At 46.1% G+C, this 143659-nt stretch overlaps 2 protein-coding genes across 3 annotated transcripts; one reads left to right on the top strand and one right to left on the bottom strand.

Moving 5' to 3' along the window:
* Positions 1–11673: 11673 nt before the first annotated feature.
* Positions 11674–84387, top strand: LOC142856062 (solute carrier family 2, facilitated glucose transporter member 3). Of its 2 annotated transcripts, XM_075982856.1 has the most exons (11): positions 11674–12266; positions 16240–16317; positions 73204–73296; positions 73687–73847; positions 76565–76805; positions 77102–77264; positions 77913–78100; positions 79543–79647; positions 79981–80082; positions 80884–81087; positions 82062–84387. In XM_075982856.1, exons 2-11 carry the CDS (start codon positions 16297–16299, stop codon positions 82266–82268), a joined length of 1485 nt encoding a protein of 494 aa, XP_075838971.1. In that variant the 5' UTR covers positions 11674–12266; positions 16240–16296; the 3' UTR covers positions 82269–84387. The 2 variants fall into 2 exon arrangements, with proteins under 2 accessions (XP_075838971.1, XP_075838972.1); XM_075982857.1 differs by lacking the exons at positions 11674–12266; positions 16240–16317 and adding an exon at positions 70424–70977.
* Positions 84388–96472: 12085 nt separating this feature from the next.
* Nanog (Nanog homeobox) lies at positions 96473–101770 on the bottom strand. The gene is made up of 4 exons (XM_075981855.1): positions 101614–101770; positions 99097–99362; positions 97712–97798; positions 96473–96967 (listed from the first exon to the last, which is right to left on the bottom strand). Exons 1-4 carry the CDS (start codon positions 101768–101770, stop codon positions 96473–96475), a joined length of 1005 nt encoding a protein of 334 aa, XP_075837970.1.
* Positions 101771–143659: the final 41889 nt, after the last annotated feature.

The following is a 143659-nucleotide window of genomic DNA, read 5'->3' on the forward strand; positions in this document are numbered from 1 at the left end:
CCCAGAATCCACATTAAAAGCCGGGCAAGGAGGCTGGAGAGATGACTCAGCCCTTAGAGAGCACTGAGTGCTCTTCCAGAGGACCCGGGTTCAAATTCAGAGCACCCATGAGAGAGCTCACAACCGTCTGTAACTCCGGTTTAAAGAGACTCAAACTTCCCATGGCAAAACTCTAATACACATCAAAACAACAACAACAAAAAAAAACAGGCAAGATGGTGAATACCTGCAATCCCAGTGCCGAGAGGCAAAGGAAGGGAAATCCCTGCCACTTGCTGACCAGGCGATCTACTGAATCAGTGACCCTCAGGCCAACGAGAGACCGCATTTTATTTTATTTTTAAATATTTATTTATTATGCATACAATATTCTGTCTGTGTGCATGTCTGCAGGCCAGAAGAGGGCACCAGACCTCTTTACAGATGGTTGTGAGCCACCATGTGGTTGCTGGGAATTGAACTCAGGACCTTTGGAAGAACAGGCAATGCTCTTAACCACTGAGCCATCTCTCCAACCCCCGAGAGACCGCATTTTAAAGGAGAGGAGGATGGCATTTCTGAGGATACCCCAGGGTGTTTTCTGGCTTCCCCGGGCACGCGCGCACACACACACACACACACACACACACACGCACGCACGCACGCACGCACGCACGCACGCACACACGCACGCACTTGTGCACCTATACACGGGGTGCACCGTGTAGTGCGGGTAGGTTGAAGAATGAAGGCTCTCCAAGATGAAACCTTAAGGCCTATATGGCAGCAGGAAGGTCCAGCTTTTGATGGACTGAACCCCAAACAGCCATACAAAAGTGCATTTATTAGCGGGGCAGTGGTGGTGCACGCCTTTAATCCTAGCACTTGGGAGAGGCAGAAGCAGGCGGATCTCTGTGAGTTCGAGACCAACCTGGTCTACAAGAGCTAGTTCCAGGACAGACCTAATACCACAGAGAAACCCTGTCTCGAAAAAAAAAAGTGTATTTATTGAAAATTACACAAAGTGTTTCCTCATACCAAGGTCCCTAATCTAATTTACATCTTACTAAAGGAGAGCATCGCGTGTCCTCATGGCTCTAGTCCTTTATTGTGTATCGTTTGCAATACACAATAATACAGGCACCTCAGGAGCATCTGATGCATCGTTTGACCAAAGTCATGGAATGGCTGCAATGCCCCTTCAGCAAGCAGTCACTCTTTTCCACAAGGACTCTTCAAAGTCAGAGTACTTCTAAAAATACGGTTGTTTATTCTAATCCCTACCCCATGTACAGCAAATCTGCTAACTCCTACAACACACACCCTCACTAACACCTGCGTGAGCATGTCTGTGCAGCACAGAACAGGAGTGTACACCACACTTCTCTTCAGCATCATTGTGGAAGTAGTTTAAAACATGGTTTGTGGTAGCAGAATTATCATGGGGAAATGATTATGAAGCTATAAATAGTTATAGCACGTGTTTATAACAAAGGGGAGGAAAATGTCAGATTTTTCAAAAATCTTAAGAAATTCTTAAGAATATATACTTTGGGGTCGGAAAGATGGCCCAGCAGTTAAGTGCCCTGACTGCTAGAGGACCCAGGTTCAACTCCCAGCACCCTCCATGGCACCTCACAACTGTCTGTAACTCCAGTTCCGGGGCATCTGATATCAATGCATATAAAATAAAGTTAAATATTTTTTTTAAAAAAGAGTATGTACTTTATTCCAAGTGATAGTTAAATAAATCATGCAAAAGCAAAAAAAAAAAAGCACAATTGCTTTCCTTTTGATTATATCCAATAAGCCAAAGTAGAAAGTTTTGGCATCTCAGGAGCAGCAATGTTAGCAAGCCAGAGTCAGGAACCAAATCTTTCAGATTGTTCCTTAGCACAAGTCCAAGTCCACCAGCATGGGCGGTACTGTTTTCATCCTCCCATGGCACCGAGAAGCCAGCCCCAGAGTCCTCAGCAAGCATTCTGCTGAGTCCCACCCCTAGCCCACAGATAATACCTTGATTGATAAGCCCATGAGATCTTGGGAGATGGCTCAGTAGTTAAGAGCACTGGCTGCTCTTCCAAAGGAGCTGAGTTCAGTTCCCAGACCCACATGGCAGCTGACAACTGCCTGTAACTCCAGTTCCAGAGAATTTGATGCTCCCTTCTGGCTTGTCTGGGCACTGCATGCCTATGGTGCACAGACATACAGGCAGGCAAAACACTTACATAAAATAAATTAAATTTAAAATAACAAGAAGAAGAAGAACATGAGATCTTGAGTCAGACCCTTGGACTCTAGGAAAGTCCCTGGTCCTGTGAAGCCTGGCTCCCGCTCCTTCTGAAACAATAATCGACAATTTCTTTTATATCTGGAGATGAAAAAAAAAACAGCTACAAGACCTCAGAAGCCTAGAGATGAAATTAACACTGCCAAAAAGAAAGAAAAAAAAAGGAAAAAAAGAAAGAAAGAAAAGTTTGAGGTCAGTCTGGTCTACAGAATGACAGCCAGGGCTACACAAAGAAACCCTGTCTCGAAAAGCAATATAAGAGATATCAGCCGGGGGGCTGGAGAGATGGCTCAGAGGTTAAGAGCATTGCCTGCTCTTCCAAAGGTCCTGAGTTCAATTCCCAGCAACCACATGGTGGCTCACACCCATCTGTAATGACGTCTGGTGCCCTCAGAATATTGTATACATAATAAATAAATAAATATTAAAAAAAAAAAAAAGATATCAGCCGGGCTGTGGTGGCACATGCCTTGAATCCCAGCACTCAGGAGGCAGAGGCAGGCAGATCTCTGTGAGTTCAAGACCAGCCTGGTCTACAAGAGCTAGTTCCAGGACAGGCTCCAAAACCACAGAGAAACCCTGTCTCGAAAAACCACAAAAAAAAAAAAAAAAAAGAGAGAGAGAGATATCAGTGCATTGGATGTCTATGGGAGACAAGTGAGGGGGGTTGCTGTAAGCATACGTGAGTGCACTTATGACTGCTTGGCTGTGTGTTAGATTTGGCAGAGTGGGTTGCAGTGAACAGAAAGGGCCTTTTATAGAAAAAAATTAATACAGGAACTTAGGTGCTAAGTGTCAGAAGTGTAAGGGTCTCAGAAAATGACTTCAGATATAAATACAAGTTATAAAAATATGGAGATAATTTAAGATATAAAAATGTTTTCGATTATTTTTCTCTTCTATGATGTAAAACTGAAGAGTTCTGAAAGGCTGGTAGAGCAGGGACTACTTACTGCTCAGTCACAAGCTCAAGATTTTGGATTTATTTTAGTGGCCTTCTAAATATAAACTTAAAGATATTTCTTATCAGGCCAGAGATGTCTCTGTCCAATCTATAGCTGGCTCTCAGGACAGAAGAAAAATGTACATGCTTCTAACCCAAGTCTGTTATTTTTGCTGAGTTACAAAAGTAGGAACAGACGTTCCTGCTGCCTTACAGATACCCATTACCTGCTTTTTCTACAATGTAGATTTCAGTACAGAGGCCAGCTTGGTCTACAAGAGCTAGTTCCAGGACAGGTTCCAAAGCTACAGAGAAACCCTGCCTCGAAAAAGCAAAAAAAACCCAACAACAATAAAAAAGATTGGCAATACTAATATATAAAATTTTTATGTCCTTCTGTAAAATAAAATTCATATAGGCTTCAGGAAAAAGAACTGGTTCCACTTCTCACAGGTGAAAAGGATTCCAGGTAAGTTCAGCCTGAGTTTTCCCCACCTGTCTATTCCTGAGGATGGTATTTCTCTCTCCTGGTCTTGGGACTCCTCCCCTTCCCACTTACAAAGACTGTGGGCCTGAAAGTTTCAAATGTAATATTTTCCTTTAAGTTCATAAATGTTTTTTTTAAATATTTATTTATTTATTTATTCATTATGTATACAATATTCTGTCTGTGTGTATGCCTGCAGGCCAGAAGAGGGCACCAGACCTCATTACAGATGGTTGTGAGCCACCATGTGGTTGCTGGGAATTGAACTCAGAACCTTTGGAAGAGCAGGCAATGCTCTTAACCACTGAGCCATCTCTCCAGCCCTAAGTTCATAAACGTTAACTTCTGTTCCTAGTTCAAACTTGTCTCAGCAGGTTTCCACTTGGCTGACAGACGCATCCAAGCATCAGCTGCTGACTGCAGCCTGTTCCAAATGACTGCGAGCCCTGGCCGTGCTGAAAGCTGAGGTGGCCCAGTCCAGCCCGTGTGAATGCTCCCTGTCTCTTCAGTGCAGTCAGCGAACCAGACGCTTCTGATGAATGACCCATTGCCTGAATTCCCTCCTTACCTTCGACTAGCCTTGCAGCCTTCTTGGACCCTGATAAGAACACCCCAATGTCAGCTCAAAGTAGTTACAGAAAAGAACTCATCGTCCCATGCTCCCTGCCCAAAATGGATTGAAATGCTGAAACAAGGGAGAACTCCCTGGCATGGGGTGCAAATGACTACCTATAACGCCCATTGACATACCAAGAGAACAGGCCCAGGGCTGTCAATTAATGGATTTGATAACTAAAATGGTTCTAAAATAAGACACTTTGGTCCTTTATGCTGAAACACAGAACCAAAGAGGACATTCGGGTTTATAACTTGGTTGTACTCAGAGGTCAAAGCTACAAGGCCTGGTAGCAGAGGATGGTCACTGCCCTTAAAAAAATCTGTTAGCTAATGGTACTTAGGTTCCAATACCATCCCCTTAAACCCTTGGACAAGGGCAGGAGAGATGGCTCCGCCGCTAAGAGCACTGACTGCTCTTCCAGAGGTCCTGAGATCAATTCCCAGCAGTCACATGGTGGTTCACAACCATCTGTAGTGAGATCTAGCTCCCTCTTCTGGCTTGCCGGTAAACATGCAGGCAGAACACTGTATTCATAATAAATAATTCTTTTTAAAAAAAGAAAAAAAAGAACCCTGGGCAAGCATGTCCCATGTCCTGTCATCGGTACTTGTGAAGTGGGGAATATAGGACCCAGCTGTGACAACCTCAAAAGACGCCTGAGTCTCAATAACTGTTTACCCTAAGGCAATACCTGGTTCCAAGAAAGACCACAACCTGAGAAAGCCTTGGTGCCACCCAGGAACAGACCTTCCAAAGGAAATTCCTAACATTCCAACTATTGTAGATAGGATCACCTGATGTCCCTCAGCCCAGCACACCTATCTCCCTTCATCAAGATACCCCTAGGCAAATGTCAGCCAATCAGGGGTCCTGAACCTTAGAAATCCCTCACCCCAACTTCTGCTAAGATTAAAACTCACCCCAACTGAGGTCAAGGCTCTCTCACGGAGAGCCTGAGTTCAGACTTGAATAAGAGTAAAGGCTCTTTTATATACAGGACTCAGTCTTTTTGTTGGTTTTGGGCACAAGTTGCAGTGAACAGAGAGAGCTTTACATAGGGAAAGTCTTCATACAGGGGCTTAGGTGCTTACAAAATTGTCAGAAGAGCCTGCAGCATCTTAGAAATGGTTCTAAGAGGGGTAAGTGGAGGGAATGGAAGGAGTGGGAACTTGGATTGGTATGTATAATGAAAAAAGATAGTTTGTTTTTAAAAATAAAGGACTGAAGAGATGAAAAGAAAAAAAAGTGGCTCCAAGAATTCAACTACTAAAGTCATCTACTAGGGTAACTTAGAAGGTATTGGTGGCATCATCAACTTGGTGAGCACACCGCACTGCACTGTGGTCCAGGGATCAGAAAGCCACTATTGTGGCTAACACTGCCTTGCCAGCCAGCTATGCCCATGATAGTGATTAGGTCCTGGGTGCTAGGCAAAGCCAGCACTGTTGCAGGACCTGCTGGCTGGCTGAAGGTGACTTCTTTTACTTTCCATGTCTGTTAAGTATGGCCAGTTATTGGCCGATCATAAATTGTAGCTAAAAGTCCTGGCTTCCGTTATAATTTTCCCCAATAATTCCAATAAGCGGTTATTGACATCATTCAGCACCTACTTTGTGTCAAACTGATACTTCAGCAGTTGGAAGACACCTCAGGCTCAGTCCCCACTACCAAAGCCAACTGACCCAGGTGGCCAGGACTCTTCTGTACTTAGCAATGAAGAGCTACTCCTCGGTTCTAGAGAAACTGGACAAAAAAAACTCCTGTGATCCTGGGTGTATGCAGCCACACCTGACTGTCAGTATTCTCGGGTTTTCTAACAATTAGCCATATTATGGGCTGGAGAGGTGGGTGTTGGGAATTGAACTCAGGTCCTCTGGAAGAGCAGTCAGTGTTCTTAACCACTGCGCCACCTCTCCAGCCCGCACTTAGTGCTCTTGAAGGAGGCAGGGACTCTGATTCAGTTCTCAGCTCCCACGATGCTGTTCACTTCAGTTCCAGGGGATCTAATGCTGTCTTTTGACACCTTCAGGTTTCTGCATGCATGTGTTACACATAAATACACTCAGGTACACATACACACACACACACAAATATTTAATTAGCCATATCAAAGACTGCTCCCAAGCAATGACTCTTGGATCACCTCCTAACCTATGCACTCCCAGAAAGCAGAGATTCCTTTCAAAGTCCCCACAGTGTTTATGAGTGGTTTAGAATAGTAATTCTCAGGTAAATATCTGCTGACCTTAGGCCAAGAGGAATGTATCCAAATTAGTAATTCAGCCCTGCCGGGTGGTGATGACACACACCTTTAATCCCAGCACTCGAGAGGCAGAGGCAGTTGTGAGTTCCACGCCAGCCTGGTCTACAGATAAGAGTTCCAGGGCAGGATCCAAAGCTACAGAGAAACCCTATCTCAAACAAACAAACAAACAAAACTTTTGTTTATTATTTATTTTGAAGCAAGATTTCACTGTGCAGCCCTTACTGGCTTGGAGCCTCAAAGTCACAGAGACGTGCCTCTCTACCTCCCAAAGTACACGTGAGTGCAGGTGCCTATGGAGGCAGAAGCATTAAATCCCTCAGAGCCTTGTGTAGCTGGAGTTTCACACAGTTTTGAGTCACACAGTTTGGGTGTTGGGTCCTCTGCAAGGGCAGAACACACTGTTAATCACTGAACCATCTCTCCAATTTCCCTAAAAAAAAACCCTTCTGATTGTTTTGTTTTTTTCTTAGACAGGGTTTTTCTGTGTAGCCCTGACTGTCCTGAAGCTCACTCTGTAGTGACTGCCCTTGAACTCAGGAAGATCTGCCTGCCTCTGCCTGTCAAGTGCTGGAATTAAAGAGGTGTGCCACCAGCGCCTGACTCTGTGTGTGTGTGTGTGTGTGTGTGTGTATGTGTGTGTGTGTATGTGTGTTTGAGATAGGGCTTCTTTGTGTAGCCTCCCAAGTGTGCTAGGATTACCTGAAAACCTGTTCATGACAAGGAACCAACAGGAAGGAGACTAAGGAAAGGGGAGGTGGCCCAAGAAGGGGTGAACGGGGAGCATGAATATAAGCAAAGCACAATGAGATGTACGTTTGAAATATCCTAGGAAAACCCATAGCCATGTGCTAATCAAAGACTAAAAATAACAGGCTCATTATATGGCGGTGCTTGCCACTAAGCCTGACAAGCGAGTTTAATCCCCAGGACCACAGGAAAGGAGAGAAATGACTCCTGCAAGTTGTCCTCTGACCTCGTCATGCCAGCTATGCACACGTGTACACACACACACACACACACACACACACACACACACACACGTGTGATCAAAAAGAGAAAGAAAGAGTCAACTATAGTGGCACATGCCTTTAAGTCTAGCACTTGGGAGTCAGACATAGGCAGATCGCTGTGAGTTTAAGGCTAGCATAATCTATAGAGAGAGTTCCTGGTCATTGAGGACCACATAGAGAGACCCTGTCTCAAAAATAAAATAATTAGGGGATTGGAGAGATGACTCAGAGGTGGAGAGCACACACTGCTCTTGCAGAGGACAGGAGTACAGTTTCCAGAGCCCACATAGCAACTCACGACTACCTGAGACCCCTGTGCCAGGAGACCTGACACCCTCTTCTGGCCGCCTTGGACATCAGACATGCATGTGGTACATACACAGGCAAGTAAACGTTCATATTAAAAAAAAAACAAACAAACAGTGCCAGGTGGTGGTGCATGATTTTAATCCCAGTACTGCAGAGGGCAAGAGGCCAGCCTGGTTCACAAAGGAAGTTCCAGGACAGGCAGGGCTACACAGAGAAACCCTGTCTAGAAAATAAACTGTGGGGGAGTTGGAGAGATGGCTCCACAGTTTCGAGCACATCCTGTTCTTGCAGAGAACCAGAGTGCAGCTCCTAGCATCCATGTATGTCAGCTCCCAACTGCCTTTAGCTCCGGCTCCTTGAGGATCTGATGACACCTTTATCCTCTGAAGGCACCTACAGTCCCGTGCACACACCCACTCAGATACACACATACATTCACATGCACACACCCACTCAGACACACACATAGATTCACATGCACACACCCACTCAGATACACACATAGATTCACGTGCACACACCCACTTAGACACACACATACACTCACATGCACACACCCACTTAGACACACACATACACTCACGTGCACACACTCACTCAGACACACACATATACTCACGTGCACACACCCACTCAGACACACACATAGATTCACATGCACACACCCACTCAGACACACACATAGATTCACATGCACATACTTTGCACACACACATACATTCACGTGCACACACCCACTCAGACACACACATAGATTCACGTGCACACACCCACTCAGACACACACATAGATTCACGTGTACACACCCACTCAGACACACACATACATTCACATGCACACACCCACTCAGACACACACATACTCACATCCTCCCATTCCACTTAGGCACACACACCTCTACACTCATGTGCACACACTCCACACACACACTCACATGCACACACCCCACTCAGACACACAGTACACATAATCAAAAATAATTTAAAAGCATAAACTTTAAAAACTTAGCTGTTGTAGAGTATTACTTTAACCAGATGCATTACATCTGTCTATGCTGCGTTTGTTTACAGTGTAAGGAGTTGTGTTTTATTGTGTACAGATGTGTTGCATCTGTTTCACCTTGACTGCCTAAGGCACCTGATTGGTCTAATAAAAAGCTGGACAACCAATAGCTAGGCAGAGAGAATAGATAGGAAGAGAAATCTAGGCTCAAAAGAAGAGAGAGGAAGAATGAGAGAATGTTGGGAGCAGTGAGCCCCCAGATCCTGAATTTCTTGTAATCCCCTGATCTGAGTGCCTACGGCTGCTCTGAGCACGAGACCCTCAGGAGTTCCTGATGGCAGGAGAGTGGTTTCTGGTGGGTTTGGCTGGGGCGTGGCTATCTCTATATAATCTGCCCCTGAACACAATAAAGGGGGCATTCTTGGGGAATTCAAGGATGACCCGTGTCGCTGTCTCTCTGTCTGTGTGTCTGTGTATTTTAACCTCCAGCCCCTTTCCCAAAGCTCGTGAATTGGGTGCCAGCGCACAGAGCGCAGACACGGGAGCGCGGTGCATGGCAAGGGAAGAAGAAAATGAGGGCCATGCCCAGGACAAGAAGCCAGGCAGACGACAGATAGACAGACAGACGTAGAGAAGCCATGAAAGTTAAGATATACAGAAGCCCCAAGGCAAAAGGTAGATAAAGAGAATCAGGTTAATTTAAGTTAAAAGAGCTAGCCAGAAACAAGCCTAAGCTAGGCCAGGCATTCAGAACTAATAAGTCTCCGTGTCATGGTTTGGGAGCTGGTTGGTGGCCCAAAAGGAAAAGCCTGGTACCCTTAGTCCCATTTTTCCATGATAAAGATTCAGTTTTTTAAAAAATAACAAAATGTCTTAACTGACAACCATACCATGGTTCATCCATACAATTACGAATGGATCTTGAGAAGTCGCAAAAAAGGTAAGATAGCCGCAGCTATTCAGCTGTGTCTCCTGGAGTTCATTGTCCGTCTGTGGTTAATTCTCCTCGGGCTGCAGAACGGCTGCACCGCCCTATCAAAAACGAAGGAACCGCAGCGTTTCCAACCACGTGTGCACCAACCTCAAAGAGCTCAGCTCCGTCAGACTGCCCTTTACACTGCGGTCCTGACTCACCCTACTTCGTGACCTTCCTTAGGAATCTTGAGGGAAATGACCTCAGCCTGTGAACAGGCGACTCACTTCATAAATATTCATTAAAACTTAAAAAAAAAAATCCGTGATGCAGATTTACCATGAGGCCACCAGTTCTCCCTAGAGGCAGCCCACCCCAGTCTCTCTTTGGAGGACTTGCTTGCTTGGCTAGGTGAGTGTCTGTTAAACTGTAGCCGGCTGGTGGTGGCACACACCTTTGATCCCAGCACTCAGGAGGCAGAGGCAGGCAGCTCTGTGAGTTTGAGGCCAGCCTGGTTTACAGAGTAAGTGCTAAGGACAGCTAGAGCTGTTTGTAACACAGACAAACCCTGTCTCGAAAGAAGGATTGCATACGTCTCTTGACTGAATTTTTTCTTTCAAGAACTCAAGAACTAAGGCTAGTTTGATGGCTCATTAGAAATGGAACCTATTGCCCTCCCTGCCTGGTGATCTGAGTTCAATCCTCAGAACCCACGTGGTGAGAGGAGAAAACCAATTCTCACAAGTTGTCTTCTGGGCGCCGCCCCCCATACACAAAATGTAATGAAAAATTTTAAATAAGAGTCAAAGACCTTGTCACCAACCTTCTAACGCCTATTTTTTGGCTTGCATATGTATAATTTCTGCTGAATATATATGTGAGACAGATCGCTCGGTGATATGGTGTAGACCTATGCTCTGTTCAGATAAATACTGTCAGTTTTCCAAAGTGGGCTTTTGTTTGTTTGTTTGTTTACCATTTATTGGTTTATATACCCATTAACAACACATGAACTAGATATGATGGTTCATGCCTATAATTCAGCACTGAGGCAGGAGGACTACTACTAGTTTAAGGCCAGTCTATGATATAGAGTGAGCCCTCTCTCTCTCTCTCTCTCTCTCTCTCACACACACACACACACACACACACAGAGAGAGAGAGAGAGAGAGAGAGAGAGAGAGAGAGAGAGAGAGAGAGAGAGAAAGAATAAAATTTTTTTGTTGTTTTTAGACAGAGTTTCTCTGTGTAGCCCTGGTTATCCTGAACTTGTGTAGACCATGCTGGCCTCAAACTTACAGAGATCCACCTGCCTCTGCCTCTGCCTCCCGAGTGCTGGGATTAAAGGAGTGTGCTACCACTGCCTGCTTACAGAATAAATCTCTTTTTAAAAATGCCAAACCCAAAGCTAAGCATGGTAGCACATACCTGTAACCCTGGTATTCAGGTAGTAGGGGCAGGATGATCAGGAGTTTTAGGCCAGCCTCAACTACACGGTAAGTTTGGAGCCAGCCTGGGCTACATAAGGTCCTTGTCTTAAAAAAAAAAAAGCCAAAATAATGTATGAGCGTTCTATTCACCTCTGCTTCTTGACATCCCTTTCTTTCCCCTCCCAGGCCCCCCTTTTCCTGTTAGAGCCTTTGGAGCGGGCCTACTAGCATACATAGCTTTAATTTGAAGTTTCCTAGTGATTTCCTCAGTTGTACACCTTTGCAAGTGTGGGTTTGTCCATTGCAATTCCCTTTTTGAGAAGTGCAACTTCGATGTTTATAAAATGTCCTGCGAGCCTCCTGTTCCGTGGCTCCGGGTCATTGCGACCCTGGTCTTCCAAACCTGGTCATCCCAAACCTAGGCATTTGGTCTGCCCGACACACCAACGGGGCAGCAGACCCTTGCGACACCAGAGTTCTTTCAGAGACGAAGGCGAACACGTTGGTTTTGCAGGATCCCCGAGCTCTTTCCGCTGGGATGTCTGTGCGCGGTCCCGGGGGGCGTGGATGCGCGAGGGGCTCCGACGTCTCTTAAAGCAGCAATGTCACCGTCACCACACTCCTAACGGTGGCGCGGAGGGTGGCGGGGCCCAGGACGGTTACCCCGTGAAAGTTCGGGGCGCTGGCACATTCGGAGCTCTCCCGAGGACTCCAGACTGCGGCTGGTCGGTTGGTGGCCAGGTGAGGAGCAGGCACTGCGCCGTCCCTGAGGGGATCCATGCCTCCCCGGTAATTGGAGCGTGCTGGGTAGACGCAGCGAGCAGCGGGCGCCGGGCACGTTTTCCTCGTCAACGGACCCTTCAGAACGGAAAGTCGGCTGGCGACTGCGCGGGGCTAACGGCTGCGGTGGCGGTGGCAGCGGTGGCGGCTGCGCTGTCACTCCGGCACGGTGCCGGGACAGAGCGGGGCCACAACGCAGGCGGTTGGGCGGAGCTCGGCCCGGACAACTGCGGGGATGGTGGGTGAGAGGCGGGGGAGGCGGTGGGTGGAGGGTGGAGGCTGCTCTCCGGGTCGCCCCCAACGGTGTTTAGTGAGCACCTCCTGCTTCCCAGGGTCTTCAGCCAAGCACACAGACAAACTGCCCGCCTTCCTGGACCTCAGCATCCTGGCTTAAATGGGTATAGCATAGATCATAGAGGGAAATCTTTGTAAGAGTATGGAAACAGCCTTGGTTATGCCAGCAAGGAACTACACCGTTGAACTATATCCCCAGCCTTGTTAATTTTTTGAGACAGACGCTCTCTGTGGCCTTGAACTCCCTTCTAGCCCAGGTTGGATTGGAACTTTAGATCCACCTGCATCGGGCTCCAGGTAGTACCTTGAATTACAGGCTGGTGCCATCAGACCCCGTATCTTTTCAAGAGAAATGTAATCAGGTGAAGGAATCAGGACAGCTTTGTATGTTAAGCCAAGTGCAGGGTAGAGAGAGTGGTTTGTCTGAGAATACCTTGTTGAAAGTAACTTCCCAGAGAGATCTGACTGAGAGCAAGCCTCAAGGGAACCCAAGCAGAGCTGGATTGCAGAGAGGGAACTGTGTTAGCCATGAAAGACACCTGCCAGGGTCTCTGAAACCAGAGGAAAACTGGCTTTTTCTTAGCAAATGATGGGTTATCCAGTCATCAAGTGTTTGAGAAAGGATGAAAAGCCAGCTAACTGCCCTGGGCAAAATAGTATTGGTTTCTCCAGGTTTAATGCACAGAGGCAAGGAGTTATTCTGAGTTAACCACTTTTTTTTCCTTGTCACACAGTACTGGGGATTGAACACCTGCTGGGCCCGTGTCCCCTGCTCTGCTATAGCTCTATACACCCCACCCACCCCCACCCCAACCTCCATACCACCTTTTGCATTTAGTTTTGAGACAGGGGCTCACCACATTGCTCAGGCTGTCCCTGACCACTATGATCCTCAGACCTTAACTTTAAGTGTTTATTTTTCACATCTCAGGGTTGATTTATTCAGTGTGTGTTCGAGCATGTGCTTGCCACCTTGTGGATGTGTCAGTCAAAGGACAACTTGTAGGAATTGGTTCCTTCTTCCACTATTGGGTTCCAGGGATCAAATTCAGATTGTCAGGCTTGGCAGCAAGCACCCTTACGCACTAAACACTAAACTATCTTGCTGGTCCTGACACCCCCCCACTTTTTTTTCTTGTATTTCAAGGCAGGGTTTCTCTGTGGCTTTGGAACCTGTCCTGGAACTAGCCTGTGTAGGCCAGGCTGACCTCGATCTCACAGAGCTCCGCCTGCCTCTGCCTCCCGAGTGCTGGAATTAAAGGCATGAGTCACACTGTGCAGTCTGGCACCTCACCTTTAAAGAAAAGCTTATTTATTTGAATTACCAGGGCAGCGGGAGGTTTCTTTGCTTTGCTTTTTGAGAGACACACAGATGGTAAGAAGTGAGAGTGTTGTGAGGAAGACAGCAGAAGATAAGAAGACACAAGAAAGCTATGAGTCACGAGTGTGGTGACAGATGCCTTCAGTCCCAGCACTCTGGAGGCTAAAGCAGGAAGGTCATAGGTCTGAAGCCAGACCTGCTGCATAACTAGTCATACACACCCCCTAACCAAAGAGAGGAAGAAGAGGAGGAATGGAGAGGGAGAGACAGTCAAAGGGACAGTATGTCCTAAGGCTCCAACCAAACTAGCAATTTCACTTACTGATCTCAGCTGACCTTCAAAGCCAGCTGTCCAGGTCAGGAGAAGGAGGGGTGGAGGAAACAGACGGCTTGCTCAGCAGAGCCGTGATTTCGGACTGCTGCGACTCACGGAAAAGGTCTGAGCGCAGGTGAGGGTAAAAGGAGGCAGATGCTTTCAAAGACTTCATTTTGTTGTTTCAGAGACAGTCTCACTGTGTAGCCCTGGACGTCCTGAAACTCTCTGTGGACCTGTCTGGCCTCGAACTCACAGAGGTCTACCTTTTGAGTGGTGGGGTTAAAGGAGTCTGACATGGGCTATTTCAATCAAGCATTTTAAATCTGTTGTTGTTCATAGTTTTAACTGCAACAATTGAAAACTGTGTCAGGCGGTGGTGGCACACACCTTTCATACCAGCACTCAGGAGGCAGAGGCAGGTGGAGCTCTGTGAGTTTGAGGCCAGCCTGGGCTACAGAGCTAGTTCCAGGATAGCCAGGGCTACACAAACCCTGTCTTGGGGGAGAGAAAAAATGAAAACTGGGAACAACGCAAATTTCAACAACAAAAAGTTGGTGGATAAATAGCATATTACATCCATATAACAATACTATAGACCTATTCTATACTATAGAAGCATCTATGCAAGAGAAGAGGCTATTGAAGCAGTATTTTGTGTGTTTATTTTGAAGAGATTTCAGAAGCTTCTAAGCATAGGGTTAGGAGAAAGAAGACACACCGGAAAGCACGAGCATGTTTCTCAAGGGAGAGTCACCCACCACAGCATAACCAAATCTCTAAGTACACCGGGAGCTGCGGGGGTAGTTCTCCAAATACTTTAACTCTTTTTTGTTTTGTTTTGTTTTTTTCGAGACAGGGTTTCTCTGTAGCTTTGGAGCCTGTCCTGGAACTAGCTCTTGTAGACCAGGCTGGCCTAGAACTCACAGAGATCTGCCTGCCTCTGCCTCCCGAGTGCATGAGCCGCCACCACCTGGCTACTTTACCTCTTTTTTTTCCTTTAACTTTATTTTATGTGCATTGGTGTGAAGGTATCATATCCCTTGGAACTGGAGTCACAGACAATTGTGAGCTGCCATGTGGGTGCTGGGATTTGAACCTGGGTCTTCTGGAAGAACAGCCAGTGCCCTTAACTGCTGAGCCATCTCTCCAGCCCCCACTACTTTAACTCTTTTTTTTTTTTTTTTGGATTTTCGAGACAGGGTTTCTCTGTGGCTTTGGAGCCTCTCCTGGAACTAGCTCTGTAGACCAGGCTGGTCTCGAACTCACAGAGATCCTCCTGCCTCTGCCTCCCGAGTTCTGGGATTAAAGGCGTGCGCCAGGGGCTGGAGAGATGGCTCAGAGGTTAAGAGCATTGCCTGCTCTTCCAAAGGTCCTGAGTTCAATTCCCAGCAACCACATGGTGGCTCACAACCATCTGTAATGGGGTCTGGTGCCATCTTCTGGCCTGCAGGCATACATACAGACAGAATATTGTATACATAATAAATAAATAAATATTTAAAAAAAATAAAAATAAAAATAAAGGCGTGGGCCACCATCGCCCGGCTTACTTTAACTCTTCTATGAGGGGGTTGGAGAGATGGCTCAGTGGTTAAGAGCATTGCCTGCTCTTCCAAAGGTCATGAGTTCAATTCCCAGCAACCACATGGTGGCTCACAACCATCTGTAATGAGGTCTACTGCCCTCTTCTGGTCACAGACAGAATATTGTATACATAATAAATAAAAAGATTTGTCCTTTAAAAAATAAATAAACTCTTATGTGACTGCATTAAGTCACAGAATTGGTGAGGGTGGAGAGATGGCTCAGTGGTTAAGAGAACTTGATGCTCTTGCAGAGGAACTGGGTTCAGTTCCCAGCATCCAGGAGATCTGACACTTCCTTTTGACCTCCTTGGACATCAAGCATATAGAGTAAACTAAATACATGCAGGCAAAACACTAATATACATAAAAAATAACAAATCTAAAAAAAGACAAAAAATCACAGAATTTGTGTCTGCAAGATGAGCTAACTCCCTGCTCACTCTGCAGATGGGGGAAACTCAGTATCTAGAGGTTTTTACCATACTCATCGTCTTTTCCCTCTTTCCAGGAGCCCACCCCTGGCCATTGAACAAGGACCCCAGAACCGAGTTATTCTAAGACACTATTAGAATGTGTGGAAATTCATCACCCACTGTCATAGTGCTCAGTTGACCAGGGGCTAAGTTGCAGGCTATCCTCTTGGGGAATCTAGTTCGACAGAATAAGTAACTGACAAACCAATTACAATTTACAGGAAGCTGTGCCTTGAAGAGAAATTTGAAGAAAGGTCAAGTCTTACTACACCAGAGAGATGGAGCCCAATAAACACAACGTGAGTAACAGAGGTTTAATGTCCGTCCCGTTAGTACCAAACTGGTGTGCCGGTGTTGACAGCCTCAGTGCTCACCGTCTGGCTGAACTTTTCCTGTCTTGATCATCATGTAAGGTGTGTAAGTGATGACAGAGGAGCCCGTCTCTGCTTTAGCCTGTAGGAGAGATTATTTCTGCTACAGGCTTGGATGTTTTTCCTGAAGTCTCAATGGTCATCCTTAGGAAAGCAGCTGTCTCCTTTAGCATGCTTTTCAAGCTAAGACGTGGAACTCAGTGATTTCTTTTGTATTGTTATTAGCATATATTATTTGTAAAAAATAGGATTCATTGTTTTCATATGTATACTGTTCTTCAGTCATTCCACAATGGTCGCCTCCCCCCATCCTTTGCTCCCTCTCTTGTAGTTTCTCCCTCCCTTCTATTTTCACACTGTTTTTAATATGGGATACGTCACAGATTTGTATGTTGTCCTTACATAGGGGGCAATCTCAGTCAACTTAGTATATGAACTACGGACGTGACCGTAAGTGGCCCTTTGCTCTGCCGTGTCTTTATAGCATGCTGTCGTCAAGTTGTTTTCCTTGGGGAGCCAGCTCACAAAGAGCAACAACAGGGCATGCTGATTGTGAAAACTGGGTTTGTTTTTCTTTTTATTTTATTTTTTTCTTTTTTTTCTAAATATTTATTCATTTATTATGTACACAACATTCTGCCTCGATGTATGCCCGCTCACTAGAGGAGGGCGCCAGATCTCAGTACAGATGGTTGTGAGCCACCATGTGGTTGCTGGGAATTGAACTCAGGACCTCTGGAAGAGCAGTCAGTGCTCTTAACCTCTGAGCCATCCATCTCTCCAGCCCCTCTTTTTATTTTAATAATTTATTTACTTTCATTTTCATTGGTGTTTTGCCTGCACGTATGTCTGCATCATCAAAAGCACAGCAGCACGGGTGAACTCTCACGGAAGACGCGACATTGGAGTTCCCTGTACAACTTGCAGGCAGCCTTAGCCCCCTAAGCCCACCAGCAACTGCTTAAATGACCTCAGGGAGGCCCTTCTGAGTCTTAAGTTTCACAAGCTTTCTTAGCATCCTATGGGCAAGCTTTCAGCCCCCTCTCTCCTCCCAGAAAGGGATTCCTCAGACTGGAAGAAACAGCTGTGCAGTGCATATCCAGGTGAATTTACCCTACAACCAGTGTTGCAGGTGAGCAGACACTGCTCGTTTACAGAAGCTGAGAGGTGAAAACAGTGTAAATCCATTCACAGAGCCTGAGAAGCCAAGGGACTGATGGCACAAACAGTACCTCCATTCTCCATTTCTCTGGCAAGAGAAACTGGCTTGGCTCGTGCCAGTGAGGTTCAGAAGAGCTGGCAGGACACGTGGTGATGACTAAGTCTGGGTTCCCCCCCACAAGTTGGGGGTGGTGCCAGAGGGCGGAGTGCTTTGTGAATTGGTCAGGCAGTACCACGGACATGAGTCGGTGTTGGGTGACCATTAGCCTCTTCTACCAGGGCAAGTGGCGGGGGGGGCATGAGGTGCCAGGAGGTTGGCTTTAGTAGGAGGTTCCTTTTTTAAAGTGTTTGTTTCTGTCACTAACCAAAAGCATAACTGCTCCACACTCTGCCTGCCCCAATTCCCCACCAAGAAGCTCCCCTCCTGCCCATCCTGGCTGTGGCTCATCCTCCCCTGTTTATCAAATAATCAGATTTTGCTATTTAAGATAAGGGGGTTACTCTGTTTTCCATTTCAAGAAGTTGTAGGCTACCATGGGTGGAAAGAAAGTCCAAGGCTAGCATATGCTACCCAGTGTCGGAAAGAAAAAGAAACTCACTCTATAAAGCCGCCCTGTTCTCTTCTTTTGAGGCTTCGCATTAAGGTAAGATGCATCACCGGTGTGTGATTGTGTCAGGATCTCACTATGTAACTCAGGCTGGCCTCAGCCTCACCAGCCTCTTGCTCCACTGCACAATACTGAGATTACTAGTATGGGCCGCCAAACCCCCTCTGTTCTTCTTTTACTTTAAAAGAAATATATATATGTTCAAATTATACTAATATAGAAGTTTGGTGGGAATTAAGGCTAAATAAAGGTTAAAGTGTTTGTTGGTGGTATTACCAGCAATTAAAAACAGTGATTTGGGGGGCTGGAGAGATGGCTCAGTGGTTAAGAGCACTGCCTGCTCTTCCAAAGGTCCTGAGTTCAATTCCCAGCAACCACATGGTGGCTCACAACCATCTGTAATGAGGTCTGGTGTCCTCTTCTGGCCTGCAGACATACACACAGACAGAATATTGTATACATAATAAATAAATAAATATTTATAAAAAAGAAAAAAAACAGTGATTTGGGCTGGAGAGATGGCTCAGTGATAAGAGTTTTGCCTGCCCTTTCAGAGGTCCTGAGTTCAATTCCCAGCAACCCCATGTGCTCACAGCCATCTGTAATGTGATTTGGTGCCCTCTTCTGGCCTGCAGGAATACATGCAGGCAGAACACTGAATACATAATAAATTTTAAAAAAAAACAAAACAAAACAGCAATTTTACTGTATTTATTCCCAACTATAGACAGAGGAGCCCATGTGCCACTGTGGCCATATGGAGGTTAGAGGGCCATTTTCAGAAGCTGGTTCTCCCTCACTATGTGGGTCTCAGGATTGAACTCAGGTTGAGTGGCTGTCACTTTTACCAGACGAGCCATCTCACCAGCCCTGGTTTTACTTCCCACAAGGCCCGGTACTAGCTGAAAGTGTATCCAATATCATCAAGGGCAAAACCTCAGAAGTCAAGATGAGCCAAGAGTAATGGGTCAAACACATAGGGAGGAAAAGAAGCTGTAATCCACCCGTTGGGTTTTTAGTTCAGAAAGAGATACCAATTTAGAAAATTAAAAACAAAGAAGCTGGAACATCCTTGCTCCTCAACCCTCTATAATTCCTTATAATGATATTGGTGAATAACGTGGAAGTTAAATCACTCCGAAGCATCATTTATATAAATCATGGTAGGAATCAGAACTGCTCTTTGTTCTTTTTAAATTTTTATTATATTGTGCTTATTTAAGTGACCATGTAGGGGCGTGTGCCATGGCTCACTAACAGAGGCCTGAGGACAACTTGTGATAATCTTGTCCTGTCCTTCCACCACAGGGTTTCTGGAATGGAGCTTGGGTTGTCGCACTTAGTGGCAACCAGGTGCTTTAACCTCGTGAGCCATTCTATGGCCCTACTCCTCCTTTATTTTGTCTTGAGATAACGTCTCATGAATCTCAGACTGGCCTCAAACTCTATGTAGAGCTGAGAATGACTTTGAGCTTCTGATCCTTCCTCCTCTTCATCTGTCCCCAGTGCTGGGATTCCAGGCGAGAGCCTCCAGGTCTGTTTATGTGGTGGTGGCACTGAGCTGCAGGCAGCGTTCTTCCATGTGAGCCACATCCCCGGCCCCTCCCTGGTCTTGTCTTCAGGCCTCTTTCCTCTGATGAAACCCCTGAGGGTACTAAAGAGCTTTTCTCTTCCAGGACTCGTTTCTTTCAAGGGCTCCTTTGCTCATCCAGTTGTTTTCACATGACTTTTTTGTTTTTGTTTTTTTTTTTCTTTTTCTTCTTTCCTCCCCCCCCCCCCATTCATTTATGGGACAGGCACTACTGAAGCCTGTAACTGTCTTCACAGAATGTACATTCCAGTTCAGGGCATAAAAAAGTCTAAAATGAGCCGGGCGGTGGTGGCGCACACCTTTAATCCCAGCACTCAGGACACAAAGGCAGGCAGATCTCTGTGAGTTCGAGGCCAGCCTGGTCTACAAGAGCTAGTTCCAGGACAGGCTCCAAAGCTACAGAAAAACTCTGTCTCAAAAAACCAAAGAAAGAGAAAAAAAGAAAGTCTAAAGTGGAAAATTGTAGTAATATGGGGCGGCGGGGCTGCGTCCCCAACACCCCAGCCGCCTGGCTCGGCTAGCTTATGCCCCGAAATAATTACATGGACACTGTATTCTTTTAAACACTGCTTTGGCCCATTTCTACCTAGCCTCTTCTAGGCTAACTCTCCCACCTGGACTAGCCCATTTCTTATCATCTGTATAGCACCGGTCTTACCGGGAAGATTCTAGCCTAAGTCCATCCTGGGTCGGAGCTTCATAGCGTGTGTCTTCCCTGGAGCAGGTAGCATGGCGTCTCTCTCTGAGGTGTCTGCTCCCGAGAGGAGAGCTGTCGAGTCTGACCTCACTTCCTCTTCCTCCCGGCATTCTGTTCTGTTTACTCCACCCACAGGGCCAAACAGTTTCTTTATTGCTTAACCAATGAAATCAACAGATTGATATATGACACTCCCACATCAGAAAATAAGTCAAGATAATATAGAAAATGGGAGGGAGGGACATTTGTTCATTCTGGTGCTGTGCTGTGGTCTGGTGGGGAAAAGTCTCTTCAGGAAGAATTTGAGCAGAAACAGAATGCCCGGGAGCCAGCTATGAGGCAATCTGGAGTTATTCATATAAAAGAAACAGTGTATAAAGGTCCTGGGGTATAAACACTTCACAGACACAGCCCGAGTTAGCATATTCTATTGGATGGATCCTGGGAGTGGATACGGTATGCTCTGTGGACCATATATTCTTGGCTACCACTGTTCGCAGCTCTGAATGCTCCAGCCTCAAAGCAGTAAGACGTATTGTATATGAATGGTCTTGGCTACTGTACACTGAAGCCTTACCTATCAAAACAGGCAAGACTGAACAGCAAAAGCGACATCAACCAGGCCAGCCAGGGCTATGGAACAAAACTTTGTCTCAAAAATAAGTAAGATACAGGTTGTGCCCAAAGATGGCTCAGCGTGGATACTAGCCACCAATCTCCAGAGCCCGCATGGTGGAAGGACAGACCCAATTCCAGAAAGTTATCCTCTGACCTCCACATGCATGCTGAGGCTCTCGAGCACAGAACACGAATAAATGTTTAAAAAAGAAACACCACTCTGAATATGCCAAAATCCACTGCACTGTGCTCTGTGTATGTGTGAGCTGCCTTTCGGTGGAGCTGTGTGTGCACATGTCTGTATGTGCGTGTGCCATGTCTGTGTGTCATGTTTGTATGTGCGTGTGTCATGTACATGCAGGTACCTTCAGAGTCCAGAAGAGGTCATCAGATGCCCTGGAGTTAGATTTGAGACCCTATGTGAAAATTAAAAGTACAAGGAGGACTATGGATATGGCTTAGTGGTAAAATGCTTGCCTGGCACAGGTTCTCAGCCTTCCTAATGCTGTGACCCTTTACTGCAGTTCCTCATGTGTGGTCACCCTGTTGCTACTGTGATTTTGCTATGTGAACTTTTTTGTTTGTTATGAATTGTAAATATCTGATATGTAGGATATCTGATAGCAAGTCCTGTAAAAAGGTCATTCAACCCTCAAGGGGTCGGGACCCACAGGTTGAGAACCACTGCCCTAGGCTAAACAAACACCAGCAATGTTACCCTGGTGCACCAAGGAGAAGAGCTGTGAGAAACAGAGGTGACCTTGACCCAGTTCCGTAGACCTGCAGTCCACTAAGATGCTTTTAAGTTTTTGATCCAAATATGATAGACAGTCCATGGAGGAGTTCTGACAATGGGAGAAATGAGATCAAATTTATGTTTCTATTTTGTCTGTTGTTTGAACAGACTATGTGAAGGCAAACAAGGAAACAGATGAGTTACGCTAGGACCCACAGGGCAGAGAGAAAATTACTTGAGCCAGTGTGGCTAGGTTAGGGGAAGTGGTAAGAGTCGATAGGAAGGATGTGCTAATGGGCTGGACAAGGGGGCAAAGGTTATCCAGATGTTGGACTGCCGCCTCCATTCCCAGAGGGGAAATTGTAGAAAGGACCATCGAATAGACTAGGGCAGGACCCGGAAGTGCTCCAGTCTGCTTCCTGACAGACTTCTAGGTGAAGAAGTATCAGATCCTCAGCCCAGAGGTGAGGCCCAAATAGAGACCCAGTTTGGTTCGGATATTCAAAGCCATGGAGCTACTGGAAGCCACTGGGAGTTGAGGTAGAAAAAGGTGAGCCCCAAGCTTTAAGGACATGCCAGTGTCTAGACTGCTGAGAAAGGACAACGAGCCGATGCAGACTCCCAGACAGAGTGATGGCCCCAAAGCCAGAACCTGGAGCTCACACCGTGAGCCCAACACTCAGGAGGCTGAGGGAGAAGGGTCACCATGAGACTGAGGCCAGCCTGGCCTGCAGAGTAAGTTCCAGGTTATCTTGGGCTATTGTAATACCTTGCTCACCCCAAAGAAAAAGGCCAAGCAGAGAAATTAAAAGGCCTTCCTGGTAGGCTAAATGTGTATGTTGCTAAGGGAGGCTGGGTAATGTAGTCTAAAAGCTAAGCAGAAGAACTGAAGAAGTAGCTAAGTGATACTTTGCACAACATTTACCAAGTCCTGTGTTTTATACCTAGTACCACGTAAACAGAAGGTGGTGAGGGCTGGAGAGGTGGCTCAGTGGTCAAGAGCACTGCCTGCTCTTCCAAAGGTCCTGAGTTCAATTCCTACTTGGTGGCTCACAACTGCCTGTAGGAATACATGCAGACAGAACACTGTATAAATAATAAATAAATCTTAAAAAAAAAAAGAACCATGTACAGAGTAAAATACCTTAGCGGGAGGTGGTGGCACACGCCGTTAATCCCAGCACTTGAAAGGCAGAGGTAGGCAGATCTCTGTGAGTTCAAGGCCAGCCCACACCAGCAATCCCAGCACAAAGGAGGTGGAGGCAAAAAGATTGGAAGTTCAAGGTCATCCTTAGACGAGTTGATCTTAAAAGGTCTTAGAACCTTTGCTTCCATAAAGGAGCTGGTTTCCAGACAGACTTGTTGGGTAGATGGAGGAAGCGAGTCCTGCTGTCTCGGGAAGGTGTGGCTTAGCTGGAATTGGCAACAGCGTATTTGTTTGACAAGAAGCTGAGAGTGTGCATGGAATTGGAACCGGAAGATTTAGTACTGAATATGGAGGATTTCTCTTATTTTGCTTCTATTTTCTCGATGAACTAATAAGTGGGTTATCAGCTGAGAGTCGAAAAGGAAGAAGAAATGTTGCAGATTTAGCAAAGAGCAAAGAGTGAACGGGCTGGGCCCGCTCAGTGATGATGAGTGCTCCCTCGCTTAGCATGCGTGAGGCTGTGGATTCAGTCCCTGGAAAAGGAAGGAGTCAAAGAATGCTAAGGAAAAAAAAAAAACAGAAAGCAAAAAGCCCGTGCAAGGATAAGATAATCACAGGCAGGGAAAATGCTGGTTTTGAGGGAGCTGTCTTCCGCCCACGTCCATCCACCTCCAGCGCCTGTTGCTAGGATGCCAGTAGCATCCTAGGTATCACAAGACCTATTGACAGCAGGCCACCAGATGGCGGTGTAGATCCCTGCAGCTCCCTGTACGGACTGCTTTTCCGACCCAGAATTCACCTAAGTGAGGCGAGCCCAGTGCCCTGTGAACTGTTTTTAATTAGGCCTAGAAGACAAAGCTCTAGGGAGAAGGAGAATCTATTTGAGGATATTTAGGGAAAGGTTGAGGGAGGGAGCGAAAGGAAAGGCAGCTGCCTGGAGATGGAGGGGGCCGGCGGAGGGGGGTATGGGCTTTAGAATTAGAAAGCCAAGGTCCGTAAGGCTCTGACATTTGTGAGTTGGTTTGGGGGTTTAAAGACAAGGAAAAACAACCGTGAAACCAGAGGTGGCAGGGCACTGATAATTAGGGTTGACCTAACTGGCTTTACCAGAGACCTGATCAGAGACCTGAAGGAGGAATGCAGGGGCCCCTGAGTTCAGGTGCCAATGACACCGCTAAGGAAAACATACTGCAATGGTTCTTCGGCTTGGATGCCTTGCAGATGAGGGCCAACAGATGACGCAGTGGGCGGCTCCGTCCTCCGAGGTTGTTCAGCAGATTATATCCATCAGAACTGAGCCAAGGGTTGGCGCTGAAATCACACCACACATGCTGGATTAGTCACCCCTTGTCGTGACACACTATCTGAGCAGACACATGACCGCAGGAAGGCTCTATTCTCCTGGCTTCAGGACTGCTGTCCATTGTCACTGGTGCCACGGTGCGATGAGGCGTGCTGCTCTGCCGGGAGCATGGAAATTACATATCCTTCAAAGGATGCCTGCGGCTGGGCCCTCCCTTCTGGTCCCCCCCCCCCCCCCCCCCCCCCGCCATGACTCATATCACTGTCAAGCTCTGAATCCATCTGTGGATTAGTCCACTTAGGATGTCAGATCGCCCATGATTCTTCCCGAAAGCCTGTTAGCTCTCAACCAAAACCTTTTAACACACGAGCCTTCGGGGTTGAGGTCATATCCAAACCGCAACAGACACTAAGATAAACTGTTTTATTTCATTATCGGTGTTTAAAAAGAAGGTAAAGTGGCCCCAGTGGCTAAAGGGAGGACCCAAATGAAAGCAGGAGACTTTCAGACTTTCAGGCTGCACAGGGCAGGCGCCACTGAAAGGAAACATAGGAACAGGTGACGTCTGAGGCGGTGAAGCTTCTGCTTGCCTTTGACTTAGAACCCCTCACACAGTTTGAAGTTGACACCTGTTTTCTTTTTATTCATTTTGTGTGTATGGGTGTTTTGACCACACGTATGTTCGCGTACCAAGTGCTTGCTTGTTGCCCACGAGGCCAGAAGAGGGTGCAATGTCTTCGTGCAAAGTAGGAAAAGGTGCTTTTCCGGGAGCAGGGTTTCCAGGGCAACCACCGTGCAAAGAAGCTTCTGGCTGAGGCTGAAGAAACTCCCCAAGTCTCCAGCCTCCACTAGTTCCCCAAACTAAACTGTCATACATAAAGGCCGTCGTAGACTTTTACGGTGATGGGGAGATAAAGATGAGCACATCTTTATCTTGGGAGCAGAGATGGCACATTCCAGTTTACAGAGCGACAAACACAAAGCCATTGTCCTGGGCAAGCCCATGAGCCAAGTAGACTCACAGCAGGGGAAAGCCCGACGTCCTTTCTTATTTCAAGTATTACTTTTAATAAATGTTTTTATTCTACCCATCTTACTTTTATTCGTTTAATTATTTGTCGGTTTATATTGCATATATGTATGTATTGTGTGTGCAGGCTCCAGGGCAGATGTGGTGGTTAGAGGACAGCTGTGATGAGTCTATTCTCTCCTAACTTTATGTGGGGTCTGGGAATGGAATTCAGTACACCGCGATTCCACAGCAAGTCCCTTCCCCCGCGGACCCATCTCTCCCGTCCCCAACCGCCTGCTTGAGTGTGAAACAGACAGAGAAGTGTGGAACACTCACTTAACGCTTGTTTACCAGGTGATTCTCCTGAAGCACACCTGAGAGACTCTTGGCTTGGTGAAGGCTTCTCAGCTAGGCCATGCCATCTGGGGTAAAAAGTGAACATTTGCCTGTCTCACAGGCACACTGGGGATGGTGATGTCACAGGGAGGATGGCACCATGAGTAGCACTGAATAAATTAAAACAAGGTGCTGGGCAGCAGACAGTTTAATCCCCGCACTGGGGAGGCAGAGAAAGCTTGAAGGAAGAAAGAAAGAAAGAAAGAAAGAAAGAAAGAAAGAAAGAAAGAAAGAAAGAAAGAGACTGAGCTATAGTGTGACTGTGTTTAAGAGCACTTGCTGCTCCTCCAGAGCACCCCAGTCCAGTTTCCAGCACCCCACTTCAGGGGTCTCATAACTGCATGCAACTCCAGTTCCCACAGATCAGATGCCTTCTTCTGGCCTCTGAGTGCATCTGCACACACAGACATACACACCTACACACTCACACACCCACACCCCCCAACACACACACACACAAATAATGTGACTATTTCAAAAATAATAAGTCCTGGGGGATGGTCCAATAGTTAGGAACACGTGTTGCTCTTTCGGGGGACCCAGATTCCATTCCCAGCATCTACAGAGTGGCTCCCAAGCATCCTTAACTCTAGTTCCAGGGGATCTGACACCCTCTTCTGACTTCCAGGTACCAGGAATACATGTAGTACACAGACATACACATAGGTAAAACATTCATATGCATAAATAAATTAAATATAAACAGTATAAATCTTATGCCTTTAATTCCAGCACTCTGGAGGCAGGTAGCTCTCTGAGTTCGAAGCCAACCTGGTGTGGGTTGAGTTCTGGGGCAACAAGGGCTTAAATTCTTAATTCTCCGTGCTTGAAAAGAAATCAAGGTAATATTTTGGGTAATGTGGTATGGCTAGTTATAGATAATATTTTGGGTAATGTGGTATGTCTAGTTATAGATAATATTTTGGGTAATGTGGTATGGCTAGTTATAGATAATATTTTGGGTAATGTGGTATGTCTAGTTATAGATAATATTTTGGGTAATGTGGTATGGCTAGTTATAGATAATATTTTGGGTAATGTGGTATGGCTAGTTATAGATAATATTTTGGGTAATGTGGTATGGCTAGTTATAGATAATATTTTGGGTAATGTGGTATGGCTAGTTATAGATAATATTTTGGGTAATGTGGTATGGCTAGTTATAGATAATATTTTGGGTAATGTGGTATGGCTAGTTATAGATAATATTTTGGGTAATGTGGTATGGCTAGTTATAGATAATATTTTGGGTAATGTGGTATGGCTAGTTATAGATAATATTTTGGGTAATGTGGTATGTCTAGTTATAGATAATATTTTGGGTAATATGGTATGTCTAGTTATAGATAATATTTTGGGTAATATGGTATGTCTAGTTATAGATAATATTTTGGGTAATATGGTATGTCTAGTTATAGATAATATTTTGGGTAATGTGGTATGGCTAGTTATAGATAATATTTTGGGTAATGTGGTATGGCTAGTTATAGTTTGAGGATCTGTAAATCTTTCACATTATGAGGCAGGACCTTAAGAAGTAGCATTTGATCTGGGCAGTGGTGACACACACCTTCAATCCCAGCACTCAGGAGGCAGAGGCAGGTGGATCTCTGTGAGCTTGAGGCCAGCCTGGTCTACAGAGTGAGTTCCAGGACAGCCAGAGCTACACAGAGAAACCCTGTCTCAAAAAACAACAAAAAATAACCTTTGTGGGCTAGAAGGGCAGTGATGGCTGTTTAGCATTAAGGACTCATCACGGCCTGACCAGTATACTGCATGGCTGATTTGAACTCCTTTCCCCTGCTTTGTACTGGGAATTAAACTTTACTTTGTGCCTGCCAGTCAAGCCTGCTACCCCAGAGACTTAAGCTAGCCTCCCTTTCTCGTATTGAGATAGAGAATCCCTAAATTGCCCAGATTAACCTTGAACTCATTATGTAGCCTAGGTTAGCCTTAAATTTGAGATTCTCTAGCCCCAACCTTCCAAGAGGCTAGGATTGACTTTGGCACCGGTGTGTAGCACCACCCCCTGCAGTGATGCCTTGGCTAAGTTTTCTTTTTCAATTCCCAGTGTTACTGAGCCAGCCCATGAGGGAGCAAAGGGAGCAGCCATCAACAAAGCAAACAAAAACTAAAGTTGACATAAATATCTGCAAAACAATGTCGAGCTGGACTGCCAGGCGTCTGGGCTGGGAGTCAAAGGGGTTCCCCGTCGAAGAGATGCTGTCGTCTTACTAGTTCAATGTTTGCTCGGTTGATTTCCAGAGCTAGGCTTGGGGGAAGTCTGCCCATAGGATGTTATTTCATGACTTCAGACTTGGGTACCTTGTGAGATTCAGAGCAATGACAACCTCATACTTTACTCTGCAAAACACTTTCGCATACAGTCCTTAACTCCCCCGTTAATGCAATGCCTTCCGCGTCCTTTTATAGATATAACCCTTAAGGACAGCTTGTCCGCGGTCATGCAGTTTGGAGTAGATTTTGACTTTGTCCAGTGAGTTCTTTCTGGCATTTGAAGCTGCTCCATGGGAGACCAGTTTCTGCAGTGTACTGGAGGTCGTGGTTATGATGTCTCATCTGATCCCACTGCTTCCCCCTCTTCTGTCTACGCCCTCTCCCGCACTCTCCCGACACCCTCCTCTGAGTACACAGGCATTCCAAATCTTTTTCAAGGTGTTATCTGTGGCTCCAACCTGGCTGAGGTAAAGGTCGGCAAGAGAGGAGAAGCGATAGGGAACAGCCCAGCAAGCAGATCTGCGAGATGTTTTCCACAGGTTTGTTCCGACAGGAGGCCAGCAGCCCTCAACTGCGGCGTTTCCAGGAGCACACAGCATAGTTTAGGAGCCTAGCAATCAGTATCTTTAAGCCTGAAGAATGCGCTATCTCTGCCTCTGTTGCTGTCTCTCTGTGTCTTGCTCTTAAATTCCACAGTGAATAGAGTCTTGTATATAGTAGTTGATGGATAACTGTCTATTGAGCAAATATCCCAGGTTCTGTTTCTTCTGCTCTGTCATGGCTGTTCCCATGTCTTTTGTTTCCCATCTATAATGAGGAAAATGAACTACATCATGTGATCTTCTCAAAAAAGCTTGCTTGAAAAATAGATTTGCAATTGGATATACTTTTTTGGGGTTTTTTTTTTTTTGACCCAATTTCTCTATTGCCCTGGCTGTCTTGGAACTCGCTCTATAGACCAGGTTTGGCTTCGAACCCAGAGATTTGCCTGGCTCTAACTCCCAAGTGCTAGGGTTAAAGACATGCCCCGCCACCACCATCCAGCTGATATACTGTTATTTTATATTTTATTTCTAGAGGCCGGGTCTCACTATGTAGTCATAGCTGGCCTGGAACTCATATGGAGACCAGGTTACTAACTCACAGAGATCCATCTGCCTTTGCCTCAGGAGTGCTTAAGACATGCGCTACCAGGTCTGTCACTGAGATAAACTTTTAAATTACTTTTGAGAGCCAATATTCTGAATTGCCTGTCAAATATTTAAGTCTGTCATCATCATCTGGTTTTTACCACACATCAGTGAAATTTTTTTTGTCATTTTGAGACAGGCTCTTGTTTTTTTTTTTAAGTTTTAATTTTTTTATTGATATTTATTGAGCTCTACATTTTTCTCTGCTCCCATCCCTGCCTCTCCTCTCCTGCTTCAACCCTCCCTCAAGGTCCCAATGCTCCCAATTTACTCAGGGGATCTGAGACAGGGTCTTGTTATATAGCCCAGACTGGCTTGATGCTCATTCTAGTCCCTGCTGACCTCATCTACTGTCCTAGTACATGGCTTCCAGCCACCATGTACAAAGGCCTCTGCCACCATGCCTTTCTAAAACTGAAATCTGCACACACTCTCGCTGTGTGAACCTTCTGGATAGCTTAGTGCTCTGACAAAGCCCAAATGCTCCCTCCACCTGCCGTACCTGGCCTGGCCAGCCATTGGTGATAAATCTCCCCTTCGTATCTCTCTGCCTTTTGTACTGGATCAGAAAGCACAGCACCCTGTTCAGCCCAGTGAGCTCTTTCCACCGCTGCCCCTGCAACCCAGAAAGCTGTTTTCCACTCTCTGCCCACTGTCAGAGTAACTACTGCTGAGCCTGCAGGGCTGTGGCAACATCCCTCCCTGGAAAGCTGGTCTGGAAACACTCACCACTCACCACCCCCTCTTGCCTTCCCTTCCCGCCTGCCATGCTGAACTGCAAGGACTTGGTCCTGTTCAGCTCCAGGCGTATCATCCACGAGCTCCGTTGTGTTCACACTGGGACTGGCTGCAGCCCTATTATTTGGTGTCTTCAAATTAGTTTATTTGTTGTATAAATCTCCCATGGAAACAATGAAAACCAAGTGTGCTTGGCTTTCTAGTGAAAATAATAGAGAGCTGGCAAGATGGCTCCACAGGAAAGGGCACCTGCTGCTAAGCAGGACAACAACCTGCGCGGGAGCTCTGGACCCGCTCCCACGAGCTGTCCTCTGGCCTCACACAGAAGCCAACAAAGGAAATAATATAGTTTGTCTAATCTCCCTCCTTACCCCCGTGTATTTAACCTGGTAACACACACTACCCCTGCCCTCTGTTTACTCGTGTGAACAGCTTTCCCAACTGGAAATATGCTTTTTTTTTTTTTTTCTGGTTCTCTCCTTCCACCATATGGGTTCCAGGGATTGAACTCAGGTTGTCAGGCTTAGAGGCAAACACCTTCCCTCAGTGGTCCATTGCTTGCTCTTTTTGATACAGGATCTCATGTAGCACAGGCTAGTCTAACTTGTCTTGAACTCTCTATTCTCCTGCCTCTCCCACCCAGGTATGGGGATTATAGATGGGTGTCACTGTAGCAGACTGTTGTGTATGTTCTTCCCTGATGGCACAACCTATCAGACACAACTCAAAGGTTCTGCGTTCTCCTCTCTGCTCCTCAGGGACACTGCCCACAGCTCTATTGGAGGACTGACCATGATCCTCCTGTGTTCCGCAGAGCCGAGTTAGAGAGAATGTAACTGTGTGGACACAGACATGAGCACCTGCGCATGCGTGTGTCTAAAGTCAGAGCCTGACAAATGGGGCATTTCTCAATTGTTCTATGCCGAGGCAGGGACCCTGGATGAACCCAGAGCGTTAACCATGGTTAACCATGGAGTGTTAAGCTAGTATACTACACATCCCATAATATCCTTGTTATTTTAAAATATGCAGTGAGTGGACTTTCCACCTCTTGTAACTGTTCTTATCATCTTAAGAAAACACACTGTGAAGAAACATGAGCTGGACATACCTTTAAAGCAGTACGTAATCACCTTCATTGTTTAATGGGCCCGTCCTGTTCTGTCCATGGCTGCCCCTTCTGAGAGGCTGCTTTCTCTCAGGCACAATACAGGGTATTGAAGGAGACAGTAATCACTTTGTATCAGATTAACAGAGACCTCGGAACAAGTAGGAAGGTCTGTCTCCACGCTGACATGCAGCTGGCATCTGGAGAAAGGGGCTTTCTGGACAGAGGAAACATAAATGGGGCCCTAGTGCCCAAGAGCTTGGTGAGCCCTCAGAACTGAAAACTACCATTGCGTGTTTATAGGGAAGTAAAAGAAGAGGAAGTGAGATAGATGTGCAAGGGGAAATATAAACAATTCTTTGAAAACAGATCCCGCTCGGCCTTTAGGTGTTTCCAGATTTCCTCTGTGACATTATGGTGTGGTGACTAAGTACTTTTGTCTCTGTGTATTATGGCAATATTTTATGGAAACTGTGGTTAAAACATGAAAATATAAATCGTGTTTTGCATGTGTGCGTGGTGTGCGTGTAAATGTGTTCACATATGTGAGAGTATACATATATGTGCAGTACACGTATATATGCATGTGGGTTCATATGTGTGGGGCTGTGCGTGTATGTATACAGGAACCTGAGCACATGTTTGTGCGTGTGTGTGAAGGCCAGAGGTTGACAAAGGGGGCTCATTGATTGTTCTCTATCTTATATATTGAGGCAGGGTTTCTAGCTGAGCCCAGAGTCCACTGATTCAGCTAGTCTAGCTAGCCAGTGTGCGCTAGGAATCTCCTGTCTCTGTCTCTCGGACGCCGGGATTACAGGTGGGCCGTCATGCCTGCCTGGCAATTACGGATGCTGAGGAGTTGATCCTCACGCTTGTACAATGAACACTATCCACTGAGCTATTTCCCCAGTCTCCGAAATATCTAAATCTCTTCCTCCTCCTTTTTCTATTTGTATATGTATAATATATGTATATAATAATTGGATATTTGTCATATTGGTTGCGCACATTTTGCCAGATTTTTTAAAACTTATTTTATATTGATTGGTATTTGCCTGTATGTATGTCTGTGTAAAGGTGTCAGATCCCTTGAAACTGGAGCTAGACAGCTGTGAGCTGCCATATGGGTCCTGGGAATTGAATTTGGATCCTCTGGAAGAACAGTCAGTGATCTTAACCACTGAGCCATCTCTCCAGCCCCTAGATTTTTTTTAGTTTTTATTTTTTGTCTTGTTTTCTTGAGACAAGGTTTCTCTGTGTAGTCCTGGCTGTCCTGGAACTCACTCTGTAGATCAGGCTGGCCTCAAACTGAGAGATCTGCCTGCCTGTGCCTCCTGAGTGCTGGAATTAAAGTCGTGTGCCACCATCTCCCAGCTCAGCCCCAGGATTTTTATTTTTAAAAAATTTTATAGTAATGAAAAAATTTAATCATAATAGGAAGTTTTAATTTTGTGTACACCAAAATTACACAAGTTTCAGATTTCACCCTTTAGCACATACTACCTAATGGCTTAGGAAAAAAATTGAATTTTAGAAGGGAACCTAGAAATGATAATTATATGGAATAGACTGGGAAAAGAAAGCAAGTCTGTAAGTTAACCGCTGTTAATTAAGGCTATAAGATAAAGGATAGATCTTAGGAATTTTTTTTTAAAATACACACACATATACACACAGGTCTAGGAACATAGCTCAGTATAGAACTCTTGTCTAGCCAGACAGTGGTGGCGCACATCTTTATTCCCAGCACTCGGGAGGCAGAGGCAGGCAGATCTCTGTGAGTTCCAGGCCAGCCTGGTCTACAAGAGCTAGTTATAGGACAGGCTCCAAAACTACAGAGTAACCCTGTCTCGAGACAAAAAATAAATAAATAAAAATAAAAAGAACTCTTGTCTAGAAAGCTCAAAACCATAGGTTCTATCCCTAGAATCCATATGTGCGGTCACTCTCCATCCTTATCACAATGGTCCTGGTAGCATATGCCTGTAATCCTAGCCTTCCTAATGCAGAGGCAGGAAGGAGTCTGATATCTTCTTTAGTTACACATAGAATTTGATGTGAGCCCGTGCTACATGTGGCCAGGTAGCTTACGATACGTAGAGAGACGCTGTCTCAAAAAATAAAACACACACACAAGATGAAGTTGAATATTCCCTTCCCAGCCACCAACTGTCAGAAACTCACTGGAGTGGACGGTGAACACAAGCTCGGCACATTCCATGAGAAACTCATGGCTGCAGAAGTAGCTGCTGATGCTCCAGGTGAGGAAGGAAAGGGCTGTGTGGTCTGAGTCTGTGGAGGGAATGACAAGCAAGTCCTTCCCTGAAGCAAGACTCGTGGCAGAGTGCGCCCGCTGTTGGTGCGTGCTTGCTATAGACCAAGGCGAGCTGGAGAGAAGGAGCGTAAGTGGCTCGAGGATGCACTGTGAATTCCAATCTGAGTGTTTTCTACTTGGTATTGTGCAAAAAAGAAGAGGGGAGAAGAGGGATATTCCTGTACTGACAGATATTACTGTGCCTCTGCAGTTGGGGCCCCAAAGAGCTAGCAGAATTTGAAAGTTTTCCAGTCTCTCTAAAAGAAAATGACCAGCTGAGTGGTAGTGGAACAAGGCTTTAATCCCAGCACTTAGAGGGAGAGCAGGCGGATCTCTGTAAGTTTGAGGCTAGCCTGGTCTATAGAATGAGTTTCAGAACAACCAGGGCTACACAGAGAAACCCTGTCTTGAAAAGAAAAGAAAAAGAAAAAGAAAAAAAATACACACACACACACACACAAGAAGAAGAAGAGGAGGAGGAGGAGGAGGAGGAGGAAGAAGAAGAGGAGGAAGAAAGAGCTGCTTCCCAGGAATGAAGTACCTAGATCCAGCATCTTGTGCACCACGTGTTCTGCAACCCAAACACCAACGCGTTCTTCTGAAGAAACGGCACACTAGGAAAAGGGAAGAAGTAGCTGCAGAACACGCTAAAATCTGGGCCAAGAGAATGAAGGAAGAGACAGATTGCCAAAAGACATAAGCTGTCCTTGCTGAGAGCTTCTGTCCTTCTGAGTTCGGAAAAAGCAAGAGTAGCAAAGGAGTGGTCGGTCAGACCTCGAGAAAATAAATGCTCTAATGAAATCAAAAGAAGTTAGGAGGCTCAGGAAGTTTAAGTGGTGGAGGCTGGACTCTTGTTGAGACGGTCACTGATCATTGATATCTGTTGCTACGAAAATGTCCTCAGAAGGACTGAGATGATCTGAGTGTGGTGGCGCATGCCTTTCCTCCCAGCTCTCAGGAGATAGAGCTGGGTGATCTCTATCAGTTCTAGCCCAGCCTGGTCTACACAGTGAGTTCCAGGACAGCTACGTAGAAGGCACTGCCTTGGAAAAACAAAAACAAAACCAAACCAAAGAATTGCAATGGAATGTAGGGGGAAGAATGCTTGAACCTGTGGGCAAAAAGCCTGATTCCTTTGGGAATTATTATTAAAGACTGTAACCACCACCTTGGTAGCCTGAGGGGAGGAGGGGAGGAGGCCAGAGTACCTTTCTCAGCCTTTAATTGTAGCTCCTGACCAAGCAACAGTGCTACTGACAGCAGCTAAGATAAGCTTGGAATGCTGTAGCGGGACTATCAGAGTCTCCTTATCTCTTCACTAGAAGATAAGAAGAAAATAGAGTTAGGACTTTAGAATGAGCAGGTTTGTTTACTGAGCCCCCCCTGAGAAGCTGCTGGCCCGGTTCCATTTGTCAGAAGCCAGCTTTGCCTTGTGCTTCTGAGAAAGTCTTCAACATACCAAGTTTGAATTATAAGGAGCAAGGACCTGCATCTCCTTCCTGGCTCACGTGCTTCCTCCCAGGAGCAGAAACACCCACTCCACCCAGGGAAACCTTCATGCCAGGGTGTTATCATAGGAGGACAGTAATCAGGGCAACAAAGGAATTCCAACTACAGCAAAGATCAATGTCTTATTAATATTAGACATAGAAGGCATGCAATTTGCATGTAGAAGCCAGGTCTGTACCAACCCCTGGCTGTTCTGAAAGGTGTTGGTGCAGACTAAGGTGAAGAATGGAAAGCCAGAGTATAGGTCATTCTGAAGAACAGGAGCCTTATGGGAAGTCTAAGAAGACTCCGTACTTCAGGGCAGGAGTCATTACAATCTACTGGCAGCGGGCTTCACTCCTCTGAGCCCCTCAGGTGACTGGGCTGAAGCCTAAATTGCCCTGTGGGGGCTGTGAGGTGGACCAGGAGGCTCCGGTGGTGAGGAGAGGTTACCTCTTTCCATGGCTACCCTTTTGCACCTTTAGGGACTTGGGACCCTTTCCCAGTTGACTTCTGAGAAGGAAGGAGAAAGAAGATACACACAGGTAGAGCCTGAGAGGAGAAAATAAAGACTGCATCGGAGGAGAGGAAAGACGATCCCAGCTGGAGAAACGTAATGCCGAGACGGTAATGATGAGCGGAGTCTCATCCTGGATTGTAAGCGGGATAACAGGCACAGAACGATTATGTGTGGGAATTACCAGTGAGGGGATGATTTGGGAGAGAGGATTTCACTCTGAAACAGACCAAGGGGCTGGAGAGATGGCTCAGTGAGAGCACTGGCTGCTCTTCCAGGGGACCCGGATCAACTCCCAGCATCCACGTGGCACCTCACAATCATCTGTAACTCCAGTTCCAGGGGATCCAGCGCCCTCTTCTGGCCTCCTTGGCACTGCATGCACATGGTGCGCAGACCGGCGGGTGAAACACTCATAAGAAAAAGAATAAACTAATAAAAGAATGGATCTCGTGATGGTCTGTGCTGACCATCGTCTCTTTGCACGACTTCAGCTGATCAACACTGACGGTTTCCCCACATCTCAGATATTTTCCCATAGCTCTTCTCTGGCTAGCAATGTGATGATGCAACAAATAAGGTTTTCTCTTTTTATAAAATTGTACAATGTTGAAGAAAGAACTGTAAAAAATTAAAACAAAGTAATTTGCTAAATCATGGATAGTTAGAGGGCAACATCAGATCCACTGGTCAAGGAGACTTCTCCCAGGAAGTGGCTTTTGAGCTCAGACTTAAGGGACAAAAAGAAATGAGACATTTGAACTTCTTTTTACTTTTCGGGGGGGGGGGGGGGGGGGGAGGTCATGCGCGCGTGCTGAAATCACCACCCACCTGGGTTTGAACTCAGGTCACCAGGCTTGCTAGCAAGCACCTTTACTTGCTCAGCCTTCTCAGCAGCCCTATTCTTGTAAGGACATCTCCAGGTAGTTCAAAGGCAGAAATGACTTGATAAGGGACAAGAAAATGCCTTATGTGTTTAACATGAAGAGTCAGAAACGAGTATCCATGGGGCTGGATATGAAGCGGGGTTGAGTACTGTTGTGATTGCTGTGAGCTACAGAAGAACAAGAAGGTGCTCAACAGGGAGCACTGATTAGAACATGTTGTATCTGCCAATGAATGCAGCACATGACTGTAATCCCAGCAGTGGAGAAACTGAGGCGAAGACCGGAGGGAGTTAAAGGTCAGTTGGAGCTACATAACAAAATTCTGTCTCAACAAACAAGATCTTGGCATGCGTGGTGGTACCTATGCATAGTCCCAGCACTCAGGAGGCAGAGGCAGGGGGATCATGGAAGCTCACCACCAGCCAAGACTACGTAACAAGATTTGAAAGATAAAAAAGGAGAGGGGAATGAGCATGATCAAAATATGTTTTTTTAAAGATTTATTTATTAATTATGTATGCAGTATTCTCAGTATTCTGTCTACATGTATGTCTGCAAGCCAGAAGAGGGCACCAGATCTCATTACAGATGGTTGTGAGCCACCATGTGGTTGCTGGGAATTGAACTCAGGACCTTTGGAAGGGCAAGCAGTGCTCTTAACCTCTGAGCCATCTCTCCAGCCCCTTAAAAAAATATGTTTTTTAAGAAGACAATTGCCAGTTGGGTGGTTGTGGCAAATGTCTTTAATCCCAGCACTCAGGAGGTAGAGGCAGGTGGATGAATCTTTGTGAGTTCAAGGCCAATCTGGTCCACAAATAAGTCCAGGACAGCTAGGACTGTTACACCGAAAAATCTAGTCTTGAAAAACAAAACAAAACCAAACAACAAACAAAAGACAGTGTTCAAGCCTTGCAGGATAGATCACACATGCATTTAGATCCAGCACTAAGAGGCAGGCAGAGACGAGTGGATCTCTGCGAGTTCAAGGCCAGCCTCTTCTACAGTGTGAGTTCCAGCACTAAGAGGCAGGTAGAGACAAGTGGATCTCTGTGAGTTCAAGGCCAGCCTCTTCTACAGTGTGAGTTCCAGCACAGTCAGAGCTACATAGAGAGACCCTGTCTCAAAAAGTAAAAATAAAATAAATAAAAACTTAAAAGATGATAATTACAATAGATGACAAAGGATGACCACAACAGGGAACCCAGGCATGAGGGACCTGGACTTACGGCCTTCCCAGTGCATACCTAGGAGAAATGCTGGAAGGAGAGGCACCCTCAATAGGATAAACGCTGCCGTTCTGTCCTGAGATGGAGAAACTTGGAAGAAAAGTCAGGCGTCTGTGTTTTCTGTGCTCCGCTGGAGATTCATCTGGCCATTCAAGTGGAAATACAAGCAGGGTATTGAGAGGAAACTGTGGAAATCTGATGCTAAGTCACGATAAACATGCAAGGCAAGGCAGCCCCTGACTTGTAGGTCGTGCTAATTACCAGAAGTTGCTGTTACACTGGGGTAATTGTAAATGGAATTTACATATGCAGCCCACCCCCATCAGGAGCCTCATGACAGGGGCTGCAGGCAGGCCAAGCTGGTCTCTAACTCACTGTGTAGCCATGGATGACCCTGAACCCCCAATCTTCCCACCCCCTCCTCCCAAATGATGGGATTTCAGGCCTGTACAACCGCATCTGTTCTCCCTGTTGCCTTTGATTCCCTAGACTAAACAACCCTGGTCCTTCTGCTCTTCCTGGCCCCTTTCCACACTTCTTCATTTCAGCCATGCGTTTGGTTTTTCTTAGACACGCTCTTTAAATTAATTTTTTAAATTTAGCATTGTGTGCATGTATGGTGTGTGTGTGTTGGGCCTGTAGCAGTCAATTCTCTCCGTCCACCTTTTCCTAGGTTCCAGGGATCAACTCAAGTTGTCAGACGGATGCAACAAGCTCTTTCCCCTCAGAGCCATCTCACGGCCCCTCCCTTCTTTTATTTTTATTTTTTTTTTTTATGGAGGTAGCTAGCCTTTGTAGACCAAGCTGACTTTGAACTCACAGAGATCTGTCTGCCCTGTCTTCCAAGTGCTAGGATTAAGGGGTGTTCACTTTCAGGCCTGGCTCTTTGGTTTTCTAGACCACGTTGACAATGAGTTTTCTTGGGGCTGGAGGAGTGGCTCGGTGGTTAAAAACACTTGCTGCTCTTACAGAGGACCAGGGTTCCATTCCCAGCACTCAGACTGAAGAGCTTACAACTCAAATACCTTTTAAATACCTTAAACTTAAATACCTTTTAAAATGTGTCTTATTTCTTTTTGAGATAGGGTTTCTTTGTGTAACAGCCCTGGCTGTTTTATAGACCAGGCTGGCCTGAAATTCACAGAGATCCACTCTGGAGTGCTGGCTTGAAAGGCATGTGCCACTACTGCCCTGCCCCACTGGGTCTTATTTATTTATTTATTTATTTATTTATTTATTTATTTATTTATTTATTGGTTTTTCGAGACAGGGTTTCTCTGTGGTTTTGGAACCTGTCCTGGAACTAGCTCTTGTAGACCAGGCTGGTCTTGAACTCACAGAGATCTGCCTGCCTCTGCCTCCCAAGTGCTGGGATTAAATGGATCTTATTTTTTTTAAAAAAATACTTAGATTACACTTTATTTAGTTACTTTTGGGCATGCCGGTGTATATGTAAGTGGGTACATGTGCTGTGATGGACATGTGGAGGTCACGGGACTGCTTGAAGGAACTTAGTCTCTCCTATCTGAGGCTTCTGGAGGCAAAGTGCTGGTTCTCGGCTTGGCGGCAGGTGTCTTTACCTACTGCACCAGTATACGGACTCATAAAGTTTTCCTCCCCAGTTAGTTGAAACTTAGGTGTAATCTCAGCATTTGAGAGGTAGAGATAGGAGGGTCAGGACTCAGAGTCACCCTCCATTACATAGGGAGCCCAGGCTAGGAAAATCTTTCTCAAAAAGGAACAAAACAAAACACAACAGGAAAAAAGGGAAGAGGCAGGTCACACCTGCCTGCGGGGTCCAGCCTTCCACAGAGGTCTTCAGTAGACATTGTCCTCAGGGGCCTACAGAGGTCAAGATGTACTCAAGCCCTGCCAAACCAGTGCTGGCTTTTCTCCCCAGGGCATTGTCCTCACTCCACTGCAGAGGGTTAGCATCAAAGGGACTGAGGAGGCCCAGGGGTGCATCTGAGCAGTAGAGCGCTTGCCTCGCGTATCTGAAGCCCTGGGTTAATGCACAGCACTCCCATGAAGAAAACAGAAGAGCTCTAGTGAGTGGAGGCCGTGTACAAAGATTGGGCTTACAATTATCCAGTCCAAAGCAGCAGGAGCAGCGTGTCACGTGTAGCACTGACCACAGTGTCTTCCTGCTCTCGGTAACGCTGTAGGAAGGAGTTCGTCACACTTTAAGCTTAATAATTCTACTTAATACTAATAGCTAATTCTACTTCCTGCTGGTCACCATTCTTCCCTTTTGGCACACCCAGCCATCTACCAGGACTCTTTCTAGAGTAAGGCGTTGCTTTTTCCACTTAACGTAGAAAAAGCTGGACATAGGAATGGCATTTTGGTCAGCTGGGTCAAGAGAATCTCAGGTTCCAAGGTAGTCTGGGATATGTGAGAATGTTCTAGTTCATCTTCGTGTCATCTCCCCAGTGTTTAGAATATTGGCGGTGCCCTGTCATTAAGCGTGGTCATCACCTTCAGATAGTCGCATTTGGGCAAGCTAAGCCATCACTGGTCTATCTCAGTGCCCTTCCTGGCCTTAGCTGCTTTTCCAGGCTTTACTCCCTTTTTCCAGTGGAAAGATCGCTTTTCTTAAGAAGGTAAATAACGCTTCTTTTGTCTCTCTTAATATTAAGGTAAACACAGCCTAAGCCGGAGCTCTGTCCTTATCTTTGAGGAGCCCCGGTGAGGCAAGGCACAGGCTGTTTTAGAATGGGTCTCTATCACTAGTGTTGACCTGTTAGTCATTGGTGAGATAGGCAGAAGTCACCACGTGCTCCTGAGGGCACAGGGGCAGAGCGTGAGAGACCCAGAGGAATGCCGCTCTGCACATCTTCTGCGGTGGGAATGTGTTAGCTTCCTGGGGCTGTTGTGTTCCTTTGATTGACTGCAGCTGTCAGGATCAAAGAGTCACCCAGAGACAAGAAAATAGCCGGGGTCTCAGGATACCTGGGACAGCCAGGTCCTGCTGGAGATTAAAGGGTGAAGGGGAGACGAAACTGCTTTACAGTGTTACTCAGAAAGCTAGGTGCGGTGCATCTTCTCAGATGCTTTCAATTTTCCAAATTCCAACTATGTTCCTACCCAAAGTCTAATGGGGGGAAACGTCTCTCCCCAGTGTCTTTAATCTCGTAGTCAGAGATTCTCTCAAACATTTCGTTCTCTCAAATACTGAGAATGTCTGTAAGTACAGGACACATACATAAACCAGGAAAAGCTTCCAGAAATTGGGAAATTCCAAGTATGTGTTTGAAAGAATAAGTGAGTAGCTATTTAATAGATGGAATGTATAATTTTATTTTTGTTATTTTGTTTTTGTTTTTCTTTTCTTTTTAGGCTTTTTTTTATGATTTATTTATCTTTATTTTATGTGCATTGGTGTGAAGGTGTCAGATCCCCTGGAACTAGATTTTCAGACAGTTGTGAGCTGCCATGTGCGTGCTGGGAATTGAACCCAAGTCCTCTGGAAGAGCAGTCTGTGCTCTTAACTGCTGAGCCATTTCTCCAGCCCTTGTTTTGTTTTTCGAGACAGTGTTTCTCTGTGTAGCCTTGGCTGTCTTGGAACTCACTATGTAGACTAGGCTGGCCTCTGACTCACAGAGATCTGTCTGCCTCTGCTGGGCTTGAAGGCATGAGCCATTTCAAGTAGGCAGTGGCTTGAAATGTATACCACAAGTCCTGCTTCCCAGGGCTCAGTTTCCATGCATAGATTACTATTTGTATAGACAGTGTCTTTGCAAGACCTTCAGATTTCAGAGAATGGTTGGAGTCCTTTTCCTTCCTCCATAAGCTCACCCTGTAGAGAGCAGGGACATGGTATTCAATTTGCTCATTTGTCCATTGTTTTCAGCATAGTCTGTAGTGTAGCAAGTCGGCATCAATGCCACAGGGATGTGTCTGGTTTGCTGACTCTCAACCTTATTTTTGCTCTAAAAGAAGTAAGAGATACTTGTTTGAAGCAGACAAGCTGGTTTCTATTTAGAGACTCTTCTTACAGAAATAATGTATAGACTGTGAACTGAAGCAATGGCACTGGGGTTCAGGATTGGGGTCAAGGGAAGCAATGGGAAGGCAAATTTAGAGAAAGCATGGAGATTGGGGTATGTAGCTCCTTAGTAGGGCACACTGAGCAACCACAAGGGTCTGGGTTCCATCCTTCTATCCCAGCATGCACATTCGTGCACACACACACACACACACACACACACACACACACACACACACACAGAGAGAGAGAGAGAGAGAGAGAGAGAGAGAGAGAGAGAGAGAGAGAGAGAAGAAAATATCACCCTGGCCTGGAACATACTACGTAGACCAGATTGGCCTCCAACTCAGAGATCCTCCAGCATCTAACTCCTGAGTGCTGGGATTAGAGGTGTGTCCAGCAGGAGACGTTTTAATAGAGCAAAGCACAGCAGATGAAGCGATACACATTTGGCACATCGGGAGTAAGGATGGAGGTGGTCTCTGTAAAGAGGAAAAATGCTGTAAAACTGTAGAATTAAAATAAACAACACCTCTGAGAAGAGTTAGGGCACAGGGGGTGGCTGGCTCAGAGATGAGGGGGCTCCAGGAAACAGAGCCATGAAAAGGAGACTGTGACCGCTGTCAGGATGTAGAACCTGCACAAAGCGGGGAGGGGACCCATAAAGAGAACTGTGAAGGTTCTGAGATCGGGCATTCTGAGAGACAGCCTAGAGTCTGCGTGCTCGCTTGCCCAGCATGCACGAAGCCAGGGTTCATCCCAGCACTGCCAGAAAGACAAGCAAAGACCAAAGGATGCCTCCTATCATACCAATTATCCCACTTGGGAGGCAGAGGCAGGCAAATCTCTGTGAATTAAAGGCTGGCCTGGTCTATGTAGGGAGTTCCAGACCAGGCAGGATTACATAATGAAACCCTGTCTCAAACCAAACAACAGACACAAGGGTCTGCATAAGGGAAGTGTTCTTAGGCTTTCATCATTTTAGGGAGGTTTCCTTCTGTGTATGCCAAAAGGCCAGAGGCTAGAAAATGAAGAGAAAGTGCTGGAGAAAAGAAGACATTGTATCTAACTGCCCACTACACTTTCCTTAGAAATAGGCAGATCTCAGGAGGAAGAAGATGAGGACAGATAAACACTTCCCAGGAATTGGCTCTGATCTGAGCCCCACCCACCCCACCCTGCATCTATTTCCAGCTGTTTTCTGCAGACTCCAGCAGAATCCGCTCATCTGACTGTGTCTCCCACGCAAGCGAGGCCCAGAGTCAGTCTTCATGATTGCCCTGTTCCCACTGTGCTGTGTCTTTATTCAGCTGCCTAAGCTTGCTGTGACATTTTGTCACTTCCAGGAGTCCTCCGAGTCTCCCTCTCCACCAAGTCAGAGCCCTAGTCTTTTAATGCCCGCACTTTCTCATGTAGCTTCTGTTACAGCCCACCAGCTGGTTTACTATAGCAACACTATCCCCATGGCAACTCCTCTCCTGGGGAAACAAGGGGAAGGAAAGACAAGTGGGCTAGAATAGATGGGCAAAGAGAAGCTGGGCTGGCTCTGGAAGGTTTGGATTGAGTCCTGGATCAGAGTTAAACTAAGTCTGTTGGTGTGAGCAGAGTCACACAGAGCCCAGGGACACAAATCCAGGCCTGCTCAAAGACTCAGTCGGCAAACCCTGCTTCTTCCTCTCTCTGTTTTTAGTTCTTCATCTAAATTGTTTTTGGTGCTTATTTATTATTGTAAGTGTAAGCATGTGCGCACACCTGCAGAGTGAGTGTGGAGGCCAGGCTGGCAGGAGTTGGTTCTCTCCTTCCATCCCATACCTCTTCAGGATAGGTCTGGTACCAGCTGGCTTGGGAGCAAGTGCATTTACCTGCCGAACCATTTCTGGTATACCTTAAGTTAAGTGATTTTCTCTGTGTAGCCCTGGTTGTCCTGGAACTCACTCTGTAGCCCAGGCTGGTGTCGAATTCACAGAGATCCACCTGCCTCAGCCTCTGGAGTGCTGGGATTAAAGGCGTGCGCCACCACCGTTGATGGGTTTAGAGGACGTGATTTGGTTTTGTTGTTGTTGTTGTTGTTTTCGAGACAGGGTTTCTCTGTAGCTTTGGAGCCTGTCCTGGAACTAGCTCTTGTAGACCAGGCTGGGCTCGAACTCACAGAGATCCGCCTACCTCTGCCTCCCGAATGCTGGGATTAAAACTGTGCACCACCACCACCCCGTTTAGATAACATAATTTAAGCAATACATGAAGCACACTTGAAATGACATTAGAAAGAGAAAAAAACAAAATAGAAAATGGATTTTATCACAAACACAGCAGAAAAAGAAGTAAAGCGTGCCTACCGGGCAGAGAGAGAATTTTAATCAAAAACCCGTCGTTTGCTTTTTTTTTTTTCCCAAAAGTAAGATTTACTTCATGTCGGGAGAGCACTTGAGCACTCGGCTGAGATCACAGTCATTCTGCCTAGAAATCTTTTTTGTCTGGTTGGTTTGGAATGTTGAGCCAGGGCTTCTCTGTGACGCTACATGGCAACTGTCCATCTGTAAGGGAAAATGACTAAGTCACCTGTCTTCAGTCTTGACCTCCTATCTCCCACTGCGTTCCACCCCAGCCTGGTGAGCCTGTCTGCCACAACTCACTGAATTCCCCAGAATTTCTTTAGGTCTGGACAACATTGTGAAATCTGTCTTTGCAATTCTAATAGGCTCGAGAGAGAGACTGGTCCCTGGAGCACTGGTCCCTGGAGCACTGGTCCCTGGAGCACAATCCGAGTGAGCGCTAGGCTAGATGGTGATGGATGTGTGCAGCTGAGTGCTCTTGTTCTATGCAAGGCACAAGTGTGCCAGTGATGCATTTCTTGATCTTTTCCTTTGGGAGTGAAAGAGTAGGAGCATAGCTAGGGGTTCGTTTTGTTTTGTTTTTGAGAGAAGGTCGAACCATGCAACCAGGCTCAAACCCAGGTCCTCAGCCTCAAGAGAGCGCTGAAACTACATACATGCATTATCTCACCCCACTTTGCTTTGGGTTTTTATATGCCAGCCTTGCACCCCTTTGTCCATGGTCCCTGTGTAGAGCAATCTACTGTCTAACATAGCCCTATGCCTTTTCAGTGTTAAAATAGCACAGTCCCGGGCAAAGCGGATGGCTAGGTGACTGGACCATTGGAACAGGCTAGCGAGACAGAAAGAGAACATGCGTTTGAAAGAAGCAGAAGATGAGATCACCTCTGAATTCACAATGTATTAATCTTGTGACTTTCAAGTGGCCACTTAAAATCTTCTGACTTTGCTTCTACACCTATAAGAAGCAAATTCCACCTATTCCACATACAGCCCGTATGCAGAGACTCGTTACCGTAGCGTACATAAAACATTGTATTTAAAACACAGCTTGTTGCTGGGTGGTGGTGACACATACTTTTAATCTCAGCACTCACACAAGAGAAGCAGAGGCAGGCAGGTGTCTGTGAGTTCGAGGCCAGCCTGGTCTACAAAGTGAGTTCCAGGACAGCCAGCACTGTTACACAAAGAAACCCTGTTTTGAAAAACCAAACTAAACAATCGAACCTCCCAGGTAGTGGAGGGAAGGAGCTTCAGAGATTGCTCCATGGGAAAGAACATTTTCTGCTCTTGTGGAGGATGTAGGTTCAGTTCCCTGTACTTCCTGATACCTTCTTCTGGCCTCCTCAGGCAGCCGTAGACACAGGTGCACATAGCTCATAGACGCACATCCATATAAATTAGAAAACAACATGGCCTGGGTCTGTGGTGCTACCTGGTGCATGTCTTGTCTTTAATCCAGAAGGCAGAGGCGGTCAGACTGCTGTGAGTTTCAGGCCAGTCTGGCCTATATAGTAAGACTCTGTCTCAAAATAAATAAAAGCAAAACACTGGACATATATAATCTATAGTTTACTTATTTTTGTTTGGAATAGATTATTTGGGCTGGGAGTATAGCTCAGTAACAAACTACTTATCTTACATGCTTGGGCTTAATCCCCAGCAATGCAAAATAAGAGAAGAAAGGAAGAAAGAGATTATTTATTAACAAAGATCAATTTGGTCATCCCACTCCTAGGAGGAAAGCATTTATACATTTGACAGGTGACAAAAAAAATACATGTTGTTCAGAAGGAGAGCGAACAGTGTCTACACCAAAGACTGGGAGTATTGCTCCATAATAGTGTTTGCCCAGCTCACGCGTCTCTGCATTCAGTTTCCGGTACTGCAGAAACTAATAATAATGATAATAATGTGTATATCAATATGGATAAACGTATGTATATCCATGAGTAGGATACTAGGAACATGAAGGAATAAAACACAGCCCATTTAATAAAAACATTCTAGCACTTAATAGTGTGGGCATGTACACACACACAATGAGCCCTGGCCCTTCAGAGCTTGCCTATAATCAACACTCTGAAGCAAGATAGCTCTTGGAATGCTGAGACAGGGGGATTTTGAGTTTGAGGATAAACATAGGAAGTTACAAACTATATGGGTTACAAAGCAAGATCCTATCTAAAAAACAAACAGAAACATGGAGGGAGAGAGGGAGGGAGGGAAGGAGGGAGAGAAAGAGGGAGGGAGGGAAGGAAGGAGAGAGGGAGGGAGCACTCTTTCTTGAGGACTTTTCCTCTAAGAAGGAAGTTACAGTCTGGAACCAGCACAGGAACCAGGCTGGGGATGTGGGATGTAGAAATGTTCTAGAATCCAGATCTTGATTTTAGCAGTGGTTGGACAGGTGAATAGCAGAGAAGAGCTAATCCATTGTGCGTTTTTTAACCTGCATTATTGAATGTGTATTTTCAGTAAAAAAAAAAAAAAAAAACGGCAGCTCTAACCATCTCGCCCTCCAAGTGTAGCATCGCGAGCAAAGTAATAGTCCCGAAAGTTTTAATTCCAACAACCCCAGCACTACTAGACTTCTATGGCTGACCATTTGAACAGCAGTGCTTGCTTCTCGTGCTGTGAGTCTAGACCCCCAGGGGGGGTCACATAGCACATAGCCCGCATAGCAGATATTTGCATTACAATTCATAACAGAAGCAAAGTTACAGTTATGGAATAGCTACAAAATGATTGAGAATCGCTGGAAGGAATGGCTCTGGATGTCCCTTACTCAGAGTGATGAGCTCTTGAGCAATGGGACAGAAAGAGGAAGTGGAAACTCTTCATCACAGGTTCAGGAAGAGGCCAGGTTTGCATCCAAATTGCAGCAAGTCTAGTGGTTTGTTGTTGTCTTCTGTCTTACTGTATAAACCATGGCTGCCCTGATACTCCTGTGCAGACCAGGCTGCCCTTGAAGCTGCAGCAAGACTGCTTCCCAGGCACCGGGAGGCATACACTGCCATGCCTTTCCTGTGTGTCTTCTTTCTTTGTGTCCTTGTCTTAGACTGTTTTTTCCTTCACACGTCTCCAACACACAGTACAGCCTTGGGAGAGGACACATCTACCTTCTCAGTGTAGCCGACTTTCCCATCTTCATTAATGGTTCGAGCTGACATTTGCTTTTATGAGTCTATTGCAGGAATTCACATCCTGTCCATCCCGCCCAAAGGGAGCCTTCCAGTAGTTTTTACAGCCACTCCATCAGACTTGTCGGCCCTGGGTTTTGAAACTGGGCCTGTTAACATTCGTTCCCACCTACATCTGTCCCCTCCCAGGCCTTCGGGAAATTCTTCCTTTCCACCTGGCTTTCTCCTCATCAGCAGCTGAGTTTTAAGTGCCTTTTCCCTGCAGCTTTCCTCAGGAAGAAAGAAAAAAGAAAACAATTACCTCTCAGAAAGGATTAGTCAGTGGACCAACTAAGGGCCTGGAAAAGGTGTGGGGGAGGGGAGCATCCAGAGCCCGGTGTAGACTGGGAAACAAAGTTGTGGCCCTGCTCTTGTTTAAAATGATTGGTACTCGGTTCCTGTTTTTGTATGAACCGTGCTGGGGTCATAAGAAATACTTAGTATTTGCCAATACATGAAAAAAGTGACAGTGGAAAAGTGTCACAGGAGGTCATGTAGGTTCTTAAACGTGTTACTCTTTGTTCTAAGACAGGATCTCAATATGTAGCTCTGGCTCTCCTATAATTATAGACCAAGCTGGCCTCGAACACACAGATATCTTCCCGCCTCTTTCTTCGGGGTACTGGGAATAAATGCTTGTGTCACCACGTCCAACTACTTTATACATACATTTTAAAAGACATTTGGAAGCACATTTTTAAAAGAAAAATTGATTTATGTACGGCTTATCCAAAACAGGGACATTTCTGTGATGGTGTGTAAGTTCAATAGAAATGATGAAACAAAACCCAGGAAATACGGGTGTGATAGAGTTGTCAGAGCCCTGTGAAATCTTTCCCAGAAGGCAAGTCCCCCGCCTTATACTCCCCCCCCTCCCCTCACCCTCCGCACCAGGGGATCAGCACCCCACCTCCCCACCTCCCCCCTCAACGGTTTGGGAATCCTGAGGAAATTTTAATTATTTGGTCTATTGTTTCAGTAGGCTGATAGCCGAGGGGAGGGGCCCTCGCTCTCCCGGATTATCTCCTCCTGCTGGGGCCTTACAAAAGTTCCACTGCCACCGCACAAAGACTGGGTACCAGCGGTGAGCACCGGGCTGCCGAGGAACGTTCTGAGGAGCAAATCTGCTCGCTGTTGTGGGGGTAGGGGAGTTGCTATTGGGACAGGGGACGACTACAGACATCCAAAATAAGTCATCTATCCGAACACTATAAATGGGCGAAGGCTATTTATTGCACACATTGAATCTGTAAAGCTGACTACAATAAAAAGGAATCAGGCCAAGTGAAAACGTGATGGTTGCCACGTACACGGGCAAAGACGGAGGGCCTGCGGGGCGGGGCTGTGCAGGTGGGGAGGTGACCCTGCCTGGAGCTGATAAGGAGCATGTGGGGGGGTGGGGTGGGGGATTGGCCACTGCCCTCGAGGCAGACTCTTGAGTAACCTTTTTAGACTCCCCAGAGATGCCTCGGATTCCTGACAACTGCACTTTCTCAGCCCCATCCGGTGGGCGCTGGCCGGCCCCGCCCCGCAGAGGGGACGTGCTTGGTGGCACGATGCCCTGCAGCCCCCGCGGTCCTTGAGTTGCCCGGGCGGGCCTCCCCGCTCGCTTACTCACGCTCTTTGTGCTTTAGCTTTATTTTGCTTCTGCCCTTGCTTTCCACCTTCAGACATTGTGGGTTGAACTAGCCGAGGAGCGGGAGATAAAAAGACAGAAACGGACCTGGAAGTCCAAGGGAGACTCTAGTAGTAAAAGGCCGGGTGGGCTGCAGACCACCAGGAACAGCGTGAAGTGGGTGGGGTGGCAGGAGGGGACCTGGGAAGGGGCAGAAGTGTGTGAGCATGCGCAGACCCCCCACGCGCGCGCAAATGCACGCCGCAGGGCCTGCAGTGAACGGGACTGCAGTGGGCACTGTGGGCACCACCGCCAGGAAATGCAAACACAGTCCCCGGCAAATCAGGGTTGGCATTGCGTGCCGCTCGCCATGCAACCGTGCATGGGGTCGAAAAACATCAGAAGTAAAAGCCAGGGCTTCCTGGCCCTTCCTCGCTGTCCTAACCTCCAACAGTGATGCGTTCCTCTGTGGCGTTTACCTTTCTTCTCTCACTGTGCCCCAAACCAAGGAAGCACAGAGCGCTGTCTGCATTCTCATAGCCCTTCAGGCCATTTTAGGATTTTGGACAGATGTGTTCAGCATTAACACCAGCCACGGGACACAATGTGGCATGTTGTAGATAGACATTGGAAAGTCTGAGCGTGTTATACTTTAAAGATAGATACCTGAGCCGGGCGGTGGTGGCGCTTGCCTTTAATCCCAGCACTCGGGAGGCAGAGGCAGGCGGATCTCTGTGAGTTCGAGACCAGCCTGGTCTACAAGAGCTAGTTCCAGGACAGGCTCCAAAACCACAGAGAAACCCTGTCTCGAAAAAAACCAAAAACAACAACAACAACAACAACAACAACAACAAAAAAAAGATAGATACCTGGGGCAGGGGTGTAGCTCAGCTGGTAGGATACAGGAATCTCTGGCTTTAATCCCCAGAACCACATAGAACCCGGAGTTAGGCGCCAGTCTCCTGTAATCCCAGCACTTAAGAAGTGAAGGCAGGCGAATCAGAAATTCCTGGTCAGTTTTGGCTGCAGAGGGAGGTGAAAGCCAGCGTGCACTACATGAGACCCTATCAACAAAACAAGAACCGAAAAAGACCAAAACCCCAGTCTACTAGTGTAGGGTAATGGCACAGGGGTAACTCCTCTAGGTTTTAGTTGCTTTGTTAAAGTCCACATCCTGTCTACAACACTAAGCTTCATGAAGGATGGTGGCGATAACCTTTAGACTTCAGTTTCTACCCCTGACTTTTGAGACGTCCACTTGTCCAGCCTGAAAAGGGATTATTATTACCCATTAGAAAGAGAAATTCCCACTGAGTCTGTGCAGTCCTGTACACTCTGGCCTTGGTCATCTTCAACTGCTCACTCTCCCGCACTGGCTTTTGGTGATTTCTCTGCAGACTTCCTGCCACCTTTAAGGGGGAGGGGGTCACAGAAAATGGACGCGATGTGGAGGCAGGTGGAGAACCCAAACATCCATCAGCCTGTCTTTCTTCAGCCACCCCTCTAAGCCAGCCCCAGGTTTTCCTCTCCCCGGTAGCATGGATGGCAGCCCTATGTTCATGGTGGCTACCCGGATTTGGACGACTGAGTCTTTGCTTGTTCCTAAGTGGAAGCCAAGGGAGCACACACAGGACTGGTGAGCCCTGGATAGTGAGCTTAGAGACACAGCTTATAGAGTGAGTAGGGACACGCTCAGACTGGCGGGGCTTCGCCCATTCTCTGTTGCACAGAATGGGGGGAGGGAGGGAGATAGAGAGAAAGGCTTTCCTAATTAATCTTTCTGGTTGTCAGTGAAGGTAGGGCCACTTTTTACATTTCTTAGCAAAAAGTCCTCAAACTTTAACTCTTCGAGATGTGTATTTCCCACTGAGATGCATCATTCCTTGCCTCAAGCCTATGCCACCACAGACAGTGCCTCCTTCCTTTGACCCTGGGTTATGGCCCGTGACCTCACAGCCTTGCGATTCCATTTCATTCGACTCATCTGCTGTCACACTTCAGAGCTGGCAACTTTTACTGTAACGGGTCAGATTATGTAAGTGTTTTAGGGCTTGTGGACCACAAAGTGTCTTAAGAGTCGTCTTGCCTCACCCAGCTTCACTTTCTGCCATCTCCATTTCCCTCTCCTGGAAGGCTCGCTCAACAGCCTGGGAACAGGACCCTCACTGAGCCTCCTGGGAGGCTGGCTCCCTCCCTAGAGTTCTGCAGCAGCTGCTCATCTCCAGCCTCCTGTGGGAATGGGAGGGGACAAGAGAGGGTAATGGTGAATGCCTGTGATCAGACTACATTATATACACAGATGGAACGTCCTGGTGAGACCTGTACAACTGATAGCTGCGGATAATAATGATCTAGATCACACAATTATTACATGCATTAATTTGTGCGAAGGTATGCCTCCCGTGGCATTGAAAGCACTTTTGTCCAGTGAGCCATTTCACCAACCCAACATCATGATCATTCATTCATTTATTTTTATTTGTTTAGTGCGCGCGCACACAGGCACACACTAGAATGTCATGCGAAAGGTGCGTTATACCAGGTGGGATGACCTGAGTTAGAGCCCTAGGATTCATATATGTGATGGAAGGAGAGAACTCACTCCTGAAAGTTGTCCTCTGCCTTCTACATGCAGATTGTGACAAACTTACACACACACACACACACTACTCACTTGTTTTCTCTTTGTCTCTTAAGAAAGAAAAAAATCTGGGTGTGATGCCACACACCCTTAATCCCAGCACTCTGGAGGCAGAGACGGGAGGGTCTCTGAATTGATTCAAGGCCAGCCTGGTCTACAGAGTGAGTTCCAGAGAAGACATGGCTACTATATAGAGAAACCCTGTCTCAACAGACAAAAACAAACAAACAAACAAGAAAAACAAAAAACTGTAGCCAGTGTGGTGGTGCACATCTTAAATCCCAGCAATGGGAGGCAGAGGCAGGCAGATCTCTGTAAATTCATAGCTAGCCTGGAGTATATAGCGAGTTCCAGATAGCCAGGAATATAGAGATAGACCCTGTCTAAGCAAATCAAAACAAAACAGAAGTGTATAAGGAAGGCAAATAGAGAAGAAAATGTTAAAATGTGCTGAACATGGTGGCAAAATACTGTAACCCCAGTACTTGGGAAGTATAGGCAAGAAAACTGTAAAATCGAGGCCAATGTGAACCACATAGTAAGTTCTAGACTAGTCTGGGATACGTAGGGAGAACCTGTCTCAAAAACCAAACAGGGGCCTTAGATTTAACTTAGTAGTAAATGTCCTGGCTTCAGTTCCCCATGTGTTGGGGAGAGGGACAAATAATAACAATAATAATAAACAAAACAAAAAGCCCAGATGTGAACACAACTCAGCTCTGTGAAATATAAGCTCTAAGCAGGAAGAGGCTAGAGGTCCCTGACAGCTCTACCCAGGCCTGAGTCTAAACCAGGCCTGGCAGTGTTGAAGGAGGAGGCTGCTTGTTGGTTCCTGGCCACCCAGCTAGCTAGCTTAGAACTGAAATAATCACACAAAAACCATATTATTTAAATCACTGCTTGGTCCATTAGCTCTAGCTTCTTAATGGCTAACTCTTACATATTAATTTAATCCATTTCTATTAATCTGTATATCGCTACGCGGCTGTAATTTAACAGGTAAAATTCCCAGCGCCTGTCTCTGGTGGCTCCATGGTTTCTCTCTGACTCTGTCCTTTTTGCTCCCAGCATTCAGTTTTGTCTTCCCTGCCTACCTAAGTTCTGCCCTGCTATAGGTCCAAAGCAGTTTCTTTATTCATTAATGGTAATCACAGCACACAGAGGGGCTCCCACATCATGGCAGCATACTCTTGTGCATCGTGCTGGCTAGTTTTACGTCAAATTGACACAAACTACAGTTATCAGAGAGGAGGGAGCCCCAGTTGAGAAAATGTCTCCATAAGATTTAGTTATATTTTTCCCTCCCTTAGGCCATTCCTCTAAAAATAAATCTGTTTGAGATGTAAAAAAAAAAAAAAAAAGATTTAGTTATAGACAAGACTTTAGGGCGTTTTTTTCATTAGTGATTGGTGGGGAAGGGCCCAGGTCAGTTCTGTGTTGGGCCACCCCTGATCTTGTGGCCCTGGGTTCTATAAGAAAGCAGATTAAGCAAGCCATGGGTACAAGTCAGTAAGCAGCACCCCTCCATGGCCTCTGCATCAGCTTCTGCCTCCAAGATCTTACTGTGTTTGAGTTCATATCCTGATCTCCTTCAGTGATGAGCCGTGATGTGGAAGTGTGGACTAAATAAATTGCTTTTGGTTGTGGTGTTTTATCACAGCAATAGTAACCCTAACTAAGACACTTGTCGTCCAGGCCGTTTGTCTGTCTTCGGTCTTGCTGTCTGTGATCTGTTGGTGTCTGTTAATAAATAGTATTGAGAGCCTGGTGGTGGTGGCACACACCCTTAATTCCAGCACCCAGAAGGCAGAGGCAGAGGCAGGCAGATCTCTGTGAATTCCAGGTCAGCCAGGGCTACAGAGTAAGGCCCTGTCTCAAACACACACACACAAAGATAAAATCAAAATGATCTTAGGAGACACAGTGCAGTGAGAGGTTTCCTGGTTGTGTGCAAGACCCTGGATTCAAGCTCTTTACTAGGGAGGAAAAATTAGCCTGAGAGCTAATTTAAAAGGTGGTTGTAGGCAAAGGATCTGAGTTTAGAGACTTTACAAAGTCACCAGGTCACCAAAGGCAGGAATTATCCCACACATTTCCAAAATCATTCCACAGTCATAAGTTTGCATATGAGCCATTCAGTCAATATTCAGGACCTTTTTACACCCATGCGATTTTGCAGATTTTCATCAAAAAAGACAGAGAAACAGGATGAAGAGAATCAGGACCACGGTGAGATGCTGGCAGAATCTTTCAGCAACATAAGAGGAAAACAAATTCCACAGGAGGGGAGAGTAGAATAAAGGAGAGACAGGATTGAGTGATGGAACTAGTCACTTTGGAGATTCCGCTGACCAGCTGAACCATGCTCGCCGCAGGCCTGATGTCTGCATCAAGCATTACGTCTGCTTCAGCATCACGCAGCCCACCTCCAAAAGAAAAAAAAAAAAGAGAGTGAGACGTAAGCAGGCGGGGCTTAGCCTACTGGGAAGACAAGGATAGAAGAGATACTTTGGTTTCTGAGCCCGCTTCATCCAAATGTTTCTGTGACTGGTGTTCTGCAGCGTAGATTTCATACTGCTTGTAAATGAAGTATATTCGGTAGGGATGGCATTGAGCCATGCAGTCGTTCCTAGCATGGTGGTTACTGTTCTCATTATGTAGTTCTAGCTGTCCTGGAACTCGCTCTTTAGACCAAGCTGCCTCGAACTCTCAGAGATCCACCCGTCTCTGCCTCTGGAGTGCTGGGATTAAAGGCATGCATCACTATGCTGGTTTAAAGAATTATTTTTATATGTGTGTACAGGTGAGAGGGATTGTCCCAGGACTGGGGGTTTTCAATCTCTGAAGCTGGAGTTAACAGATGTTTGTGAGCCACCTAAGGTAGGTGTTGGGAATTGAACTCACATTCCCTGCCAGAGTGGTATTCACTCTTAATAGCAATAGCTGAGCTGGCTTTCTAGCCCTATGTGTATCAGAAAGGACACTTTCAGAGCCTTAGATCATGCCAAGGCCTTGAACATGCTAGGCAAGTGCTCTGATATTTGACACTATGGACTCTATCTGGACCACCCACAGCAAAAGCTATGATACATAAATGAATAAAATCTGGGTGTGGCTGCTCATGCCTTTAACCCCAGCACTCAGGAGGCAGAGGCAAGAGGATCTCTGTGAGTTTAAGGCCAGCCTAGTCTACATAGTGAGTTCCAGGACAGTCAAGGACTACATAGAGAGACCCTGTCTCACAAAAATTTTGACTGGCCTCAAGTACCAACGTGTCCATAGTGCTAGGAACAGTACACCACCCTCCTATGAGGACAGGATGGTTTCGCCGAGTGTCCCCATACCAGGAAGGGTTGCTAGGTGCTTGTTCCAGCAGAGCCAAACAAAGCCTTTAGTATCTATACTTTGGTCCCTGTGGACCCAGGGAGATGGCCTTCCCTCAGTTCCTACAACTCCCAGCAGTCCCTCTAGCTTTGCAGAGTCTTGGGGACTGTGGCCCTCTCTCCTCTGAGAATATCCTCAATTACAGCATCTCATTTACTTTTTGGCGGTTTGTATACTGGCCTAGCCCATCATAGAATATCGCTTTAAAGCCAGGCGATGGTGGTGCACGCCTTTAATCCCAGCACTCGGGAGGCAGAGGCAGGCAGATCTCTGTGAGTTCGAGACCAGCCTGGTCTACAGAGCTAGTTCCAGGACAGGCTCCAAAGCCACAGAGAAACCCTGTCTCGAAGAAAAAAAAAAGAATACCGCATTAATAAACAGCATCTCTGAGCATCAAGTGGTTCTCCCCCCTCTCTGAGAGGTTAGGCTCTGCCAGACTCAAGGCCCACCAAAATTAGGGGACAGACTTGCTCAAATAACACAGCCTTTGACTATGACATATCTCATTGAAAAGTGACCACTGAGCCGGACAGTGGTGGCACATGCCTTTAACCCAGCACTTGGGAGGCAGGGCAGGTAGATTTCTGTGAGGTCAAGGCCAGCCTGGTCTACAAGTGCTAGTTCCAGGACAGGCTCCAAAGCTACAGAGAAACCTGTCTCGTATGGTTGTGTATTTTGAAAGGGGGGATATGAGTCAGCGTGAGTTATCATGTTTCTGCTTTCCTGTAACTAAAGCAGGCAGGATGCCCTGTGATAATGCCACCCCACAGCTATGTAGAGAAGCAGGACTCTTAGACCTGGCAGGGGTGTGCTTGTAGAACTCATGGGCTCATCCTTAGCTCATGCAAGTAGTAGTCTGGGGGCCTTCATGGCATCTGTAGAATCATGTGCATAGAAAACACAGCTGAGGGGCGAGGCCTGGTGGTGACCACCTTTAATCCCACGGCTGCCAAGACCAGGACAGGCAGACCTCTGCATGCTAGGCCACTCACATTGCTTTGCTGAGTCCCAAACCAGCCGGAGCTTCAGAGCGAGACCTTGTTTCCAAAAATTGAAAAAAGGGGCGGAGGGGCTTGTTTAAGACCTAGCTTGCTCTTCCAGAGGACTGAGTCTGACTTCTAGCTCCCAACCATCTGTGACTCCAGTTCCAAGAAACTGGACACCCTCTTCCTGACCTCCAACTCCCAGTGGCCGCTCCCAACCATCTGTGACTTCAGTTCCAAGGAACTGAACACCCTCTTCCTGACCTCCTGGCAACCAGGCATGCACTAGTGCAGGCAAACACAAAAAGGAAAAATAAATTAAAAAAATAATAATAACATGACTGAGGACCCAGCCAGTTAGTGGAGTGCATCAGTGAGCCCCAAGTTTGATTCCTATGCCTTGGAAAATGAGCCATTCAGGATCATCTTTAACTACTTAGGGAGCCAGGGCTCAAATCCAGGGCCTCGAGAAGAGTACCAGCTGAGCTACATTCCTGCTCCATTAACGGCAGGGGTTTTTTGGTTTGGTTTGGTTTGGTTTTCAAAATAGCATATCTCTGTGTAGGTTTGGTGTCTGGAACTCACTCTGTAGACCAGGTTGGCCTCGAACTCACAGAGATCCACCTGCCTCTGCCTCCCAAGTGCTGGGATTAAAGGTGTGTGCCACCATCACCTGACAAAGGTCAGGTTTTATTTTATTTTATTTTTTAATATTTATTTATTTATTATGTATACAATATTCTATCTGTGTGTGTGTCTGCAGGCCAGAAGAGGGCACCAGACCTCATTACAGATGGTTGTGAGCCACCATGTGGTTGCTGGGAATTGAACTCAGGACCTTTGGAAGAGCAGGCAATGCTCTTAACCACTGAGCCATCTTTCCAGCCCAAAGGTCAGGTTTTAAAATTCTACCTCAATCCAATTTGACTTGACACGTGCTAAGGAATGAAGGCAGGAAAACATTAGAAGCTGTTGTTTTCTGTAATTGAACCATTATAAGACCAGAAAACTTTGTACGTACAGTAAAGACCCTGTACTGGGGAACAACTGTCTCAAGGCTGAGGAGTTTCATCTGTTGACATGCATGCTGTTATGGCGTGCACGAGGCCAAGTGCTGTTGGTGTGTAACCCTGGGCCACATAAGATCCTGTCTTGGAAAAAAGAAGTCCCTGTGAAACCTTGATGCCATGGGCCAGAGCGCTCGGGAACACCTCAGATTCGTTATGCCATGAGCTGGATTTTGAATTAACTTTTGACCATTCAAAAACCTTTTATGATTGCCAAGATTTTCACATCAACACTCACTTATGTAACATGGTGTTGAACGGTGACACACAGGTTTATTAAGCTGGGCTCAAGCTGGGCATAGTGCACTATACCTGTAATTCCAGCATTGAGAGGCCTAGGACTGGGCATCTCAGTGAGACTGGAGGCCGCTGTGGGCTGCAGAGTAAGACCGTGCTCAGTGTACATACACACACACATACACGGTGACTACCATAGGCTGCTAGCCCCGATATACGACTGTGCCTCAGATGCAAGGACATCAAGGCCACGCTACTGTGGCCAACAGCTCTGAAAGCTTGAGTCAAAATAAAATTCTCCCTTACAATTGATTGTTTAGGCTCTTTGGTCAGGGGTGCACAGCTGGCTAAAGAAACAGCTGATCCCTTTAAGTTCAACTGTGCTAAGTATATTTCTACTGTTATGAAACCAATCTCCAAAAACTTCATCTTGTACATCGGAAGTTCTGTACCCAACAAACCACTTCCTCCCAGCACTTCTAAAGAAGCATCTCTACTCTGCCTCTGTGAATTTGACCTCCTTAGAGACCGTACCCAAGTAGAATCACGTAGGATTTGGGTTTCCGTAAAGGTATTATTCCACTTAGTAAAAAGTCCTCAAGTTTCAGCCATGTTACACAGATTTCCGCCGTCTTAAAATCCCATTTATTGTCTACATGTGCGTGTGCCAGTATTAATATATGGAACTGCTCTGCAGCCCAGGCTAGCCTCATGTTCACAGAGATCCGCCTGCCTCTGCCACTGGTTCCAGAGTGCTGGGATTAAAGGCGTGCACCACTGTGCCAACAGCGTATGAGCGTTTGATCAACATGTATGTATGTGCGCCATGGCTTGTGGAAGCCAGAGGGGAGGGTCGGGTTCCCTGGAGCTGGAGTTATAAATAGTGTGGGCTACCATGGAAATTGAACCTGGGTCCCCTGCAAGACTGTTGAGCCACCACTACCCAACACCACCCCCAACTTCTTTTTTTTTTTTAGACAGTTTTTTGTACTCCAAACTGGCCTTGAACTTGACAAGAGGCTCAGACTGTCTTCGAACTTCTGTATCTGTCTCACAAGTGCTAGGATTATAGGTGTTGGTTAGTATGATTAATTTGGTCTCACTTTTATTACTTAAAGCTGCCAGGGCTGCTTTTATTTTATTTATTTATTTATTTATTTATTTTGGTTTTTCGAGACAGGGTTTCTCTGTGGCTTTGGAGCCTGTCCTGGAACTAGCTCTGTAGACCAGGCTGGTCTTAAACTCACAGAGATCCGCCTACCTCTGCCTCCCAAGTGCTGGGATTAAAGGCGTGCGCCACCATCGCCCGGCCTTTATTTATTTATTTATTTATTTAGGTGTGGGACTCACTTTGAAATCAGGCTATTGGGTTTTGTTTTTGTTTTTTTTGTTATTGACTTACAGAAACTCTTTAGATATTTTGAATTTTTAACCATTTGTTAGATCAATGACTTACACATATTTTCTTTCCATTTTGTCAACTCCACTGATTATGTCTCTTGATATATCAGTGTGTTTGAATTTGATGTAGGCCTGTTTATTTTTTTTTATTTAGTTTCTTGTGCTTTTGATGTTAGAGGCAAGAAATTCATATTCTGTTAGATTTAAGGGTCAAGATAAACCCCTGAGGTTGAGGTATAGCTCAGTGGGAGATGATGTGGTATAATACATAAGGCCCTAGGTTCAATCCCAGGCACCCTCAAAGAAAAAAAGCCACAAGTCAAAAAAGCCCAAGCCTATGTGCCTGGGTGCTTTGCCTTCCAGGCCTCCTTGGCAGTCGCCTCGTCCTCTTGGCCCTCTGTAGAGGTCCCATTCTTGCTGCCCAGGACAGCAGCTGGCTCACTGCATCCGAGGAGACAGCATTGGCCCGTGGACCTGTGTGCCTGTGGGGGGAACAAGGTTGATTATGGCATCACTTTGGGGGGTAGTATTCTCTTGCACTGAAGGATACTGACTGTTCTTGGGTGCTATCGTTCCATTCCGTAGAACTGTAGACATTTGATAGTCTTCATTTTGTCCTGTCTCTGTCCCTCCCGGCACAAGGTGGCCCATCTTTAGTCTTGTGCTAAAATAATGGCTTGTCAGATCATGAATGAACCTGTAAACTCTTTTTTTTTTTAATTTGTTAGGATAGAATCTTAGTATGAACTAGAAATCCTTCTGCCCCGACCTCCCAAGTCCTGAATTACACGCATTTGCCAACCCACCCAGGTAGTTGTGTTAAGAAAATGGCAGACAATGGAGAAACTGCCAGGTTGAAGAAGAACGGGAGAACCTGATGATCAAAGAAGCCACCAAACAAAAAAACAGAGTGACACCCCCCAAGCACTGAGACGATCCCTACCCCCATCCCCAAGACCTGGCATGATGTAGAGGGTGAGCCACCTGCAAGATGGGCAAAGCCACAAGCTCACCGAACCCAGACCTTCTGTCCGGCTACTATGGGCCTGTGGGTATCTGAGGGACCAATTAAACTGCCAATTCTTTAGTTTGCCCTGGAATATTATAGTGCTCTGTTCATGTGATTAATGAAAATAAAATACTTATAGCAAAAAAAAAAAAAGGAAAAGGAAAAAAAGAGAAATATCTTCAAGTAAATGGCCAATTCATTACAAATGGGGAAAACAATATTGAGAAAGGTGTTTTGTTCTGCTTTGTTTTTTTTAACCTTTTTTAAAGATTTCTAAAAAGATTTTATTTTTATGTGCTTTGGTTATTTGCCTGCATGTATTTCTATGCGAGGGTGTCAGGCCCCCTAAAACTGGAGTTACACACAGTTGTGAGCCGCCATGTGGGTGCTGTGAATTGGAACCTGGGTCCTCTGGAAAATCAGCCAATGCTCTTAACAGTGGAGTCATCTCTCCAGCCCCTTAGCCTTTTTAAAAACAAAGATCTGTCCAAATACTCGTCCATTGATAGTAAAGTGTTTCTACCTGGGAATTTGGCAGAATCACCTTTTTTATAAATTATTATTATTATCTCTGTATGTATGGAGGCTTAAACCCCAGGCTGTGGAAGTCCATTGTCTTTCACTACATATGTCCCAGCAATCAAACTCAGTCATTAGGATCAACCACAAGGGCCTTTACTCACTGAACTATCTGGCTAGCCCCAGAATCACCTTAAACGTCTGTATCCCTCCTAACAGTCTCTTCCAGGTGAGTTACGCTTTTCCGGTATCGCCACAAAATTTCTAGCCTCTCCCATTGCCCATTTGCAGAGTTTTGTTGTTGTTTGTTTCTTTTCGAAATAGGCTCTCACTGTGTAGCTCTGGCTGTCCTTGAACTCACAGACTCGTGCAGGCTTGGAATTATTTCATCGTTCTCCAAACAGACTAACAAATTCTATAATTTGATCAAGGAGTCAGCTCACACCGTTCTAGGGGCTGGCAAGTCTGCTGTGTGAATGGTTGGCAGGCAGTCTAGAGACCATACCCAAGACCATGTTGTGGTTGGCTACCTGCTGGCACAATTCTTCTTGCTCAACAAAGACTAGTCTCTTGTGCTCTTCAAGCCTGGTTGAGTTTTACTGTATAAAACAATCTGCTCTATTCATAACTCACCGATTTAAATCAAGTCTCATTCAAAACACTCTCACAAAAGCAGCCAGAGTAATGTTTGATCAAATACCTACTGGATTGTTTTTTTCACTAGCACTGACATCATTTTCCTGTAACTCTGTGAGATGAACATTGTAACCATGAATTTAAATACTGAATCGAGGGCCAGTGGGGTGGCTCAGCGGGTAAAGGCATCTGCTGCCATGCCAAAAGGCCTGAGTTCAATCTCCAGGACCCACATGGTGGAAAGAGAAAACCAGTTCTCACAAGTTGTCCTCTGACCTCCACATACTTGGTGTAATAAGTGTATACCCACACACCTGTAATCTAATTTCACTACTTGAGAAGCAGAAACAGGGGAATCTCTTGAGTTCAAGGCCAGACTGGTCCACATAGTGAGTTCCATGACAGCTAAAGCTGTTATTGTTATGCAGAGAAACCCTATCTCAAAAAACTAAAAACCAAAAAAACCAAACCAAATAAAAAGGGGGGGGGGAGGGAGAGAGAGAGAGAGAGAGAGAGAGAGAGAGAGAGAGAGAGAGAGAGAGAAAAGGAAAGGAAACTGCTTATGGGGGTGGTATTTCAGTCCCCTATACCCCTATACCACTGTCTTAGGGTTAGAGTGGAAATCAGTTCCCCTATACCACTGTCTTGGGGTTTCTATTGCTGTGCAGACACCATGACCTTGACAACTCTTATAAGGAAAACATTTAATTGGGATGATTCACTTACAGTTTCAAAAGTTCAGTCCATTAGGATCATGGTGGAGAGAATGGCAGCATGCAAGGAAAAATGGTATTGGCTACATCTTAATTAGATTAATTAGGCAACAAGAAATAGTCTCAGACACTGTTCTGTATCTTGATCAAAGCCCACCCCAACAATGATACAGTTCTGATGTGGGAGGCCCTTCTATATATGTGCTGCTTTTATTGGTTGATGAATCAAGCTGTTTTGGCCAGTGGCTTAGCAGAGTAAAGCTACAAGGGAAATTCAAACAGAAGAGAGAGAGAGAGAGAGAGAGAGAGAGAGAGAGAGAGAGAGAGAGAGAGAGAGAGTAGGAGGAGTCAAAGAGATACCATGTAGCTGCTGAAAGAGACAGATGCCAGAACCTTACCAATAGGCTCAGTCTCGTGGTGATACATTGATCAATAGAAATGGGTTAATTTAAGATGTAAGAGTTAGTTAATAAGAAGCCTAAGCTGATAGGCCAAGCAGTATTGTAATTAATATAGTTTCTTTTTCTTTTCTTTTCTTTTTTCTTTTTTGGGTTTTTCAAGACAGAGTTTCTCTGTAGCTTTGGAGCCTGTCCTGGAACTAGCTCCTGTAGACCAGGCTGGTCTTGAACTCACAGAGATCTTCCTGCCTCTGCCTCCCGAGTGCTGGGATTAAAGGCGTGCCCCACCACTGCCCGGCTGTAATTAATATAGTTTCTGTGTGGTAATTCAGGTCTGAGCACCTGGGAAATGAATGAGCAGCCTCCACTTCCACAGTTCTTCTAACAAAGCCACACCTCCTAATAGTGCCACTTATAAGTTAATAGGGACCAATTACATTCAAACCGCCACAACCAGATTGGTCCTGGGAATGAACTCAGGTCATCAGGCTTGGTGGCAAGCACCTTGACCATCTTACCAGTACTTAGTATTCTCATTATTACTATTAAAATAACAAAACAGAACACAAACATAAAGCAACCTGGTGATGGTGGCAGACACCTTTAATCCCAACACTTGGGGGAGTTAGAGGCTCTTTGAGTTTGAGGAAAGCCTGATCTACATAGTGAGTTCCAGGACAGCTGGGGCTATATAAAGAAACCCTGTCTCAAAAAACAAACAAACAACAACAAAACCCCAAAGAACAGACAACAACAACCTACAGCAAGCTAAATTATAAAGAGTTGAGTTTAAAGCCTGGAAGAGTTCCTGCCCGGAATCCCAGCATTTGGAAAATCACGGCTTAGAAGCAGAGCACTTGCCAGCGAGACCATAGGTTTAATTTCCAGGATTGAATCACATGAGGAAAAATCAATAAAGCTTCAGGCGTGGAGTGCTCGTAAGGGGCTGGAGAGATGACTCAGTGGTTAAGAGCACTGGCTGCTCTTCGAGAGGTCCAGGGTTCTATTCCCAGCACTCACAGCTATGTGTAGCTCAATTTCCAGGGCATCCAACCCTCCCTTCTGGCTTTCATGTATTTATTCTCATGTATTTCTCATATCCTGTATCCCTAAAATGTTTGACTTATCAAAGGGATCCTTCTTAAGCAGAAGTTGCAGCTTGGCTACAACCCTTAAGCCTGGGAAGGGGCACTTTTGAGACTTCAGTAAATCATTGACTGAATATTAGTGTATCCTTTCTATGATCATATTATATAGTTAGGTTATAGCTTATTTAGAAATTCAGTCTTCTGGGGCTGGAGAGTGGCTCAGCAGTTAAGAGTACCTGTTGGTCTTCCAAAGGACCCAGATTCTGTCCCCAGGACCCACATGGCAGCTCATTCCAGTTCCAGGGGACCCGACACCCTCACACAGACATACATGCAGGCAAAACACTAATACTCATAAAAATAAATAAATAAAAAGAAAGAAATTTGATGTTCCAAAGAATGTTATTAATCTTTGTGGATACAGAGTAAATCTCTCCCCAAAGGGAACTTGCTCACAGCTGGGGGAGGTGAATAATTGCCATTGGTTTTGATAAACACTACATTATCAGAACATTTGACATAGAGAATAGCGCAAAGAAAGTCAGAGCTTCGGTTCCTCTGGGTGCTAGAAACCGAACTTTGGTCCTCTAAAAGAGCAGCAGGTGAGTGCTCCTAATCAGTGACCTTCTCTCCAGCCTCCCCCACAGTGTTTTAATGCCTATGAGTGACAGGTATTACTATTATAAAATGAAATGACCAAGCTGGTCATAGCGGTTCACACTTTTAATCCCAGCACTCAGGAGGCAGAGGCAGGTGGATCTCTGGGAGTTCAAGTCCCCGGGTCTACATAGTGAATTTCAGGACAGCCAGGGTTATATAGTGAGACCCTGTCTTGAAAAACAAAAACAAAAATGAAAAAAAGGAAAGAAAGAATCTCTAGCTGGCAGATGTAAAGTCCCACAACTTCCTACAGAAAAGAAGAAAGCAACAGTGGATGTGGTGCTCACCATGCCCTGAACTAGGAGGTGGAGGCAGGGGGATAAAGAGTTCAAAATGAGTCCAGTTACAGAATGAACGTGAGGCCAACCTGCACTGTGGGGGCGGGGTGTTAGAGAGATTGCTGCTGTCTGTGTGCTCTGCTATTAAGTCAACGGCCGGCAAAGCTTTCCATGTGCCAGATACTTACAAGCTTTAAAACTGTTTTCAAATCATGTGCATTTTTGCCGGGCGGTGGTGGCGCACGCCTTTAATCCCAGCACTCGGGAGGCAGAGGCAGGTGGATCTCTGTGAGTTCGAGGCCAGCCTGGTCTACAAGAGCTAGTGCCAGGACAGGCTCCAAAGCTACAGAGAAACCCTGTCTCGAAAAAACTAAAAAAAAAAAAAAAAAAAAAAAAAATCATGTGCATTTTTATTGCAAAAGGCCTGTACGTATATACATATGTCAGGTCTATACTTTTATAGCTATCCAAACGCTCAACTAACACAGTCACTAACACAGGAATATTCGTCACAGAAAGCAAGCAACACTGCCTATGTCCAGCATAGCAGAGTTTCTCAGTCTTGAGTCAGGCAGTTGTGAGCCACCTGATTTGTGTGCTGGAGATGGAGCTGCAGTCTCCGCAAGAGCAACAGGACTCTTAGAGTGGAGCCTGCGGATGTTGTGTTTTCAGGATTCTGGGGATGGAACTCAGGTCATCATCAGGAGTCTGTTTTAAATACTTTGTCCATTGCGTCATCCACAGGCCTGGACTGCGATTTAGATTTTAAAATGGGGCACAGAGATGATGAAAACACTGTTTAACAGTATCAGTCCAGTCTCTGTTGTTATAATAAGATACTTGAGCTTTAACCCAACCTAACCTGGAATTCTTGATCCTCCCGCCTCGCCTCATTCTCCCAAGCGCTAGGACTGAAAGCATATGCCCGACTTAGAAAAGAGGGTAAGGGCCAGGCAGAGGTGGCGCACGCCTTTAATCCCAGCACTCGGGAGGCAGAGGCAGGCGGATCTCTGTGAGTTCGAGACCAGCCTGGTCTACAGAGCTAGTTCCAGGACAGGCTCCAAAGCCACAGAGAAACCCTGTCTCGAAAAACCAAAAAAAAAAAAAAAAAAAAAAAGAAAAAGAAAAGAGGGTAAGGGCTTGTGAGATGGCTCAGAGAATAAAGGCGCTTACTGCCAAGCCCAATAGCCGAGTTCAATTTCCTGCGGTTCTGTGGTGGAAGGAGAGAACAGGCTCCCAAAAGTTGTCCTCTGACCCCCAAATGATGTGTGTGCTGAGACACAGACACACACACACACGCATGCATATACACACACACACACATGCACATACATACACACAGACACACACACATACACACACGCATGCACATAAACACACACACAGACACACATGCACATACACACACACACACATGCACACACACACAGACACACAGATGCACATACACACCAATAAAGTGCTGGCCCAATATCTGACATGATCACTGAATTCTTTTTTTTTTTTCTTTTTTTGGTTTTTCGAGACAGGGTTTCTCTGTGGCTTTGGAGCCTGTCCTGGAACTAGCTCTGTAGACCAAGCTGGCCTTGAACTCACAGAGATCTGCCTGCCTCTGCCTCCCGAGTGCTGGGATTAAAGGCGTGTGCAACCACCGCCCGGATCACTGAATTCTTGAACTAAGGCAAGAGCAACTGGTTGGCTTCTTAAGTTCATTTACTCATTTATTTATTTATTTAGATAGTTTGATTTTTGTTTTTTGACACAAGGTTTCTCTGTGTAGTCCTGGCTGTCCTGGAACTGGCTCTGTAGACCAGGCTGGCCTCGAACTTACAGAAACGCACATTACATTCACATTTGTTGATTTGCCTATGGGTGGCACATTTATGCCAAAGTGTGTGGTGTATTTGTGTGTGTGTGTGTGTGGACAACTTTCAAAAGTTGTTGTTCAGGTGATCAAACTCGGGTCACTGGTTTCAAGACAAGTGCCATTACCTGGCAATTCCTACAGTTACCATTTTCTTTCCATTTATTTATTTATATTTTATGTGCATTGGTATTTTTGCCTACATGTATGTTTGTGTGCGGGTGTTGGACTCCCTATAACTGGAGTTACAGACAGTTGTGAGCTGCGTGTGGGTGCTGGGAATAGAACCTGGGTCCTGTGGAAGAGCAGCCAGCGTTCTTAGTTGCTGAGCCTTCTCTCCAGCCCCTACAGTTATCATTTGAAAAGGGCTTTTTAGGTTGGGAATATAACTCAGTGGTAGAGTACTTGACTCGCATGGATGTGTGAGGCCCTACGTTCATACCCAGCATTAAGGGAAAAAAGAAAAAAACATTTCATGTTGCTGTCTGAAAATGGACTGTTCCAGCTGAGGCGCATTGTGAGTGTAAAATGCACGCCGGATCCTGGGGGCCTGATACAAAATTAGAACAATAGGTTAATATGAGAATTTTGAAGGCTGAGACTGGGCCTGCTTTGCCTAGGATACATGGAGCTCCAGGTTTAATCTCCAGCATTGCAAAGAGAAAAAGAGGGCAAAGTAAAATCGAGAGTATTTCGGACAAATCAGATGGAATCAATCAAATTAACTTGTGTATATTATTAGTTTTGCGTATAAAGCTACTGGGATGTTTTGAACCCAGGCTTTAGTGAGTAATTGCTGAAGATGTCTGAGTAGATTGGTGTGATTTGAATTTTAACTGAGGGTTAGCACCGCATGCATTGGAATTCGTTCCTGCCGATTTCGATTTCGGGACGGGCAGATCTGCAGCGGTGGTGAGAACCTGAGGGCTGGACTCTGTCTTCAGCTCCAGGGCAGTAAGGAAGGATTTGTACACAGTGTAAACAGGGAGAGCAGCATTTCTCAGATTTTTTTCCTTTCTTCACCCCAGGGCTGCTGCTGCTGCTGCTTTTCATTTTAAACAGTGTTTTCAGACTCAAAGTGAGTTATGGGAACACCTCACCTGGTAGAGAAAGATTAAAATCAGACAAATCAAAGCTATGAACGTTGCCCTCTGTGAGGAATGGTACCATGCAAACAGTGGAATCTGCGCAGTCTTTGGAGCAATCCTGGCTCGTGTTTCCCCAGGCCTGCACTGGGCTATGGTTGAAGCCTGAGTGCTCTTTTGTAGGACCCTTTGTCTTTCTGCTTAGTTTTCACACTAGCGAACCTCAACACAAACCAGCAGGAGGCCAAACTAAGGTTTACATTCTGCAGGTGTTTGCATTTGGAACTGATATCCCTGGCTATTGTTCCCATTGTCCCCTTTCCACTAAGCACAGCAACTTTGCTCTTTGCTCCCAACTGGGTACATTTTAAAAGGAACCCTTCGCACTTCCTCCTCTTTCAGATCTAGGAAAGACAGAAGAGCTCGCAGAGATCTCACTAGCCATCCAAGGACTTGGGACAGCTAGGTGTTGAAAGTGCATCTCAGCCTGGAGGCCCTCTGTTGCCTACTCCCTCCCTCAGGGTTGGTCACCCTTCCTGGGCCTTGGACTTTTCAGTCTTTTAGCATCCACTCCCATAGTGCACCAAAAGCCCCAGGCAACAGGCAGCATCCTTTCCCACAGTGCACCGAGAACCCCACAAGCCTGGTCATGGTTCCGGCTTTTTTTTAAAATATTTTAAATATTTTTATATTTATTTATTTATTTTTACTCTTTTTTTTTTTTTTTTTTTTGGTTTTTCGAGACAGGGTTTCTCTGTGGTTTTGGAGCCTGTCCTGGAACAAGCTCTTGTAGACCAGGCTGGTCTCGAACTCACAGAGATCCTCCTGCCTCTGCCTCCCGAGTGCTGGGATTAAAGGCGTGCGCCACCACCGCCCGGCGGTTCCAGCTCTTATCTGTTGCTCAAAATGAGGATTTTCTGACTTGGACTCTGGTTCAGGCCAGGGTAGCACAAACTTTTGAGACTTGAGCATCTTTGCAGCTGCTGGTTTAGACAGCACTTGTCTCAATTTGTTCAGCACATTTTAGATTCTTAGGTTTCAGCTGAATTCCAGCTATAATCTTTCAAATGCACTCATTGCTGTCACCACCAACAGAGAGCCTTTCTCAGAGATCATCTCCAGCTTGGGGACACCCGTCTCTCCCAAATCACTAGCCTGCTTCCACTCTCTGCAATCCCTTTAAGAAAGAGAAAGGTTTAATCTTTATTTTTTTTTTAATGCATTGTGGGTGTTTTGCCTACATGTATGTCTGTGTACCACGTGTGTGCAGTTTCTGGAAGTCCAGAAGGCATCAGATCCCCTGGGACTAGAATTACAGATGGTTGTGAGTCAGAACCAGGCCAATTAAAAAAGAGAAAGGGAGAGAGGGGAGAGAGACAAAAATAAAATGCAAGTAGTCTTGTACTGAATTTTGCCAAAGAAAACAGGTCTAGGTCTGTCTCTCCCTTTCACACTACTACACTGCTTCTTTCTTTCTTGTTTGTTTTTATTTATTTCAAGACAAGTGTTTCTCTCTGTAGCCTTGGCTGTCCTGGAGAAAGGCCAGGTTTGCTTCAGTATAATCCATCAGTCTGGATCCTCAGCCACAAACTGAAACAAACCGAAGCTTTTTTTTTTTTTTGAGACAGGGTCTCTTTACATAAATTGGAACTTTATGTAGACTAGGCTAGCCACGAACTCAGAGATCCTCCTACCTCTGCCTCACCACTCCCAGCCAACACTACTTATTTCTTAACCAAGAAAACAATATTCTGTTACCGGCTTCAAACATCTAAGAATTGGCCCTCAGCAGACTCTTTGCATAACGTTACGTCAGTTGAGAACAGGCACAATCCTGGGTTTTCACAATTCATTTATTTCCTCCAGTCAGTGTAGGCCAAGAAGGACCAGAGTCTGGGGGAGGATGTTCTGCCTTGCAGGGAGCAGCCTGGCTGCAGTCCACCCTGTGGGGGCATTCCTGTGCTTTCAGGAAGAGAGAACAAAAAAAAAAAACAAAACAAAACAACAACAACAAAAAAACCCTCAGAATTTAGACTCCAGAGCCACAGTGTGGTGGGCTGGGGTCCAGCTCCAGAGGAGAGTCCAGCCTGTGGGAGACCCAGAGTTTTGTGCCCTTGGAAAGAGTGAAGAGGAGATATCATGATGTATAATAAGTAGAAATGAGAAGGAGAAGGAGACAGATAAACAGAAAGACATCATGGTCTTATTACAAGCTGCAAGGCCGGCTATGAACCTCATGTGTTCTATGATGATAAAGAACCACTGGCCTTGGAGAACTGAATTGTTAGTTTGTTCATTTCTATGAGACAGGCAAGGAGCTTAGACTGGCCTGAGACTTAGGATTCTCTTCCGAGAGGTGAGACTGTAGGCGTGCCACTGTGCTGCCCTGAATGGTTAATTTTAATGATATTAAAAATTTAAACTGGGCAGTGGTGGCACACACCTTTAATCCCAGCACTCTGTGAGTTCAAGACCAGCTTGGTCTACAAGCTACAGAGAAACCTTGTCTTGAAAAACTAAAAACAAAACAAAAAAAAAAGAAGAAAGGAAGGAAGGAAGGAAGGAAGGAAGGAAGGAAGGAAGAAAGAAAGAAGGAAAGAAAGAGAGAGAGAGAGAAAAAAATTTAAATAACAAGCCTGGCAGTGGTGGCGGCAATTCTCTGTGAATTCGAGGCCAGCCTGGTCTATGAAGTGAGTTCCAGGAGAGCCGGGGCTACACAGAGAAACCCTGTCTCAAAAAACCACAAAGAAAAAAAGAGGACAGCTTTGTGGAATGGGCTCTCTCCTGGCACCATGTGGGTCCTGGGGATCGAACTCAGGTCTGCAGACTTGGTTGCAAGAGTCTTTACCTGCTGCACCATCTTGAAAACGCTCCCTAGGTCTAAAGAAAATGTAGTGTTGCACAAGTGGCTTGGATTCTCTTTCTACTGGCTGGCACTGGCCTCTGGGCATTGTTTTTCCTGTGGTGGCTAAATTCAGTAGCTGTGGTAATTAATGGGGCTTCCGACTCCGTGCTTCTTAGAAAGGAAAATGGAGGGAGGAGGGGATGCAAGCTCGGGGCAGGTTTTCTTGGACGGCACGTTCCACCCAACCTCCGTTTTCTCAGATACTGATCGGATTTGGGAAGGACCCTCCTTTAAGGAGAAGATGACCAGGTTTGCTTGAGTTCAGCCGTTCAGTCTGGATTTTGGGCCACAAGGCAAAGCTACTTTGTAAAGATGCTTTTCTTTCCTCGGTGCATACAGCCACCCTCCCCCACCGTCTCCTGCAGGGAAGGGGGTTGCTTCTTCAGCAAGTCAGAGCCCAGAGCCCCAGTCACACCACGTGTCGGTCACAAGCTCAGCTGCTTTACCCACTAAACTCACCTGCAATCCCTCCTGCCTCCTGCTGGTCGTCATTGTCCTCCCTGGGCTGCTAGCCAATTTTTTAGTTTTCTTGCACAGCGCGGTAATCAGATATTTTTTTTTCTCATGCTTGTCTTTCAAGAAATGCACAAGCCCCAGCTAACAGGATTTTAGCAAACATTTCTTATGTGAGAATGTTGTCCTTTGTCTATTGACTGACTGTGGAGGGGGGTGAACTAGGGCCTAGGCAAGTGCTCTACCACTGAGCTACACCTCCATCCCTTCCTTCCCCACTTCTCCCCTCCCCACACATTCTCGGTCACTAAAGGCCCAGAATGTACTCAGCAAATATCTGTTCAGTTGAATTTGGTATTTGCTGTGTTTCTAGAACAGGTGCCGGTGGCAGAATTCCCGAGGGGTGGGGTAGTGTATACTGTGCTAAGGAAATGGGGCTGTGTACCTCAGTTGATCTCTTTCCTGCAGCCAAAACTTTTGGTCAGTCTCCAAGACATCCATACTGACTTCACAACTGGACAGATTCTTCCCAGTTTTCTCGGGGGCAGGCTCTCCTTTCCCAGCCTAGAATGAAACCGCCCCTGCCAGTCGCAGAGGGTCTCGGATTCTCTGCTTCCCTCCTTGGATGACTTTCAGCTGAGAGCTTTCCTCTCTCCAGACTGATTCCATTCCCAGCGCCTTCAAATTTGCCCGCCCTCCAAACTTTTTGGTATTTTGTTCTGTGAAACAAAAAGGTTGTCGGCCCTTGAAATGGGGAAGGAATTTGGATGGGCTTTAAAAAAAAAAAAAAAAAAAAGAACCACAAGGAGGACGTGGTAAAAAGCCAGAGGAGGGTGGGGGAAATTGATTGCTTGCGAAGGCGAGGGGGTTGGGGGAGGAGCTGTGAAAATCAGATAATAGAGGTCACCAATTTCTCGGGTCAGAGGTTAAAGGCTGGGGGTGGGGGTGGGGGTGGGGGCGGGGGGCGCCAGCATGAAAAGGCTCCACCCCTTGCAGAGATTATAAATAGGTAGGTTGGGCCATCTCGCTGTGATGGTCCTGAAGCCCTCTGAGTGCCGCCGAGCATCGAGAGAGAACTTGCTGCCGAGGACACTGGCTGGGAACGGTCCCTCTGGAACCTACCTATAGATCGTCCTTAAGGCTTGAGAAGTAGATTAGGACCATGGGGACAGCGAAGGTAAGAAATGGTTATTTTTGCTCGTTTGTTTGGGGTCCTCGCAAAGGCAGGTCTTGGTGCCGATTGCCATGCTCCGGTTTCTCCTAAGTCACCGAGCCATCTGGAGGGAGGCCTTTTCGTATATCTCTGCTAGTGTTCTCGTTACCGTTCTGTGCATCTCATACCTGATGAGGATCCTTCCGGGTACCTTCCTATCGTGTGAAAATCACCAAAGAAGCCGTTTGCTTCCCGGCTGTGTTAAATGTAGCTGTGATGATAGCGAAGGGGGTAGGGGCTTGGCCGTGGCGATGATGAGTGGGTCTCGGAGCTCCCCGGAAGGCTTGGGAAAGCTTTAGACCTTGGGAGAACCTGGGGTCGGCTTAGCCTTGCTCAGCATCCAGCCATCTCCGAGTACTGTGTAGAGAGAAGTCCAGTTGCCCTTACTGTGGTTGTCTGTGTAGGGTGTATCTGTTACTACTGTGGGTGAAGGAAGTAGTATTTGTCAGGGAAAGACCTTTTCACGAAGATAATTTATTTGGAAATAAAGTAAATTAGGTGGCCGTGGGGGGAAAAAGCAGAATAGAAGAGGAAACGGGAAAAGAGGCTTTTACTACAGGACTTTACGGAAAACCTGGGAGGGACAGCACTTACCACGGAGGCTGGGCCGCTGCCGGAAGGTCAACTCGCTGGTATAAGCTCCCAGCCTGCCGCTCTAAGGTATGACCTTAGATAGATAAGAGAAACTTAAAGGACAGTTGAAGTGGCTGTGGTGGGCAAAGAGTTGCCGCAGCCCACTCGAGTGATGCCCAGCAAGGTGCCTGATTCCACTCTGCTAAAAATGGCTCCTAATGTGTTCAAAATGAGCCAGCCCAGCTGGGTGGGGAAAAATAGTACCATATTTAGCGAACAGGAAGACTCTCAAGAGGGCCCCAGGATGTTGCTGGTAGGTTACACAGGCTCGAGATAAGTAAGAGCAGCCCGGCCCTAGGTGCCCATCAAAGGAGGAATGACTAAAAAAAAAAAATAATAATGGTGACACACTGTGGAGTATCAGTCAGGGGTTAAGAAAAATGAAGCCAGCTGGGGGGTAGTGATGCACTCAGGATGCAGAAACCAGTGAATCTCGAGTTCGCGGCCAGCCTGGTTTAGTCTACAGCGTGAGTTCCAGGATAACCAGGGCGACACAGAGAATAAACCTGCCACAAAAGGGAAAAAAGAAAGAAAAATGAAGTCATGTCTGTATGGAGCCGAGATGGATGGATGTGAAATAGGCCAGGTACAGAAGGAAAAGCATGGTTTTCAGATATGTAGAATTTAAAATCACAACTACAATCCCACACTTGAGAGACTGAAGCGGGAGGACTGAGGAGTTGAATTTGATATTAGCTTGGAAACATGTCTCAACTATCGCAAGGGGGTGTGGGGATATGAGCTGAGCCAAAGTGGAGTATCGGGGTGTGGAGAGGAGAGCGCTCTTAGTTTGTTCCGGGGGTGTTTTGTTGTTGATTTAAGCATCCCAGGGGCCAAGCTGTTGCTACCTGCTGCACTGGCCTCTGCAGAACGGTCAGTTCTTGGGGATCTTAAAGCTGCCTTCTGCTCTACCTTCTGTACTGGGGAGTTTGGGGTTTATTATCTTTTTTTGGGGGGGTTATTATCTTAAGTCAAGGTCTCACTGTCTCACTGTAGCCTAGGCTGACCATGAACTCGTGGCTATCCTCCTGCCTTGGTGGCCTCCCCAATTGCTGGTATTATGGATTTGAGCCACTGGCATTTCCTGCCCTCACAATTCCTGAGTGCAGTCCCACCCATGCTTGCCTCTCTGGTGCATGTTTGCTTGTTTGTTGAATCTTTTTCTTTTGAGACAACCAATGTTTCACTATGTATGTAGTCCAGGCTGCCTTTGAAATCATGATCCTGTGGCCTTGGAATTACAGGTGTGCACTACCAAGGTCCGGCTATTGCAATGGTTTCTTCTCTCTCTCCCTCCCCCCCCATACCCTCCTCCTCCTCTCTTTTTGAGACAGGGTCTCGCTGGGTTGCCCTGGCTGGCCTGGTACTTGCTATGAGGATAGCCCAAAAGACTCAAATTCCTCTAACGGTCTCCCCAAATGCGCCTGAAATCCTAGCATTCTGAAACCTGAGGCAGGAGGATTGCCTCAAGACAGCCATTAGCCAGACATGCTGGGAAAGGGGAAGAATATCATTCATCCACATTTGTAAGGATTCTCACCTTTGTCTTCCTAACAGGTGACCCCAGCTCTGGTGTTCGCCGTTACTGTCGCCACAATTGGCTCTTTCCAGTTTGGCTACAACACTGGAGTCATCAATGCTCCGGAGACGGTGAGTGTCAAGTGTTCTTTAGGATTGTGAATTTAAGATGCCTGGCTGAGATGGGGGAGGGCAAACACTGTGGAAGAAGCCTGAGCCATGCTGCTTGCTTCTCGTGCTCTGGCCGCTTGCCCTCTCACCGAGTCGTGATCCACCCGTTTCCTATATTATTCCTTGGGGATTGCTAAAACCGTGGGAAGCTGTGACTGGGTGGGTGCACTGTTGGACATATGTGCTGCCACCTACTGGGTGTTTAGGGCACTGCTCCAGAATTGCCTGTTGCAAAGCACGTGCCTTCCATCCTCTGCTCCTCTGAGGGAGGAAGTCTCCCGCCCGGGATTTGTCTCCTATTCTCCTCCAGATGTAACGGTCTGTCCTCCCACTGTGCATTTTATCCTGCAGATCATAAAGGACTTTCTCAACTACACTTTGGAAGAAAGGTCAGAAGACCCACCAAGTGAGGTGCTGCTGACCACCCTCTGGTCCCTGTGTGTGGCCATCTTCTCCGTTGGCGGCATGATTGGCTCTTTTTCTGTTGGACTCTTTGTCAACCGCTTTGGCAGGTACTGATCAGACACTGGGCAAGAATTAGGCCTGTACTGTTTAGACTGAAGATGAGCGGAGAGTCTTGGAGCAGGGAGATGATGTGACAGGCATGCTAATTCATGCTCCAGGAAGCTCCACCCCCTGGCCTGGGCTACGGCTGCCCTTGGAGGGCCACTGCCTGTGAAGCTCCAGCTGGTCTGTCTGGAGATCTGCTATGTGAGCACTTGGCCTCTCAAGTTCTGCTCTAATAGGTCAGCTATGGTGTTTATTTGAACCCCTTTAAGGTCAGAGGTTACTTTTTCCTCTTGAGGCAGGGTCACTGACTATGTAGACTAGGCTGGCTTCAAACTCAAGGTCCAGCCACCTCCTCCTGCTTCCTGGGTGCCCTAACACCCAGCCAAAAGTTAATTTTCATTACTGAATAGTTTTGGAGTATCTTGGAAGTCTTGATATTTTATAAAATTAGTATTTTTCTAATCCTTGACTTGTGGAAATGGCTAAATAACTGATCCCCCCACACACAAGAGAAAATTGAATAAAATAATAAAATATCTTAAGAGGATTATACTTTTAAGAGTTGAGTACAGGGGCTGGAGAGATGGCTCAGTGGTTAAGAGCATTGCCCGCTCTTCTAAAGGTTCTGAGTTCAATTCCCGGCAACCACATGGTGGCATACAACCATCTGTAAAGAGGTCTGGTGCCCTCTTCTGGCCTGCAGATATGCACACAGACAGAATATTGTATACATAATAAACAAATTAAAAAAAGAGTTGAGTACAAAAGAATCCATTAATAAACTAGATACACAGGCCCAGCACTCGTGAGGCTTAGGTGGGACCATGGGTTGAGGCGAGCCCAGGAGCTGGTCTCATGGTCAACATGAGTTGACCTCTGACCTCCACAAAGCACATCCCTATGACACACATCTTGTCACACACATACACAAAAAAATTTTGTCTTGGTGGCTCAGCGGTTAAGAGCATTGCCTGCTCTTCCAAAGGTCCTGAGTTCAATTCCCAGCAACCACATGGTGGCTCACAACCATCTGTAATGAGGTCTGGTGCCCTCTTCTGGCCTGCAGGCATACACACAGACAGAATATTGTATACATAATAAATAAATAAATATAAAAAATGTCTTTAGATTTAAATTTTAGCTATTCTAGATATGCAAATTGAATTTAAGATAATTAGCAAATCCATCTGTTGTTGGATGATGTTTAGTTGTGGTTTTTTGGGACTTTTTTGGGCAGGGGGGACAGGGTTTCTCTGTGTGTATAGCCTTGGCTGTCCTGGAACTTGATGACCTCAAACTCACAGAGATCACCTGCCTCTGCCTGCCAAGTGCTGGGATTGAAGGTGTGCACCACCACCCAGTGTTATTTTCTTTCAATTTTTTGTTGTTGTTGTTCTTGTTATTGCTTGTTTTGTTTGGTTTTTTTTTAAGTCAGGGTTTCTCTGTGTAACTTCGGAGCCTGTCCTGAAACTTTCTCTGTCTTCCAGGTTGGCCTGGAACTTGCCCCCGCCTCTCTAGTGCTGGCATTAGTGTGCCACCACCGCCCAGTTTATTTTGGTTTTTAATGGGGTCTCCTGATTAATAACCACTGTGGTTTTCTTCCATTATCCCAAGAACCGCATCAAGAAGAGGAGGAGGAGAATAATGTTTTTTTAAACTCTTACTGGTATTTGTGCACTTTGGCTACGCATTTCGGATCCCCTAAGGGACTCCCAGGGCTGTGTCACACTTGGGCCAATTAAGCGGCCTCTGGAGACGGGGACCGTGTGTTAGCATTCTTCCCAGCTCCCTTTGCCATTCACTTGTCTATTTGGGTCATGGATCCCAGGCTCGCTGAGCACTGCGGTGCTAGAAGGGCCGAAGCAGGTTAGGCTCCATTTATCTAGGGCTGCATAGTGAGACCCTGTCTCAAAGCCAGAGTCCCGGGCCTCTCAGCTGTAGGGGCCTTCCAGTGTTAATCTTTTACATCTTGTAGCTATCTCAGCGGCTTGGCCACCATTTAACACATAAAGCTTTAGTTTATTCCCTATCATTGATCAGTATTAGTTAGTCTAGCCCTTAACTACTTGATACAGAGAGCTGAGACTAGCTACATTCTGAGAGTATTCTTTTCAGTGAAATGAAAAAACATTGTCCTACATATCCTACCATCATTGCAATATCAATTCTATGATGCATGTAATAAAAAGGGACCAGCAAGGTGGCTCAGCCTTTGCCAAGAAGCCTGATGGCCTGATTTCAGTCCTTGGCATCCACATACAGGTGGAAAGAGAAAACCGATTCCTTCCATAATGTGTGCTGTGGCATTCTGGCACACACACACAGTAATAAGATTTATTTATCTACTACACATACAGTTTTCTGTCTGCATGTATGCCTGCCTGCCAGAAGAGGGCACCAGATCTCATTACAGGTGGTTCTGAGCCTCCTTGTGTTTGCTGGGAATTGAACTCAGGCTCTCTGGAAGAACAGTCAATGCTCTTAACCTCTGAGCCATCTCTCCAACCCCTAAACTTTATTCTTAAAAAAAAAGGGAAGAAAGAAACCATGGGGTGTAGCTCAGTGGTGACACGGTTCCCTCAAATATACAAGCCCACAGCAACAAAGGCAAAGAGATTTATTCATGCCTGCAGAGGCTACAGAGGAGCAAGGCCATGGGGAGAGGACACCGGAGCCACTTTGCTGACTAATTATACTTTGTCTTTGGTCCACCGCACAGGCGCAATTCGATGCTTCTAGTCAACCTATTTGCCATCGCTGGTGGCTGCCTCATGGGCTTTGCCAAGATAGCCGAGTCAGTGGAGATGCTGATCCTGGGCCGCCTGGTTATCGGCATCTTCTGTGGACTGTGCACAGGCTTTGTGCCTATGTACATCGGAGAGGTGTCTCCCACCGCCCTGCGGGGTGCCTTTGGCACCCTAAACCAGCTGGGCATTGTTATCGGGATCCTGGTGGCTCAGGTACCTTGCAGCTTTCCATGTTTAATGCATGTTGACTCTGCTCTGTGAATGATGTGGGTGAGGCCCTCAGGGTCTGGCATGTATTCAGTTATGTTTTTATATGTATGTGTTTCAAATGCTATTACTATAGTTCATACAGTAGCTAATGATGCTGACAGGGCCCAGAAAGGGAAAGAAACAATTTATTTTTTTCTATGTATGGTTAAAAAAAGAAATGGATGATTTTTTTTTTAATAGTGAATCTGTGGCCTGGGAAGTATGGTTGGGTTTCAGTATTCTCTTTGTCTGGTTTCTAGATCTTTGGTTTGGACTTCATCCTGGGCTCTGAAGACCTGTGGCCTGGGCTGCTGGGCTTAACCATCATTCCCGCTATCATACAAAGCGCAGCCCTTCCGTTTTGCCCCGAAAGCCCGAGATTCTTGCTCATTAACAAGAAGGAGGAAGACCATGCAAAGGAGAGTGAGTACTTAGACATCACCTCGGGAATTTGGCTTTGTGAGTGCTTCAGGGCAAGGGCATTAGATTGTTTGTTTGTTTGTCTGATAATTATTTTTTTTATTTTTTGGTTTTTTCGAGACAGGGTTTCTCTGTAGCTTTGGAACCTGTCCTGGAACTCCCTTTGTAGACCAGGCTGGCCTTGAACTCACAGAGATCCGCCTGCCTCTGCCTCCCAAGTGCTGGGATTACAGGCGTGCGCCACCACTGCCTGGCTGTCTGATAATTATTTATTTTTATGTGCACTGGTGTTTTTCCTGTGTAAGGGTATCCAGTCCTCTGGAACTGGAGTTCCAGACAGTTGTGAGCCACAGTGTGGGTGCTAGGAATTAAACCCGGGTCCTCAGGAAGAGCAGCCAGTGCTCTTAACTGCTGAGCTACCTCTCCAGCCCTGCACTGGGTGTTTTTGTCACCTTCCTCTCCTGCTTCTCCATGTGCACAGAAAGCTTTCTGATGACTGTCAGAACCCAAGAACGAAGTGGGAAGACAAGCAAAGGTGGAGGCTGTAGGTGCATCCATCTGTGTGTTTCCTTGCCTGCTGACTGACAGGAAACAAGGGGTGGCGGGACACAGCCTCTTTATTTATTTATTTATTTTGCCTCTTTTTCCCAGTCCTTCAGCACTTGTGGGGCACCCAGGATGTGGCCCAGGAGATTCAGGAGATGAAAGACGAGAGTGCCCGGATGGCACAGGAGAAGCAGGTCACCGTGCTGGAGCTCTTCAGGGCGCCCAACTACCGCCAGCCGCTCCTTATCTCCGTCATTCTCCAACTGTCCCAGCAGCTCTCTGGGATCAATGCCGTGAGTGTCTGCCATGACGTCAAAGGGGCCCAGCAATAGTTCCTGAAATGCCCTGATCTTGTTGGCAGGTTGGCATATGTCTGTAGAATGTAGTTACTCCAAAAGTTGGAACAGGACGGTCATTACTGCCCCAGAGTTTGAGGTCAGCCACTTCACACCAGTTCCAAACATCACACACGATCGAGCGCACAGTCCTCGAGATGCCCCCCTTGTTCCCCCCTTGAGGAAATTCATTATTGCACTAGGATGGCTCCCCGTTTCCTCAATGAGCAGATTTTATTTGGGTATACTCTAACCCCAACTGCAGGGTAGGATTTCCTGAGTCTACCTTGCCAAGAGTGTTTTGAAAGTAGCCTGGACTTGATTGTTAACAAATAAAGCTAGCTGGGTGGTGTTAGCATGTACCCACCACCAGCACTCTGGAGGCAGAGGCAGGCAGATCTCTTGAGTTCAAGGTCAGCCTGGTCTACAGAGTGAGTTCCAGGACAGCTAGGGCTACATAGAAAGGCCTTGTCTCAAAAAGGAAAAACAACAGAAAAGGGAATCCAGTCTACAGTAGGCGTAGAAATTACTCCATCAACCTATTTTTGGGCAAGCAACGTATCCTTCGTTTCCTGCCTTACAGAGTTAGGGATTAAATTTAGGACCTGTCATCTAAGTGTTCTGTTGCTGAGCTGTGTCGCCAGCCTTCAGGTTTTGTTGCTGTTATCTTATAGTTTTTTCTTTTATATTTTTTATTTTGTTGCTGCTTTTTGAGACTTAGTATCGCTGTATCAGTCTGGCTAGAACTCACAGATTCTCCTGCCTCAGCTTCTTGAGTGCAGGCTGGGATTAAAGGTGTGTGTCCTCATGCCCTGCTTAATAACAGAAATGACGGAGAGGCAAAGGGGAGTGTGGTGGCACACATCGCATCTAAATGTTATCCCTAGAGAGGACTGGGAATTGAGACAAAAGAGAAACTAGGACTTACATCTTTTTTTTTTAATATTTATTTATTTATTTTGAATACAATATTCTGTCTGTGTGTATGTCTGCAGGCCAGAAGAGGGCACCAGACCTCATTACAGATGGTTGTGAGCCACCATGTGGTTGCCGGGAATTGAACTCAGGACCTTTGGAAGAGCAGGCAATGCTCTTAACCTCTGAGCCATCTCTCCAGCCCCTAGGACTTACATCTTTAACATTTAGTGAAGTAGACATAAACTGGGTGGGAATGGTGACTCATTCCTGTGACCCCAGCACTGGAGAGGTAGAGGCTACAGAGGAAGATGTCGCACACCCCACTCCCCACCAAAAAAAAAAAAAAAGAAAGAAAGAAAAGAAAGTAGTGGAACTAGACATTAGGAGAAAACAGTAGCTGACCTAGATAACTGGGATATAGAGGTGCAGGACCCCAGTATTCCTGGGGTGCAATCCTTGATGCAGTTTTTGTCTTCTTCTAGGTGTTCTATTACTCAACAGGAATCTTCAAGGATGCAGGTGTTCAGGAGCCAATCTATGCTACAATTGGAGCGGGTGTGGTTAATACTATCTTCACTGTAGTGTCTGTAAGTTGGGGTGTGAGGGACTGGGAAGAGAGGGATGGGGGGGCTGTGGGTGGTATATAAAATGAATAAAGATTTAAAATAACAAAGAAGAATGGATGACAAGGATGGGTGAAACAAGAATCCTTCCTACTAACGTTCCAACATAGAGACTGCCTACCTTTCAGGGACCCGCATTTAGTTAAAGCACTCTTTGTTCTTTAATTGCCCTGAGAAAAAAATTCCCAGCATATATTGGAATGGATGAGAAAGGAGAGGTGTGGGAAGGATTAGGTACCTGGAAATATGGGGTGAAGCACAGCGTGTGTGTGAAGTTGCAAATGCCTTGTCGTCCAGGTGTTCCTGGTTGAGCGGGCTGGGAGGCGAACCCTGCACATGATAGGCCTGGGAGGCATGGCTATCTGCTCCATCCTCATGACTACTTCCATGTTACTAAAGGTGAGTGTTCTTTGAATGGTGTTACAGAAGCTGTAATTGACTCTCTATGACAGCAGCCGAGGTCCTGGCCTTCCAGGTCATCAGGAGAGTCAAGTTGGAGTTTTATTAAAGATGCATCTTCAGAGATTGGGAAACGAGTGTCTCTGTCCTTGTGTTCATGTGATAGGGCTTTTAGGGCGCATTTGTCTAATGTTTAGGAGAGGACTTTTATAGCCAAGGTTGGCTATGAATTCCTAATCTTCCAATTATTTTCCATCACATAGGTCTGGGGTACTGGAGTCAGGTCCTCAGGCTTGGTGGCAAGCACCTGTGCCCACAGATCCATCTCACAGGCCCTGTCTGCATTAATTCCTAACAGTCAGCTTGAAGGCCAGACATTGGCAGTAGTGCACACCTGTAAACCCAGTGTTGGCAAAGGCAGGAGGTCCTCCACAAGGTGTAGTGGTGCCTGCCATGAATCCCGGCCCAGAGGCAGGTGGGTCTCTAAATTCAAGGCCAGCGTGGTCTGCAGATCAAGTTCCAGGACAGCCAGGGCTACCTAGAGAAACAGTGTTTAGAAAAAACAAAAAGTAAAAATAAAAAAACTGCAAAAGTCATCTTGTAGTTCCATTTTTACGGATAGTGAACTGGTCTTGGTACAAAATGAGATGGGTGAGATGGAGTGGCTTGCATTCAGCGGCAGTAGGGTTTCTGACTCCCAAGCAGAGTGACTGTCAGCTTTATACAACAGATCCAAAAATGGGACCTATGCCGTGCTGTCCTTTTTTTAACCAGACTTTGCTGTGTTTCCTTCTCTTGCAGGATGAGTATAAAGCCATGAGCTTTGTCTGTATTGTGGCTATCCTGGTCTATGTGGCCTTTTTTGAAATTGGACCGGGCCCCATTCCCTGGTTTATTGTGGCTGAACTCTTTAGCCAGGGCCCCCGCCCAGCTGCTGTGGCGGTGGCTGGCTGTTCTAACTGGACCTCCAACTTCTTGGTTGGGATGCTCTTCCCATCGGCTGCAGTAAGTAAATTTAAAATCAAACATTATCACAAACCAGCCTACTTAAGCCAACACAATTAGGATGTACCTTAGTAGTAGACGCTCTGGGGCAGATTGCATGTCAAGAGCTTTAAACCAGACTTCCCACAAGGAAACTGGAGAGGCAAGGGATGAGCCAGGCCTGGTTGGTACTGGCAATCCCAGCACTTGTAAGGCTGTGGCTGGCCTGGATATCACTCTGTAGACCAGACTGGCCTTGAACTCCGAGATCTGCTTGTTTCTGCCTCCTGAGCCCTGGGATTAAAGGCTTGTGTTGGGCCTGGAGAGATGTCTCACTGGCTGCTCTTCCAGAGGATCCAGGCTCTGTTATTCCCAGCACCCATAAGGTAGCTCATAACTGCCTATAAAGCCTGGCACACAGTGGTGCACAGACATACATATGGGCAAAATACTCATATACATAAGATAATAATTAGTAAAAATAAAGTGTGCCACCATGTCTGGCCCTTCTGAAGATTTTGATCTTAGACATTTGACTATAAGTTTTAAAATCCAGGTTTCTAGAAATACCCGTGGGAATAGAAAATGCTTTATGTAAAAGCAAAACAAAATCCTCTTCAGAAGGTGTTTGGAAGCATCTAGTTTGAGTGAGTGACTATAAAAAAGAAGGATACAGGGCTGGAGACATGGCTCAGAGGTTAAGAGAGAGCACTGACTGTTCTTTCAGAGTTCAATACCCAGCAACCACATGGTGGCTCACAGCCATCATTAATGAGAGCTGGTTCCCCGTTCTGGCCTGTAAGCATACATGCAGGCAGAACATTGTATATGAAATAAATGTTTTTAAAAATGATACAAAGAACTACAGAGAAACAGTGCCATATTAAGGGAAGCAATCTTGCCAATTCATTCAATATGGAAGCGCTGTAGTTTAAGGCCGGCTAGAAATGAGCCAGTCCGCTGCCAATAACCAACCTTCCTCCCCTGTCTCCTAGGCTGCCTTGGGAGCCTATGTTTTCATCATCTTCGCCGTTTTCCTCGCGATCTTCTTAATCTTCACCTTCTTCAAAGTCCCTGAGACCAAAGGCAGGACTTTCGAGGACATTACCCGGGCCTTCGAGGGGCAGGCTCAGTCTGGGAAAACCTCTGGTATGGAGATGAACAGCGTGCAGCCCGGCAAGGAGAGCCCTGCCAATGCCTGAGGCGGACCTCCTACACCTCCCTCCAGTGCAGCAAACAACCTCCCCGAAAGCCAGGAGACCTCATCAGGATGAACCAGGACTGCTTCTGAACGCTGCTATGTGATCCTTTCTCAGCCCACACACTCACGAACACTCAGCTGCACCCACGGCTGGGGTTAGTCGGATCATTAATAGCTTTGTTAACTGTTACATTTCTTGGATATTTCTCTTGTAATCTGGAGAGATCGAGTGAACCTACCTTCATGTCAGGAAGGAGTGGCTGCAGCTCCCCTTAGGTTTTAGGATCCCCTCACCTAGGGAGTAGGAATGGGGTGCAGCCCTGCCTCCCCCAACCTCAGCTTGCAGGGAAACAAAGATTTTCACTCCCAGTGTTGGGGGCCATGGGGATTCAAGCCCTCTTCACTTGACACAGCTCCACACAGCTAAGTAACTTGAGTTTTATTTATTTTATCTTCAGGTTTTATTGCATAAATATTTATTTTTTTAAATGTAATTTTACCAAATAATGGAAGAGTAAGAAAATTAGGTTGGAGGGAGGTGTTTAAAGAGAGGTACTAGAGGAACGAAGGTTTGGTGCTGGAGGGTGAAGGCGCAACCTGAATGGAGGGCAGACATTACTAGTGGGCGCGCGAGCTGCCTCTGTCCTAGACAAAGTCTCTTCGAGGTTCTCTCAGAAGAGTGAGTGCCTGTAGGAAAAGGCTCCCAGCTTTCTGGGAGCCTTTTAAGATTAGAGTTTTTATGTTGTGTTACTTGAAATCTCTGCTTCTTACAAAGGTGGGCTTTGTAGTTAGTGGTGTTGGTGGCCTTTGATTTTGCATGGAGTCCGGAGAAGGGAGGAGGGCTTGCAGGATACTTCTCCTTCACCTGGGCCAGACACGTCCCTCCTGTCCTGATGAACTCACGGTTTCTTTTCCTGCGATCACCCCCACCACCCAGCTGGTGATCGAGCCATACAAATGAGAGGAACGTCATGCAGTAGTTCTTGATAGGCATTTCTTAGTTCAGTGTTGTTTCTTAAGAGATTTTGATGCGTTGATTTTTGTTTTATTTTTGGTTTAAAGGGATTCATAGCAAATTTGAACTTTGTTACCTCAGCTCGGGGAGAGGGTTTTTCCTGAATGATTATCAGTTACCTTGTTTGAGTACCGTGTTGCTCTGCGGTCATGGCATGCTCGTCTATGCCTGGTACACTCTCAGGCTCCCATGTCACTGTGTCCCTGTGATAACTGCGCTAAGTGCCCGAGGGGCCCTGACTCTGCTGAACACTGGAGGAGCAGTGGAATTGTGCAGTGTGGCCCACGCTTGAGGATATGAATGTGTGTGCACCGTCACTTTGCTCTGGCTGGGAGGTACCTGTTTCCCCTGTTGTTGTCATTTTCTTTTTGCTAGACTCCATTCAAGCTCATCCCTGTGTACGTGAGCCGCGGGGCCTCTGCCAGGCCGAGTTCGCACCAGGATTAGATTGCACTCTCTGGCTCCCTGTTCTTGTTGGAGAGGGCTGCTTCCTTGAGGTTGGGGGTGGCAGGCTCAGCTTCCCTCCAGCTGGGAGGGGTGATGGGACCAGGGAAAGTGTGAGGTCGGGACTCCTGAGGACCCAGTTGTGTGGAGAGGGAGACTTTCTTTAAAGGAGCTAGGAAACATGCACTGTAGTGTGTTGGGAAGAATGTCAAGATTCCCTCCTGCTGTGGGTCACAGATCCCCCTCCACAGCCATTCCCTCGATCTCTACAGGGCTCACAAATGGAGATGGCCCTGATGGTCCTCCCCCGTTTTCCATCAGTCACTGGACCCCTCTGTCCCTCTTGGTGCTCACACATTCCAGACCCCTTAGGCAAACCCATGCATATAGCAGTATTTTCAGTACTCAGTTTCAGGACCTGTTCATGACTCCCTGTGGTCATTGAGACTTGGGATTAAAAACTCACAAAGCTACGAAGAGGGCCCTTGCTGGGGAAAGGTGGCTCGGCTCCTCAGCCTTCCCTCTTCTGCTCCTCCGTGAGTTGGCAGTAACACTGGGTGGAATGTTTCCATTTGACAATGGCCAGCTTGTAAATATTTCCATACATACTTTCTATTCATGTTACTGTAGTTTTTGTTTTGAAATAAAGATTCTGAATGTACGCCATGTCCACAAGCTTATTTTTTTCCCATGTGTTCATTTTTCCTGGGCTTCAAGCAATCTCTTGAGTCCTGGCTGTGGGGCTGGGAACATAGTGGGGAGTGTCCTGTGTGCACAGCCCCCTAGATTCATCCACCGCTGCTCATAGCAGGTGCGGCAGTATGGACTTGTGATACCTGCTCTCCTGAGGCAGAGCCGGAGTGAACCCTCCAGACACAGACCACGGGAAAGGATAGCACTGCTTCCTATACACGGGTTACTAAAGAGGTCGTTCTGTGTTCTTGCCTCTCCCCAACTTTGCTCATAGTGTTTCTTTTCCTGAAGTTCACCCCATGCCTTTACAGAGGTCAGTGTGACCTCACACTTCCCGGAGAGCCACAGGCAGCCTGTGGTGGATTGCACTCCCGACCGACCAGAGCAGAATTGCTGCCTTTCCCTCTGATTTGCCATTTATTTCCAGTCCCTGGTCATAGCAAACACACCTAATGTACCTGTTTCCATTCCACAGCTTCACATTAGTGCTGACAGGACTACAGATATTTGATTGGGTTTCTCTGAGTAGCTGCGCCTGCCCTTGGTGTAAGGATTAAAGGACTGTACCACCTCACAGGGGGTTTTTGTTACTACTGGTCTGGAATTCACTATGTCGACTAAGCTGGCCTCAAACCTGGCACACTTGGCTTTGAATGGTTCTCTGGATGAGAGGATGGTGCGCCCCTCCCTTCCTATCAGGAAGCTAGTGGCTAACTGTCTAGCCCCGGTTTTCCTCTTTGCTTCCTTGCAATTCCTGAGCATGAATAGAGCCTTCCTGCAGGTGCCCCACTGTTTAACCCTTCCAATTATCCATCACTCCATGACCAGGACCAATGAATCATCATGAGTCTCAAAACCTGCTTAAGACAGGGACTTCAGTAGCCCAGGCTGGCCTGGAATTTGGTAAGTAACTGAGATGATCTTGAATTCCTTATCCTTCTAGCCCTGCCTCCCATGGGTAGAGATTCCAGGCATATACCACCATCAGCTCCTATCAGGTCTTTATTATTGACAACATGAATCCAGAGGGTGGTGTTACCCCATATGTAGTTTTTTTTTTTCTTTTTTTTTTTTTTTTTTTTTGAGGGTGATAGGAAGGAATTTTTTTTGTTTTTTTTGTTTTTTTTTTTTTTGGTTTTTTGAGGTTTCTCTGTGTAGCTTTTGGAGCCTATCCTGGAACTCACTCTGTAGACCAGGCTGGCCTCAAACTCAGAGATCCACCTGCCTCTGCCTCCTGTGTGTGCTGGGATTAAAGGCGTGCGCCACCACTGCCAGACTCTTCTTTTACTTTTTATTTTGATACAGGTCTCACTAAATTGCCCATGCTGGCCTTGAACTTTGATCCTGCCCCAGCTTCCTGAGTAGCTGTTATCGACTGCTGCTACCAGAAAGGGTTGAATCAGGAGGACTGGGGCAGGTTTGAGACTAGTCTGGGAATGTAGTAGCTTCCAGGCCTCAAAAACAGAAGAAAAGGAGAGAGGAGGGGAAAGGGAGGGAGGAAGGAGCAATACCTCTTACTATTCTGCAGCCTCAGCATCACCATAGTGGGTACCAAACTTAGGACAAGAAAAATCATTTCCAAAATATAGCACAAATCAAGAACAATACCTAGTCGGGCAGTGGTGGCGCACACCTTTAATCCCAGCACTCAGGAGGCAGAGGCCAGTGAACTCTGTGAGTTTGAGGCTAGCCTGATCTACAGGAAAACCCTCTCGAAGAAAGAAGAAAAAGAGGGACAATATTGTGAGAAAATGATCTTTTTTTTTTTTTTTTGAAGAAGTCATTGACAATGTTGTTTTCCATCAGAGACACCTAATGTCTACCAATTAACTTCAAAAGTGGGGCACTCCTTTAATCCCAGCTCTTGGGGGAGGCCAAGGCAGATGGCTCTCTGAGTTCAAGGTCAGCCCGGTCCACAGAGTTAGTTCCAGGACAGGCTCCAAAGCTACAGAGAAATCCTGTCTCAAACAAACAAACAAAGAAAAAAATCAAAAACAACTTTAGAATTTATAAACTAGACATTCATAGAAGTAAAAAATTAGATAAAATATTTTGACAACTGGGTATTAATGGTGCATGCCTTTAATCCCAGCACTCGGGCGCATGTCTGTGAGTTCGGGTCTACATAGTTCCAGAAAGCTAGGGCTACATAGAGAGATTCTGTCTTGAAAACAAAAATACCTTCCTCCTAGTAATGGATGGGGCAGCTTTAAAAATAACATACATTTGGAAGAACTCGTAGTTGTGGCAGTGCTCGGAGATCAAGGCAAGAATGTCCGGAGCCCCTGGACTGCACAGGAAGCCGTGTCTCAATACACCAACACATACACGCTCCACAGACAAGCCCCAACCCACACCAAGACACAAATACACATCACCAACCCCCCACATTTTACATATACATACCATACATATACATTTTAAGTTTTTACTATTTGACACATTCTCATGTAGCTCATGCTGGCCTCTGTTGGGGAATATTTGATTACACTGTGAACCCCGAGTTTGCATTCATGTTAATAAAATCAACTTTGGGTCAGGAGGCAGCTTTAGCAACTAGTTGACAGAAAGTAACCACAGAGCATCACAGGGCATCTCGGATGGGTAGAGACTCACTCGGGAAGTAGTCAGGTGGGTTTTGTGGTTTGGTGAAGCGGAAGCATGTGTCTTTCATGGACACTTGCCGGGACAAAGGGTTACCTAGTTGCTACTCAGCCCCTGAGCTCGCAGATTTTCACTCCAACCTCTGAATCTCCAGTCTTATTCATAATTAGAATTATAGACATTTAGTTAAAGCTACCATACCTATAGCCGCAGCTACAGGGCGGGTGCCTGCAGGAGCGGGATTCTCCTCGGTCTGCGGCCTGAGCTGGTGCCTCTAGAGAAGCCGGTAACTGCTGAGTTGCCCTTGCTGGCTGAGATATCAGGAGATTAAGGCTCCAGCCACTGTTGAAGTTAAAACAAGCTTCAAATTTACTAGGTAGCCCAGGCTCACAACATCTACAAGGAAACATCTCTGTTATGCCAGATCACAGGGATCCCCCCCTACCCCGGAAAAGACCACCACGGTTACTGAATCCGGTATGTTAAGAATGGTTAAGAGCAGAGTGTCCAGCCCAGGCCCGGTAGGGTTTTTTTCATAGTAGAGGTTTTGGGGGGAGGACCCTGATTGGCTGACATTTGTCTAGGGGTATCTTAGCAAAAGGGAAATAGTTGAGTCACGGGCTCAGGGACATCTGGTGATCTTATCTAATCTTATGTAGTGGTTGAAATGTCAGGTTCTTCCCTTTAGATATTGGCCCACCCTGGGTGGTGTCAGCTTCTGGCTTTTCCTGGAACCCAGTACTGCCAGCCAGTAACATGACAGCAGTGTGGCCAACCTGTTCTGGGCCCCACAATCTGAGGATGAAAAGTTGACCCCATTGCATCCAGGTCCTGGAAGCATCCCGCTCACACTAAACACTGGACCAGCACAGCGACTTTCTACTTTTTCATCGGCTCTGAGCAAACTGAGGGGAACATGTGCTTTGTCAGACAAAGTAAGGACATGAACATCGTGGGAGCTTCGGGGACTTCGGGTCCAGCAATGTCAAAGGTAACACTGCTTACCTTAACTACATCACCCCGAATTCTAGAGATCCCAGGCCTGTCTCTCACGGTGCTGGTCGGGTTGTCTCTACACTCTCCTGATTCAGAGATCCCAGGCCTGTCTCTCACGGTGCCGGTTGTTTCTATTCTCTCCTGGAGTTCTTGGGCACCATTGTTTCCTGGTTCTCCCCCAGGTCTAGAATTCTGGTTTTGAAATTAAAGCTAAGCAAAGTCAGTTCGTAGAGGCTGCAGCACAAACATTAGGGCTTGAGTTGGGTCCCTCGGTGCCCAAGCGATACCAGGTCCCTAGGGCTTGCCGCCACCGCAGAGAGTGACCGAGGGACGCCAGGGTTGACCCTTTACCTGAACACACATGCATGTGTACACACACGCACACAACGAACAAACCATAAAAGTGCCTAACAAAAATATTCTGGCTCACTGGGCGGTGGTGGCGCCTGTCTTTAATCCCAGCACTTGGGAGGCAGAGGCAGGCGGATCTCTGAGTTCCAGGACAGCCAGGGCTATTTCACAGAGAAACACTGATGTCGGTGTGGGGGGAAGTTAAAAAAAAAAAAATTGGCTCCAGGATGAATTTTTCACTTTTTTTTTTTAGCAGTTCTTTGCTATGATGTTGCGTTTCTGCGGCCTCTGCTTCTTCCAGAACAAGCCAGAGCAACGTCGTGAAACTACGTTACTTTTTTTCTTGAAGTTGATTTGGTATTTAGTGAACATATTTTATTGTTATTGTTCATTTTGTTTCGTTTTAAGATATGGTCTCAACAATTTAGCCCTGACTGGCCTGGAACTAGCTGTGTAGATGACGATGGCTTAAGTCTCACAGAGCCCTGCCTGCCTCTGCCTCCCAAACACTCGGAGTGCACTGCCATGCCCAGCTTCTTAAGATTATTTTTAATATGGGGGCTGGAGAGATGGCTCAGTGGTTAAGAGCACTCACTGGCTGCTCTTCCATAGGTCCCGAGTTCAATTCCCAGCAACCACATGGTGGCTCACAACCATCTGTAATGAGATCTGGTGCCCTTCTCTGGAGTGTGGGCATACATGGAGGCAGAATGTTGTATACATAATGAATAAATCTTTGAAAAAAAGATTATTTTTAGTAATGATGATGTGCTTATTTCATTTATTTGATGATATATAGTTCTGCAAAGTAGTCTTTTACTGTAATTTTTTAAATATTTATTTATTATGCATACAATATTCTGTCTGTGTGTATGTCTGCAGGCCAGAAGAGGGCACCAGACCTCATTACAGATGGTTGTGAGCCACCATGTAGTTGCCGGGAATTGAACTCAGGACCTTTAGAAGAGCAGGCAATGCTCTTAACCACTGAGCCATCTCTCCAGCCCCCTTATTGTAAATTTTTAAAAATATTTTTTATGGTTTATTTAATGTGCATTGGTGTGAAGGTGTCAGATCCCCTGCAACTGGATCTTCACAAACAGTTGTGAGCTGCCGTGTGGGTGCTGGGAATTGAACCCAGATCCTTTGGAAGAGCAGTCAGTGCTCTTAACCACTGAGCCATCTCTCCAGCCCCCTTGTAATTTTTTATTTAGGGGATTATAACATAATTACATAATTTCCCTCCTGCCCTTTGGTCCCTCCAAACCCTCCCATGTTTTCACCTTCTGTTTCCTGTCAAATGCACAGCCAACTGTTACATTTCTGTGTTATACACGCGCGCACACACACACACACACACTCATACACAGAATTTTTTTTGTTTCATTTGTTTTTTTTTTGTTTGTTTGTTTTTCAAGACAGCTTTCTCTGTCCTAGCAGTTCTGTCTGCCTCTGCATCTGGAGTGGTGCTTCCCAAGTGCAGGTGGATCTCTGTGAGTTCGAGGCCAGCCTGGTCTACAGAGTGAGTTCCAGGACAGTCAGGGCTGCACAGAGTGGTCCTGTCTAGAAAAACAAAAAGACAGTGCTTGCTGGTTTTAGGAAAAAAGGGGAAATTCAGCAGCTGAACAGGGCAGTAACAAAGGGGGTTCGCTGTGGTTGTGGGGTTATTACGATTACGTGTATTTGCGCTGAGGAGTAGGGAGGGCTGCATGCCACTGCCTGTCTGTGGAGCTCAGAGGAAGCTGTGTGGAGCCTTTTCTCTCGACCCCGTGGATCTGAGAGACTGACTCCAGTCATTGGGCAAGCACCTCTGCCCACTGAGACTTCTTGCTGGCCCAGTCTTTGGGGTTTGTTGTTCTGAGACGGGGTCTCAGCATGCAGTCCTGGTTAGTCTGAAACTGACCGTAAAATCAAGTAGGCCTTGAACTCCCTGACAATCCTCCCGTCGGCATCTGCTTTCCTAGTGACGACAGAGACTGCTACTGTGCCTGCTCAAAGACTAAGATTAAAGACTGTTCTTCTTCTTCTCAGCTTAAAGCAACGGCAAAAGCCATAAAATATTACAGGAAAATGAGACGACGGCTCTTCTAATCTTGTACTACTGCGAAGACAGATGCTCAAAAGACTTGATGGTGTCTTTACTAGCTTTTTGTGGGTAGTTTTCTTTTTAGATTTATTTTCCTTAGCAGTTGTGTGTGTTTGTGTGCGCGTGCACGTGTGCACACGCGTGAGCATGTGTGCCTAGCTAGGCCAGAGGCAGGACAGCCCCTGGAGCTGGAGCTGCAAGCAGTTCACTGTAAAGCCACTTGCCCCGTCACTAGGAACTGAACTGGGTCCCTCCAGAGCGGCAGGAGCCACCTGTCCAGCCCCCAAGCAACCTAATTTTAGCTTTAATTCACTGTGTGTAATAAGTCACCTTAAAAACTTGTAAAAGTCTCCCCAAAATTGGGAAAGTATGAATTTAACTTAAGGATAGTCTTCCTTCACCCTCCCACTCCTTTTTTTTGGGAGGGGGGGTGGGTTCACATCAAGCTGATGTGAGAGGAAGCGAAAACTCATCCATGGGCCAGCCTGTCTTTCCCTACCCTGCTTTTCTTAGAAACTTGCTTTCTCTATTTCTTCTCCCAAAGCGAAGAGTTTATGTCTTAGTGTTTTAAAACTTCAATCTTCCTGAGTTTTCTAGCTTTGTCATTTCCTTCTGAACCCGACAGAACGAGCATGCTGGATTGAGTTTGCCTGTACTGGACGGTACAGACTCCAAGCTCAGAAGCAGCACAGGCCTGGTCAGTTACTCCCAACATCTGGCTTCTTAGGGTGAAGGAAAAAAAAAGGTTCATTCTGCTTTGAATAAACCCTGAGTCTTCAGAAAACCCAGTGGTGGCGGGAGAAAACAGGTCCGGGGGTGAACTACAAAGGGAAGGCCTACAGCTGCCAGACAGAGGAGGGGGAGGGGCCAGGCGGGAGAAGAAGAGAATTTGTTAAATAAAGAAGTCAGCTGGGGGTCCCATGACAGCTCGGGACTCAAGAATCAGTTGACTGAGGCATTTGAATAGGTCCCTTGGGGAGAGGCTGAAGCAAAGTCGAAGCAACCCTCTCACCTCACAGGCGGTCTCTTCGACACTGGAAAAGGTAAAACCAAAGATAATCAAGATTCTCACACCAAGGACTGAGAATGTGGATCCATGGTAGAGCCCTGGATTTGATCCTCACAACACCCCCCCCCACACACACACACAAATGCTAGAATCCGAGGAAAGACTTGAAGTGAAGCGGCCTCTGTACAAGGGTCCTTAGGGCTTGTGGCGATGGGGGGATCCATCTCCGTTGATGCGAATGGTCACAAGAACTAAACACAAGGACAGAAGATGAAGGATGAAAATTTTAGATGTTATTAGGCTGGGCTTTGCAGGATTGCCCTGCGTGGTACGATGAGGGACATTATATTTATTTTTACATTTATTTTATGTATATGAGTGATCTATGACCTGATGCCAGAAGAAGGAATCAGATCTATAGATCTATAGATGGTTGTGAGTCACCATGTGGTTGCTGGGGATTGAACTCAGGACCTCTAGAAAGAGCAGCCAGCGCTCTTAACCCTGAGCTCCAATATTTCTGGTTACCAAAACAGTCCTCTCCGTGCTGCGGGGCACCCTGGTGAATGGTCAGAACAGATGTTAGGGCTGACAAGCAAGGATATTTACTTGTGGTAGTTACTAGATGTCTCTTGCTTCTTCCATGTTTTTCTGTGCCATTTTAGCTAAATCTACTAAGACTGAGCAATAATTAGGTCATCTATAATTAATACAATCGGAGTCACATTAATTTTCTTCTTATGTCGCAGAGAAACAATGTGGACACACAGCTACCCCAGGTGGGTGTATCTTTTGTCTTATCAATAAATTCAAATCTTTGCTGGTTATTCTCCTAGCCCACCCTCACCCTTACTCCAAACTCACGTCTGAAACCAGGCATCCTGCCAGTCTCAGTGCCCCTAACAACACTTGAAGACCCCCAAGCAGGTGGGGGAGAAGCTCAGGGAAGAGCCTTGGCCTAGAATCAGGAAGCCCCAGATTTAATCCCCAGTTTACACAAAAACAAGAACTGTTAGACCCTGGTTCCTGTGGCTCTCACTGAAGCTCTCCTGAGTGTGCTGTCAAGCGCTCCCTCATCGATTCCTGTTTCACAGGAAGAAAACCCACTCTCTTGGATCACCGTTAAGTGTTTGCTCTTCCAGAGAACTGGAGTTTGATTCCCGGCAGCCATGTCAGGTGGCTCACAACCACCTGTAACTTCATCTCCAGGGGACCTAAGGCCTCTGGCCTCCTCGGGGCACATACCTGTGATTAAAAAAAAAATAAAACATTTTTGAAACATTCATTTCTTATTCATTGCTCCCCAATTCCTAACTGAGAATGCAACATGACCAGCTGACCTCCTGCTCCAGTTATGACATCATTCCAACCACTGTGGTATAATCCTCCCAAACTGTAAAGGCTCCCCCACCCCATTTCCTGGGACTGGAGAAATTTTTCTATTCTTGCAGAAGATCCAGGTTCTGTTCCCAGTACCCACAGCTGTTCCCAACTCTAGATCCAGAGAGTCCAACCCGATCTTCTCACCTCACCGGCACCAGGCTTACAAGGAATGTACATACATTACTATAAGAAAGCAAAACTCATACACATAAAAAAATCTAAAAATTGCTTGATACCTTTTAGGAAAGGACAGGCTTGTCTGTATCCGCCAGTCTTCGTAAGAATAAAGGTCAAACATGCTGATTTCAAGCCTTAGAGTTTCCTGTCTCCAGTGTTGTTGAGCTATAGCAGAACCCAGTTGAATGCCGACCAGCAACCACCAAGGAAAGAAAAGACAGCATGGTTCTGTAGGAGATGCCTACATTTGGAGAAGCCTAATGGTGCATACCTATAATCCTAGACGTCCATTTGAAGAATGCCGGGCCGGCATACAATGACAGTTAATTGTATCTCCATGTCTACTGCCACACTAGTTCCAAAAGCCAAGATACAGAAAAAGCCTGTATGTTTATCGACAAATGGGTTTAAAGAAAACTGTGGTATGTATGCACAATGCAGTACTTTTCTTTTCATGTATATGGGATTTAGCCTGCATGCTTGTTTGTGTACCACATGTCAGTAGACCGCAGAAGGCAGAAAACATGCTGGAACCGAAGTTACAGGAGGTTGTGAGATGCCATGTGGGTGTTGGGAACTGAATCTGGGTCCCATCAGGGAAGCTAGGGCTCTTAACCCTTAAACCATTTCTCCAGTCTGTAGTAGGAGCTGCGGGCCGTGTTCCTGCCGCCCCAGCTCCTGGTCGCCTGGCTAACTTAGGCCCCAAAATAACAACGCACAAATTGTATTCTTTTAAACACTGCCTGGCCCATTATTTTCAACCTCTTAACCCATTTCTAATAATCTATGTAGCACCACGTGGTGCGCTTACCAGGAAATATTCAGCATGTCTGACCTGGTGGCTGGCTGCAGGGCATCTGGCCCTGAGAGGAGCTGCAGGACTTCTGAGCTCACTTCCTCTTCCTCCCAGCATTCTGTTCTGTTTACTCCCTCTATCTAAATTCTAACCTATGAGGGCAAGGCAGTTTCTTTATTTAACCAATGACCTTCCTCCATCACCAGTCTCTACTGTAGTTTTGTTAAGCTATAAATAATGCATTTTTAAGGTATAAAGAAAACAATTCCACCTGTGTGCATGGTGGCACACAGCTTAAATCCCAGCCCTCAGGAGGCAGAGGCAGGCACACCTTTGTGAGTTCGAGACCAGCCTGATCTACAGAGTGAGTTCCAGGCCAGGCTCCAAAGCTACAAAGAAACCTTGTCTAGGGGAGAGGTCAGTCACACACAGACATGGTGGCACATGCTTTTAATACTAGCCTGGAGCAGAAGCGAGGGAGACCTCTGTGGACGTGAGGGCAGCCTGGTCTGCATGGTGGATTCCAGGACAACCAGGGCTACCTACATACTGAGAGCCTGCTTCAAAACAGATTAAAAAAAAATGCTATTCCGTTCATTCCTAGAGAAATGGACAGAATTGAAACCAAGTGAAATAAGGCAGGCTTATTTTAGACTCTCATGCGTGAAGAGGAATGGGCAGTTTTTGTGCAAACACACCCGTGAGAGATGTGGATGGAAGCTAAAGAGGGCGCCTTGGGGGAAGGGAAGAGGCAGGGTGAGGAGTGGGGATGGTGAGGGCGGTGCACAGGACAAGCAAACAAAACCCACTCTTTTGAGGGGGCGGGTTTCGAAACAGGGTTTCTTTGTAGCTTTGGAGCCTGTCCTGGAACTAGCTCTTGTAGACCAGGCTGGCCTCGAACTCACAGACAGAAATCCGCCTGCCTCTGCCTCCCGAGTGCTGGGATTAAAGGTATTTAGTGTTACTGCTGCCGCCAGGCCAAAATCCACTCTTTTAGCACACACCAGATCACAAATTGCTCTCCAACATTACCCATACTCACAAAAAACTACAAAGCTGTTCCAGTGTGGCACTTCCTGCCAGGTAGATTTTCAGAGGAACAGTCAGTCGCAGGAGGTTTAATGTTCAGTACTGGGCAAAATCCTACTGGCTAACCATGTGTCTTTTCTGGCTGTTGCTAGTTTACATCTGTTTGGTGTGTGTGCACGTGTATGTCAGTGTGCGCAGGTGACAGCAAAGAACGGCTCACAAGTTTGTTCTCCCCCCTTACAGCATGTGAGTTCCGGGGATCCAGTGAGGACTGTCAGACTTGGCAAGGCCATTGCCACATTGGGCCAATTCATCCGGGGCTGTGGCTTATTGTGACAGGGTCTCACTACGTAGCCTTGGCTGGTCTCCAACTCAGTAGATCCAACCATGAGCACCATGTCATGCGATAGGTTTTTTTGCTTGTTTGTTTTAAAGACAAAGCCTGTGCAGTCTGGTTGGTCTTAAACTTTTTTTTTTTTTTTTCGAGACAGGGTTTCTCTGTGGCTTTGGAGCCTGTCCTGGAACTAGCTCTGTAGACCAGGCTGGTCTCGAACTCCCAGAGATCCGCCTGCCTCTGCCTCCCGAGTGCTGGGATTAAGGGTGTGCGCCACCATCGCCTGGCCTGGTCTTAAACTTTTAATTCTTCCACTCAGCCTCAAGTGTTGGCAACATAGATTTAAGGTCAGCCTGGGCTACATGAGACCCTGCCTCACAGACCAAAAACCCCACTAGGTGAAAGCAAGACAGAGAGAGCGCACTACAGGTCAAGTTAGTGTTTTATTTTAGACAAGTCAAGCAGGCCTTGGTTCATCATGGGACTGTCAAATATGAACATCTTTCTACAGATAGGAACACAGCAGTCAAACAAAGCACACTTGACAGGTAAATCTCCTAATTGCCAATACCAAAGTCTTCCTTCAGCCAAAGCTTTTCTTTTATTGTGTTGAGACATCATCTCTGTGCTGGTCTTGAGCTTACTGTGTATCAGGATAGCCTCAAACTCATGATCCTTTTTGTCTCATCCTCTAGAGCAGCCCTTTGTATCTGAATAAAGCTTTATTCTTTTGCTTCAGATTCTGCATCCTAAAGGCACTCACAGTTAGTCCAACCTCCTTCAGATTCCAGTTAGACCCCACCCCTCAAATCGACACACCGCACACACCAAGACCCAAGCTTCTAAGGAAAAGACAAGCCAGGATTGGGGTGAGTGTGTGTGAATGTGGAGGGGGGAGGAGACAGGTCAGTGTCTCCGAGTCTTTAGGTTAATCTCCAGCACCACAACACTATAGAACGTTCTATAGCTCTAAGACAATGCATGACGAGATGCTGCAGGGTACAGCGGTAGACGGTTGCCCAGCATGTTCAAGGACCTAGATTTGCTCTCTGGCACCAAAAGAATAAAAATAAAAATACATAAAAATCTTTGGAAGAAGCCTGGTGTGGTGGTGACAGAGAGATCTCCGAGTTTGAGGCCAGTCCCATCTACAGAATAAGTTCCAGGATATCCAGGGCTCTATTCAGAGAAACCCTGTCTCAAGAAACCACACCAGTTTGAAATCTTTGAAATCCCCGATAGAAGAAATTCAGCCACTGCCCTGACTTGAAACTGGGTTGTCCACTCCTCACTCCTCCCCTGGCATATTCGTAGAGTAGTTCAGGAGTAGCTCCAAGCCTTGTGGGGTGCTAAAATATGTATGACCTTCCCCAGGGGCTTCCAAACTCGCCTCCACATCACAGGCAGGGAAGTTTTGCTGGTACTGCATGTAAGGCTGCAGAGAATCCTCCCCAAAGTTATGGAAGGGAGTGTTCCAAGATGGACTATTCCAAGCTGGAGAACACCAGGACTGAGTGGTCCAGGCCTGATTGCTCCAAGTTGGGTTGGTCCAGGTCTGGCTGCTCCAAGTTGGGTTGGTCCAAGTCTGGCTGCTCCATGTTGGATTAGCCCAAGCCTGGTTGTTCCAAGCCTGTTTGCTCCAAGTTGGGTTGGTCCAGGTCTGGCTGCTCCAAGTGTTGGTCCATGTCTGGCTGCCCCACCCTGGAAGGCTTCCGGATGTGTTCAGATAGCCCTGGGGATAGCTGGAATTGAGGCTGGGATACTCCACAAATGCAGAACCCTTCTGGAAGAGGTAATTAATTCAATGAGTGAAAAAGGAAATTTAAAGCCATAAGCCAAAGAAATATGAAAAAGATCACCATGGGAGCCCATGCTCCAATCCCAGCACTCCTGAGACAGGCAGGAGGATCCCAGACTTCCAGGGCTACGTGAGCCCATCTCAAAAAATAAAAAAGATCACTGAAAAGCTTTTGCCACCTAATAAACCTCTCTGCCAATGCAATAATCCAAATCAGACCAAATCAAACCCAATTAGAAACCACCCAGGTTTAATGGATACTAGCGGTCCCAGGTGACCTTCTAGGCCCTAAGAGAGGAGATGGGGAAGACCGGGAAACCACCTGTTTGTTCTCTGGGTTGCTGTGTAAATACCCCGTGGGAGTGGTCTTGAGCAGCTCTGAGGAGGGTTTGGTGGGCTTTCTCGGGGTAAGGGGCTTGGGTGGAGCTTTCATCTAAACACCCCAGGCTCTTTGGGTATATGGATGCCAGGGGCTGGGGTGATACTTCCAACCAAACAATCACGACTTGAGCGGGAAGAGGGCATGGGAAGGGCAATGGGACTGACGGAAGACAGACACAACAGGACAGGGCTGAAAAGGAACAGCGGTGGTTCCCGGGAAAAGGGTGTGGGCTCTCAACACCGGCAGGTGGGCGGCCCACAGATGGCGCTGACCCGTGCGGCAGGGAAGTGGGTGGGGTGGGGTGGGTTGGGGATGGCAAAAGCAAAGTGTGTAAAACGTCCAGTTACCTGAGTCACGCCGTTGCCAGTCCTCGGCCATTGGTTGTTCTGCCATCGCTTACATTTCATTCTTTGGTTTTGGAACCAGGTTTTAACCTGCAGAAAGTGACAGGGCTTTTATTTAAAACTTAAGACATGCAGACAAGGGGCTGGAGAGATGGCTCAACGGGTTAAGAGCATTGCCTGCTCTTCCAGAGGTCCTGAGTTCAATTCCCAGCAACCACATGGTGGCTCACAACCACCTGTAATGAGGCCTGCAGGAAGAATACTGTATACATAATAAACAAATAAATTAATATTTAAAAAAAAAAGACATGCAGACAAGAACACTCCCAGAGGACGCAGGTTCAATTCCCAGCAGCACCCACATGGTGACTCCAGTCCCAGGGGACCTATGCCCTCTTCCGACCTCCAATGAGCACTGTACATAAGATACCCAGACATACACACAGGCAAAATCCCCATATACATAGACATGCAGATGAGCCCAGCTTCATAAATTCTAAAAATAATATTTTTTTTAATTAGCACGGAGGGGGACACATGGAGATCAGGGGATAAATTTCAGTTTTTCTTTTCTTTTTCCTTTGGGGTGGGGGAATCGTACTAGGGATTGGCCCCAGGGCCTCACATACACTACAGTTCTCCACATGAGCCCTATTAGGGCACGTGCGACCATCACCTTGCGCTTTTCTGTTTCTATTGAGAGAGTTTTGCTGAGCTCCAGGCTGGCCTGGCCTCCCGAGCCTTCTGTCTCCATCTTGGGTGCTGAGAGTTTGGCCGCACACTGCCTTCTCATTCATTTCATTTCAGTCTGTAACTTTACCATTAAAAGGCAGACAGCCGGGCAGTGGTGGCGCTGCTCACCTTTAATCCCCAGCACTCGGGAGGCAGAGGCCGGCGGATCTCTGTGAGTTCGAGGTCAACCTGGTCTACAGAGAGAGTGCCAGGACAGCTAGGGCTGTTACACAGAAAAACCTTGTCTTGAAAAAAATCAAAAAGAATCTAGATTGAACTTCTTCTCTACACTGCTCCAGTTTTAGTATATGTGCTGATGAAGAGATTACTTCATTTGGCTTTTCTTTTTTAAAATCAGAGGCAGGCAGACCTGTGAGCGTGGTGCCATTTTGGTTTACACATTAAGTTTCAGACCAGTCGGGGCTGCGTTGGGAGACTGTGACCTGGGAGCTGGTGGTGGGTGCAGGGAATGAAGTAGAAGATAAGTAACTGGTGGGACTCAAGGGGACAAACCACGAGTCACACATAACTGTATGGTTTCTAACATGAGAAAGGATAGCCCTCGGTTAGAGAGGCGTCCAGGTGTTAACTCCACCCATTGGCAAATCAGCCTCGTTCTGTTATATTATATTCCGGCGGGAAAGAACCAACCCTACCTGCTTATAGCTAAGGTTCAGAATGGCAGAGAGCTCTTGCATCTGCTGGAGGCTGAGGTACCTTTGCCTCTGAAACCTGTCCCTCAGCGCACACAGCTGGGTGTCAGAGAACACAGTCCGGATCTTCTGCTTCCTGGTGTGGACCTTGTCCTCTGCCTTATTCTCAGTGCCTTCTTCAGACTCAGGAGCGGGGAGCGTTATGGGACTGCTAGGAGCATCAGAGCTGTCCTGAGGTGGTGGGTCCACAGAGAAAGGGCAAGGAGAGCCTGCTAGGAATAAACAGATAATTTGTTAATAAAATGTTTTCAGCCGGGCACCGTGGCGCACACGAGAGGCAGGCTGATCTGAGTTCCAGGCCATACTGGTCTACAAAGCAAGTTCCAGGCCGGATAAGGCTACAGAAAAAAAAAAAAAACCTGTCTCAAAAAAGAAAAAAAAAATCTCCCAGATACTATTTAGGTTTAACATATTTATTGTCATAGTAGTCATCGGCATAGCCCTAAATCTAAGTAAGAGTAAAGCCTAATTTCTCTCAGTCAGGACTGTGACCTACGTACAGTGTGAGCTCGGCAGTGAGTGGGAAGGTAGTACACACTGGAAGCCTAGCTCCTGAAGCTGACATAGGCTGAGACCAGCCCCAGTTAAAAAAACAAATAAAAATCCCAGCACTCGGGAGGCAGAGGCAGGCGGATCTCTGTGAGTTCAAGACCACCTTGCTACAGAGCTAGTTCCAGGACTGGCTCCAAAGCTACTGAGAAACCCTGTCTCGAAAAACCAAAAAAAAAAAAAAAACCAAAAAAATAAAAACCCAAATAAAAAAGCCGGGCGGTGGTGGCTCATGCCTTGAATCCCAGCACTCGGGGGAACTGGAGAGATGGCTCAGTGGTTAAGAGCATTGCCTGCTCTTCCAAAGGTCTTGAGTTCAATTCCCGGCAACCACATGGTGGCTCACAACCATCTGTAATGAGGTCTGGTGCCCTCTTCTGGCCTGCAGGCATACACACAGAATATTGTATACATAATAAATAAATATTTATTAAAAAAAAAAAGAAAGAAAAGAGGCCTGTTTCCAGATGGTACTGTGACTGTGGTTCCTTCTGCTGGCACAAAAGCCAGGCTGTTGGTGCTGTGCCTTTAATCCTAGCACTTGGAGACAGGTGGATCTCTGCCAGTTTGAGGTCAGCCTGGTCTACAGAGCATGTTCCAGAACAGGCTCCAAAGCTACCAAAGCAACAAGAGAAACCCTACCCCATCCCAAAACAAAAACAGTCAACCATTTAAATTATCGATACGATAATTATCAATACGAGGGCAAAATTCCAATGAACAAATGACTTTGTTTCTCTCCTTCTTGACCCTCTAGGTCTTCAGCTGGGTTTTGCTTTTGTTTTTTTAAAACAAAGTCCCCAATTTCCCTCCCCCACTGCTAGGTTTTTAGTTGTGTGCCACAAGGCCAAGCATTTTGTTGTTCTTCTGAGACTCGAAGGGTTGAACCCAGAACCACCACCCAGCTTTGCCCCAGCATTCCCTAGCTATAGCACCCTGGGTGAGGCGCTGCTCAGCTGCTCAACCCTGACTCTGCAGTCTAGAAGTGAAGCAAGCCCCTGGCAGTGCTGGAGCATGCACCGGCAGCCTGTTTCTATTGGGCTTCACCATCTGAGTTGAGGACGACGGACTACCGGTTTCTTCCCCACACAGGCCTTAAAGCAGTACTGGCACTAGGGACATTCACCAAACACACATCTGGAATTTGCTTGCAAAGGGATAAAGGGATGCCCCCACCCCCACCCCTCCACCAGCTCATCCCCAACACAGCACTCTGCCACAACAAAATTACCAACCAAATAACAAATATTAAACCCAAAGCTCAGAAAAGAGGTGACAGTGGTCATTGGCCTGGGTGTGTTGTTGTAATAGGGTGTGCATATACTACGCGTGCATGCGGGTGCGCGCGCGCACACACACACACACACACACACACACACACACACACACACACACACACACTGTAGCAGTCCTGGGTGGAATCTGCCCAGACCTTAGCCCCAGCGGCTCAGTAGGAGGAACTGAGGTTTAGTTGGGGTGCTCACAAGTGCAAGGCTGCTAAGAGACACCCACATTCCCTCCCAAGGTTGAGAGAAAAGTCAACCACTTCTTAAGGAAAAAGAAGCCATTTGGATACACTGCAAGCTAATTGTACACTGAAAACCGGATACTCGTCACTGAGTTGGGGTGTTAGGTCTCCCAGCTGCTGAGAACACCACCCACAACACCTGATGCCCAGCACTGTTAAGATGAGAGAATCACCTTGCTAAATTATTGTAACACATTTGTCGCCAAAGAGCCTAAATAAGAGCCTCGAATTGCTGTCCCCAGCAACACTCCAAAGAGGGGTGTCTAGAAGGTTGATAATAACATCTGATCATGGACTATAATTCGTAAAGAGGCGATAACCCCTCACCCCGTTTCTTCCTTCTCTTCCCCTCATTAATTCGGTTCTTGGGGGATTGAACTTACCGATCTCTTTTTGGAGTTTCTCAGCAACAGATACTTGAAAGCAATTGTTCTCCTCAGGATCGTGAACTTCAGGCATTGGTGACAAGTCTCCATCATTCACTGCTTCTGCTTCGTCATAACAAGGCAGACTGTGGGGACCAGGGGGATCCACCTTCATGTCAGCCAGAAATCAGTAGGGGAAAAAAGAAAGAAAAAGAAAAAAGAAAAGAATCAGGCACTTAAAAAAAAAGGCTTTTAACAAGGCTCAGACTCTAAGGCTCAATGTTGAAGGGAGAAGATCTTAGAAACAAAAAAATCAATACGTTCCGAGGAAGCGAGCCTCAGTCTACCCAGCAAGAAAGCAAGAGACAAGCTCAGCCTCGTAGAAGGCCGACAGTTCAAGGCTCTAAATTTAAAAGGTGGTAGATTCCAGTGTCCTGGCTCACTCCTCCCCCTCAGACCCCTTCCCTCCGCCCACCCCCTCGCCTCCTGCCCCCTCCACCCCAGCACCCACGCCCCACCATCCCTGTGAATTCACAGTTAATACCACCTGCGAGGTTCACCAAGGACATTGTAATGCAAAGGAAGCTGCAGAGTGACCCAGACAGAGGCGGGAAGGGAAAAAGGAATGGGGCTACCTAATCTAGAGACACACACACACACACACACACACACAAAAAGAAAAGAAAGAAAGAAAGAAAGAAAGGAGAAAAAAGCTTTTGTGGCTTTACCATATTCCACCGTTAAACCGTGGCTGCACCCCCATCCCTGGATGTCTCAAAGTGGGGCTATGGCCTCTTCCATTCTCCCTGCAGACATCATAAAATACGCAGAACTTGTCCAAGTCCCTGTTTTAAAATGGCGGTCCTTTTCAGCTCTTTTTTAGAAAGAACTCTTGGCTCTGTTTTAGTTTTCGTTTCGGGGGGGTGGGGGGGGAGATAAGCAAGTCTTTCTAGCCAAAATGCCATGCTGAAGCAAGTCTGAAGGAAGGACCAGTGACCCGCTGAGACTCTTGGGCTCCTGTGACCCGCTGAGACTCTTGGGCTTCTGTGATTCGCTGAGACTCATGGGCTCCTTCCTCAGTAGGCAGGTTTGTACCTTTAACATGCCCAAGTTGGTTCGGCTTTTGAGACAGGGTCTTACTAGCTCAGTGTTTCGCCTAGGCTGGCCTCAAACACACAGAGATCTGCTTGCCTCTGCCTCCCCCACTGCTGGGATTGGAAGAAGTATGCCAGGCAGCCACAACTTGAGGATTATTTTTTTAAATACATTTGGGGGATTTTCTTTTGTTTTGAGACAAGGTCTCACTGTAGCCTATGCTGACCTCAGATTTGTTGCAATCCTCCTGCCTCGGCCTCCTAAGAAACAGACTAAAGAATTTATTTTATCTTTTAATTTGGTTTTGGTTGTTTCTTTGAAACAGAGTTGCATGTAGCCCAGGCTGGCCGCACACTCACTAGTTTCTGATGCTGGCCTTGAACTTTGATCTTCTTTCTCCCACCCCCAGTTCGAGGCTTGCAGAGCACTGTTGTGTTCACAGATAGTGTTATTTTATACAAGTGAGTGAGTATAGCTCTAGCATCGCTTGTTAAGTCTGTTTCTCTGTGTGTGGATAGAAAGGGAAATACCTGTTGTGTGTTTAGGAGTTATTCAGAGAAAATGCTATATTCTCATAACATCGACTATGTCAAGACTAACTGTCACAGTGGGTACTAGTTGAGATTCTATGTGAATTTTATAGTACAAAACACTAAGTGTGAATGACTTTCTTTTTTTGAGATTTTTTTTTAACTTTAATCTGGTAGGCAACATGATAAAATTAAAAGCAATCATTTTTTATTTCATTTGAACACTACTAAATATAAATTAATGTGGCTGGCTGACCTCTTCCAACACCCAGCTGGAAGAAGGTGGAAAAGGACATTGGAATTATACCCTCTTCCCTCCGGGTCTTCAGATTTACTATTTTAACGACATTCTCTTTCCTCCACCAACTTTTAGGGGTGAGGAAATTTTTAAAAAGAAATAATACTTTAGAATTTTGTGTGTATGTGTGTGTATGTATGTATGTATATATATTCTAAAAGTGTGTGTGCGCCGGGCGGTGGCACTCGGGAGGCAGAGGCAGGTGGATCTCTGGGAGTTTGAGGCCAGCCTGGTGTACAAGAGCTAGTTCCAGGACAGGCACCAAAGCTACAGAGAAACCCTGTCTCGAAAAACCAAAAATAAAATAAATAAAAAAATCAAAATAAAAGTGTGTGTGTGTGTGTTTGAAGACAGGGTTTCTCTGCATATCCCTGGCTATCCTTGCTCTGTAGACCAGGCTGGCCTCAAACTCACAGAGATCTGCCTCCCGAGTGAGTGCTGGGATTAAAGGTGTGTGCCACTGCGCCTGGTGGGTGAGGTATTAATATTTTAAAGAATGAATAGATGCCGGGCGGTGGTGGCGCACGCCTTTAATCCCAGCACTCGGGAGGCAGAGGCAGGCGGATCTCTGTGAGTTCGAGACCAGCCTGGTCTACAAGAGCTAGTTCCAGGACAGGCTCCAAAGCCACAGAGAAACCCTGTCTCGAAAAACAAAAAAAAAAAAAAAAAAAAAAAAAGAATGAATAGATGGACTACAAGCCCCAGAGTAGAAATGATCCCACAAGGGAAGTGCTGTTCTGCCTTGCACCGCTCACTGGGCTAAGAACAAGATGGCTCTGGTGTGATTTTTTTCCACTAGGCACTCACTGCATGAACAGAATGTTCAGAATATCAATATTATGTATACAATATTTTGTCTGTGTGTATGTCTGCAGGCCAGAAGAGGGCACCAGACCTCATTACAGATGGTTGTGAGCCACCATGTGGTTGCCGGGAATTGAACTCAGGACCTTTGGAAGACCAGGCAATGCTCTTAACCACTGAGCCATCTCTCCAGCCCCTTATTTTAGTTTTTTGATACAGGGTTTCTTTGGGTGTCCTTGGTTGTCCTGGAACTCACTCTGTTTACCAGACTGACCTCAAACTCACAGAGATCTGCCTGTCTCTGCCTCCTGAGTGCTGGGCACCACTACTGCCTGGTTCACAACACTTAAATTTTAATATAACTACTTATTCTTTTGTGGGGGGGGGCAAGGGGCTGGCTGTGTAGCCTGACATCCTCTCATCACTGGACTATGGGGCCCCCTACCCACAGCTGCACACTCTGCTACCCCAAAAACTGATTTCTATTTATAAACAAGACAGCACTCGGTAAGGATAGGTGTGTCGGTGTGTCCCGAGGGAGCCAGGATTTCGGTAAACACCGCTTTGTCTTCTCTGAACTTCCTCTGGGAGGAGGTACTGAGAACTGGACTTTTCACGTTCAAAGCCGGTTCCTAGTTCCTGCCTCTGGGTCCATGGGGTCAAGGGCACCAAATCTTTGCCCTTACACCAAGCTCCGCAAAGGCTTGGTACTGGAAACACAGCTCCTTGCAGAACGGGTCTTTGTATAGGGGCCTTCGATGAATCAGCCCCTAACCCCCATCCCTGTCCTGCCTCTTTGTGTCCAGGGTGAGAGTCTCTGGGTGGAAGACCCTGGAGACAAAGGAGGCTGGTATCAAACGCCAGGCTGGCCACATTCCTTACCCAGGGGAGCAGTTTGAATAAGGCGGAGACTATCTTGAAGCCTGACTTGGTTGGGATGGGCTGTGTGGGTGGAGGAGGGGTATGCTGAGTGAGGTCCCAGAGTGGCAAAGCACAATCAAAACAGAAGCAAGAGATGAACTTAATGTTGTATGACCAGTACTGCAAAGGGGGTGGGATGCCGCAGTGTCTGGGTCCACGCAGGTGGAGCAGAGGAGAGAAATCCAAAGCCTTGAGTCCTCCAGAAGGGCTAGACAGCAGAAAAGAAATACTAAGAAAAGAAATACTAACCTTGGAAGGGAGGTTAACCATTTCAGGGAAAGTTACAGATCCCAACCCTTCTGCTTTTAAAACCTCAGAAAAACGTTTTGTGGACCAGGGGATGCAGTTCAGTTGCTAGAGTACTTGGCCTTGCACGCATGAGGATCTGGGTTCGATCCAGAGCACTGCGTAACACCTTGGTACCAAGTCTGAATCCCTGCACTTCAAAGACAGGAGGATCAAGTCTCCATATACAGCTCTGCCAGTGTATTTAGCTTCAGCTCTTCATCAAAGGCCATATCCCCATATCCTCCCCTGCAGCGCCCCCTCCCCCGGTAGAAGAGATTATATTCCGACAGGTTGTATATTCACCCACTGCCACACAATATAAATAAATCAATAGTTATTTTATAAAAATCATATCTGGATTCTACTGCTTTTTTACATTTTTCCTTCTAAATGCCACCCCTTTTCATTGTTGGGTGAAAGTTGTTTTCAGTTTTCATTTTTGTTTTTAGGATCTTTCTATGTAGCTCAGACTAGCCTGGGACTCATGATTCTCCTGCATCTTAAATGCTCTGTTGTGCCTAATATTGTATCTGTTATCTGTCTGCTGTCTATCTATCTATCAACTGTCGATCTGCCTCTCTGTTCGTCCATTCATCCACCATCCATCCATTCATCCATCCATCCACCCACCCACCCATCATATCTATCTATCTAGATTTTCCCTGCTGCCCCATCCTCCCCACCATCAGTCTATCTATCTATCTATCTATCTATCTATCTATCTATCTATCTATCTATCTACTGTCGATCTGCCTCTCTGTCCATTCATCCATCCACCCACCCACCCATCTATCATATCTATCTATCTATCTATCTATCTATCTATCTATCTATCTATCTATCTATCTAGATTTTCCCTGCTGCCCCATCCTCCCCACCATCAGCCTGTTTTGTCTCATGTATCTCTGAACTCTCTCTAGAAAAGGCTCTCACACCAACCATCAGCACCAACTTCTGTGTTAGAGAAAGGTGTTAAGGACCAGGAATCTGTATTTCAGAGTTGTTGGTTGTTTTTTTTTTTTTTTGATTGATTGATTTATTAAGCAAGGAAGGCACCAGGTCTCATTACAGATGGTTGTGAGCCACCATGTGGTTGCTGGGAAATTGCTGGGAATTGAACTCGGGTCCTCTGGAAGAGCAGCCAGTGCTCTTACCCTCTGAGCCATCTCTCCAGCCCTTCAGAGTTTTTCTTAAAGCAGGATGTGGTAGCTCACATCTGAAACCTCAACCCTTGACAGAGAATCACAGCCAGGGTTTGGACAGAGAGATTCTGTCTCAACAAAAAGCGAGTTTCCCTTTGTAGACTCCCAGCTAGCATGAAGAGGCCCTGGCTGGGTACAATACTCACGTACACACACACACACCCCACAGACTATACAAGCTATCTTTGCATCTTTACTTGGTATTGTTTGAGAGCTGTTATTCTAGAACAAACAAACAAGGCATAAAAGTTGATACTTATCATAGTATTAAAGAGAAGAGAGAACTGAGGCTTTGTATGCAAATGAAGTGGGAGCCACTCTTTCACACTTAAGAGACTTCTTTTGAACCTAGAGGCCCATTTTATTAGGTTTGAAAGAAAAACCATGGAGCCAGCAAGCTGTAAATCTTGGGAGCAGCTGGGAGGAGAGAGATAAGGGATGGGACCAAAGACAGGGGTGTCTGGGAAAGTGCATTGGATAAAAAAAAAAAAAAAGGAAAACAGGCTTTTAGAATTCAAACTTAGAAAATTGGTCAGAGTTAACTGTAAAGATCTGCTTTGGAAGCTTCTTGTGTAAACCGTGGGGGCCTTGAACTCACAGAGATCTGTTTGTCTGCTTCCGCCTCCTGAGCGCTAAGATGCTGGGATGAAATGCATGTGCCACCGTGCTCCACCAACTTAAATTTAAAAATTGCTTTTTCTTATTATTTTTAAATTTGTGTGCATGTGTGTTTGTGTGTAGTATATGTGTGTGTGCACTTGTGCGCTGCGTGCGTGTGTGCACATGAGTGTGAGTATGTGTGTCTGCCTGGACAGGGGTATTTGATCCTCTGGTTCTGAAGTTACAGTTTCTTGTAGCTGCTGTTCGTGATCCTGGGAATTCCAGTCCTCTGCTGGCCCTGAACCCATGAGCCATCTCTTTGGTTCCCTTAAACATTCCCTTGAACAGGGTTTCTTTGTAACTTTTGGAGCCTGTCCTGGAACTAGCTCTTGTAGACCAGGCTGGCCTCGAACTCCCTGAGATATGCCTGCCTCTGCCTCCCAAGTGCTGGGATTAAAGGCGTGCACGACCACCGCCCGGCTAGGAATTTCCTTTTTAGGGCAGGCTGTCCTTGAATTCACAGGTCACCCGCCACTGCCCCTGAGTAAGTGTAGGGATTAGGGATTAAAGGCGTGTACCGCTACCTGGACACCGCCTCCCCCAAACCCCCCACCCCATTGAAATGCAATCTCAAGTATCACCAGCCCTGCCTTGAACTCTCTCTGCTGCTAAGGATGACCTTGAACCTTTGACCCTCACACCTCTACCCCCTGACTGCTGGAATTACAAGCATCTGCGCTGTGTCCTATTGTGGTGCAGCTGATTGAAAGGCCTATTTTAGGCACTTACGAGGCAAGAAGTCTACCAAAGAACCCACATTTCCAGCACATTTTCTTTTTAAAAAAAATTATTTTATCTGGATGGAGGTGGGTGGTCCTTGGACTTCCCACAGGTCAGGGAACCCTGATTGCTCTTCGGGCTGTGAGGGAGGGGGACTTGATGAGGGAGGGGGAGGGAAATGGGAGGCGGTGGCGGGGAGGAGGCAGAAATCTTTAATAAATAAATAAGAAAAAAGAAAAAATTATTTTATATATATGGATGTTTTGCTTGCATGTTTGTCTGTGTACCTCTCGGTGCCTGGTGCTTTCAGAGTCCACAGAGCGCTTCAGATCCCAAGAACTGCAGTTACCTCATGAGCCACAGCCATGTGGGTGCTGGGAATCAAACCAGGTCCTTTGCAAGAGCAGCCAATGCTCTTAACCACTGAGATATCCCTCCAGCCCCAAGCCATTTTTTTCCCCTTCCTTTTCATGTACTTATCTCTGCCTGGGCTGTAATTTGTGGGGTATCCTGTCTCTGCTCCCCAAGTACTGGGAATGCAAGTATAGGCTGCAACAGACAGTTGCCTCCTTTTTTCTTTCAAGGTTCAGGAAATTCTCTTAACTGTGGAGCCCTGAATGCTTGTCTCCTGAGCATTTTCTTAGTTCATTTCCATGACACAGTCTGGGCTTCGATCCTCCTCCCCAACTTCCCAATTTTTAAAAAAATTTTTTCTTTCTTTCTTTCTTTCTTTCTTTCTTTCTTTCTTTCTTTCTTTCTTTCCTTTCATTTTTAAAGACAGGGTTTCTCTGTAACTTTGGAGCCTGTCTTGGAACTAGCTCTTGTAGACCAGGCTGGCCTCGAACTCACAGAGATCCACCTGCCTCTGCCTCCCGAGTGCTGGGATTAAAGGCGTGTGTCACCACTGCCTGGCCAACCTCCCAATTTTATAGTGCAGGGGTGCCTTTAACTCATGATCCTGCTTCCACTTCCTAAATACTGGGATTACAGGCATACTCCCCACATTCAGCCCATGCCTATAGAACCACCCCTCCCAGCGAATGGGGTGCCCCTCTTTCTCCACAGTCCCTTAGTGCTGGCCACTCACATTTCGTTGTAGATTTCTGGGTGTGCTCACACGCCTGGCTAAAACAATCCTTTCGCGTTCCTCGTCGTGCACTGCTGCTTAAGTGGAGTCAACGCAGAAATGCAGACTCTTACTTACCTCACACTTGCTAAATCAGAATCTCTAGAGTGGAGCCAAGAAATTTGTCTTTGGAGAATTTCTAGCTGCTACCTGTGGTGCCGCAGGTTTGCAATCTGAGCATTTTGGTGGCCAAGGCGGGGGAAAAAAAAAGCATCTGGGGTTCATTGCTAACTTCCTGAGCTTGAGGCCAGCCTGCTATACGTGAGCGCATCTCAAGAATATAAATAAAAATTGGGCTGGAGAGATGGCTCAGTGGTTATGAGCACTGACTGCTTTTCTAGAGGACCCGGGTTCAATTCCCAGCACCCACATGGCAGCTCACAACGGTCTGTAACTCCAAAATTGGACATGCTCACTCTGACACCCTCACACAGACACACATGCAGGCAAAACACCGTACCAACACACATGAAATAAAAAATAAATAAGCGAATAAGTTATTTTATTTACTAGAACAAACAACAACAAAAAAGTGAGGGGGCTCGGGGGTGGAGAAGAAAGCAAGAAGGAAAGATAGGAGAAAAGCAAAGAAAATCTAAAGACCGCCATGAAGAGACATAGGGCAAAGTACCGGGTAAGGGACTGAGGCACTACCACTGCTTCCGATGGAGGAGAGCAGTCTCGCTAAGACTGGGGTGGGTTGGGGTGCGGTGAAGAAGGGAGGATGAGGAGGGAGGGAGGGGCGGGAGGACGTGGAGGGGGGATATTGAGCAAAGAAGCCAATAGTGATAAGTATCCTTTGAGGACCATGAGGACACTTTGTTTTGGATGAGAGGAGAGCCAGAAAAAGGAGGAATTTCCTGTGGATCAGTCAGAAGTACTAATTTTTCATATCCCTGATCCACAGGACTGAGCCATATGATGGGAACAGCGGGACAAAGGTGCCCACAGTGAGCAGAATAGCAATCTGACTATCGGCACATTTAGGCCCATAGAAAATGGCGTTCCAAACAGCCTTCAATCAAGGGGGGACCATCCTCCGTGTGCTGGCATGAAGCGGTGCATAGAGGCCGAGCAGCCTCCAGCAGCAGCAAATCAACAGTGACCCTAACAAGAGATGGCGGGAGTCCTGGGGCAGTCTAAGCCATGTAGGTGCCGACAGGTGTTTTTTTTGTGTCTATTTTTATTTCATATATGAGTAGTTTGCCTGTATGTGTGTCTGTGCATCGCGTCACATGTGTGCCTGGTGCCAGAAAAAGGGTTCACATTTCCTGGGACTGAGTTAGAGATAGTCATGAGTTGCCGTGTGGGTGCTGGGATTTGAAACTGGGTTCTCTGGAAGAGCAGCCAGTGCTCTTAACCTCAATCATCCCTCCAGCCCCCACCAATAGCTTTAAATTGAGCCTTTGCTTGAATACTTGGTGTCTTACTGTTGTTGTTTTAGAAAGATTTTATCTGTCTGTCTGTCTATCTATTGTTTTCCAAGACAGGGTTTCTCTGCGTAGCCCTGGCTGCTCTGGAACTCTCTCTGTAGACCAGATTGGCCTTGAACTCAGAGATCCACCAGCCTCTGCCTCCTGAGTACTGCGATTAAAGACGTGCACCACCACTGCCAGAAAGAAAAGTTTATTTTTATTTATGTGTTTATATGTGTGCAATGTTTATCTGTGTACATGCCAGCTGTCTGTGGGTGCCCCCCTATTCGGGTGCTAGGAACTGAACCCCCATCCTCTACAAGTTACAGCAAGTGCTCTAAACCACTCTATCATTTCTCCAGCCTCTTATGAATTGTTAAATACAGAAGTTTAGCTGGGTATAGTGGCTCATATCTGTGACCCCTGACCTTGTGACTTGGAAGCAGGAGAATTATGAGTTCAAGCTAGTCTGGGCTACTTTGTGAATTCTAGCCTATCCTGGGCTATGAAGCAAGACTTTGTCTCAAAAAGAAAGAAAGAAAGAAAGAAAGAAAGAAAGAAAGAAAGAAAGAAAGAAAGAAAGAAAGAAAGAAAAGAGAAGAAAAGATGAAAAGAAAGAAAGAAAAGAAAAACGAGGAGTAACTAGCAAGCAATCCCCTGGAAGAGCAGCTCTGACAGAATACTGATCTGTGGCCAAGAAGCACTTGCCTTGCGTGCACAAGTCCTTGGGTCAATATCCAGCAAACCAACCTCCCTGCCCCCAGAGAGGGAGAGAAGTAATAGTACAACTGGGCATAGTGGCCTTCAAGTATAACCTCAGTACTTGAGTGACTGAGGCAGGAGGATTGCATGAGTTTAAAGCCAGCCTGGTCTACATAGTGAGTTTCAGAGCAATCTAAACTAGGGAGTAGTACCTTAATAACAAGTAAAACTTGATTCAAAAAAACAATAAGGAGGTTGGGTGCATGCCTTTAATCCCAGAACTCAGGAGGTAGAGGTAGGTGGATCTCTGTGAGTTCAAGACCAGCTTGGTCTATAGAGCGAGTTCCAGGACAGTCAAGGCTACAGAGAGAAACACTGACTTGGGGCGGGGGGGGGGGGGGGGGGGGAAGGAAGGAAGGAAGAAAAAGAAAGGAGGTGGGGAAGGAGGAAGGAAGAGGAAGGGAAAGAGGTAGGAAGGAAGGAAGGAAGGAAGGAAGGAAGGAAGGAAGGAAGGAAGGAAGGAAGGAAGAAAAAAGGCAGGCAAGCCGACAGACAATAAATCAGTAAATAGAGAACGGACAGATGGCTCAGTAGTTGAGAGTGGATACTGCTCTTGCCAACAGCTGGTGACTCCAGCTTCAGGAGTATCCAGTGCCTCTGGCCTTCTCCTACACAGACTCACAAACATACACACTCATAATTAAAGTTCTAAGTGAGGGGCCTGGAGAGATTGCTCCACAGTTAGAGCGCTTACTGCTCTTCTGGTAGACCCAAGCTCAGGTCCCGTCCCAGCAACCAGGTGACTTCACAGCTGCCCTGGACTCCAGCTGTGGGGCTATCTGATGTCTTCTTCTGGTCTGCACAGGCAACAACAAATATGTGGCATAGCCACACATATCCACAAATAAACAAATACTAAAGATCTTAGTGAGTCCCAGCATTTATAGACGCTCAATCTGCAGTGGAATGCTACGGACTTTCTCTATTCATAGTGTTAGTGGCTGTCTCTAGCCGAGGTCCCATGCCTTGTTAACAAAAGCTTAATGAGTCCCAGTGATTGCCACTTTGTTCAGAAATTCAAGAGCACAGCCGTGATACCAGAACTCAAAAGGCAGAAGCAGGGCGGGGGAGATCTCTATGAATCTGAGCCCCTCCCCCCCTACATAGAGTGTCTCAGGGCAAAACGGCGGGATCCTGCCAAAAAAGAAAATTTCCAAGTGTGCATGTTTTACACTTTCTGTTGAAGGACACAGAGGTTAATTCCCTTTGCTTGCTGTCTCAGAAAGAGCTGCGAGTGTCTCTAGCCGGATCCAGAGGTTTCCAGCCTTCTGGGCATGTGCTGGGCACGTGGCAGTCCTCTTTTGTTCCCTTGGTGGCTGAGTAGATTACTCTCCCACCAAACAGTGGATAAGTGCAACCTTTCCTCCACGTTCCCGCCAGCCTGCATTGTCACCAAGTTTTCCTGAGACAGGATCCCTCTGTGTAGTCCTGGCTGTCTCTCCTAGAACTCAACATGGAGACCAAACTGACGTCGAACACACAGAGACCACCTGCCTCTGCCTCCCAAGTGCTGGGATTAAAGGTATGCACCCCCACTGCCCGGGCTGGCTATTTTTTTTCCTTCTTTCTTTTCTTTTGGGTTGTTTCGAGACAGAGTTACTCCATGTAATAGCCTTGGCTGTCCAGGAACTGGCTTTGTAGACCAGGCTAGCCTCATAGAGATCTGCCTGCCTCTGCCTCTCCAGTGTAGGGATTAAAGGCGTTTGCCACCACTGCCCAGTTTTTTTTCTTTTTCTTTAAGTAATTAGTCACGTGCATTTACTTAGGTGTGGAGATTAGAGTTCAACTGTGAGAAGTTGGTTATCCTGTCTACCTTTACCTGGGTCCTGGGAATTGAACTCAGCCCAACAAGTGTCATTTTCTTTAGGAGCATTTACTTACTATTTATTTAATAGTCAGCCTCTGCCACAAAAGACCTTGTCTCAAAAAAAAAAAAATTCATTCCCAATAACTCAAAAACCAAAGAAGTGGGCTGGAGAGATGGCTCAGCGGTTAAGAGCATTGCCTGCTCTTCCAAAGGTCCTGAGTTCAATTCCCAACAACCACATGGTGGCTCACAACCATCTGTAATGAGGTCTGGTGCCCTCTTCTGGTCTGCAGGCATATACGCAGACAGAATATTGTATACATAATAAATAAATAAATAAATAAATAAATATTTAAAACAAAAAACCAAAGAAGTCCTCGGGCCAGGGTGGTGATGCCAATCTTTCAGGAGTTACTCCCTCCTTCCCACCCAGCCTTCCGGGCCTCTTTAATCTTAGGCAAAAATCAAAAATGGATGTTTTACTCAGTGGGTGTAGCCTCCAGGCCTGGGAGGAATAGCAAGGAGGGTCTACCACTACCAAACTTTGGGGAGCTTCAGATTGTTCTGGAATAGTCTGAGAGCAGAGGACCACTCCCTACTTACTCTGCCTGCATTAGAGGAAGAACAGTTAGTTTTTCTCTGGAGCTGAGTGAGGGTGAAGTGAGAATGCAGGGGTGGGGGTGGGGTCATGAAAAAGTCTAGCACCAGTGTTCCGTCTTTTATGCGGACTTAAGCTGTGGGTCTAATTAGGTGAGGTAGAATGAAATAGAAGATGGTGACTTTGATGACGTTGTATCCAAATACACCCTTGGGCTGGTGGTGGAGTTTCAGTTGGGGGATCTCCCCAAGCTTGGGTGAGGCCCTAGGTCTAGTCATCAGCGACAGCAAAATCAATATTATAATCAGAGTATTTCAGGGTCCTGTCATGTTCTAGGTGCCACACGGGGAGTAGAAGAGTTTGGGCTGGTGAGGTGGCTCAGCAGATAAGGGGGCTTGCTTTGAAGATTGTGTAGGACTGCTGCTGTTGCAAGTGCATAGAATTCTTGGGTTTTTTTTTGTTTTGTTTTGTTTTGTTTTTTCAAGACTGGGTTTCTCTGTGTAGCAGCTTTGGCTATCTTGGAACTCTATAGACCAGGCTGGCCTCAAACTCATAGATCTGCCTGTTTGTTTGCAAAGTGTGCAGCTTGCCTGCGCACCTGCAGATGGCGCTGTTTGCAAAGTGTGCAGCTTGCCTGCGCACCTGCAGATGGCGCTGTTTTCAAAGCGTGCCGCTTGCCTATGCACCTGCAGACAATTCTACCTCTTTCTCTACGTACTTGGCAAAGCTCCCAAAGGGAGACTTTATATTATATTAACTACACAGAGCACTAGGTTCTACTGTATTTTGTAAAAAATATTTATGTGGCCAGGCAGTGGTGGCACAGGCCTTTAATCCCAGCACTCGTGAGGCAGAGTCAGGAGGATATCTGTGAGTTCGAGACCAGCCTGGTCTACAGAGCTAGTTCCAGGACAGGCTCCAAAGCCACAGAGAAACCCTGTCTCGAAAAACCAAAAAAAAAAAAAAAAAAGAAAAAAAAAGAAACCCTGTCTCAAAAAACAAAACAAAACAAAAAAACCCAATATATACACACATACATATATACATATTTATTTATTTATTTATGTATATGGGTGTCTTGCCTGTATTCATTTCTGTGCACCGTGCATGCAGTGCCTGTGGAGGCCAAAAGAGGGCACTGGGTCCTCTGGAAAGAGTTACTGATGGTTGCCAGCTGCCCCATGGGTGCTGGGAACCAACCTAGCTCCTCTGAAAGAGCGGTCAGTACTCTGGCTGAGGGGTCTCTCCAGCTCCACTGTATTATTTTCACGGCTTATGTAACTAAGTCCCCTAACCACCCTGGATAGATCTGGAACTCACGGCACTTTTCCTTCTGGTCATAATGTGTCCTCCAGAAATCTCGGGCTCCCAGCTCCCTTCCCTAACATGACTCCAGCTGCTTCATGCTGTCTCTCCGGCTCTGCTGCAGGCTCATGAGAAGCTGTGTGCAACACCCATCCCTTTAGTGTTATTAGAATAGAAAAGCTACCACGTGAGTATGTAAAGACCTACTATTCCAGTTGGGCTGTCAATCACTAGATCAAGGGACCGGCAGCCCTTACAAATGCAGGCTCATTTTAAGGCACACTAGAGAGACAAGCTAATAATTAATCCTTTAATTAGATACCGTACTTTCTCTTCCTACCACAGAAATCCTGCCTGTCCTATAGTAGCTGATAGAGCCAAAACCAAGGTTTGCCCAATTTTCTGAATTGTTTAGAAAACTATTTTTTTTTGCTTTTTCGAGACAGGGTTTCTCTGTGGTTTTGGAGCCTGTCCTGGTGTTGTTTTATGTTTTATTTATTTATTTATTGGCAGTTTTTTTTGTTGTTGTTTTGTGTGTGTGTGTGTGTAACTGCCCTGACTGTCTGGAACTGGCTCTGTAGACCAAGCTGGACTTGAACTCAGAGATCCACCTGTCTCTGCCTTCTGAGTACTGGGATTAAAGATGTGTGCCACCATCACCTGGCTCTTCCTTTCTCTCTCTCTCTCTCTCTCTCTCTCTCTCTCTCTCTCTCTCTTTTTGGTTTTTTGAGACTCAGTGTTTAGAGCTCTCCAGAGGAATTGGTTCAATTCCCAGCACACACATGGCAGGTCACAATCTATTACTCAACCCCAGGGGAATCTGATGCCCTCTTCTGAGCATTACAGGTACTGCATACATGCAATGCTTAGACATTGTAGGCAGAATACTCATACACATAAAATAAAGAACTCTTAAAATTTCTTTATTGATTTTTTTCCTTACATAAAATATGCATTAAGAAAATCTACACAGTGGCCGGGCAGTGGTGGCGCACGCCCTTAATCCCAGCACTCGGGAGGCAGAAACAGGCAGATCTCTGGGAGTTCGAGACCAGCCTGGTCTACAGAGCGAGTTCCAGGATAGGCTCCAAAGCCACAGAGAAACCCTGTCTCGAGAAACCAAAAAAGAAAAAAATCTACACAAGGGTTAAAAAAAAAATAGAAGTTTGCTTATACCCTACATCCAGTTCTAGGCCAGAGTTAAGGGACTTTCTTATCCTTTTGGGAGCCCACTTACACATAGAATGTTTCACAGTACTGTTCTATAGTTAACGCACACCAAGATACATTCACTCTGCCATCCCTGGCAGCATAGTGCCGCAGTTATATTGTAATACCTTAACCTGCCCAAGGACCAGGTAACTTCCTGAGATGCTGGAAGTTGTAGTCCCTGTTCTTGGTTTTTTTTTTTTTTTTTTGGGACGGGGTTTCTCTGTAGTTTTGGAGCCTGTCCAGGGAACTAGCTGTTGTAGACCAGGCTGGCCTTGAATACAGAGATCTGCCTGCCTTTGCCTCCCGAGTGCTGGGATTAAAGGCGTGCTAAAGAAGTACTAACTTAGTTTTTAGAAAATAACTACAGGGCTGGAGAGATGGCTCAGTGGTTAAGAGCACTGGCTGCTCTACCAGAGGTCCTGAGATCAATTCCCAGCAACCATCCGTAATGAGATCTGGTGCCCTCTTCTGACTTGCAGGCATACATGCAGGTAAAACACTGCATACATAATAAAAAATAAGTTAATAAATAAATAATAAAAATAATTTAAAAAATCGGAAAAAGGGTGTGGGCGGTGGTGACCGCCAAAGCAGCACTCAGGAGGTGGAAGCGTGGATTTCCACAGTCGAGGCAAGGCCGGTCAACAGTTGAGTTCCAGGACAGCCGGGGCTGTACAGACAAATCCTAGTATGAAAAAAAAAAACACAAGCAAAAAAAAAAAAAAACAACTGGAGAACAATTTCTACTGAAGAACAAGAGACTCATCCTAAAGTAAAACTTTGGAGACATCTCCACAGGGTAGCTTTGAATTTGGGCAATCCTCCTGCCTCTGCTTCTTGAGTACAAAAGTGTAACCAGTGTAACCATGACATTTGACTGCTAAAATGCATTTTGGAAAAATCAATGACATGGGCTAAAGTGTAGTTCAGGGGTAGAAAGCGCCTTATGACGTCCTGCGGTTCAATCCTTAGCATTCTCCCTACACCCCAAAAGTTAAAAAGCTAAGGATGTTTCTTACCAAGAAAAGGTACAAGAATAAGGACACTACCTATATTATTACTCTGGAATTCTGCCCCCTACACACACCCCATTTTTTGAGACAGGACTTCGTAGTGTAGCCTTGCCTGACCTGGAGCCATCTATGTAGAACAGGCTGGCTTTGAATTCAAAGAGATCCTCTTACCCATGCCTCCATGCCCAGCCACACAGGAGTCTGAAACAAATAAGCACTCCACATAACATACAAATTGATAGAATATTATTCATGCTGTAATTACAAGCAGAAAGCTTTTGGAGTTGAGACAGGATAGTACCAAGTCAGACTCAGTCATTTGGGACTTGCTCCTTGGTGGTTAAATCACATTATTTCCCAGCAGTTCAATGTCCATGTTTAAAGCAACGAATGCTGGGAAAGGCAGCCCCTAGGAATAGTCCCTCGGTTTGCTGAATTGGTAACTGGAGCATAGTGATTGCTTAATCTTCACCAAATGAGGCCAGGGTCAAATTTTCTTTCTTCTCCCCCTCTCCCCCCAGACAGAGTTTCTCTGTAGCTTTGGAGTCTGTCCTGAAACTCGCTTTGTAGACCAGGCTAGCCTCGAACTCAGAGATCCGCCTGCCTCTGCCTTTAATCCCTCTGCTGGGATTAAAGGCGTGTGCCACCATTGCCCGACCCTTCAGCTTAATGTTACTTTTGTGTAAATTAATGATTTCCAAGTACGCTCACTGGTCTGTATGATCTCAGTTATGAATTCATTCCTTCAGCCACATCCTCGTCCTTCAGGTTGGCCACATCCTTGTCCCTCAGGTCAGCCATGTCCTCGTCCCTCGGGTCGGCCGTGTCCTCGTCCTTCGGGTGGGCCACGTCCTCGTCCCTCGGGTCGGCCAAGTCCTCATCCCTCAGATCGGCCGTGTCCTCGTCCCTCGGGTCGACCGTGTCCTCATCCTTTGGGTCGGCTGTGTCCTTGTCCCTTAGGTCTGCACAGCAAGTCTGCAGCACCTTACTCCAGCTGTTTCTTCTGTTCTTCCACTTCGCCATCTCTTCCTTGTATTTTTTCTTCTTTTCACGAAACCAAAGGTAGACCTGAAAAAAAAACGAGATTAAAAGAGGAAAAAGGAGAGCGGTCTCTGTGAGCTACTTCCGTGTTATTACAACCAAGTAAAGCATGCTAGAGAAAGGAGGGAAAGAGCTGTTGGCTCCTGGTTTCAGAGTGTCACACCCCTGGTCACTCTTCCCATTAGCTGAGGCCTGGGATGAGCGTCACCATCATGGAAGTGGGAATACATGGACCACAAGACTGGTCGCCTTGTGGTGGACAGTAGACAGAGAAAGCAATACGAAAAGGCACCAGACACACAACCCCTCTTCCTTTAAGAGTCTTGAGGGCTTAATTGATTAGATTAAAACCCCCAGGATCCAGTCACTATCCAATTGAACCTCCAAGACTTGAATCAGGGCGTGGGCTGGACATTTCTTTCATTCTTAATTTATACCCCTGGGAGCTGAAAAAATGGCTCAGCAGTTAAGAGCACTTTCTGCCTGTCCGGAGGTCCTGAGTTCAGTTCCCAGCACCCATATGGCATCTCAGAACCATTTATAGTGGGATCTGATGCAGACAGAACACTCATAATAAAATACCTACATTAATAAAATGGATGACTAAAAACATAACAGCCTGGCGGTGGTGGTGCACACCTTTAATCCTAGCACTTGGGAGGCAGAGGCAGGCGGATCTCTGTTGAGTTCAAGGCCAACCTACTTTACAGAGTTGAGTTCCAGGACAGGCTCCAAAACTATAGAGAAACCCCGTCTCAAAAAACCAGACCAACCAACCAACCAAATAACGAGAGTTAACAGCACCTCGAGAGTGACCTATCGGAAAAGGGAGAGGGTATGTACCTGCTTATCTGTCAAGCTAAATTCAAATGACAGAGAAAAACAGTCTTGCACTGTGGGGCCTTTTCTTAATTTAAATTTTGCCCATAGAGTGTCCAGGAGCGGCTTGCTGACTGGCTTCTTGGGCCTCATGCCTTTGTTTTCCTGCTGGCCTTGCTTTTTTGGTTTCGCTTTCAGCCTCTTCCTCTGTTCTCTGCTCCATTTTGTTTTCCTCTGTCCTTTCGCTTTGCTCCTGCGGAATCGTTCCCATTGCTGTCGCAGGAGGTGTGTGACTTGTTGGCTTCTTTTCATGGGATCTGGAGGATACAGACAAGCTGTGAGTAGGCCTTCAGATCATGGGAGCATCTCCCACGTTACAATCTATTTGGTTTTCAGCACTCTGGAGGCCGAGGCAGAAGGCTTTCAGGTTCCAGGACAGCCTGGGCTATGTAGAGAATCTGCTTCAAAACTTTTATTATTATTATTACTACCATCATTTTTGGGTAATGTTTGAATGTTTTCCCTTCTTGCCTCCATCTCTGAGTGCTGGGATCACAGGAGTGGCAGCAGCTTGGTGCCCCCAGTGCTGAAGGTTGAGCTCAGGGCCTTGAGCCTGTCAGAGAAGTACTCTACTAAACAGAGCTAAGTTCTCAACCCCAGGGCTGGAGAGATAGCTCAGTGGTTAAGAGCCCTGGCTGCTCTTCCAGAGGTCCTGAGTTCAATTCCCAACAACCACATGGTGGCTCACAACCATCTGTAATGAGATCTGATGCTCTCTTCTGGCCTGCAGGCAGAACACTGTATACTTAATAAATAAACCTTAAAAAAAAAAACTTAAAAAAAATTCTCAACCTGAAAAGAAATAGATTTAAAATCATTTATTTTGATTTCCCTTTCTCCATTTAAAGTTTTACTTATTCAGGCTGGAGAGATGGCTCAGTGGTTAAGAGCACTGACTACTCTTCCAGAGGTCCTGAGTTCAATTCCCAGCAACCACATGGTGACTTACAACCACCTATAATGAGATCTGGTATAAATAAATAAAGCTTTAAAAAAAGCTTTATTTATTCATTTTTATGGTGTTAATCTCACTGGTCAAGAATAAGAACACAGGGGATGGAGAGATGGCTCAGCAGTTAAGATTGTTCTTTTTTCCAGAGGTCCTTCCTGAGTTCAATTCCCACCAATCACATGGTGGCTCACAATCACCTGTAATAAAATCTGGTGCCAACTTCTGGCCTGCAGGGACACATGCAGGCAGAACATTGTACACATAATAAATAAATCTTTAAAAAAAGAGTAAGAACACTACCAGAGTTTAAAGTCAAATTTGAAGCAAATTTTAATTGAATACTAACCAGGTGAATGGCTCTGGCCAGTTCATACCCAGGTTCCCAGGAAATGGCCCCAAGTCACATTTTGCAAAGGCTTAGAAGGAAAACCCACAATTAAGGGCATTTCCTATCAGGTCCAATCAGGAGCAAGCATACATCCTAACTATGCACCTCTAGCCTACATCCAATCAGAGGCAAGGGTACATCCTGACATATTCTCTCATAAACAATAGCCTTTAGCATTTTAGGAACTGTCTGTCCTTGGGCAAGGGGCTTGCAGATCAGAGGCATTTGATTCATGGATCTCTTAGGCATAGTGTTAAAAAGTTCAGATGTAACTTTGGCTCTCATAATGTGTTATTTGCCTTTCTGAGTTTACATGCACCATGTCAATGGAGTCCAGACAGGGTATTTGAGGAGCTCAAACTGGAGTGACAGAAGGCTATGAGCCGCCACGTGGGAATCAAACCTGGGTCCTCTACAATAGCCTCAAGTGCTCTTTCCAGCCCAGTTTAAAGTTCTTTGCTTTTATTTATTGAGAAGCCGAGACTGGAGTGAGGATTAAAAGTTCAAGACGTAGGAGACAGGACAGCTGCATAAGACCTTGTTACAGAAAACCAAGGCAAACGAAAGAAGAAAGATGCAACCCCATGTGGTAGGTACCTGCTTCTAATCCTGGTACTCAAGAGGTTTGATGCAGCTGGAGGCATCATCAGGCCTGACTTTAAACAGGTCTACGTAGTGATACCCTTCTACAGAAAAAGGAGGAGGTGGAGGAAACTAATTTACAGTTTGGCTAGCGGGAGAACAGGGTTTTGAATTCTGGGTTCAGTCCCGGGTACTACCCAAACTATTTTTAATTTTTCCTAGTGTTTACTTTTGATTCAATTTTTACTTACTCCAACTTTTCAATTTTGTGATCTTCTTGATGGCCAGACTTTTGCTCATGATGTGAGAGTATGCTTTCATATCAGATCCTCAAGGCTCTGAATCTTAAGAGATTTAAAGAAAAAAAAATCTTCAGAATTACTAGGTTTTAACAAAGCAAAGTCCTGAAAGAAAAAAAAAAGTGTATTGTTACTGATGAAGCATATTTAAAGTACTTAGAAGAAATGAGTTTTCTGTTTCTTAGAACAGATTTGGAGAGATGGTTCAGCAGTTAAGAGCGTTCGCTGGCTGCTCTTCCAGAGAAGCTAGGTTCCCTTTGCAGTACCTACATGACAGCTCACAACCATCTGAAACTCCAGTCCTGGGGGTATGCTCCCTCATAAGTGGTTCACAAACATACAGACAAAAAAAGGAAAAACAGTAACAGAAATCACACACAATGAATTTTTGTTTTTGTTTTTTGAGACAGGGGTTTTCCATGTAGTTCTGACTGTCCTGGAACTTGCTTTGTAGACCAGACTGGCCTCGAACTCACAGAGATCCACTTACCTCTGCCTCTCGAGTGCTGGGATTAATGGTCTGTGCCACAGGCCCGGCATAAATTTTTAAAAGAACATCTTAAAGAACATTTTTAGGAAAGAACATCTCTAACATTAAAGAGAAATTATTAAACTTGCTGGATTCCGAACTCACTCTGTAGATCAGGTTGGCCTTGAACTCACAGAAATTAGCTAGCCTTAGCCCCCTAGAGTGCTGGGAATTAAAAGCACGTGCCACCGCACCCAGCAAATTTTAAATTCTTAAGAGAATACAGAAAGACCCCAAAAGCAGAAAGAACACAGCTGGGGGCATCACAGCTTCTGACTTCAAATTACACCACAGAGCTACAGTGACAGAGTGCTTGGGACTAGCAAATCTACATAGCTGTGTTCATCTAATTTTTGACCAAGGCATCAAAAACCTTACAATGGATCCCAGAGCCTGCACAGCAAAGGCGGGTCTCAGAAAGTCAGCTGGCTCAGATGTGGGTTTGAGCCAGGCGGTGGTGGTGCACACCGTTAATCCCAGCACTCGAAACACAGAGGCAGACCTGATGATTTATATATATATGTACTGAGTTTCAGGACAGTCAGGGCTACACAGTGAGGGCCCCCAAAATAAAAAGGAAAACAGATGACAGAGCCTGGAAAGTGACTCAGTGAATAAAACAGACTGTCTCACAAGCCCGGTGAGCCGAGTTCAGTCCCCAAGGCCAAGGTGGGTGAAAAGAAGACACTTCCTAAAATTGTCCTCTGACCTCCACAGCTGTGCTAGCTTCTGTGAGCACACAAATAGGAAGATATTTCTTTTAATAAGAAAACAAAGCAAAAACAAAACACCACCCTAGCTGGGTGTAATGGTTCACACCTTAATCCCAGTATCCCCCACCCCAGGCAGAGGATCTAGGTGAGTTTTAGATCAGTTTAGTATAAAGTTCAAAACTACATCCAGGGCGCTGGGCGGTGGTGGCACACGCCTTTAATCCCAGCACTCAGGAGGCAAAGACAGGAGGATCTCTGTGAGTTTGAGGCCCTCCTGGTCTACAGAGTGAGTTCCAGGACAGGCTCCAAAGCTACAGAGAAACCCTGTCTCAAAAAAACAAAACCAACCAACCAACCAACCAAAAAACATTCAGGACTTACATAGGGAGACCCTGCCCAATAAATCAACAATTAATTAAAGGAGAAATCCCTTTGACTTTTTTTTTTTTTTTTTGTGGATTTGAGACAGGTTTTCTCTGCAGCTTTTGGTTCCTGACCTGGAACTAGCTCTTGTAGACCAGGCTGGCCTCGAACTCCCAGAGATCTGCCTTCCTCTGCCTCCCGAGTGCTGGGATTAAAGGCGTGCGCCACCACTGCCCGCTCTTTTTAAATTTGGTGCTGGTGATTTAGCCAAAAGTTTCTCACAAGCTAAGCACACAGTGTACCAGACAGTAAAATTTCTGATTTTTTTCTTTAAGTTGTCGAGATTGAGCCCAGAACCTTCTATATGGTAAATAAGTGGTAAGCACTCTTCCTACCAAACCCCATCTCCAGTTCTCAGAAGGGACCTTATGTTACTAATTACACAATATCACTGAGCTCTGAATTACCAAGAAAAAGATTGTTTCAGCTCACGGTTCTGGAAGGCAAAGATCGGAAGGCTCCCAAAGGACGTCCTTGTCTCTGGAGAGTACTGAAGCCTTGTGCGACTGGAGGGTCACGGTGTGGGCTGTTTCGCTCTTTTTATAGAAGCCGCAGAGGCCACACCTTAATGATGACGTATCTAATCCTACCAATCTCCAAAGGTCCCACCAAGATCTCTCCGCCCACAGAATACCTTACAGAGGTATTTAATAGGTTATTTGTCTTTTGCTTGAGACCCGCCCTATTCTGCTGTCCCACGTGGCTTTAAACTGGTTTCAAGTGATCCATCAGTATCAACCTCTTGGCGACCGGGATAACTTGGTATGTGCCGCCAACCCCTAAACCAGCGATTCTCAACCTGTGGGTCGCATCCCCTTCACAGGCGGCCCATATAGACATCCTGCTCACCAGATATTTACATTACAATTTATAACTGTAGCAAAATTACAGTTATGAGCCGGGCGGTGGTGGCGCACGCCTTTAATCCCAGCACTCGGGAGGCAGAGGCAGGCGGATCTCTGTGAGTTCGACACCAGCCTGGTCTGCAGAGCTAGTTCCAGGACAGGCTCCAAAGCCACAGAGAAACCCTGTCTTGAAAAACCAAAAAAAAAAAAAAAAATTACAGTTATGAAGTAGCAACTAAATAATTTATAGTGTGTCACCGCAACATGAGGGACTGTATTAAAGGGTCAAGACATTAGAAAGATTGAGAGCCATACTTGAAGGCTTTGAGGGCACTCAACCCGTAGGCAACCATAGCAATCACGCGGAGATTGACAGGAAAGAAAAGGTCCTTGGGAATGGCGGTGAATGATGACACCTGACCCAAACAGAGAAATATCTGGAAGACAAAATCGGCAAAGCTTGGGGGAATGGGAAAATGGCAGATGCTAAGTGAGGGGTGGTTATGTTAGTGGAAGATATGTGGGAAGGCACCTCACGGTTCAGGAGCACAACGCTTGCCTAGCTTGGCATTGTTAGATCTGGGCTGTTGCAGGGTGTCTTTTTCTAGTCATGGACCAGGAAAGCCCGCCTGGCGCCCTAGGAAAATGTGGTCGTGATGGAAGCCGGCTCACGGATGATGTTTGCAGTTTGGTGGGGATAAAAACTATTTCCTGATTAATTAAAACCTAAGGGCCGGGTACGGTGGCATTCACTCACCTTTAATTAACACTTTTTATTACAAATATGTATGTATGTATGTATCTGTCTGTCATCTATTTTGTGTGTGTGTATGCGTGTAGAAAGTTTATTTCTTCCCAATGAGTAGCATAACAAGGAGCTGACAGTGACTCTCGAACAAGAAGGTGCAAGAATGGAATTAATATTTCTGGCCTCCCCACCGACTCTCTGTTCCTGGCTGCTGTTATTTTATGTTTTATTGTCTTAAAAATGTTATGTTTAATAAATTTATATAAATTGCATTTAGGGCATGGTAATTTGGAGTTATCTTCCCAGAAAAACCATTGGGAAAAGTGCTGTTGTATATCTGAGAAGCAAACCATAAACAGACAGGCACTGGCTGCATGTCGGTTTCAGGCAGGAATGCTCTGTCACCTGGCTGGTGCCGGTGCTGCCAGAGGGACAGTACTTTCTGAGAGCAAGGTGTCTAGCTGCTTCTTTTTTCATTTTTTCTTTTTCTTTTTTGGTTTTTCAAGACAGCGTTTCTCTGTGGCTTTGGAGCCTATCCTGGAACTAGCTCTTGTAGACCAGGCTGGCCTCGAACTCACAGAGATCTACCTGCCTCTGCCTCCTGAGTGCTGGGGTTAAAGGCGTGTGCCACAATGGCCCGGCCTTTTCTCATTTTTTCATTTTTTATTTTTTGTTTCAAAACAGTTTCTCTGTGTAGCACTGGCTGTCCTGGAACTTGCTCTATAGACCAGGCTGGCCTCACTATCTCTTTCTTCGCTATTTAGTGTGAAATAAAGAACCACCCTCTGCTTATTTCTCAAGAGGAACCTGTAGAACTCAGTCAGTTTCTGTCATCAGAGCCAGAGGTATTCTAGTTGCAACTTCCTCATCTTTGCTAGATCTTCATGGCCCCTTTGTGATGTTCCACATGCTGGGGGAGGGGTGACGGACACAGAACAAGGACAATGAGACCTGCACACATGTCCTGGAGGTGCTCTAACCTGAAGTTAATAGTGTAATTACCAGGGGTGACCATCACAAGCTCAGTAAGAAGTGAATTGCCTTACCAGATCTCTCCCGATGGGATCTTGTAGTAAATATGACAGTATCTATACAGAGGACCTGAATCAGGAGATCTGGCCCATTGAGACACACTTCAAGGAATGGAGAGACTTCCCATGGCCCTTCAAATGTTCTCCACAAGGTGTGTTGTGGGAATCTAGCAGAGTCACTGGAGAATGAAACGGCTGTCTTCATTCTATCTAGGGTAAATATCAAGATGAATAGGTGCTTTCTAGAAGGACTTAGAGCTTGAAGAAATCATTGTGGAAAGCCGGGTGGTGGTGGCACACGCTTTTAATCCCAGCACTCAGGAGGCAGAGGCAGGTGGATCTCTGTGAGTTCGAGCAGGTGGATCTCTGTGAGTTCGAGGCCAGCCTGGTCTACCAAAGCTAGTTCCAGGATAAGTTCCAAAGCCACAGAGAAATGCTGTCTTGAAAAACCAAAAAAAGAAAAGAAGTGAGTTTGAGGCCAGCCTGGTCTACAAGAGCTAGTTCCAGGACTTGAATTTTTGGGTACTGCACACGGTGCACAGTAAGGACTAAACTGGCAAAAGTGTGATGTTTTCCTTCAGAAAACACATAGATTAGATCAGAGGCTTTGGTATGAGGAACTAGTTTTACCCACAAAACAAAACAGGTGTTGTGTGATATTTTGATTGTGTTTTGACAAAGCTTGCCTGGAGGCACAGGGCAGAGCTAGCTAATAGCTGAACACAGAGGTTTGGAGAATTGTAGAGAAAGGAAACAGGAGGTAGGAAGGCAGGGCTGAGAGAGGATCTTGGCTCTTTCGGATGGAGGGGATGAAGAGGTAGGAAGCCACTGGCGGCTGCTCTGTTTTCTGATCTTTCAGGTTCTTACCCCAATATTTGACAGCTGATTTTGTATTGGTAAAGATTAATTAGATTAACACTTCACTTAACAACTTTTGTGTAATGATCAATTAAGTGTATTTTTGCACAGCAGTTCAAGGTTCAGTTCGTACAGACTGTTCCTCCTTGCTGCCAGAGATTCTAAACGACATTCTGGAGCGACCCTCTTCCTTCGACTGACCTGTGTTGCACGGAACACCCGATGACGGTGGAATGAAGATGATCTGTGTTGGAAGGTGAGGATACAGGCGACAGAGAGAACATGTCACCAGGCTGACAGAAGGAGAAACTGAGGCATCTACTGCAGGACACCTTTGCTAATAAATAACAGACTTTGGGCAAGTTAGGAGAAAGTAGGGGAAGCTAGTGAGGTGGGTTGGTCCGTACAAGGCTGGCCGTGCAGATGTAAGAACCAGAGTTCAGATCTCCAGTACCTATAGAAGAGCCAGGTTGAGTGGATCCATGTGCAAGCCCAACACTGAGGGGTTAGAGATGGAAACCTGGAGCTATCGGGTAGAAAGTGTACCCAATCAGCATGCTTCAAGTTCAGTGAGCGACTGTGTCTCAAAAAGGAAGATGGTAGACAGATGTTGACCTCTGCCCTTTGCCCACATGCACACATCTGTGCCTGTACCTGCGCGCACACATGAGCTTGTCTGTATTCCTCAGGGTTCTGGTTCTTAGAGTATAGTTCTCTGGTGTGGGAACCTTCTGTGTATGTGTTGCTCTTATTGGTTAGCAAAAAAGCTACTTTTGGCCAGTGGCTTAACAAAATATAGCCAGGCTAAAAAAGATATATAGAGAGAATAGGCGGAGTCAAGGAGAGATGCCAGGTAGTCGCGCCAGGAGACAGACGCTGGACGCCTGACAAAACCTTGGTGGAGGCCACAGCCACATGGATGGATACACATAGATTAATAGAAATGGGCTAATTCAAGATATAAGAGCTAGCTAGAAATATGCATAAGCTAATAGTCTGAGCGGTGTAATAATACAGTTTCTGTGTGACTATTTTGGATCTGGATGGCCAGGAACGAACAAGCAACCACCACCAACAAAATGGTGTGCTAACATGTGCTGGCTCTAGCCACATGAAACTTGCCTTGTGTCTGAAAGACGACTGGATGAACAAACAGGTTAGTTCTGTGGCTTGGATAACACACTCCAAAATGAAGGTGTTTGTCGCCAGTGCAGAGTTTAGAGTAGGCCAGGCTCAATTGATGTGTTAATCTGTTGAAGTACTCAGAATCTGACGGCATCATTGGTAGACAGTACAAGCTAGGGGTGGGGTCTAGGTCGATGAAGTAGGGTACTCTGGGCCCCTTGTCCTGGTTCCTCTCTCATTCATGATCTTTGCTGCTTGGATCCCCAAAAGATGACCAACTCTCCCCTTACGATCTTCTAAAGTGATGTTTCTGCCTGTCACAGGGCTATTAAGCAACGGCACCAGTGACCATAGACTTGAACATCTGAAACCACAATTCAGAGTAAATCCTCTATTATTTATTATGTTTTCATTTATTTATTATGTATACAGCATTCTGCCTGCATGTATGCCTACAGGCAAGAGAAGGGCATCTGATCTCGTTATAGATGGTTGTGAACCATCATGTGGCTGCTGGGAATTGAGCTCAGGACCTCTGGAAGAGTAGCCAGTGTTCTTAACCACTGAGCCATCTCTCAGCTCCTTTTAAATTAAGACATGACTTCACTATATATCCCTGGTTGTCCTGGAACTCATAGAGATGCAGCTGCCTCTGCCTCCTGAGTGCTAAGATCAAGGATGTGGAACACCACACCTGACTTTTTTTCATACAATATATTTTGATCATATTTCCTCCTCCCACAACTCCTCCCAGGTCCTATCCACCTCTCTACCACCCAACTTCATGTTCTTTCTCTCTCTCAGAAAAGCAAAAAACAATAATAAAAACACAAAACTTGGAGGTGGCACACAACAGGCAGATATCTCTGAGTTCGAGTTCAGCCTGGTCTACAAAGTAAGTTCCAAGACAGCCAGGGCTACACAGAGAAACCTTGTGAAAAGAAAACCTAAACAAATGACCAAATAAACAAACAAACCAATAACACACACATAAAGTCAAAATGAAACAAAAAGAGCTCTCTCTCTCTCTCTCTCTCTCTCTCTCTCTCTCTCTCTCTTTCTCTCTCTCTCTCTCTCTCTCTCTCTCTCTCTCTCTCTCTCTCTCTCTCTCTCTCTCTCTCACACACACACACACACAAAAAAAACCCAGAAACATGGAGTCCAATTCTACCTGCAATCCCAGAACTTGGGAGGCAATAGCAGAAAAAAAATCAAGGACAGCTTTCCATACTTGTTGAGTTTAAAAAATTAAGAGAGCACATTTCAAAAAACTGAAAATCAAATAATCGCAGCACACATGCACACCCCAGTACTGAAGAATGGCTGGAATATGGACAGGATTTTTTTCAACACGCCCAAGGCTGGAACTCGCTCTGTGTGCTACCATTGCTGTTTGTGTTATTTTGTGACAAGGTTTCTCCATGTAGTTTTGGAGCCTGTCCTGGAACTTGCTCTACAGACTAAGTTAGCCTTAAACTCACAGAGATCCTCCTGCCTCTGCCTCCTGAGTACTGGGATTAATGGTGTGTTGTATCACCCCACCACGTTGCCACCATTTTTGATTTTGTTTTTGTTGTTGAGACAGGGTTTCTCTGTACAGCTTTTTGGAGCCTGGAACTCGCTCTGGAGACCCCGCTGGCCTCAAACTCACAGAGATCCACCCCCCTCTGCCTCCTTGGTGCTGGGATTGAAGACATGGCACCATCCCACCCAGCTGCCACCACTTCTTATTAAGACAGGATTTTAGTCTTGACTGGCCTGCAATTGGCAACACAGATCAGGCTGGCTTCCGACTCACAGAGATCACACGTTTGTGTACCGTGTGCTGGGCTTTAAGGTTTGAGCCAGCAAGGCCAGATTTTTTTTTGTTTTGTTTTGTTGTTTGTTTTGCTTTTTTGTTTTTAGGCAGGGTTTTATGTTAGCTTTGAACTCCTTGTACAGAGGATGAGGACTTTATTTCTGCATGTCCCCCTCAGGGCTCGGTTTATAGGTTACATTGCCACAGCTGGTTTATACAGCGCTGGGGAGGGAACCCAGGCCAGGCAAGCACTCTACAGCTGAGCGGCACCCCCAGCCAGAACTAAACTTCGAGATGCAATGGAATAGCACGACTAACCGTTTTAAAACAGATTTACCAGCGCCCACTCAGTCCGTATTTCGGCAGTGTTCCTAGGCAGTGCCCAAGCTCTGGTACACGCGGGTTTGGGTATACCATAACCTGAAAAGCTTGCCTGCTGGAAAAGGTCCCAAGAACATTGCTTTCCAAGTTGTGCCAAAGTCCTTCCCACCCCCACTGGCCTGGCACCGGGCCATTCTGAAAGCTGCCAAGCCTTGGACAAGTGCGTGTTTCCCTCCCAGTACCGTGGGTTGTAAGAGCCGGAACAAACTGCAGCCTACGGATGAAGTCATGAACTTTGTGGTGTTCGCATAAAAGTACTGGATGGCACACCAAGTGTGGGGTTCAAGCCTGACACCCCAGCACGTTAGGAGGTGGAGGCAGGTGCAGGGTCCCTCTGTAGAGTCCGCCTGGGAATTGAACCAGCTGCTCCCGACTGGCCCTGACTGAGAAGTGCGCCCCCTTTGCCACCCAGCCCCTAGGGTCCCGGAGACAAGCAGACGCAGCAAGGAGCCGAGTCAAGCAGGAACTCGTTTATTTCCTTATAACATGCAACTTATCAAGCAAAATTCGTATTTGTGAGTCAAAGAACCTAACCTTTGGGTCACCCACCACTGTCTTCTCCCACCACAATCTGTCCCACCTCTTAACTTACAAAGGCTTACACACCTTACCCCCTTCCCGAGTTCTTTCCCTTCAGGTGGCACTAGTGGAAGATACCCACACTCACTTTTCAATCCTGCCCACCCCTTAATATCTGAAATCTCCTACCTCAACCCAACACTAATTATTCTCCATCTCATTTCTGCATAGACACCTTAAAGGATCTATTGTCCCACCCCTCACATATACAGGAGGGCAAACTGCCCCAGGCAACTTATACCTGGTACACAGATGGCAGCTCCTTTTTTATGTGAAGGGACCCATAGAGCAGGCTATGCCATAGTATCAGATACCAGAAGAGTGGAGGTACAGGCACTCCCCCGCCCATACCACTAATCAGCAGGCTGAGTTAATAGCCCTTACCCATGCCTTCCAGTTAGCAAAGGAACAATCTTTATATGTTTATACCAGACTCCAAATAAGCCTTTCATATCCTCCTGTCACACACAGCCTATTTGGAAGGAGTGTGGGCTTCTTATGTCGAAGTAGGATCCATAACTAACTCAGGTTACATTATGGACTTGTAAAAAGCCTCCCATCTCCCAAAGCTATAGGAATTATTCACTGTCGGTCTCATCAGTCCACAGTTCCATTATTTCCAGAGGAAATAACCGGACTGACCAAGCAGCTAGAACAGCAGCATACAGTACAGCCCACATTTTCACAGACACCCGGAAAAATATAGGTATCAGTTCTTTCATCCTAATAGCAAAGCTCTGTTTCATTTTGTCAAGGCTCACCTCCAACCCACCCCTGAGGACTTAGAGTTCTTAAAAACCATCACTGCCTCTTGTAAAATCTGTCAAAAGTCAGATCCCAAGACCAAATATTGTAGCTTCCCTTTTCCCACCCACCAGGCCAGGGGTTCCCTTCGAGGAACTGACTGGCAGCTTGATTTTATGCATATCCCATAGTCAGATGAGTTAAATATATCCTGGTTTTGTGGACACCATGTCTGGGTGGATTGAAGCGTTTCCCACCACTAACAAGAGGGCCCAGACAGTTTCCTATGTTCTTCTCCGAGAAATTATCCCCTGGTTGGAACCCCAACCTCTCTTCAGTCAGATAACAGCCCAGAGTTTACCTCCCAGATCTCTCAAACTTTATCTAAAGCTCTTAACATTCCCTGGCATTTTCATATCCCATAACATCCTCAGTCTTCAGGGAAGGTAGAACTAACCATTCCTTAAAAAATGTCCTTGTTAAGATGTCACAGGTGCTTCACCTTGACTGGGTAAAACTTTTACCTCTGGCCCTTCTTAGGCTTAGGGCTCTCCCCAAAAGTCCCTTTTCTATCTTGCCCTTTTTTTTTTTGAGACAGGGTTTCTCTGTGGTTTTGGAGCCTGTCCTGGAACTAGCTCTTGTAGACCAGGCTGGTCTCGAACTCACAGAGATCCGCCTGCCTCTGTCTCCCGAGTGCTGGGATTAAAGGCGTGCGCCACCACCACCCCACTTCTATCTTGCCCTTTGAACTTGTGTATGGGCAGCCAGTTTTATCCCACAGCCTCTCACCTAAAACCTCTCCCCTTCCTGATCACCTGCTTACTCTGCTGTTAACCCATCTTTGCTCCCTATTATGGGATTTTACCAACTACTCATTACCTCAACCATGTGCCAATTCATACCCACCCCTGATTAAAATAGGAGATCAGGTACTATTCTCCCCTCCAAACCAACACCTCTCCCCCCTTTCCCCTAAATGGCAGGGCCCCTTTAAAGTAATTCTCGTAACTCTCACAGCTGCCAAGCTCCAGGGACTCTCTCATTGGACACACCTGTCTCATTTCAAACCTTTGACTCTTCCAGCTCAAGATACCACCTCATATATGGTAACTCAAACAGGGCCCTGTTCCAGAGGACACCAAGATCAGTCACTTTTTCTCCAGTTCCATAAAAATAAAAAGTTTAATCCCAGCACTCGGGAGGCAGAGGCAGGCGGATCTCTGTGAGTTCGAGACCAGCCTGGTCTACAAGAGCTAGTTCCAGGACAGGCTCCAAAGCTACAGAGAAACCTCAAAAAACCAAAAAAAAAAAAAAAGAAAGAAAAATAAAAGTTTCATCACCGTACTCAACTCTCCTGTGCCAAAAACTCCATATACTCTCCCTCTTCCTTTTTCTCCTACCTGTTTTACCAACTTCTCTATATCTCCAATGCTTTAATTTCCAGTTAACCACTCAGCTGTTATTACAGGGACCATCATTAAACCTAGAGCCAGAGGTACAAGAATTGCCAAAAGCCCAGGTGGTAAGACCCAAAAACGAGTTTGAGCAGGAAGCAGTCAAGAGAGACCTTATGAAGCCCATTCCCACCCATTAAAGACCCCAAGCTCCCCAAATTTTTATAATAAACAAAAGGGTGGAATGTTATGATTCAGCCACAATATGACTGACCTTCTGGGTTCCAGGGCCACGCATGTGTGGACAAGCCCTCAGGCAGAAGTGCCTAATGGCCCCGGGAATCTTAAAGAACCTCATGTGACCCACGGGGGGCATGGCTACATCACCCATGTATGACAAGCTGCGTGAGTCCTTGCACACATGTGTGAGCTCCGTCATCTGTGTATGACGTAACTACGTATGTCATCCCCCTGCACTACACTAGGCAGCCCTTAAAAGCTAGACACACGCCATCTTCATCCCCCCTCTCTCTTTCTCTGCACACCAACCTTCACCAGGCCTGTACACCCCCCCAATAAACTCCTTAGTGGATTTGTGTTGTGTTTCCTTCTCATTCACACCAGGTAATTTCACCCAAGTGTACTGAAACTCACGGAGAGCCACCTGCTTCTGCCTCCAGAGTGCTGGGATTAAAGTCATCTGCTACCAAACCGGACTCCTTAAAATATATTCTTAAAGCTTTCGAGACACTGAAACACTCCTTGGTTGTGGACCAAACCCAGATCAAAGCAGAGGTTCTCTCGGGTCTATACAGTTCCTCAGGACTGTCAACCATGATCTCTTTTTTTTGGTGGATGGGCAGAGTTTGTTTATTTCAATCTGATAAACTAAAGTTCAAAGCAAATTCAATCTTGTATGGAACTGCTAGAAAATATTGGCATAGGAGACATAAGTCTGTGTTGGTCATGTCCAAAACTGCCTAGCCTAGGAAGCTTACATGGGACTTTTAGATCAGTGGGAATCATCTGAGGCATTCACTACAGAGAGAATCAAAGATGTGGTTTGATAATGAGGACAATTTTAAAGGAATGTTTGTTTAGAATGGGAGGCATTAGAATAGGTTTTTTGTTTCTTTGTTTAGTTTTTCTTGTTAGTGCTATTTTGGTTTTTCAAGACAGGCTTTCTCTGTGTAGCCCTGGCCACCTTGGAACTCACTCTGTAGATGAGGCTGGCCTCACACTCATAGAGATCCACCTGCCTCTGCCTCCTGAGCGCTGGGGTGAAAGGAGTGCACCACCACCACCTGGCTAGAATAGTTTTGAGGCTGATGGGAGCAGTTTGTAAAAGAAGACGAAAGAGTGACTGGTGCAGAGACTGCTGGAGAGGAGAAGCCATGTTCACGTGCCAAGTTTGCCATTAGCTTCTTAGAAAGGCCAGCCATTGTTATGGGGCATCGGGTGATATTAAGCTGGAGACAAATTTCAACAAGAATATTCTTTTTTTTAAAAACTTATTTATTTATTTATTATGTATACAATATTCTTTCTGCGTGTATGCCTGAAGGCCAGAAGAGGGCACCAGACCTCATTACAGATGGTTGTGAGCCACCATGTGGTTGCTGGGAATTGAACTCAGAACCTTTGGAAGAGCAGGCAACGCTCTTAACCGCTGAGCCATCTCTCCAGCCCTAAATATTTATTTATTTATTTGTTATGTATACAATATTCTGTCTGTGTGTATGTCTGCAGGCCAGAAGAGGACACCAGACCTCATTACAGATGGTTGTGAGCCACCATGTGGTTGCCGGGAATTGAACTCAGGACCTTTGGAAGAGCAGGCAATGCTCTTAACCACTGAGCCATCTCTCCAGCCCCAACAAGAATATTCTTTAATTTTAAAATACTTAGTAGGGGCTGGAGAGATGGCTTAATGGTTGAGAACTCTGGCTGCCCTTCCAGAGGACCTGGTTTCAATTCCAAGCACCCACATGGCAGCTAACAACTGTCTGTAACTCCAGTTCTAGGGGATCTGGCACCCTCATACAGACATACATGCAGGTAACACCAACACACACACAATAAAAATGAATAAAATTCAAAAAACATTAATTTTTAGTTAGCAAACATAGGGATAGGTGTCATTAAGACATTTTCATATAGATGAGTCATCTTAACTCTGTGTTTGGCTTGAGACAGAGTTTCATATATACATACTGACCTCAAACTTGCTAGTAGCCAAAGGTAACCTTTCTGCTTTCATCTCCTGGGTTCTGAGTTTGCTTTCACACACACACACACACACACACACACACACACACACACACACACACACACACACGTGCACGCACATGCATAGTGTATATATGGAATCAGAGACAACTTGTGGGATTTGTTTCTCTCCTTCATGTAGGTTCTGAGGCTTGAACTTCACTCATCAGATTGGTGCAGGAAGTACCCCTTCCTGCTAACCCATCTCCCCAGCCCCATCATCATCATCACCACCACCACCATCATCACCATCATCATCAACATTATTAATATTATTGTATTTTTTGAGAGAGGGACTCACTATGCAGCTCTGGCTATCCTGGAACTGAACCCAGCACTTTGAAGGCAGAAGTGGGTGAATCTCTGCATTCCAGGACAGCCTGGTCCACAAGATGATTTCCAATAAACCAGAGCTATATAGTGAGACTCTGTCTCAAAAAAGAAAAAAGAGGAGGCTGGAGAGATGGTCTAGAGCACTGCCTGTTCTTCCAGAAGTCCTGAGTTTAATTTCCAGCAACCACATGGTGGCTCATAACCATCTGTAGTGGGATCTGATGCCCTCTTCTGGAATAAAGCCATGCATGCAGGTAGAGCACTCCTATTCTTAAAAAAATTAATTAATTAATTATTAAAAAAAGCTGCCAACTTAAAAAGAAAAGCTTTCTGTTTGTTTGTTTGGTTGGTTGGTTGGCTTTTCCAGTCAGGATTTCTCTGTATAGCCCTGGCTGTCCTAATAACTTGCTTTGTTGACCAGGTTGGCCCTGAATTCAGAGATCCACCTGCCTCTACCTCGCAAGTGCTGGGATTAAAAGTGTGCCACCTTCCTCAAGACCCAATAATACCACTTTTAGGTATATATCCAAAGGATGCTCAATTGTGCCACAAGGACATGTGCTCAACTATGTTCATAGAAGCTTTGTTTGTCATAGCCAGAACCTGGAAACAACCTAAATGCCCCTCTGTCGAAGAATGGATAAGAAAAATGTGGTACATTTACAAAATGGAGTACTACACAGCAGAAAACAATAATGACAGCTTGAATTTTGCAGGAAAATGGATGGAGCTAGAAAACATTATTTTGAGTGCGGTAACCCAGACAGAAAGACAATTATCACATGTACTCACTCATAGGTGGTTTTTAAACATAAAGCAAAGAAAGCCAGCCTACAAACCACAATCCCAGAGAACTTAGACAACAATGTGGACACTAAGAGAGACTTTACATAGATCTAATCTACATGGGAAGTAGAAAGTAGAAAAAGACAAGATCTCCTGAGTAAACTGGGAGAATGGGGACCTCGGGGGAGGGGTGAAGAGGGAAGGGAGAGGCAGGGAGGGGAATAGAGAAAAATGTAGAGCTCAATAAATATCAATTAAAAAAAAAGTGTGCCACCACTGTCCAGTAATAAAAGCATTTTTAATAGCTTAACCATCTGCACAATTTCTCCTCATTGTTTTTCTGGGAAATTCCCAAAACCCACCATAAGAGAGTTACATCAACATATCTGTAAAAGGTTTTGAACAATCATGAAAAATTGTTGTGGGCAAAGGTCTCACATCAGAGTGCTTGTGTCCCCAGAAATAGCTGCTCCTAAGTCATAATGGACAATAAATGTTCAATGGCTCGGGCACAAAACTCTCATTACAGCTCCAAGGCCCCCCGGGTGGGGGTCACACACTTTCCTTCAATCTCAAGAGTGCTTTCTTTCCTCCTCCTTTTTTACTTTTTTGAGACAGGATCCCACAGTGAAGCTCAGACTGGCCACTAGAACCTGTGATCCTCCTGCCTCAGCCTCCAGAGTTCCAGTGCTGAGATGACAGGTGTCCCCACCCACCGTGCCCAGTTCCTCAAATCTTTCTAATTTTCTATATTCACTCATCCACTTCCATCCCCCCACCCATAGAATCTGACCTGTAGTCTTTGCTGATCTCCAGCTCCCACCCTCCCACCCGAACAGCTGGCTTACCACATGTAGTCTAAACCCCATCTAAAGATTTTAACTAGGGAGCTAGGGAGGCAAGGAAGACTGGCTGCTTCTCCAGGGCTTTTGAGTTCAATTTCCAGCAACCATGGCAGCTCACAAACATCTGTAACTGTAGTCTCATAGAATCTGATGCCCTCGCTGGGCAATGGTGGCGCACGCCTTTAATCCCAGCACTCGGGAGGCAGAGGCAGGCGGATCTCTGTGAGTTCGAGACCAGCCTGGTCTACAGAGCTAGTTCCAAGACAGGCTCCAAAGCCACAGAGAAACCCTGTCTCGAAAAAAACCAAAAAAAAAAAAAAAAAAAAGAATCTGATGCCCTCTTCTGGTGGCGTACATACACGCAGACAAAATACCCACATGCAAAAAATATATAAATAAACAAGAGCTTAATTAATTGTGTGTGTGTGTGTGTGTGTGTGTGTGTGTGAGAGAGAGAGAGAGAGAGAGAGAGAGAGAGAGAGAGAGAGAGAGAGAGAGAGAGAGAAAGAGATGTTGTGCAGGGAACACACTTACAGAAGACAACTTAGGGAGTCACGTGCACCAGGCAGGTTGACTAGATTGAACTCAGGTTGTCAGGCTTGGTGGCAAGTCCCTTGACCTACTGAGGTATCTCATAGGCTCACATATAGCGAAGTTTTTATTTTGTTTTTCAGTACTAGTATTGTATGATAGTTCTAGTTTTGTTGATATTTTGTTTTTGTCATTATTGGCAAGTTGATGGGGTTTAATGTCATTTTAAGTTTAGTATGAGTACAGAATGGAGGGCTGTCCCATCATTGAGGAAGTCATTGAAATTTGGTAGGGTGCCAGACAAGTCCAGGAAGACTGACATCCTGTCCACTCTCCCTTCCTTGGACCCCCATCCCTAAAGCCTTCTCCTGACCATTGCTCCACTTACCCCCCAAAAGCTTGGGGCAGGCAGCTTCATGATCCCAAACTTCACAGCTCTGAGAGGCTACTAGAACTGTTATTCTTTCTTAAAAAATGCTGCAAGAGCCGGGCGGTGGTGGCGCACGCCTTTAATCCCAGCACTCGGGAGGCAGAGGCAGGTGGATCTCTGTGAGTTCGAGACCAGCCTGGTCTACAAGAGCTAGTTCCAGGACAGGCTCCAAAAAACCACAGAGAAACCCTGTCTCAAAAAAAAAGTGCTGCAAGATCCCCGGTGGCAGTAGGCAGCAGAAATGCTGTAGGTCCCAAATGGTGGTAGCGGGCCATGTGGTGGCCTGGGAGCAGCCAGTCCCAGGCAGAAATGGCTGCCGGTCCCAGAGCGGTGGCCTGAGTGGTGGCGGCGGGCCATGTAGCGGCAGACAGCGGGACCTGGGAGCAGCCAGTCCCAGGCAGAGACAGCTGCTGGTCCCAGAGCAGTGGTGGTGGGCCATGTGGCAGCAGGCAGTGGGCCCCAGGCAGAGACGGCTGCTGATCCCCGAGCAATGGCTGGTTCCAGGCAGGGAGACACATGGCGGGCGGACAGAAGACAGAAACATGGATAGACACAACATGCAGGGTGAGGTTGAATGTTTATTCAGGGGGTTATGGAGGAGAAAGAGTGAAGGGGGGGCAGAGAGAGAGAGGGAGAGGGAGAGGGAGAGGGAGAGAGAGAGAGAGAGAGAGAGAGGAGAAAAGGACAGAGAAGGGGGGAAGCAGAGAAGTGGGGAGAGAGGCAGAAGCGAAGCTGCCTCTCCGAGAGGAAGATTTTCCAAGAGAGAGCTCAGGCCAGAAGCTGAAGATCAGCCTGCCTCAGCGGATGGGGAGGGGAATGGGTGTGGCTTGTCTCTTAAAGGGACCAAAACCATAACAAGAACTGCCCCAGAGAGCTGGAAGAGCCTTCTTGGGGCCAGGAGCCATGGATTTGGTCCTGAGAGGTGCCTTGTTTGTCTGCTGCACAGCAGCTGTCCCGGAACCTACAGCCATCAGCTGCTGCTTACAGCTCTGCAACCACCTCCGCCTCTGCTGCTGCCTCAGCCACCTCCACAGATGTTGTTTGTGACTAAGTCTCTTTTTATTATACCAATAAAAACTTGGTGTTGGGCTGGAGAGATGGCTCAGAGGTTAAGAGCACTGACTGCTCTTCCGGAGGTCCTGAGTTCAATTCCCAGCAACCACATGGTGGCTCACAACCATCTGTACTGAGATCTGGTGCCCTCTTCTGGCGTGCGGGCATACATAGAGGCAGAATGTTGTATACATAATAAATAAATAAATCTTTTAAAAAAAAACTTGGTGTTATCATTTATAAAAGGGGGTGACCAGAGGCTGTGACAGATCTCCATGCAGGTGGGAGACCGCTACAGGTGAGAGACAGACAGACAAGCCACTCGGAGAGAGTTTGGGTATAGAGTTTATTTAGTGGGTTATGGAGGGGGAAGGGAAGGAGAGGGGGAAAGGAGAGAGAGGCAGAAGCTGCCTCACTAGAAGAAGGAGAGAGAGAGTGCCTGCTCAGACAGAGAGCAAGAGAGGCTGGAGATTGGCTTGACTCAGCAGGGAGTGGGGGAGGTTGGGAGTGGGTGGGGCTTGTCTCCTAAAGAGACAGGATAAGTGTACCCAGGTGACAGGCCAGGCCAGTAGATTACAACACTTGTGAGCCAAATGCTAGGGTGAAACTGAAAGACCCCCGTATGGGGAGACTCTCACTCAAGTCTCGGGATAACACGACACCCCCCAGTAGCTCATGAGAGACTGTCCTTGCTGCAATTACATGAGGTTTATTTGGCAGGACAGGAACCAGTGCACTGGGGCCAAGACTTATAACCCATGCAGGGGAGGATTTTGACCCCGAGTAGCTGGGAGAAGGGGTATTTAAGGGAAGAAACCTCAACCTAGTGATCCGAAGAGTGTAGGGAGGGCATCACTGGAAAATTCCAGAAATACCAGTGATCATTGAAAATTCTGAAAATACCAGTGATAATCACAAGGGGGTAACTCCCTGTTTCTCAAGATTTATTCTCAAGACTACAATCTAACTTTATCTTCAGCTAGTTCCTGAAACAGAGTCACTGAACCCTGAACTGGCTAATCCTAGATTTTTGGCTCTTCTCTTCTCTTCCTGTTAGAGGGGTCTGGATTTATCCAGGTCTTTCAAAACCAGCTAGCTCAGAAAGGCAGAGAAAGCAGGCTGACCTTCCTTCTCTCCTGTTGTCCCAGAAAGAGAGATCTCTCCTATGTTGTCTGAAACACAACTTCTCCAATCAGATGTTCCTGCCTTCTACTTCCTGTTCCTCTCCCCAACCTCCGGACTTTCCCTCACCCTATGGTTACTTCTAGTCAGCTGGTTGCCCGCTCTGCCTCTAATCCGATGGTTGATTTTTTTTTTAAGTAATGCAATCTCGGGGTTCACAGTGTGATCAAATATCCCACGACAGGACTGAAGTAGACAGAAACACTTGAGACACCAATTTAACTTGTCTGGCCAGGGTCTTCTTCAGACACAGGGTGCATGAAGTTCTGCCATCATCTTCAGCAGCACTTTGCCGGGAACTCCCAGATCTTGAAATTCAGCCAGTGGTGCTGTGGGACAATGATCTTGTATCCTATAAAGATTTATTACTTGTATTTTAATAAGACGCTGATTGGCTAGTAGTCAGGCAGGAAGTAGAGGCAGGGTGACCAGAACAGGAGAACTTGGGAAGAGGAAAGGCTCAGTCTGTGGTCATCACCCAGACACAGAGGAAGCAAGATAAGAATGCCTGGCTGATAAAAGGGACCAAGCCACATGGCTAACACAGACACGTCATAAGAGTTCATGAGAAGCCTGAATTAATAGGCCAACCAGTTTATGATTAATGTAGACTTCTGTGTGTTTCTTTGGGACCGAATGGCTGTGGGACCCAGTGGGACTGAAACCTCTGTCAACACAGTGGTTCTATTAACATCTCATTAGTAGTGTGGTTTTATGTCCTGATCTCTCTCCGACTCCCTAACTTGGTTCTGAAAAATACATGTTAGGTCAAACTACTGGTTCTCCCTGGGTACCTGTGACCTTTCCCCCAATTCCACAAAAATTCCATAATTATGTTCATAGATTAGCACATTTACCTACAACCTTTATGTCTTGCTCAAGAGCATCTGGGAAATCTGCTACTTAGTCAGTTCCTCCCCCTTGGACAATCAATTGATTCTGCCCCATAAGTCTGCTTTTGAGTTCTTTCAATGATGAGAGCAAGAGCCTCTAGGACCACTGAGTTCATCCTGGGCAGTGGGCAGGTACATTCTTTGAAGGGATACAGGCAGCAAAGGCTGTAGGTTTGGGGGGTGTTCTCAGGAGATATGGAGTGTTAAGTCATTTCAGAAGCTTTCAGAGGTGCAATTTACCCTACTCAGATCTTAGCGCTCTCTCTCTCTCTCTCTCTCTCTCTCTCTCTCTCTCTCTCTCTCTCTCTCTCTCTCTCTCTCGGTTGGTGATAAGGGCCTTTCTTTGCCCCTGAACCACTGCTGGACCCAGATCCTGTCTTGTTACTGTCTAATTATCATCAGCTGAGTACCAGATATTATATTAAAAACTTGACACAGAGTTGGGGCAATGGCTCAGAGGTCAGGTGCACACTTGCTGATCTAGCAGAGGACCCACGTTCAGTTCCCAGCATTCACATCAAGTGACTCACAAAAGCATAACTCCAGATCCAGCATGTGTGTGATACACGTATCACTCATGCAAGTGCACACGCATATACATAAATAAGAGTAATGAATAAATCTTTACAAAGCTAAAAATGACACAATTGAACTCACCTCTGAGTGACAGTTGCTTTCAGAATCTTTCCTTCAAACAAGACTACAGAGATGTAAAAGCCATAGCCAAGGGGTTCAGGTTAATGGAGATAGCAGTCCATTATGATTCATATGTTCATAGATTCATATGTCTGCCCCCTTGAAATGAAGTGATAAAGGTAGAACTTTATGCCTTTGTGCTGTGGGACAATGGCCTTGTACCCTGTCACTTGTATCATTTTAATCAAATGCTGGTTGGCCAGTAGCCAGGCAGGAAGTAGAGGCAGGGTGATGAGAACAGGAGCATTCTGGGAAGAGGAAAGATTCAGTTTTCAATCATCACAAAGGAAGCCAGACACAGAGGAAGCAAGATGAGAATGCCTCACTGATAAAAGGCACCAACACAGACAAGAATTATGGGCTAATTTAAGATGTAAGAGTTAATAAGAAGCCTGTGCTAATAGGCCAACCAGATTGTAATTAACGGTCGGGCGGTGGTGGCACACACCTTTAATCCCAGCACTTGGGAGGCAGAGGCAGGCAGATCTCTGAGTTCGAGACCAGCCTGGTCTACAAGAGCTAGTTCCAGGACAGGCTCCAAAACCACAGAGAAACCCTGTCTCGAAAAACCAAAAGAAAAAAATTATAATTAATGTAAACCTCTGTGTGTTTTTTTGGGGGCTGAACAGCTGTGGAACTGGGCCAGACAGAAACCTCTGTCAACACCTGCGGCTTTGTATATACATACACTCATAACAGTAATTCATACACACATGAGCAACAATTTATACATGTATCCATATATAACCAGTAATCTTCTTTCAAGATTATTGCACATGAGGTAAGTCCCAGAAAATGGAAGTCTAAGGAAATCTGATCTCTAAGTGTATAGAGGAATCTTTTTTTTTGTTGTATTTTTGTTGTTGTTGCTGTTGATTTTTTCGAGACAGAGTTTCTATGTGGCTTTGGAGCCTGTCCCAGAACTAGCTCTAGTGACCAGGCTGGGCTTGAACTCACAGAGATCTGCCTGCCTCTGCCTCTGGGATTAAAGGCATGTGCTACCACTGTCTGGCCGAGGAATCTTATGTAAATGCTGCAATGCAAAAAGAACATTAGGTTAAAAATTAAGTTTAATCCCAGCACTCGGGAGGCAGAGGCAGGCGGATCTCTGTGAGTTCGAGACCAGCCTGGTCTACAGAGCTAGTTCCAGGACAGGCTCCAAAGCCACAGAGAAACCCTGTCTCGAAAAACCAAAAAAATAAATAAATAAATAAATAAATAAATAAATAAATAAATAAAAATTAAGGGCATTTAAATAAAGTATTGATTTTCTACAATGTTAATATATTTATTTTTTAACTGTGGCCATATGTATGGTGTTACTAACATGAGCAACTGGGCATGTGGTCTATGGAGACTCTCCATCACATTGTCTTAGGTTTCTTCGTATCTCCCTATCTGTCCTAAAATAAGTAAATAAAGGAATTTACTTTTGTCCTAGAAAGATGGTTCAGTGGTTAGAAGTACTTGTTCCTCCTTCAGAGGACCTGGGTTCAGTTCCCATCTCCTACAAGAAAGTTCACAGCTGTCCCTAACACAGTTCTAGGGATCCGATATACAAGCAAAATATTCAAGCACAGAAAATAAAATAATAATTGGGAAAAAATAATTTGGGGTGAGTGTGGAGAGATAGTTTAATGGTTAAGATCAGTGGCTGCTCTTCTAGAGGACCTGGGTTTAATTCCTAGGAAACACTGGCTGCCTCACGATTGTCTGGAACTCTATTTCCAGGCCATTCAATCCCTTCTTCTAGCCTCTATAAGTACCAGACATTCTCCAGGTGCACAGAAATACATGCAGACAAAACTCCCATGCACATAAAATAGAAGCTTAAAAAAAAGACCTTAGCCTTGTCTATATCGTGAGATTCTGTCTCTAAAGATCAAGGGTTGAGATAGAGTTCGGGGTAGAGCACTTCACTAACACACGCAAGGCCCTTGGTTCAGTTCTTAGCAGGCAAGATGGCTCCGTAGGTAAAAGGA

Source organism: Microtus pennsylvanicus, chromosome 8, assembly GCF_037038515.1.
Source record: "Microtus pennsylvanicus isolate mMicPen1 chromosome 8, mMicPen1.hap1, whole genome shotgun sequence".
NCBI lineage: Eukaryota > Metazoa > Chordata > Mammalia > Rodentia > Cricetidae > Microtus > Microtus pennsylvanicus.

What these genes read in the sequence shown, in the direction of transcription:
- LOC142856062 (XM_075982856.1), top strand. Translation starts at nt 16,297, where the DNA reads ATGGAGCCCAATAAACACAAC. An exon ending in TCGGGATCCTGGTGGCTCAG is followed by an intron (nt 76,806 to 77,101) that starts GTACCTTGCAGC and finishes TCTGGTTTCTAG; the next exon opens with ATCTTTGGTTTGGACTTCAT. An exon ending in CTACTTCCATGTTACTAAAG is followed by an intron (nt 80,083 to 80,883) that starts GTGAGTGTTCTT and finishes CTTCTCTTGCAG; the next exon opens with GATGAGTATAAAGCCATGAG.
- Nanog (XM_075981855.1), bottom strand. Translation starts at nt 101,770, where the DNA reads ATGAAGGTGGATCCCCCTGGTCCCCACAGTCTGCCTTGTTATGACGAA. An exon ending in GAAACTCCAAAAAGAGATCG is followed by an intron (nt 99,363 to 101,613) that starts GTAAGTTCAATC and finishes TATTCCTAGCAG; the next exon opens with GCTCTCCTTGCCCTTTCTCT. An exon ending in CTGGCAACGGCGTGACTCAG is followed by an intron (nt 96,968 to 97,711) that starts GTAACTGGACGT and finishes TACCTCTTCCAG; the next exon opens with AAGGGTTCTGCATTTGTGGA.